A 143,836-nucleotide genomic window follows, 5' to 3' on the forward strand; every position below is an offset into this window, starting at 1 on the left:
TTCTCCAGATGCACATGGTGAACTTACCACTAGCTCCAAGTCTTTTGCTGCCAGGGAAAGCAAAAGTGGTCCCTGAAGAGCTCTCCCTGCTTGACGCCACTGCATACACAACGGCTCTGGTGGATGCATGTGGCCCAGAGCCTCTCCAGGATGCTCCAGCTTTGTGCTGTTTACTGGATGGGGAGGCCTGGGTTTCTCCCCTGAGGTTTTCCAATTCTCCTGGGAGGTGATTAGCTGTCCTTCTAGCATCACTGTGTTTACTGAGATAAGTTAATCCTTGAATTATCTGCTTAAGAGGAGATAACTCCAAAGTGTGTGCCTGTCCAGATCCCAAAAGCCTCTGAGAAGAAAAGCAGGCCTTTTCAAAGCAGCCACTGGGAGAGGGAAGTGCAAATGTGGCCGGCCCTTAGCCTGCAGCAAGGTCACGCCCTGCAGTGTTTGGTAGGCAGAGTCATAAATAGTTATAATCCCCTTCTTTGGTTGATTTAAAAGCCTTGGGGACAGACAGAACTCAGAGTGAAACACAGAACTGGACGTTCAAACACGTCTAAGGAAATCCTCCTCCTATGAGATAATACATATGGGTCAGCCCTATCTTCTAGATCTCAAATTCTCCTTTGGTATAAACACAAAAGTAGCAAATCCACATACATTGCATTGCAGTTATTTCCATGACCTGGCCTGTAGTAATAGAGATTTTTTTGAACTGGTTGTAGTCTAGTTGCTTCACTGAATGACTGTATGACAAATCTTTTCTCTGCTCTTTGTCTTTGTACAGTGATTTGTATCTTATTGTGGATATTTAGTTTTGAGGGTGGGGAATGGGGAATGGTTCCTAGAAGCTGTGGGGCTTTTTCTAAACTGCAGTTCCTCATCAGTAAAATACTTAATTTCAGGGTTCTGGCCCCCAGAACTGTGAGAAACGAGATTTTTCTTGTTTTAAGCCACCAAGTTTGTGGTTACTTGTTACAGTGGCCCCAGGAATACAGCCCTTTAGAGATGAAGATAAAGTGTTTATTCAAAGATCTCAGAAGGACCCATGAGCAAGGTGACAGCCTGAGATGACAGTGGAGAGTCAGGAGCCAGGCTTTCCCAGGTCTTAGAGACCCTAGAAGATGTTTGGGTTGTTCTAAATACAATGAGAAGCCGTTGAGAAGTTTAAAGCAGGAGCTATAGTGACCTAGTTTTTAGAAGGAGACCATTTCTGCATGGAGAGAGAATGGAAGCAGAGAAGCTGATGCAGAAGCATGAGTGAGGGCTAACAGTGACCTGGATGAGGGGGTGCTGGTGGGGATGAAGGGCTGCAGAGAAAGTCAAGACATATTTGGTGGATAAAGTTGACAGGACTCGCTGACCGATTGGGTATGGCGGTGGAAGAAAGGGAAAAACCAAGAGTAATGCCTTGGTGTCTGGTTTGAGCCAAAGGAATAGACATGAAGAAGCCTCCAGAGAAAATAAATTTGGAATGGGGAGGGGTGAGACTCAAGAGTTCAGTCTTGAACATGTGAAGTTCGAGATGGCTGTGGATTATCCAAACAGATCTGTCGGGCATGAATCCGAATATACAAAGCTGTAGCTCAGGAGAGACGTCTAAGCTATTGTTGTAATTAAGGAATCATTATTGAGATTATACAAAACTTGGGTCCCCAAGGGAGAGACAGAGAAGACACTCAGAACTAGACCTTGCAAAATACCAACATTTACAGAAGGGAAGGGGAAGATGATCCACTAAAGGAGACAGAGGAAGGCCAGGAGATGGAGGGAAAGTTAAGGAAGTGTGCAGTCCCAGAGGCCAAGGGAGGGAGGTGTTTGAGAAAAAAAACTGTGCTCAACCCCTACGGGTGCTGCTCAGAAGTAAAATAAACAAGGCCACAGGGCTGGCTTTTTGATTCACCAATGTAGAAATCGCTAGAAACCTTGTGCAAAGCACCATCAGGTACATGGTAAGGGTGGACGCCAGATTGGGGTGGGTGGAGGAGTGGGTGACATAAAATAAATTCCAGGTGGAATATAAGTAAAACCATAAGAACAAAATCATAAAAATATTGTAAGAACATATTGGAGAATCTTTTTTTATAATCTTGGGGGTAGAACTCTTTAAAAGGAACCCCAAATCAAAACTAAGTTTTGATTATTCAAAATGAAAATGTAAATAAACTTATTAATTTATTTAATAAAATCAGTAAATTTGATTACACATCAGTTATTAAAAATTTCTGTGTGATAAAAGAAAACTGTAAGCAAATTTTAGGGGAAAGTGACTTACGGATTTTGACACGCAAATATTATATATTTGCAATGAATACAATAGAAAAAGGATTGCTATTCAGAATTTATCATGAATTTCTATGAATCAATAAAAAAGAATAAATAATCCAACAGAAGAGTGGGCAAAAGATACAGAGGCATTTCACAGAAGAGGAAAACCAAGTGGCCAATAAACATACGAAAATATGTTCAGCCTCATTAGCAATACGAGACATGTTCATATCAAGTACTGGTAAAAGGTCCGGGACTGGGCTTTCTCAAACATGGCTGGTCATAGTGGAAGTGCAGATTGGTACAGCCATGGAGGGCAAATTGGAATACTCTTTATTAACAAAATCCACTTTGTGTGATAGGCCCTTCAGAAACACTTGCATGTAGTGACGCCTGGGTGGCTCAGTCGGTTTAAGCATCCGACTTTGGCTCAGGTTATGGTCTTGCATTTTGTGAGTTTGAGCCCTGTATGGGGCTCTGTGCTGACAGCTCAGAGCCTGGAACCTGCTTCAGATTCTGTGTCTCCTTCTGTCTCTGCCCCTCCCCTATTCCATACTCTATCTCTCTCTCAAAAATAATTAAACAAAAAAAATTTTTTAAAGAAATACTTACATGTGTCTAGAAGATGGTTCATTGCTGGACTTGTAATAGGGAAATGCAATCATGGCATCAGCCAGCCTGCTGTCCTTTCCAGAGCTCTGGGTCCTCTTTCCAGTTCACACAGAATTCAGTTCCTTGAGGCTGTAGGACTGAGGTTCAATCTTCTCATGGGCTGTCAGCTGAGGGCTGCTCTTAGTTCTGGAAGCTTCCCGCAGTCCACCGCCATATGGCCCCCTCACAACATAGTAGCTCACTTCCTCAAGGCTAGCAGGAGAATCTCTCTTCAGGAGAATATTCTATCACGGAGTTTATATTACGTGATGTATTCAAGAGAGTGACCATCCCATGAGGCAAAAGTGTATAATATCAAGGAAATTATTTAAAGAGTCATGGAAGTTATTCTGGTGTGGTGTGAAGTAAATAAGCCTATGATGATTTTTTGCTTATGAATTTAGCTTATTTCACAGATTAGAAAATACTCAATTGTGCAATATGAATACACTGTGTCCTTTATCCTCAGCTTGTAAATAGATAGGCTTATAGTCCAAAAACTTGACCTTGTGATCAAATTAAAGGGGTAACAAAAATGGACTAAACTAAGCTATTAAAAAAAAAAAATCCCTGAAACAAAGCTTCCTGCTAGCTCTCTGCCCTGCTGCTGCTTGTACAAACATTTCCGTAGCTTCCCATCTCCTGGAGAGCACCAGGAAATGCTGTCAGAAGCAAAAGCAAGTTGTGTGGAGGGTTTTGCAACCTGGGTTTGGTTTGCTTGTTTTCCATTATGGATAAGCTCATTGATGATATAGGCCTTGACTAGAACTAAATATGACCAGCAGAAGAAGTATATATATGTATGTCTCCTATTGTATATATATACTGCTGGTGTATATATGTATATATCCTGGGATTTCCTGCAGAGCTTGTCATCTTTGGAACATTCACAGTGGAAAATAAAAGTATCCCTAGTCTTCTTGTTCCCTGTGGCTACGATAACACAAAGCTGTGTTCTTTAGATACTTTTTGCTGCTCAAGCAGTCCATAAGAGATTTCCTCTTTGTCATTAAGCCACCATCATGAGCAAATTGTTTTGTCAGTTGGCCAGGACCTCTAGATACTCAAGGATCACGTTAGCAGGAAACTCCAGCTGCGTGTGTGGAGGTGGGGTGGCCATGCCTTAAAGAAAGTTTCATTTTTGTTTCAAGTTGTCATAATCTTTTATTGGGCTCAACAACATCAGAGGAAAACACGTCCAGGGGTGTTTCTACATCTGGAGCTTAGCTGTCCCGCTGAGGATAGTCAGGGTGACTTCAGGGAATAACCATGGAAAATGATGAGGAAATCATTCTAAGATGATCCAAAAATATTAGATCTTGTGTCAACCCCACATGTGCCCTGGGAATAATCAGACCCTACCAAGGTCCCAGTTCTCTTCACCTCATCCAGCTGTAGGTCATCTACTGTTCATTTCTTTAGACCTGGGCCAGCCTATGCCCTAGCCAGCATCTGCTCTGGCAGGAAGTATATATGAAGCCTTTAGCCAAGACTTGTTGATCCATTGTACCCAGTTAATTGGTGCTGCCTGTGGTTTAATTTGCTTAACTTGCTGGACTCCCCATGTGTTTTCGGCCAACGCTAACCACCTAGTTCTTGATTTTAGTTCAACCGTCTTCACTCTGGTTCAACCATACTGAAGTTCACCTATACTCTGGTACTCTAGATCTTTGTTCCATTACTTATACTCTAGTCTGTGATTTGATCTTTGGTTGTCACACTCTTCCTAACCTCAAACTTTCCCTTTTAGAGCCTGTACAATGATTCTCTCGCAGTCTCAGTGCCCACTGACACCCAAAGCCCACCTGCTCCCTGATGTCAGCTCTTGAAATCAAGACATCCTTACTCCTCCTTGACTCCACTCCATCTTCCCTCAGGTGGAGCCTCAAGTTCAGGGAAGAAGTAGAGTGAAGGATAAGGTTAGACTCCAGGATGAGTAATAGGATGGGGATGGGAGAAGGTGAGAGTCTATTGCCTACATTTCCTGGTAACTTACAAAACTGGACATTTAACGGTATGATCAGGGCTATGGAACAAGTATGAATGTCCAAATAAACTCATCAAAATGGCCGAGTCCAAATAGCCCCATAAAAATATGTGCTTTGGCTGCCCATGTCCTGCATGACAATAAGTGTTACAAGGCAACATCAATAACTTTCATGTTGTAGCACTTCTGAGTTTAAAGATTGTCTTTACATCTCATATTTAACTGATTTTAAAATTATAAGATACATTTTTTCATATATATATATTTAATTAACATTTCTCAAACTATATGCATCTTACAATCGGTGTTTTATAGTCAGTGTAGGCAAGGTGTCAGTTGTTACCCTCACTGTTGTTGCCTACTTCTTTTTAATAATCAATTTTGTTATTGAAGCACAATTAACAAACAATGTTATATTAGCTTCCAGTGTACAGCATATTGATTCAACAATTCTATACATTATACAATGTTCACTATGCAGTCATGATAAGCATAGAGAAGTTGTGACAACATTTTTACTACTATAAACATTTTACTACATTACCTATGCTGTAATTTTCACCTCTGTGACTTACTTATTTTATAGCTGAAGTTTTTACCTCTTAATTCCTTTTATCTATTTTACTAGTCTCCTTAACCCCCTCCCCTCTTGTAACAACCATCTTGTTCTCTGTATAAAAGTGTCTGTTGGTTTGTTTGTTTAATCATTTGTTTTGTGTTTTAAAATCCACATGTGATAAGTGAGTTCATATGGTATTTGTCTTTCTCTGTCTGACTTATTTCACTCGGCCTACTACCTTCTAGGTCTATCCATGTTGTGGCAAATGGAGAGATTTCACTCTTTTTTTTTTTTAATTTTTTTTTTTCAACGTTTATTTATTTTTGGGACAGAGAGAGACAGAGCATGAACGGGGGAGGGGCAGAGAGAGAGGGAGACACAGAATCGGAAACAGGCTCCAGGCTCTGAGCCATCAGCCCAGAGCCTGATGCGGGGCTCGAACTCACGGACCGCGAGATCGTGACCTGGCTGAAGTCGGACGCTTAACCGACTGCGCCACCCAGGAGCCCCTTCACTCATTTTTTTGAATGAGTAAAATTCCATTATATTTTATACCATGTCCTTTTTATCCATTCATCTATCGATGGACACTTGGGTTGCTTCCATGTCTTGGCTATCGTAATAAATACTGCAACAAACATCGGAGTGCATATATCTTTTTGAATTAGTGTTTTCTTATTCTTTGGGTAAATACTTAGTAGTGGGGTTACTGGATCATAGGGTATTTCTATTTTTAATTTTTTGAGGAAGCTCCATCCTGTTTTCCACAGTGGCACTTGAAATTTGAATTTGATTTTCAGATTGAAATTGAAATGAAAATGAAAACCACAATGAGATATCATGTAACACTTGTCAGAATAGCTAGAATGAAAAAGACAAGATATAATAAGTGTTGGCCAGCACGTGGGGGAAGAAAAGGAGCCCTCGTGCACTATTGGTGGGAATGTAAATTGGCGTCATTGCCTAAGTTTTATAAATGCCAGCATCAAAGTTTGCAGCATGAGTGACAGCAGCCTGGAAAAGTCCCAGGGACAATGTAGGGCCAGATTCTTTGGTGGGAGAGAAAGGGAGGGAAAGATGGTGAATCCCATGGGTTTGGCAATTCTTACCGAGGAGGTTCAAAAGAAGGCGAGATCTAAATAATTGCAGAACCAATTTAGGAGATCAGTACAATTGGCTTCTTGCTCTTGGATGGATTCTTTTAGGATGCACTGTGGCATTAAAACTCTTCATGGCATAGAGGACAGTTTATATAGAAAAACAATAGCTTTTAACGATGCTGAGTCAAAAAGCAGTTTGGAAGACTTAGAGGAAGACTGTGAAGATATTTCTAATTTATTTCTCTCATGTTTTCCTCTTCTATATGTCCATATTATTATAAAACCTGTGTCTAAAGAAGACTAAAACAGCCCTTCCAGTACACAGAAGATAAAAACACTCCACAATGTGAAAATGTTGTGTCATAGTTTGATAAGTGTTTTTTTTTTCTTTCTTAGAAATGGTGCATCTTCTATTCTAGGCAGTGACTCACAGATCGTGAAATGTGTGTGCCATTTGGTCATTGAGAAGTAGACGATACTTTGCACTGTTGTGGCCCACAGGTCCTCCCTTTGACGTGACATGGATTCTTAGTTGACAGGATTCATTAGAGATGTGTCAGTTTCCTTCTGCTCTGGCGGACTGATTTGGCTGTGGCCACAGAACATTCCTTACTTCTTTGTTTCAGGACACTCACAGTGGCTACCTACATCAAGATCTAGGCTGATAATGCCTTTAAAATTGCTGTGCCTTCTACGAAGCCAAGCTCAGGGATGGAATAGTGAAAGTACAACTAAGTGCATAATATCTGCCAAAATGTGCCATGGAGCCTGAATAACGCAGGGAGGGACTGTCAGGCAGTTCCTTGCTCAGCCAGCAGCCCTAAGAAATGTAGGGAAAGTGTGATGAGGAAATATTGCAATCCAAGAGCATGGAAATCAAACTTTGTGTGATCAATGCTACCCTTCAAGAGTCCACAGTGCTCATGCTAGGATTTGATCATAACCACAACATTTAATACTTATATTCCTTTGGGGAGAAAGACTGATACCTTATTGTTATATTCACTTTCCTTTCCAACAGCCACCAGTTTCCTTATTGGTGATTACACTCTCTTGTTGGACATTTTTTTGGCCCGAAGACCATCCTGGTTGCTGCCTCTCACTGCCTCTCCCTGTCTCTCCACACAGTGGAAGCCAAGGGGCCAAATACTTCCTCCATCTGCCCACTGCTACAGCCAGAGTGTCAGCTCAGGTCAGTGACGGACATAGGCTTGACCAATCAGATGCTTGCTGTTGGGGACTTTGAATTCTGTGCATGTGACATAGGAAGGAGAGGAGTTTCAGAAGTTGGACTCATCACAGTGGTGAGTGTGGCTCACTGGTGGCTTTTCTGGTGCCAGTGACGTCTTGATCATGCTGTACCTGTAACAAGGCTGTTGCCTTATTTTATACATTATGACCCTTCTCTCCAGGCCTTTCATGGTTCTTTCTGTCCCAAGACTGTACTTTCAGCTTCTCTCACATTCTGAGAGCCCCAAATAGTATCCCCTTAGTCCCTTATTGCTTGGAAGAGCCAGAGCCGGTTTCTATTACTTGCTGCTAAGAACCCTGATCCAATTCCGCTCATATGGGACAAGTGGTATTGCAAAGGAGAGAAGAGCCTAAAGAATTTTTCCAGGTGTCTTCTTTAGAGTTGTTAGAAAGGAGAGAAGAAGGAATGGAATCTTTCTCTAGAGATCTTTAAGAACACGATGACGTTGCATCTAACATAGGGTGGTTCTGACAAAAGGATAATAGATACGACGTTTCATGGTTTCTTTTCCTCAATATTAGGTGACTTGTGTGTTATACAGATGTTTAACAGAAGCGTTTAGGCTGAGAACACAGGAGTCCTTGTCTCTAATAGCTCCCATCCTATCTTTTTCTCCCCGAGGTGCCAAAGGAGGGAAAGCCAGATTGTTTAATATTTTAAAATTAAACTTCCTTTCTAGGATATGCACATGTCTTAGCCTTGTCACACTAAGAACTGCCACCCCCCCCCCCCGTGCCAATGAAATCATACAAATCAATGGGAGGGGCAGTCATTTCGGTGACAAGCAGATCTAACTCCTGGAAGAAGGTGGTGGGGTATGTACATGTACTTTTGGCATTCAGAAATGGTTCCTCTGTTTATGAAATTATCCTGGACACTTCATTACATATTTCATGGCAACAGACAAAACAGAAGTGGCAGCCAGTGGCTCATGATGGCAGAAAGATTAGTATACTTGGTGCCCTTGGTGAACTGTACCAACAGATCCATCAATGCAGGAAGAGTCAGAATTGCCCATATCTGAAGGTGGTTTGGAGGTGCTCAGCAGTCTGGCCCTAGCTTCTCTGCAGCATGGAGGACTATGGCCCCGGTTTCTTGAGTCCCCATCCATTTGGTTCTCTAAGTCAATGCTATGCTTTGCGTGGGAATTAGACTTCTCATCCCCAGCAGGAGGACCCAAAATGTGAATTATTCTTCCAGTTAGAAGCAACGTATTTGACTGGCTGGGCATATTTTTTTATGCAGCTGCCCAGGCTTAGCAGTTCTACTCCAGATGCTGACTTTGCCTCAGAAGCACAGCAAGTGCTGACAACATAGCCTTGGCCAAGAGAGTCCAACACGCTGGCCACTAAGTTCTTCCTCCTTTTCCTTGGTGTTACAAGAAACGAATGTAGAGGGATTTTTTTTTCAGTAACTCTTGCTCTAAAATTGGTTGGAGACATTAGCGCAACGGTGCAAGTTTCACTTGCCCAGTCAGGAATGTTTCTGTTAGTTACACGTAAGCTAAGGAGAGATTAAAGATGAATATTTCTGTAAAAAGGAAAAAAAAAAGATATAAAGGAACTTGAACTTAATGGTAAGCATCACGGATAAAAAGCAAGGCTAAAGTAGTCAGTCTCTGGGCAGCACTTCCGAGTTTCACATTTAGAGATTTCTTTCATTTCTCAATGAAATGAAACTTGATGCTTTAAGCCTTATTTGCTCACATTTCAATTTGGGAAGGGTTGGCAGGGAACTAAAGATGAGATCCTGTCCCGGTGTGAAGTAGGAGAGATAGCTGGGAGTTGAAGAGCCCACTTGGGAAAAGGATAAGCTACTTTGAAATGGGTGGGAAGTGTCCAAGACAAACATAAGCCCCTCTATCTGGTGAACTTGAATCTGATGTATGTCAGAGTTCCCTGGGGCCTCTTTCCAACAGAGACTGCTGGACCCCACTCTCGGGGGTCCTGAATCAGTAGGTCTGGGTTAGGGACCAAGAATTTGCATTCTTAACAAGTTCCTAGGTAAGGCTGATGCTGCTGGTCTAGGAACCACACTTGAAGAACCACTCATCCAGAATCCTGGGTTGGTTAAAGCACATGTGAGGCAGAATATAGAGTTTCATGATACCTATTGTCTCCTAACACCCATGGCTGTCATAGCACCTGGTTTGCAAACCTATTTAAATCTGTACATGGGCCCAACCTCTGTGATGGGTACTGGTTAACGTCTCAAGAGATAAATCTTAGAAGGAAGTCAGGGATCTTTATTGACTCTCTAAAACACTCTAGAACTTTCTCCCTGTCTCAGGCAATATCTCTGCACACAGGAGAGGTTAGAACTTCTTTCCTGGAGAATAAGAGTAGCAGGCACATCAGAAGAAAGGCCAGGTCCTGTTGTTTATGGCATTATGTAAAAATGAGGAAATGTGACTTTAAGAACAGAGATGGTTCCTGTAATTCAGAGCAATCTTGATATTGTCAAGGTGCTGGCAGCATCCATCCTTTGAATCTCAAATTCCTGCTCTTTGACATGTTCTTCCAGGCTGCCCTGGCAGATTGTTGGTGGTCACCGTGGAGACAAGGATGTCATTCTGGCTCTTGTTACTTTAGATGGGTTCTTCTTGTTATGAACAGTTCAAGGACTTCTTCTCAGTGAATGAGGCAAGATTGTCTTGATCTGCTGAGAAGGGAGGAATGTATATGTGTGTGCATTTTAAAATGTAAGTTTTCAACTATTCTGTTCTAAGGATCCCGTTACACTCTTAAAAATTATTGATTACCCCAAAGAGCTTTAGCTCATGTAGTTATATCTATCAATATTTATCATATTAGAGATTAAAATGGAGATTTAAAAAAAATTATTTATATATTTTGAGAAAGAGGCACAGCGCAAGTAGGGGGAGGTGCAGAGAGAGAGAGAATCCCAACCAGGCTCTGCACTTTTAGCACAGAGCCCAGTGCAGAGCTCGAACTCATGAACCTGAGCCATGATCTGAGGTCAAATCATGACCTGAGCTGAAATCAAGAGTCGGACACTTAACTGACTGAGCCATCTAGGTGCCCCTAAAATGGAGACATTTTAGAAATATTTATTTATTAATTCATTTAAAAATAAACACAACCTATATTTTCAAAAATAAAGATAATTAGAAGAAGAGTAGCATTGCTTTACATTTTTTCAACCCCCCTTCATGCCTGGCTTATAGAAGACACTGGATATTTGCTAGAATAGCTTGAATAGGGAAGAACATTTTACTAGCCTTTTCAGATAATTGTGGATATTCTTATTTGTTACTACATCAAAATTTAACCAGTGGCATTTTCTTAAAGATCAGCTGCAATGTAGAATCCAAAATCATATCCATGATCTATTAATACTCTGTTACATTAAAGTCTGTTGGTCTTTCTTATACTCTGGATAGAACTTGCCTTAGGCTTTTTGTTTGAAACATAATAAAATTAGTGATTTTACTGCTTTATCTAGGGTATTTTCAATGGAGGTTTTTCTTCATCCTCTGAGTTTGTGATGGTGAAGATTTTAATGGCTACTGGTAAAGCTGGTTTGTGCTAAGACATCAACAGTGGTACCCACCATTGTTTCTGTATGAATGTCAAGAGAGTAGAAAAGGTAAATAGCATTTTGGTATCATTCGGAAGGTAGTTTTGACTCCATGCACTCTCTGGAAAGGTCTCAGCGACCCCCAGAGGTTCATGGACCACAGCTTGAGAGCCACTATGCTAGAAGACTGAGGTAAGAACTATACCCTACATTTTTATCTTGCTGGCTCTCTGATCCTTTCATCTTTCAGTGTGATTAATAAAGAAAACCCCCAAATCACATTAAAACTCTTCTAATTTATTCATGACATCTAATTACAAGGCAAAACAAATGACCAAAAAAAAAAAAATTGGAAAGTCTCTGGAATGCAATAAAAATAGTAATTAGTAACCCAATGGGGAGTTACCCTCCTGGCAGTCAGATAATGAAATACAGTATGGTCTAGAATACGTGGGAAAATATAAGCTTGAACTTGCTGTAAACTTATGGGAACTATCATGAGAAACTTAAGAAAAGTGGAATGCAATCATGTCTGCTAGGTTTTTGTTCTTTCCGTTTGGTGGAAGTAATGGGTGTGACTGGAACCTCTGAAAATCCCATGGTGCAGTGGGGGAGAGGCCAAGCACAGAACGAGGGGTTTGAGGAAGACCTCTAGGGAAGGGGTGGGTAGGAGGAACGCTTAAATGTAAGAAGGCCCAACATTGAACCTAGGTACCCCTGACCCTGAGCTGTGTGCTCTGTTCCTCCCCAGCCACCTGCTGAACTGGATCTGGCCACTCCAGACTCTGCAGAGATCAAAGAGCAGCAGAGTCTAGCCTCTGAGTCAATTCCGAGGTAGCAGTCATTTTGCATCCATATCCTACACTATCCTAGATCCTTGCCTTCCCCTGACACAGAGGCTTGGCACTCCTTGTCCTGACTTCTTGTCCTGCAAACCTCTAACTTGCCCTTGACTCTATGGCTTTAGAAAAAGCATTCCCCAGGTTTGACTTGGCTCTTGGATTCTGGCTCTTTTCTCATCCGTCTCCCCACATAAGCCTGGTCCCTGGTCTCAGACCTGAATTGAAAGCCTTGGCCTTGACCCCCACCTGACTCTCTGGACTATTGGTATTTTGATACAGATATCCAGTCAAGAAATTTTCAGGGCCAATGGGATTCCTCGGGAAGCTCAAGAAACCAAGCGAATGATCTGTGGTGTCGGTATGGCCATGATAGTTAATGAATTGTCTCCTCTTAGAGAGTTTCCTTCAAAAAAAGTCTCCTCTTAGAGAGTGTGTTGGCACTGTCTGTGCTGTTGACATGTAGAACCAAGGAAACTCAGGCCATCCGGTTGCTCACCAGCCCCACCCCAACAAAACAAAAGTAGCCATCAGGATTCTTTCAGAGTTTGACCCTTCACACACAGATTGAAATGATTGGAAATGAATGAGTCACTAGCCAAGGGAAACTTTTATAGGAACCTCAAAACTATTCATGATGGAAGCACAACCCTCCAATGACTTGCAAAGGAACTCCAGAGATCACTGAATGCAGCTCCAAGGTGGCATAAATGTTGTTTGCCCACCACTTCATCTTCAGAGCCCATCCAAATGTCTAGCACATAGTAAAGGCTCACTAGAGATCTAACGAGTAAAGGAATGAATTAATGGAACCTCTGGACAAGAGCAAGGGGACCTTGGACACAAGGAAGAGGGATCTCCTGTCTCCCTAGATCTTCTTCCCATGAGTTTGGATTTCGAGGTTACTAAGCATGATCAATGATACTTCCAGGCAACGAAGATGGCCTTGGCCCTTTGGAGACCAGTAGGGAGTAAGAAAAAGAAGCAGGCATCCTAGAAAGGAAGAGATGACAGTATTTTGATGACACATGGTCTGATTCTGTTAGTTTCTTTGTTTATTTCTCTTTCGTTATCTACAAACTTTTAATTTATTATTCCAGTGCTGTTGCAAATGCATTGTAGGGAATAGATGCAAGAGCTTCTGTCCACATTTAGGTCAAAGCTTTAATAAGGGCAGACCGTTGGGGCGCCTGGGTGGCTTAGTCGGTTGAGCATCTGACTTTGGCTCAGGTCATGATGTCGCAGTTTGTGAGTTCGAGCCCCACATCGGACTCTGTGCTGTCAGCTCGGAGCCTGGAGCCTGCTTCCGATTCTGTGTCTCCCTCTCTCTCTCTGCCCCTCCCCTGCTCATGCTCATACTCATGCTCTCTCTCTCTCTCTCTCTCTCTCTCTCTCTCTGTCAAAAATAAACATAAAAAAAAAAAAAAAGGGCAGACCCTTGTAGGCAGGCTTATAGCAGCCCTAAAAGGAAGGGTCTCCAGGGAGGCAGGCGTCAGAATTACAAGCGCCCAGCTGATCTTCCTTGGAGGTTCTTACTTCATTGATTCTATTTTTTTTTTTTCTTTTTTTAAAGAAAGTCAGGGGCGCCTGGGTGGTGCAGTCGGTTAGGCGTCCGACTTCAGCCAGGTCACGATCTCGCGGTCCGTGAGTTCGAGCCCCGCGTCAGGCTCTGGGCTGATGGCTCGGAGCCTGGAGCCTGTTTCCGATTCTGTGTCTCCCTCTCTCTCTGCCCCTCCCCCGTTCATGCTCTGTCTCTCTCTGTCCCAAAAATAAATAAACGTTGAAAAAAAAATTTTAAAGAAAGTCAAAGTTTTGCCCGCCATATTATCTTTGACCAACCTGGCTCTATTACTCTCCACTGCTTGGCATGAACAGAGGATTTGTGGGAGGCAGTGGCTAGAGCACACGCATTTGCATTAACCTGTGAACTACCTCTAACATCTGACTGTGGATCACAGGGTTGTCCCCACTGGATCACCAGTGTCAGCATGGGGGTGGAGGACATGGGGCCACCCAAGTGACGGGAGCAAATGACTGCAACTGCTTTGGAAACATGTCACACGAGTGTGTACTGTTGACATCAGCATTGTTGGGCAACCACACTGATAACACAGAGTGTCCGTTGAGGGCAAGACAGTCTCATGGGCAGCTTTCTGACACGACTGCTTTTAAGTTTTAGAGACTTAACCATGTAGCTGGACGCTCCAATGAATAGATATTTTTCAGACAAGTGGCCTTCACAAATGGAAGGTGAGCTCTCCTTTTTTTTTTTTTTTTAACGTTTATTTACTTTGAGAAAGAGAGAGAGTGGGGGAGGGACAGAGAGAGAGAATCCCAAGCAAGCTCTGGGCTGTCCGCGTGGAGCCCGACATGGGGCTCGATCCCACCAACTGTGAGATCATGACCTGAGCCGCAATCAAAAGTTGGATGATGAAACAACTGAGCCACCCAGCACCCTAAAGGTGAGCTGTTTCTAGTTCCTGATTAAAACAGCAGTGAGGAGCTCTAGGGCCAATTCAGCTCTGTAGCTGGGTGTCTACGCTTAGATCTCTCCAAAGGCAGCCTGATGTTAAAACCCTCTGAGAAACTGGTGGTTGCGGCTGCCATGTTTCGTTTCGCGACTCAGCATATGATAATATATTTTTAAAGTTTGTACCAGATTTACTTAGAAACAAATGTGATACCGCATTCATCTGTTTGCCCTCACTCCCTAGACTCCACTGGTGCATTTTGTCACAGATCTTCTTCTCCAGGGCGGTCAAAATCTCCCAACACAGCAGAAGTATAGTTCCGAGGTTAAGAACATGGGCTCTGGAGGTCGATAGACACGCCCGAGTCCCGCTTTTACTGTTTGTGCAACCTCACGGGGATCCATCTGCACAATAAAAATGGTGGCACCCACTCATCAAGCATCCGGAAGTATTAGTGGTAATCTGCGTAATGCACTCATAACAATAAATGCCTGACCAATGATAATAAAAGCTTTGGGAAAATAAATATTAACATTTATGTCATCAATACACAGTTCCAATCCCCTAGGTTACTTCTACTTTAAAATGTTCTGTTCCCTTATCAGGCCAGGTGAGGGAACACGGGTTCAGGAGACGTGGTCACTTCTCGCTACCCTCCCCCCGGACGGACCTCATGCCTCCTTCAGGCAGCGGGTCAGCGTGGCCCACGTCCTGGGCTGCAAGAAACGGGTTTGTAAGAGCGTGTCCCTGGGGCTGACAGGAGACTGGGAACTCTTCTAAACACGTCCTCCTGGAAGAGTCCATGGTGCTGCTCGCTGGGCTGCGCCCTGCAGGGAACAAGCTGGGGGCGGGTGCCTGCTGGCCTTAAGGACCATCCACGTGGAGCACCCTGCTCCTCCAGAGTAGGCTGCATGGGTGCGGTGTGGGATGGGTGTGCATGTCACGGGTGTGGCACGTGTCCGTGGTGTGGCGTGGCGTGCGTGTGACGTGTGTGTGTGTGTGTGTGTGTGTGTGCGCACATGTGTACGCGTGTGACGTCGTTGGCTTCGTAAAGAAGGGGCATTTCCTGGGGGGGGGGGGTCTCCACGCGTGCCCGTGTGGGGCAGTCACCCCACGTCGGCATCCGGCCAGCCTTGCTGAAGTGCTTCAAGCCCTGGCACCTGTGCCTTCTGGATCGCGGGCCAGCCTCTTGGAGAGAAGGAAGACTGTGCCCCAAGATGGGGCGATGCCAGCCGCGTTCCTTTGCTTCCAAGCAAACCAGCCTTTCCTGAGCTCCACAATGACAGCCCCGCCTTTTTCCTGGCCCGAGCGTTTGCTCCTTTTCCTCCAGCATCCAGGGACCTCAGCGGAGCTGCCTCGCTCCCACCTCCTTGCAGCTGCCTGGGGCGGGCCGCATGCCCAGCTTTGCTCCCCGCCCCCAGCCGTCCCTGCCCCCGGAGACTGGGTGGGGTCTGCTGTGCGGGCCCGAGGTGGGGTCCGCAGGTGAACCCGACCCCAGCTCTTGCCTGCTGCCTCAGAGTCTCCAGATTGAACCTCCCCGGGTCATCCGGGGATCAGTAGAGCCTTCAGGAACGCTGTCTGCACACGGTGTCGTTTACCACGTGGGAGGGCCCTGCAGACCCACAGCTGGGACGGTTGGAGTCAAATTTTCTCCAGGTGGGGGACCCAGAATAAAAACACCGAGGGAACCCTCGATGCTAGGCCAGGGGTCTGAGGTTAAACTGGCTGCGGTGAGGTGCTTCTGGTCTTTCCGTGGGGGATTTTGTCCCCACGGTTACTTTCAAGGTAGGAAAATAAGAGATTTAGAATGAATGCTTCAGGACTAGATGCATGTTGGTTGTTTTTTGTTTTTTTAATGTTTATTTATTTGTTTATTTTGAAAGGGGGGGGGGTAGGGGCAGAGAGATAGAGGGAGAGAATCCCAAGCAGGTGTCCAGGGTCAATGAGGAGCCCGACGAAGGGCTCGATCTCACAAACCTTGGGCTCATGACCTCAGTTGAAACCAAGAGTCTGACACTTGACCGACTGAGCCACCCATGCGCCCCCCAAATTAATCTGTCTTACAGTGAGCAAAATCACTCCTCCCTGCTGTCAGCAGGAATGAGACAGGCTGAACCCATTTGATGCCGAAGTCAAGGCTTGAGGAAGACAGATCACTCACAGGGACAGGCAGAAGGCATATGGCTTAGAATGAAGGAAAGAGGAGGGCAATAATCCGTTAAAAACATGCTGAGGCACCTGGGTGGCTCAGTCGGTTAAGTGTCTGATTCTTGGTTTCGGCTCAGGTCATGATCTCAAGGTTTGTGAGTTCGAGCCCCACGTGGGGCCCTGTGCTGACAGCACGGAGCATGCTTGGGATTCTCTCTTTCTCTCCCTGTCTCTCTGACCCTCCCCGGCTTGCTCTCTCTCTCAAAATAAATAAATAAACTTTAAAAAAAGAAAAAGAAAAAGATAGATTAATTTAGTTTCAGCCTGAAACTGTTTTGGAAGTTACTTACAGTCTGAGGCTATCACTGCTGAATCTGCATCTAGAAAACCACAGACATAAAATCCTAACTACCTGGAAACTTAGAAAGTGAACATCCCATACCCTCACCACAGAGTGGGAGGGGTGCTTTGCCTTCTTTCCTTCCGTCCCCTCCACCTCCCTGCCTTTCTCTTCCATCCTCCACCCCCACCATCCCACCCCCACCCTGTCTCTTAACACCCTGGTGTCTGATTGTCTTAAAAACAAAGAGAGGATGGCTTGTCCTGATGGATGCCCTCAAGGGAAGACTTAATTACTCAAACAGGAACTTCCTTGGTGCCTGAGGTTTTGGGATAATCCCCATGGAGCCTGGTGGGGTGGGACCGGGGACGTAGTTACCAAAATGCTGGGAAGAATCTCCTTTCACATTTTCCCTTTTCATTTGCCTTCCTGGCAAAATGTGAGGCGGGGCTGCAGTGAGGTTCTCAGGTATTTCTATCCCATCAGCGTGTCCTTTATTGGTTATAGAGCGGAGTTTTGTGTTGCTTATGCTTCTGTGTGATGTCAGATTGCTTTAGGACCCTAGGTTTCCTCACCCCCCCCTCCCCATCTAGGCCTCACCCCAGGGTACATGCCTGTTCTCTGCCACGGCCATCCATCACCCAACGATTGTGACAAACGGGAGGCCTGCCCTGATCGTGAGTCTGGTGGCTCCTGTCGCCTCTGGGGGCTGCCGGAGACAATGTCTCTTACTCTCAAGCCCTGACCAATCTCATGGTCAATGTGTGGGTGGTTGGACTTTGACAGGACCCAATTCTAGCTACTATATTCTGAGCACTTGTTCGGCTAAAGTACCTTCTCATTTAACCTTCAAACAATCTCACACTGTAGGCACTGCTATTATCCCCCATTTTTCTGATGAGGGAACTAGGGCTCAGACAGGTTAAATGCCTTGGCTAAAGTCACACAGCTCATTGACGCAGCCAGGTCTGTCACCAGCACCAGAGTATTCTACTCCCGCTAGGGTTACAAGACGGGACAGTAAGCATTTGAGGAAGGAGGGCTGACAGAGACAACCCCAAACCTCTGCCTGCCTTCCCAGGGACAGTGTATCCGACCCTTGGGGCCGGGAATCTTCACTGGGGCTCTTATGTCCACAGCTGAGCTTCAGGGAGCCCCTGAAAACCCGCCTGAACCTGTGTGCAAGATGTGGTGGGTAACGTGTGGTATGTTTTTTTTCCTGAAGAAAGAATGCATAATTTCAGTGACCCTTGAAAGGTGGGCATCCCCCAAATGTTGAGAACCCCTGACATTGTGACAGGGTCACATCAGTTTACCCCACTGTCTGCCCCTCTTTTATGCTTTCTCTTGCCCCACCTCATCATCCCTGCTGATCATGAAGAATCCAATGCAGAGCTTATTTGATGGTGATGTGAGGTGAATGGCCACAAAGGCGGTCAAGCCTGACTCTCACCTGCCCAGCTGCCACATTCCTCCTGAAGTCTGCCCAAACTCCATGGATTCTGGACCAACTCTGGGTGGAGACATTGGACACAGAGCCCAGGGAGGCTCCTGGCCAGCCCACTTGGAGGTGTTACAATAGGGTGTGAGGGTCTGGTTTCACTGGTGTGAAGGGCAGTGGGCCAGCATACCAGCTGAGCCAGGGTACCTGCCTCTGTGTGCTGGGCCCTCACTGGAAGCTTCACTTGGAATCATAGGTGGCCTCACCCCCACTTCCGGCAGGTCTTGCACTTGAGGGACCCTCCCATGACGAGACTAGTACTGCTCTGCTGAGCAGAGAGAAGTTATGAGAGTCAGCAGACAGACCCCTGGTCCTTTTGACTCATTTTCTTAAAGTAGGAGCTTCAAGATGAATTTCACATGCAGCAAACTTCAGCGGGGCAAAGGGTACGGAAACGAAAGCGTCAAACACCAAACATTCCTAAACGATAAATAGTTTTCTTCTGAATAGAGGTCATGTCAGAAATAAAACCCTGTGAATTATGAACAATCACAAGCATGCTGGACTCCGATAATTGTGGTCCAAATTAAGAGGAGCCTTGACAACAATCTGGCCTTCACTTCCTACAAACTCTTTTTCTGAAACTTCCCCGAAAACCATGACACCTCCATTCAGTTTTGCCAGTTGTTTTTGGTTGAAGAAAACTGGCCTTAATTAATGGGGGAACAAATTTCTTTTCATTCTTCCTTCATTCCCACCCTGTTCTCCAACCTGAAAACAGCCTGCCTTTGATGAATTAAGACGATCTTTCACTCCACAAAAATGACCACGATAAACGTGTTTTGTTCTTGAGGCACCTGGGTGGCTCGGTCGGTTGAGCGTCTGCCTCTTGGTCTGACTCTTGATCTCGACTCAGGTCATGATCTCACGGTTCGTGAGTTCTGAGCCGACAGCACGGAGCCTGCTTGGGATTCTTTCTCTCCCTCTCTCTGCCTCTCCCCTGCTCATTCAGTCTCTCTCTGTGTCTCAAAAGTTAAAAACAAACAAACAAAAAAGGAGTATTTTGTTCTTTTCCTTAACTTGTATGGTTGATGTATCCTGAAACTGGATAAGAGCTGAGTTTTCCACCGAATCTGGTTAACAGCAGGTAAATATATCTGAAAGTCCTGTGGGCATTGATTTGCTTGAAGCCAACAATTGATTTTAGCCCTGAGCTGCCTTAAATCATTTTGGGAAGAAGGCATGTGCAGATATATTAATAAAGGATTTGGACCCTGGTTCATAACCAGAATGTGGGTCCCCAGCTGGACCAGGAAGGGAGCCAAGGGTCCTGGGTCACCCCTTTGTTGCCTGTTTACTGTTTGGATAGAAGAGAAAGGTCCTGGGGAAAGGCCCGATGTTAAAAGAATTTCTTCCCTCAACCACAAGTTGTATAATTTATAGAGAATAGAATACAGTGCAAATAAAGTATTTTTTATTCTGGCCTTTTGGGAGAACGGAGTCAGAGATAGGAATGAGGATTGCTTGTTTGGAGCCACCGGGGAGAGGCAGGTTCCCAGGATGGGTTAGCTCAGGTCATTCAGAAACTGACTGCTGGGCCCCTGTCCCTCCCCGACGTGACCTTGAAGAAGCAGCTTAACCTCCTTGCCCACCCATTTCCTTATCTGTAATATGCAGATAGTAACTGGCCTCCTGGGGTTGTCTTGAGGATGAAAGGAGTTAACATATAAACTGGCTCCTGGAAAGCACTAGATAAAAGCTACCTGTGATTGCTGCCCATGTAGCAAATATTGTAAAAATCACCTTCATTCTAGAGGATGCCAGAGCCTGACTGGTCGGACTTATAAGGGTGTGATCCTCACCACCTCTTCTTTCCCCCGCCAGAATTCTACTGTTCCAGACAAAAATCTGTTTCTCCTCATCTTAAAGGTATTTTGGAAAGGAAAGTCCACCAATCCCCCAGTTATCTGATCCGTAACAATCCTTCCAGTCAGAAAGTTTCCCTTATAAGTAAATTAACCTCTCTTCTTGAAATTAAAGCCATTTCTTCTCATTTAAACCCCTTTAAGATGGAGAAGTGTTCTCTCCTTAAAATAACTCTCCTATATTTAATTGCTTGATGAAATCCCGTTTCTGGCTTTTCTTCTCCTGAAAAGAATTGGAATCATTTAACTTTTCCCTAGGGTTCATTTCCATTACCTACTTGAATTGTTCTTGTTCTTGCCTTCCTGTTTTCTGTACCTCCCTCTTAAAAACCAAAGCCACGGCTGAAAAGAGTCAATTATGACAATTCTTGCTGATGCAGCGAGGGAGGGAGAGATTACTTCATAAGTCTTGTCCATTCTATTCCTTTTGTCTTGGTATCAGACTTGTTTTCACGGCCACGGTTAGACATACTAATGAATGACCCCCACACTTCAACTGAGGGGACCCTCCTTGAACTTCTTCAAGGTCTCACCCCTTTCTTCTACTTGTCGTTCACTATTTTCAATTCTTTCTGTGCCTGTTAAAGTGCTAGACTCACCTCCAAATGTGGACTTAAATCTATCGAGTGAGAAGGTGATAGAGAACAAACTGAGGGTTGACAGAGGGAAGGTGGGCAGGGAATGGGCTAGATGGGTGATGGGTATTAAGGAGGGCGCTTGTACTGAGCACTGGGTGCTGTATGTAAGTGATGAATCACTGAATTCTACTCCTGAAACCGATATTGCACTGTATGCTAACTAAAATTTAAATTAAAAATGGAAAGAAAAAAAAAGAAATTACTCAAAAAAAAAAATAGGTGAGCTCCTTGAGGCAGAATATTTGATGCTCTATCCCTGTACTCATCATGATTGATGCCTGGCTCACAGTAGATCTTCAGAATACATTGCTAGATGTCTTTTCTAAGCCATGCTAGCTATGTGAGGTCTTGTTAGGACTAAGGCTGGTCCTGAAGACTAATGTGGCATTCCTTGATAGACTTCCTCTCTCCCACATTCCCACATGGACATGGCTGGGAAGTGTATATAGATGTGACTTCCCTCAAGCAGTGTGTACCCATATGGAGATGTGGTGCATAGATTTTTTTTTTTAACCCAAGCGCTATTTTATCTCAGAGTTGGATGTTCTCAAGAAGCATTTGCAAAACCTCACAAAGGGAAAACCTGATATACTTAGGGCCTGGATTCCATTCTGATGAGCTCTTTGGAGAGATATGGAGGGAAAAAGCCGGACATTGTGAAATCAAACCAACAATTACAATGTCTTATAACTCCAACTTGGTTGGGAATTATTGGGTAAAGTCACACTTTCCACAGGGTCACTGTCTCAGAATAGTGTTCTTCAAAGAGAACTACATAGCCACTTGTTAAATATACATAAGCCAGATTTATTTCCATCTATTCCAATATGTGTCCCCTCCACCCTCGTCAGCTGGCCCTACTCCCTGCTCCTGGCTTAGTCTCTTTCCATGGCTTTGCTAATTCTGTTTTGTTTTTGTTTTTACCAGGGATGCCCTGCCCCTTCTCCAGTCCAGGGACATCTCATGTAGCATTTAAATCCACCCTGAGCCCTCCTTTCTCACCGTCAGTATTCTCTCTTTGTTCATATGTGCAAGTTTTGTCTTCCCAGTTACTCATCCCTGAAGATGAACCAGGGGATGCACTTCTTTTCAAATTTTAGCTCCCAGAAGAGTTTAGTACAGAAGACAGAGCACTAGATCAGTAGACTTCAAACCCAGTCAATTTCCAGAGTTACCTGAGAAGTTCTTAAAAATACCGAATCAAAATCTCTGGAGGTGAAGCCCAACAATCAGCTTTTCACTTTTTTTTTTTAATTACAAAAATGTTTTAAATGTTTCAGACAGTAAGTCTGATGATAGGTCAAGTCTGAGAACTACCATAGTGTGAGAGGAATCTGTCCAGGTCAAAGTTTTTGGTACTTAGGTGATACAGCTGCTGAGACTTTGATGTGGTCCCACAAAACCAAAAAGGCTTTCTTCCTAAGAGGTGCTCTTGAGTTGTTACCACTGGAGTCCCTGAGAACATTTGGCTGCTATGACACTGTATACATCGAGATACTGGCTTTTCCCTTCCTACAGATATTTATGTACTTACTCATTTTGCATCGCATCCACCTCCAAACTAAATACCACTGGCCTTACTAGCTAATCGATTTTGCATCAAGATGAACAAGGCTTTGCCGGTCAACTATCATTTTTCATCCCTCCTACCGTGAAAGATGGCTTCTCCTTGGCAGACATACAGGATAAATTCTGTTCAGCTTAGCGCTTATTAGTAATGGTTTTGTTCATGACATGCTTGTTCGTTCTCAGAAGGTACAGTCCCAACCACTGTCATTACCACATTCACCATGCTTTTCTAGACGTGCCTACTTACATGTGGCAGTGGGCCATTCATTTGTTCAAGAATAGTCCAGGCTGCAGGCTGTAACCTTTAGACACACGCAGCCAGCTTTGCTCAGATGTTTGACTGTAGCCTTTATAAGCTCTGGCTTGGACTCTCCCATAAGCTTAGGATATGCTTTAATATGTTGACATGAAAAACTTTCTGAATCTGGAGGCATAAAATTTCACTTCCCATGTGCTATCCATTTATTTTATCTTAAATTACCATAATATCAGTATTAATAAAACCATTTGTTGAGAACCTAATACGTGTAGGACAATGTACTAGGTAGGTGTTGGGACTTCAAAGATTAATAAGATAAGGTCCTTGCTCTTTAGAGGACCATACTCTGATGGGAGATATAGGATACCATTCATAAAAAAACAATTTAGAAAGCCACACAGAAGATATCAAGTATCAGATGAATGGCTCAAGATTCACTAACCACCCTTAGGTTTTGAAGGAAGGCTTGACCATTGAGTACTTGAAAGTTTCGTGGGGAATTTACTACCACATGGAGACTGGCGTATACCAAGCACTCAGTAATCCCTGCCAAATGAATGAATGAATGACTGAGTGGATGGCGCTAAGATAGGAGCTGTGCCTTGGACTATAGGTAGGGAATGTTCAAGAGAAGAAGAAGCATGCACACACACACACACACACACACACACACACAGCTTCTTTATCAATGGAGCATGAACTTATTTTCAGGGAGTAACAGGAGTGAGAAATTTAGGAAAATACAGCTCTTGTTAAGGTTCACCTTTTTTTATTGGTGGTAAGCACTTACTGAGCAGTAACTACATTAATAGCACTTACTAAATATTGTTCATTTAGTAAGTAAATTATCAGTAAGCAAATTCTTAGTGCTTGAAGAAGTAAATTATCTTCAGTATATAAACACTCACTGTGCAAATTCTTTGATTCACCATAGAACAGGGAGACAAAGAGATACCTATTCAATCAGCTGAGCAATGTATAGTCACTACCTGGTTTATTTTATAATCAATTAATTTCTATTCTACCTCTTTCCAAAACACATTTAATATTGAACAATGTATAAGACCTAAGATAGGAGTCTTCTTGCAGTTTGGGCTAAAAGGAAAGCACATGAGTGACTTAGAACGAGGAATCAAGTAAGTTTCTGGGAGAAGAAAGAAAAAAAAAAAACCTTTCTCCTTGCTCCTAATTTCTGAAGAAAACTTTTTCATAGGGCTATTTTTATTCCTAATCCCTGGTTAATTGCTGCTATTCCCATTTTTACTAGAGTGGCTCTCTTCCTACCAGCTAGTTAGCCAACTTTTTATGTGCCTGGCACTGTTCTAAACCCGATACACACATTAAAAAAAAGTTCTTCCTACAATCGCCCTGTGAGTAGGTCCTCACCTCTTGCCAGCAACTCTTTTTATGTGCAGTCCTTCCTAAAAGCAGCCGGATACTCTCTGTGAGTAGGTCTTCTCGAGCCTGGGAATCCACAGAGGGTGAGCAGACTACGGACGGCAGGAAACCTGCCCAATGGGAGATAAGAAGATCCCACTGTGGAGACAACTTTGATCTCCAGTGAGGAATAGGCACACAACTATGTCTCATCTGAGCAGCTCAGGGAGATTCAGGAGGAGGTCTCGAGGCTCAACGAGAAGAAGCACCTCTGGTTGTCAGGGACACTGGATTGCTCAACCTCCGTCTTAGTTGTTTGGAAGAAACCATGTGTGGAGGCCGATGCCCTGAAGTTGGAGTCAAAAAAGACGTTTCCAGCTGTGCTCATCAGAGCAGGCCACTCCACATCTCTTAGCTCCAGTTTCTCCTGTTAACTGAGGCAGGGAAGGAGGTCTGCCCTCTCTTCCGGGGAAACAAATGAGGAAGTGTGTGTAAAGCATTGAATACGAAACCTACAACATATGATCCAGCCCCAATTTAAAAATTGATGCGTTCTTGTTTCTACATGAGACCTAAGAGTCACTAAAAGTCCTTATTATCTTCTTTTATTCTCTTTCTTACTTTTGTGTCCCTTTCAATATGCCCCAAGTCCTGGTAGCTGGCTGCCTTTCTGCCCTGCCTGTCCTCTTCCGATCCTCACTTAGGGTGACACGACCCACCGTAGATAGGAAAGGAACAAAAAAGAGAGGAAAGGGAAGAATATTTATTGTTGTACAAACATCCTTATTTAAAAAAACAAAAAGGCAATTGTGGAACAAATAATCCACCCATCAGGTGTCACCCTAACCTGGCAACTCAGTCTTCCCCACACCGATTCTAATTTATTTATATGCATTAATGATTTTCAGATGTCTGTGATCACAGAGAGGGTACATTTTGTGACTCGTAAGTTCTACTTACTGAACACTGCTATGAACAGTTCCCAAGTTGCTACATCACTTTCATAATTATTTTTGCTACTGGTTGTAAACTATCCCATGGGGCAAAGCATCTCATGATGAAAATCCCAATTTTATTACGGTTGGACATTTATGTTTGTTTGAATAAATAATGCCATAATGAATATATTGTGTATGTAGCCTTTTTTTTTCTCCTAATGAATTAGAGGAAAAAGTGTTTATAATCTATTTTTTCTAAAAGCCAGGCAGAGTTTTCTAAATTCTCCACACACTGGTATTTATCAGCCTTCGCTGACCTATTCTGCTTTATCTTGCTTAATCCTCATGGGATCTTCTGGTCAGGGAGGCAAGGAATTAGCTGCTGTTTCTAATCATGATTTTTTTTCCTATCAACAAGCCTCTTAGAATGCTGTTTCTTGTTCTCTGAAAAGGACAGAAGAGTTATGTAGATAGCCTCATAGCACTTGCTTCATGGTCACCAACTTTGGAGACGTGACCCTATCCAAAGAATAAAAAGGAAGTCTACCCAACAGCATGAACGTGCTGTGCAGAGTCCCACTCAGGCTCCTGGCAGGTGCTGGTTCTTTGACCTAAAGCAGAAATGGCATGGATAGCTGTATCACTAAGGGTCCGACCAGGAAAATGAGAGCAATTATAAGCATTTACAGCAGGGTAGTGACCACAGATAATGGAAAAGCCAAGAAGCCAAATGGGGGTGGGGAGGCAATTGAGAGATCAGCCAAGGTGGAAGCCATACTACCCCCGGGGCTGAAGGACAGAGACAGAATCATCCGGTAGAAGTTGGGCCCAGGGAGCCTGGCCCCACAGAGCCAAAGTCATGGGGGAGGAGATGTGGCCCTGCTGGCAAAACGATCAGAGGCAGAGAGAGAGAGAAGGAGAAATACCCTGGCTTCTCCTCCCTCCAGCCTTCCAACCAGTGCCTGTCCTTGGTTGAACCCAGCTGGAAACCAGGTTATCTTGAGAGTCTGTGACATACAACTTGCAGGGGTGAGCATCCCCGCCTCCCCGTTGATACCGAGTGAAGTAGGGAAAGGATGAGGAATGAGCCCACGGGCAAACGAGCTAGGAACGAGTACAGAATCACATTGTCAAATACTCATTCAAAATGGCGCTGAGGCGAGAAAGGAAAACCCTCTGCAAGTGCTGGCCAAGAAAGCAAAAGGTACTAAATGGTTTGGTTTTAAGTCACCGTATCAGCCACACACAAGAGCATTGTTAGTTATAAATGGTACCTCTAGCTACTGGGAGCCAAAAAATTATTTATTGAAGACCATCAGTAGGTCACAGAACCTCCAGGAGACCCAGGTCAGGCAGAGAAGCTGCACAACCAGGAGGGAGCACAATACAAGTTTTGTTAGGGGGCTGTGGGCTTTTGCTACAGAGGCAGGGCCAGGCCTCTGAGCTCACCCAACAGACACCCAATAGACACGATGACTAGCCTTCCTCGGGGCTGCCTCTGAGAGCTGATGACTCCCTGCCAAATGGCACTGACCTCCTGTAGAATGGATTCAACCCCTTTCCTGCCTCTGATCCTGGTCTTTACGAAGTTGAAGGCAGCTGAACACCCAGCCTGTGACATACGCCTGCGCCCCAGCTGCAAAGGAGGCTGGAAGAGAAAGCCTGGTTTCTGCTCTGAGAAAGGGTGACAACCACGGAGTGAGTTGTGTTCACCTCACCCTACAAAAAATTCATATGTTGAAGCCCTAACCCCCAATATGACTGTTTTTGAAAGCAGGGCTTTTAGGAGCTAAGTAAGGTAAAATGAGGTTATAAGAGTAGGTCCTAATCTGATAGGATTTGTGGCCTTATAAGAGGAAAAGAGAGAGAAAGAGAGAGATGTTCCCATACGTGCAAAGGCCTTTGGAGAAGGTGGATGACAGTTTGCAAGCCGGGCACTGAGTTCTCATTGAACCTGAGGCTGCTGGCACTCTGATCTCAGAATTTTAGCTTCCAGAACCATGAGAAAATACATGTCTGTTGTTTCAGCTACCCAGGCCATGTTATTTTGTTATGGAAGCCTGAGCAGACTTAGACAAGGACTCAATGTGAGAAGTCCACGTTCACCAAAGGAAGACTGTTCACAAGCCGTGGAGTGGCCACGCATATGATAAATGTCCAGCACATCCACATAACCCTCTTTTGTTTACCGCAGAATATTATCAAGGTCTTGCCACCTTTGTGACCATGAGAAAGGATGCAAATAAGAGGAGGCGTAGCGGCACATCTACTGAGAAGGTGCAGCGCTACTGACCCCACAATGCAAGAAATCTGGCTCCTTTTGTGCCCCAGACCCACAGAGGGGACATCTACATCCTTTGGCCATGCGATAGCTCTGTTCTGATGGGCTCACACCAAGGAAACTAGGCTTTACCAGAACTTAGCATGAGAAGTGAGCTTAGAGAATACACAGATTCTTTTCCACCTGGTGCCAGATCTTTCCAGGTCTTCTGACTGCTCTAGTTGTTACAAAGATTGTCTTTTTCTAACTGCTGTTGATCTTTCTGCAAGGAGACTCTTCCTCCACAAATTCCAAATTAAAGGACCAGCTAACGGGGCGCTTGGGTGGCTCAGTCAGTTAAGCATCTGACTCTTGATGTCGGCTCAGGTCATGATCTTATGGTTTGTGAGCTCGAGCCCCGCATCAGGCTCTCGGCTGACAGCGTGGAGCCTGCCTGAGATTCTCTCTTTCCCTCTCTCTCTGCCCCTCCCCTGCTCTCTCTCTCTCTCTCTCTCTCTCTCAAAATAAATAAACTTAAAACATTTTTAAAAAAGGACCAGCTAACAAAGGATGTGTAAAAGTCAGCCCAACTCAGGGGCAGTGTTAGAAGGACAGACACAGCGTCATCCCCGGGAAGGCTATTTCTAGAACACCTCATGTTAAGGGAGTGTCAGACAATCCTTTTGTTCATTTCCTTTAAGACTGGGTTCCTGTGGAGTAAGACTGACTGAGTTATGTTTGTAGAAAACCCCTAACAGAGTGTCCACTTTACATGTCTTTTACAGTATTAGGTTCTGGGGATAAAAAGTTGAATAAGAGGTCATGATCTCGCAGTTCAGGGGTTCAAGCCCCGCGTTGGGCTCTGTGCTGACAGCTCAGAGCCTGGAGCCTGCTTCAGATTCTGTGTCTCCTTCTCTCTCTGCCCCTCCCCCACTCAGGTGCGCGCGCACACACTCTCTCTCTCTCTCTCTCTCTATTTATCTCTCTCTCCCCCATCCCCCAACAATAAATAAAACATTAAAAAAATTTTTTTAGAAGTTGAATAAGATATCATTCTTACTCTCAGAAAAATGCATAGTGTGCTAAGAAAGGCAAACAGAGAGATAATTGGGGTAGAGCTACAAGAAATGCAAGAGAAAAATAAACAAAACACGATGAAATCCTGCAGGAGGGAGCAGCTAACTCTTTTGGAGAGACCCAGAGAGGGTTTCAAAGACAAGGTGCACTTGGGGATGATATGGAGAGGGCCTGAGGGTGCTTCCAAGGCTGCTGTTTGAGAGAACAGTTGGATGCAGCCACTGTAGTTTCTTGGGGATGAAACTAGGTAAGCTGAGGCAGTGTGCTAGGTAATGCCTGAGCGAGAGTTTCTCTGATGAAGGAGTAATTGAAATGGAGACTCGGGGCCTGAATACGGGTTTGGTGGTATGAGTAGGTGCGTCTTCCATATTGAAAGAGACTCCTTGTTCGTTTTTTCTACCTCTAAGACAAGACAGCCTAACTCCAATCTCTGCCACATCCACTCCACCCCGCTGTGGTAGTACCAAAGCAGCCATAGACAGTCCATAGATGAGTGAGTGTGGCTGTATACCAATAAAACTTTATTTACAAAGCGTCTGGATTTGGCCCAAGGGTCATGCTTTGCCAAGCCCACTTCTATAAGATGAGATCTGAAAATGAAGTCATCACTGACTCCTGGTTTGTGATTTTTTAACGTTTATTTTTGAGAGAGAGAGAGAGAGAGAGAGAGAGAGAGCGAGCCTGAGTGGGGAAGGGGCAGAGAGAGAGAGGGAGACACAGAATCCGAAGCAGGCTCCAGGCTCTGAGCTGTCAGCACAGAGCCCGATGCGGGGCTCGAACTCTCAAGCTATGAGATCAAGACCTGGGCCGAAGTTGGAAACTTAACCGATTGAGCCATCCAGGGGCCACCCTGGTTGGTGATGTTGAGGTCCGTTTTGAGGTTGTATATGCAGGTACTGGGGAAGGGTGCTGGGGGACTCGGGAAGGAAAGCCACATGCAGATCAGAGAGGTCCTGGCCCCAGGGAGGAAAGGGCCATGTCAGGAGCACGGGTCCCGCACATTCTTCCTCGCCGAGCACCTCTTGGCCCGCTGTCTCACTGCCGCTCCAAACTGCCTACGTCCGGGCCAGCTGCTGCTAGGCAGGAGCTGTGGTTCGTCCCCGAGGTGACTGTGCACAGGATAATTTATATTTTGGTGTAAACCCACCTCGAGCTCCTTTGAGATGAAAGAGTCTATATAAAACTGAATTATGACCCTGCTTAATGGGAGCACTGCTGAGTTTTTCCAAAAGTGGAGTTAAACCCCTCTGGCATCTGGGAAGGGCTGGCTGTAAAGGACTGTTGGCCATTTCAGCGGCTCTAGTTTCTGCTGTTGATCTGCGAACGATAAATCATTCTCCTCCTCCGGGTCCAAAGTGGCATTTCTATTTGCCAAGATACTGAGGAGGAAGATCTCCAACTGGTCTCAGCTGAGGCTGGATCTTTGCTTTTTCAGTTGTTTGGGAAGTGAGAACACACACGCACACACACACACACACACTCACACATGTTAATCTTCCAGAATAACCTATTCCAGAATAGCTATTCCCTTACCCCATAACTTCATATGGCTTGTTCATGATACCGGTTTTGTTTTCACACAAAAGGTGTGATTTGGTCCTCCTCCTGTGTCATTCCGTACTTCTAACCCCCGGAAGACTCCTTTATTCGTGTGGAGCAAAGCTGTCTCCAGGTGTCACGGTCTCCTGTCGGTGGCCCAGGGCTCCTGAGGCCAGCTCCACGCTGGGCTTCCCTTCAGACAGTATCAGACAGGGCATACCAACGTGTCTTTTTTTAGAAAAGACCATAAGTGTCTTATCTTACTCCTTTGGAATTTTCCGCAGCTATTTAACCTCTAGTTTAGGAAAAGTTGGTTTGAGGGTTCTTCAAATGTCCCCGAGCTCTTGCATCAGCTCGGCGAGCTCACTTCACTCGAGGTGGATGGTGCTTCTGCTTGCCAACGTACCTCATTTCCATCTCTCCTCCCTTCTGACTAGAAACCTTGTGGTTAAAATAACACACAGCCTCTATTCACGGCTCAAACTCAGAGCTGCCATCGGAGGCAGATTGGGGATTTCAGGAAGTCTCAGAAGACGATTCCGAGTGGCTTTCTCCATATTCAGTTGTAGACCCTCGTGAAGACTTCAGGGATCTGGTCAGGTAAACGGTTTCTTTTCTTTTTCACTGTCTTATTGAAAGGGAAATATGATTAAGAAAATTGTGTCAGTAAGCGTTGGAAGAAGCCAGCTGATTTCTAGCTTTTGACTCTTGAACGGGGCTTGTGTCTGTGTCTCTGAAAGGGGAATCGAGTAAGAATCTCCCGGAGAGGAAAGTGCAGGGGCGATTCTGTTCCCGGAGAGAGGGCTGGGGGTTTGAGGGAGAGATGTGCCTCGGTGGGTCAACAAACCGCATTTGGGTGTGTGCAGGTCGTGAAAATAGGAAACAATAGTTGGGTTGGTCTTACTCTGTGCAGCTTTTGGAGATTGGTCACGTGACCAGGGCACAGGGGAGTGAGTCCCAGCCCTATCTTGTGATCACATCTTTTTATGGGATAAAACTAAACGGATTCTCCTTCCCTTGCTGATTTCTCCTCCACTAGTTGGGTGCCACCATCATCTATCTATCTGTCTGTCTGTCTATCTGTTTGTCTATCCATCTATCTATCTATCTATCTATCATCTCCCACTTCTAGAAATCTGTGAAATGTATCTCTACTATCTTATTTTTAAATATTTTAAACTCATGCCTTTCTCCAGTGATAGTACATTAAAGATTTATCTTATGTCTATTTGTCAAATGCATTAACATTTACTTTGAACACCTGTAACTATGGCATCTTGAAACAAAGTAACAATTCAGGGGCGCCGGTGGCTCTGTTGGTTAGGCGTCCAACTTCTACTCAGGTCATGATCTCACAGTTCATGATTTTGAGCCCCACATTGGGCTCTCTGCTGTCAGCACGAAGCCCTCTTCAGACCCTCTGTCCCCCCCGCCCCCCACCGCCCTTCCCTTGCTCGTGCTCACTCTCTCTCTCTCAAACACAAACATTAAAAAAAATCAATAAAACAATAAAATAATTCATTTGTAGAGTGAGCCATTTTTCTGAAAAATTTTCCACCACCCCTCCAAGTCCTTCTTCAACTATGCATTTTTTTTTTTTTTGGCAAACATTTATGCCTATGGAATATTTCAATATATCTCACCCTGGCTGGGTCAGGTTCTGTTTACTTGCTGATTTTCCCTCCCTCTCTCTCTTCCCTTCCCTTGCCCAGACATCTTGTTTCCCTTTATATTTTAATTTGAAGAAAATTCCATTCTTATTTGGTGTTAGAGCCAAATCAATCAATCAATCAATCAACCATTGGTCAATTAAACATTTGTTCAAGTGTGATCTATATGCTCTGTATTGAAATAGTTACCAGAGTTGGAGGAAGGTTATCTCAAAGTCTATAAATACCATCACTATGTTTATCATGTGTTCTGACTCCTCCATACATTCAATAAATAATTACTAAATATTATCAGTACAAAATGAAGTGGGAAATTTCAAACTTGGGATTATGGGAAATGCTGAAGCAGTGACCCGACCACCATTCCTGACATGAGTTCATTACATACCAAGTACTAAGCTCAGCACTTTGGTCATCTTGTTTTATTCTCTTAATAGCCCACCTTTGATGCGGCAGGAAACTGAAGCCCAGGGAGGGGTCAGGTGCCCAGCCTCACATGGCTGATAGGCAGCAGACTCAATGCTCAGAGCCTCAGTCTAGCAGGTGCCCATGCTCTGGCAGGCGTCAGAAAATGTGTCCCAAGAAAAGGGCTTCGTGGGCTGGGCCCTAAAAGCGGCCAAGTGGCCAGAAGGAGCAATTCTGAGGGGGAGGCAGGGTGGGGGGAAGCGTAGGTGTGTCTGGGGGACGGTGCAGGGGTGCGGTGATGGGAGGTGGCAGGGAAGTGCTGGGAGGAGAGAGGCAGAGGTGTGGGCACAGAAGGAGCATTGTGCCCGACTGTGGAGTGAAATGAAGAAAGGGGGTCAGATCACCAGGAATATCGTACGGAGCCGCCGGCATGCTTTTCTAGTCCCTGCCTTTCCTGGTAATTGCAGGGCACGAACCCTCCTGCCCCAGGTCTGTGACAGAGGCTTCTCACCTCAGCTGAGAGGTTTCCTGGACTCTGCTGTTCAAGGAGCACCCTGTGGCCACCCCCATTTGCTGTTCTTGCTGTGGTAAAACGCACATAACACAAAAATAGTCTTTTTGAACCATTTTTACAGCTTGCAATTAAGTGGTGTTTAGTAGGTTCACAACATGGTGCAACCATCTAATTCCAGACAAGTTTTCCATCATCACAAAGGGATATCTTACACCCTCTAAATCCTACACTCAGTCCCCACTCTTCCAGCCCCTGACAACCAACCACTGATCTGCTTTCTGTCTCTATGGATTGGCCCATTCTGGACATTTCAGAGAGATGGGATCATACAATATGTGGCCTTTGGTACCCGGTTGCTTCATCTTGGCACCAAGTTTTAAAAAGTTCATCCGCGACGTAGCATGAATCAATACTTCATTCCTTGGCATGACTGAGTGATATTCCGTGGTGTGCGTCCATCACGTTTTGCTCATCCAGCCATCACCCGATGGACGTTTGAGTCGCTCTCGCCTTTCAGCTGCCGCGAACAGTGCTGCGGTGACATTCATGGGCAAGTTTTTGTTGGAGCTCATGTTTTCAGTTATTTTGGATGAAAGCACAGGGGTGGGATTGCGGGGTCATTTAACTCCACGTTAAACTTTGTGAGGCGCTGCCACACTGCGTTCCACAGGGTCTGCGTCACTTCACGGTCCCGCCAGCATGTGCGAGTGCTTCGATGCCCTCACGCCCTCACCAACGTTGGTTACTTTCCGTTTTTATTTTATTACAGCCATTCTGGTGGGTGTGAAACACTGTGTCGTTGTGGTTTCGATTTGCATTTCCCTCATGACACTGAGCATTTTTTCACTCGTTTGTTGACCGTTTGCTCCGTTCACATTTTATTCCCTTTATTCAGCTCTATTCTTTTTTTTTTTAAATAAATGCTTTTATTTGTTTTTGAGAGAGAGAGAGAGAGAGAGAGAGAGAGAGAGAGAGCATGAATGGGGCAGGGGCAGAGAGAAAGGGAGAGAGAGAACCACAAGCAGGCTCTGTGCTGACAGCAGTGAGCCTGACGTGGGGCTCAAATCCACGAACCATGAGATCGTGACCTGAGCCGAAGTTGGACGCTCAATAGACTGAGCCACCCAGGTGCCCCTCGGCTCTATTCTTGATACATAAGTCCTGTGATTTACCACTTCTTGTCACATTACATGTTTATTTATCTATCTCTCCTGTGACTAGGTGATCTCCAGGGTCAGGGACTCTGTTTTGTTCATGGTTGTGTCTCAGTACCTGGGACAGGGTTTGGTACTGCAGGGACTTGGTATGTATTTTGCAGAATAACTAAAGATCAAATTATGCTTATTCCCCACAGCCCTGAGCCTGAGGCCTCACCTTCCTGCTGACGGGTCAGCAGAAGGGCAGCACTGTGAAGGGAGAGCCAGAGCTGGTCGGTACATCAGTCCTGACCATGCTCCCACCCTCCCTACCCTCAGTTCAGGTTGCTAGAGCCATACTACCCTTCTGCCATCCACCCACCCTTTGGATTTTGGGGAGAGAAGTGGGAACAGCAAAGTACTTATAGAGATAGTCAAGGTTTGAAGTCATGAGAGCCAGAGCTAAGGCGGCAGCAGCAAGAACAGAGTGGGAGGAATACCTAGCAGGGGGATATTTAAGGAAAAATCAGTAAAACGAGATGACTGGCTGAAGTGTCAATCAAAGTAACTTCAAATTTTGAACTTGGAAGGTTGGGAAATCGGTGGCACCATTAGCCATGAAAGGAAGTTGGGAGAAAGAGTGTCTGGGAACAGGGGAAGGGAAGCTTGCTTTACATTGAGTTTGAGAAGAAAACAAGAGATGGGAACGTGCATGCTGAGGTGGCAGTGGCAGACACAGCCCTGGACTCGAGGAGACCAGAAGGAAGATCCTCTTGATAAGGGAAGGTCAAGCATCCAGGACATCTATGAGATGTCCAACTCAGAGAATGGACAGAGCTCCAGAGAGAAGGGAGAGAGGCATAAAGAGGGAGGGAAATGCGTAAGTGTTGCACTGGTGAGTGTGGGTAGAAGAAGAGGGGGGAGCAAAAGAAAGAGGGGCAGGGGGAAGGGCACAGGGAGAAGCCTAGAGTTGGGCAATGCTGATGCAGAAGAGAGGAAAGTGAGGGGAGGTAGGACACAGATGAGGGAGCACAACAAAGGAAGTGGGGAGGGAGAGAGGAGAGGGAGAGGTGGGTTAGGAAGAGGAGGAGGCAGTGAAGGGTGGGTATTCCAGAATACTTTCCACCTGTTCAGAAGCAAGAGGGAGAGAGTGAGAGATGGGGAACAGAGAGAGATTTGGCAATTGACTTGTGGGTCCACCTTTTTCCCTGCCCCCTCTGCCCCCTCAGTCTCTCCAAACACTGTAAAACTAGCCTCACCTGACCGCCTGCAGCCCAGGACCTTCCAGATGAAAGGTTAGTAATGAGGAAAGTCCGGACTTTTCATTCAGAGAGTTTATAAGGACATTCCTGAGACAGGGAGCCTTTGAAGCCTCACACGGCTTCTTTGCCCCATGGAACAAAGTTCTGCCCTGCACATGGGTATTCTCTGCACTCTGTGGAACCATGGTAGAGAATGACCTCAGTGCACACGACGGAAGTATCTAAAGATCCCTGAGCACAGGGGCCTGTGAGAAAAGCAGCCTGGGGAAGAATGAAGGAGCTCGGCCCTTGGAGGATGGTGGGGAGCAGCTCCAAGGGTCTCGGTCTACAGCTCTGGTTCATGTATTTCAACCGGCTAAGTTGGGCCAAGGACTCCAAGCTCAGCTGCATCCAGATGCAGGGGTGGAGACAATCTACTCCCAAAGTGTTTAGTGGGGAGCGTGTTTATGGGAACTTGCCAAAAACATGTGTGAGCTAATTTTTTTTTTAATATGAAGGACATGGGGGTTTTCTCTTCCATCAAAATGTAGGCTGACCTATATTTATGAAGAAGGCACTTACTACTTAGGATGGAAAACTTTGACTTGGGAAAGAGTATTTAGTGGCAGAAATCTCCTCTCACAGACTCCATGGAGACTCCAGTGAGGGGATGGTCCCTGCTGTCCTTCCCTGCTGGCTCAGGACACCGAGGAGGGTGCTTGGTGTCACCGGGGATGATGGGGATGATGAGCCTCTCACTTTGTGTCCCTGTTCTGAAGTCTTAATAAAGGGTCTTCTGAAAAGAGATTATAGAAGAGAAGTGCAAAGAAACCAGGTGCTGTGGGGGCCAGTGTGTAGGGCTTCTTGCATACAGCTGTGGTCTCCCTACCTCCCTAGCACACCCAGCCAGGAGGATAATAACTGAGAAATTAAACGGGAGAATGGGCACCTTGTGAGTTATCCAAGCTTAAAGATGTATAGCCCAATGTGTTGATCCAAATTAACCCTCTGTGCTACTGCAGGCTTTGCAGTGATAAAATTCCAGAGAATGTACTCGCTGTTACATGATGCACCCTTCCCTGTTGTAAAACATCTGTTTAAAATAATAGATGATGTTTAAGGCATCATCTATAATAATGGTTTTAATGTTCTGGCATTGTGTTTGAGCAGAAACACTGGTAGGGGTCTTAGTGCCGTAGGATGTTTTATCCTAGATACTGCGGCTTCCTAGCTATTGCCTCTAGGATATGAGTGATTACATGGGTTAGCACAGTTGGATTAAAGCTGGGTCTGAGCCATTTCAGGATTTAAGATGTAAAACCACCATTGTGGACTTTTGCACACAAACTGTAAAAATCAGCCTTTGATCTTTTATGTTTATCAAAAGCAGTAATGCCAGTTAATGCCAAAGCTAATTTATAATGGCAGATGATGAAAATAAAACAGCTACCCCACCGGCTTAATTTAGGCTTTGAAAAGTATTTTTTTAATGTTTATTTATTTATTTTGAGAGACAGAGAGAGAGAAAGAGAGAGAGAGAGCATGATAGGGGAGGGAGAGAGAGAGAAGGAGAGGGAGAATCCCAACTGGGACTCCACACTCAGCCCTGGAGGCCGATGCAGAGCTCCATCTCATGACGGCCAGATCATGACCTGAGCCAAAATCCAGAGTCAGATGCTTAACCAACTGAGCCACCCAGGGCATGTAAGCTTTAAAAAGTATACGATGAATTATTTTCTAATAGCCTTACCTTGCTGATTCTTAACGTTCTTAAATTAATACTGAAGTCATGTTTACGTTTCAGCACACACAAACTGAAGGTGAGGAATTGGGCCAGAAAACTGGCAGAAGGAGCCCCTTCGGGGTTAGATGTCACCCACAAGACAGGGCTGCAGAGAAGCATTGTGAAGCTCAGCTTTTGTCTTCTTGTCATCCTTTTCGATGCCAGCCGTAAAAGGGTGTCTAAAAATTAGTTTCACCTCTCCCCTGGGTACTCTCCTAAGCGAAATCATTGCCAACCAGACTTAGCAAAGCAGGGCAATATGGCACCACAGTTAAGAGGGTAGAGTTAGAAATAGAACCCACTAGGTTGGTTCCCCAGTCTGCCTCTTTCCTAGAACCTCAACTTCCCTAAGCTTCAGTTTCCTGATCTGTAAAATCAAAATAATAAAAGCTCCTAGCCCTCAGGAATGTTATGACAATTAAGTAAGTTAATGTATGCGAAGCTCTTAGCACATTCAATCAGAGTTAACTATTATTATCTCAGGTAACCTGTGAATAACAGAAGTGAGTTGACATCTTTCAGCCAATTGCCAGCCTGCCTCTTTTTTTCCCCTCCTGTGAGTTTAGTTATAAAGCACAGCTCTGATGAAGTTACTCCCCTGCTCAAAACTGGGGGTGGGGGTGGGGGTGGGGGTTGGAATTAAGTCCAAACCCCTACAGCTGCCATGAGGGGCCCCTCCTGAAGGTGTTTCTCTCTTCCTTCCCGCCAGCAACCCTCTCCAGCCCTGTGAGCCCTACATTCCAGCACCCCTAAAATCATAGCCCTTTCCTGCAAAAGCCCTATGCCCCAAGCCCTCTCTCTGTGAGTTAGCTCCCAATTCCCTCATTCTTGGTGCCCTTTCCTCCCCATCTCTGCCTGCCGGCTAGTCCCCATCAGAACCAGTCAAGCTGGAGTTAATTCCTTCTGGTGGGTTTCCATGATACTTTGTGCCTTTACTGTAGCACTAACCATGCTCACTTTGAATCATGCCTCCTGTTTTATACAGCAAGCTCCCTGAAACCTGGAACAAGATCTTCGTCAATTTTATGCCTCATATAGTACTTTGCATGCTACTTTGACCATAACCAAAGAGCAGAAAAGGTTGGTTGAATTGAACTGAGAAGTTGTAGGTCTCTAATTGTAGGTCATTCGAGTAACAATAGGGATAGAGGAAAGGTTTGTTTGGGATCAAAAGATCTGGATATTTAAGTGTGTGTGTGTGTGTGTGTGTGACTTAAACACACACACATACACACACACACACACATATATATAATATACATAGATTTCCTCATCTGTGAAATACACATATGACATATGAAGTTCCTTTCAACTCTGAATCTCCATGTATCTGGGTTACTGGCCTTCCCCCCATTTTTTTAATGTTTGTTTATTAATTAATTAATTAATTAATTTATTTATTTATTTTGAGAGACAGTGTGAGCGGAGGAGGGGCAGAGAGTGGGAGGGAGAGAATCTCAAGCAGGCTCCTTACTGCCAGCGCATAGCCCAACGTGGGGCTTGAACCCATGAAACCGGGAGATCATGATCTGAGCTGAAATCAAGAGTCATATGCTTAACTGACTGACCCACTCAGGTGCCCCAAAATGTTTACTTATTTTTGAGACAAAGAGAGAGCATGAGCGGGGAAGGGGCAGAGAGAGGGAGACAGAGGATCCGAAGCAGGCTCTGCACTGACAGCAGAGAGCCCAACGAAGGGCTCGAACCCACAAATCACAAGATCATGACCCGAGCCAAAACCTGACGCTTACCCGACTGAGCCACCCAGGTGCCCCTGCCTCCCTATCCTTATACGACACCTGTAAATATTATGGCAAAAGTATAACCAGGGCTCTGCCCTCTAGAGCCATGTGAAGTTGACTAGGCAAGAGGTGAGTCACCAAGAGTGCTCTGAAAGGTAGTGGGCCACCTCATCCTCTGGCCCAGCTGGCCTTTCCCAGGCAGGGGCCACAGCGGAGTTGGCTCATTATTTCGGTCCTGCTTTTGAAGTCAGAATGTGGCAGGTTTTCTGTTCTTCATTGCACTACCTCACATGCATGTTAGTACCTTGCTCACAGAGACACCCCATAAATATCTCTTGAATGAGTGGATAATCTTTCATCAAATTAATAATAATAATAATAATAATAATAATTTTAAACACATCTATGACAGGAGTCTGTGCTTAAAAACAAACCCACAATTTCTACTGAGTAATGGATCCTCCTCTGTTCATTATGCATATGCTAGCTCACTTAATTGTTACAACACTCTGTGGGTTAGGAGCTACAAATTCAGACTTTTTGTTGTTGTGTCTAGCAGTGATCACATAACATTATTTGTTGAGCTTATCACTATCCAAAATTATTTTATATACGTTCATGTTTATTATACTTCTCCCTATAAATGGAGATAGGGATTCCCCCCCACCCCCTGCCCCTGTCATCTTATGCATGGCTGTTTCCCTAGCATAGTGCCTGGCCCATAGAAGGTACTCAATAAATACTCGCTAAAGAGAATTGTGATTTATATCAAGACTTTGGTACTAAATAAGGTCTATGAGAAAGAGATAATCATTTAACCAGTGAAGCAACCTCATTCTGAAAAAGAGAATGCGGCCTGAGGTATAAGTAGTTGGTTGAGTTTAGGGAGGGGGGCGGTGCGTAGACTAATGAAAGTTTTTTTTTTTTTTAACCCTTGATTTGTTTAGATAAAAATGTAATGAGGCAGAAAATGGGAAGATGGGAATCCCCTGAAGGTTTTGGAAATGATTATCAGAGACCTTTCTTTCCTAATGTTGTCTGTTTTGAAGGTAGGGAGTAAGATGAGTTGGGGATAATTGTAGGTTTCGTTTTCCCCACTTTTTAATATTTTTAAGGGCAAGCATGAAAACTAAGCAGATCAGGATTCTTGGGTGGTTCAGTCTGTTAGGCCTCTGACTCTTGATTTCAGCTCAGGTCATGATTTCATAGTTTGTGGGATCAGGTCCTGTGTTAGGGTCCATGCCAACAGCACAGAGCCTGCTTGGGATTCTCTCTCTTCCTCTGCTCCTCCCCCATGTAGTCATCTTCTCTCAATAATTAATTAATTAATTAATTAATTAAAAAAAATAAGCAGATTGGAAATTTAGAGGAAGTCTACGGAAGAGATGACAGAAAAAGTCCAGGTGGAGGATAAACTAAAAATCTCAAAAGCCAACACAGCTTTCCTGGCAGACAGATGGCAAACAAGAAGTTCAGAGGCTATCAGTGAAATCAAGTGAAGGAAACAGTGGGGAAAAATAAAAAAAATGCACTGTTAAGAAAAGAAACACAGACGTAGTTCAGTTTGCCAGCATGAGAGCTGACTATTTTAAGGAAATGAGAATTTGGAGGGTGGGGCGAAGGTAGTAAGTGGAGCAAATAAGGGAGCAGTAGGGGGATTTTTAGGTTAGAGATTTCATGGCAAAAAGTTATGGGACAATAAGAACTTTGGCATGGTGGTTAAAGATATAAGTCATCCCAGAGACTAAAGAGACTTTACAAAAAGATGCTAATGTGTTAGGAATCAGAGGACACCTGTCATTCTGAAGATCTTACAAACAAACCAGAATTCATTCATTCTTTCATTTATTGAACATAAGCCAGCTACTGGGGCTACGAAGATGGATGAATTGGGCCAAACACAATCTCTCTCTTAGAGTATGCAAATCAATACATTAGATGATCTCACTGGTGAATATGTATGTTCAAGTAGGTGTTCTGGGCGAAGGAGTTCACATGGAAGCATGAATAACAAAAGAGCCAGATCTGCATTGGCTGAGGAGGGTTGGAGGTATAAGCAGGCTTTCCAAGGAGTGGCATTAGAACTGGGATCTTGAAAGGGAGAGGAAGGAAGTTGGGTGGAAGAATCCTTCTAGATAGAGGGAACAGCATATGCAAAGCCCTATGGAGGAAGGTTCATGGCACCTTCAGGAAATAGAAGGAAAACCAGCGTAGCTAGAAAACAAAGAGTCAGGAGGTTGGGATGAAGTAAGGCAGGAGAAGTAGACAAAGCCACATAAGGCAGCCCAGGAAGTCATGGTCATCGTCTAGGGATTTATCTCAAGAGCAGTAGGACATCATATGGAACTACAATTTCTTCCTTGTGGGAAGGATGAGATGCACGGAGTGGCTGGGCTTTTCAGATAACCAAAATTCACTCATTTGTGTGCCAAAAATGCCTATATTTTTACCACCTTCTACGGACAAAGGTCTGGATGAGGTTTGCTCATTTTCTATCCTTCCTGAGGCTTACATCCCTGAATTCTTAACATTTTTCTCAATGGAGCAATGCATCAAATATTGTACTTCTGAGGTATAAAGGCTGCTTGTCCTATGCTCAGTAATCCTAGACTAGTTGTCTCTTTGAGTCCTGGTCTGTTTTCAACCTTTTTCATTTACAGTTGCTGCCATTGTGTCTGCCTCTCTATATAGTTGAACGCTCCAGTCTGTTGTGGAAAGAAAAATCAGAGAACCAAATCAAGAGGCTTCAGATGAGCTTGAGTACATGGGCTTTGTGGCTCCCTTGGTACCTTTTAGGTTTCCTCCTACGCGCTTTGATGCTCTAAGTGGCAAGGTGACTGGAGTGGGTTTCAGCTGGTACCTTAGAGCTGTGTTGTACAATACGGTAGCCTCTAGCCACATGTGGCTGTTTAAACTTCATCAGTTAACATTGAGTAAAGTTAACAATTCAGTCCTTAGTCTCATTAACCACATTTCAAGTGCTCAATGACCACATGTGGCCAGTGGCCACCCTACGAGACAGCACAAATCTGAACACTTCTATTATCACAGGAAGTTGAATTGGACAGTACTGTCTTAAGATGTTGGTGGAGACCATGAACTGAATAATCTATAGTCTTGTCATTCATATTTTTAAACATCTATCTGACAGTGACTCTAGGCATGTACCAAATGCAGAACCGGATGTGGCCTTTCTTGTTCCTCCAAGCTTACAAAAATACATCCCGTAAATTGTTCCTTTCAGAATTGTTATAATTACTGTAATGCTATTGAAGAAATGCTTAAAGATCTGCTATTTCCAGCAGAGAAATGGACTCCAAGCTCATTAAAATTCTACAGTTTCTCCCTGGAAAATCTGAGCTCTTGCTTGATTCACCTTCCCACAGTGTCTCCAAATAGATACACGTTACATATATGCCATGCAGCCTTAATTATCTGTTGGAGAAATTCGATGGCACCGCCCGAGCCTCCATCAGTTACACCTCAACTTCAGGAAACCAGGTATGTTCAGGAACCTGAGACCTTGGCACAAGCAGATGCTCATTAAAAAAAAAAAATCAGCTTGTTGAACTGATGAGCTAGTTATCCTATGTTCTGAGCTCAGAATAGCAAATGAAGAAGAAATAGATCGAAGATAGTCTGGCTGAATGTTATATAAAAGTCATGTCAAGGTGTGATGAATAATGCATTAGAGATGCCTTGATTTTCATTATGTGCTAGCTTGAGAATGTGGTCTGTGTCTAGATGCACAGATCATAACGCAGTCATAATGGCATGGATACAGGATCACTAATCCCTGGGATGATGCTGTAAGACAGGTAGCATTCTCGTTTTATAGATGAGGAAATTGAGGCTCAGGGAGATGAGGTTAGGGGCACAGCGGGAGTCCAGCTCAAAGCTGTGGTGACTGTAGGCCCCCAGGGCTAGCTCTCAGATGCTTGTTCCTCTGTCTCCTGGGACAGGACAAGGCAGGCAGGCAGCAAGGCAGAGTGACTGGGAGAGCAGGACTTTATGGTCCAGGCTGCTCAAATTTTTCTGGAATCTTCTCCTCATTGTAGCTCCTCAGGTGACGGATGGTATGACTTGTGTGCACTGAACCTTGACTCTTACTGACGGTGAAAAAAAAAAGTGAAACACGGCATGTTTTTTTTGTTGTTGTCAGCTGACTCAACATGGCATGACTTTCAGAGAGAAGTTCCGCTTTATTTAAAAGCGACAAATAAGCAAACAGAAACAAACAAACCTGCAAAAAAAAAATTCTCCAGGATGAATGGGAACAGCCTACCTCCTGCTAATTTGGTCATTTGTTATTACTGCTGCTTCTGAGAGAAAGTACTGTCCATGGCAAGGCTAGGGTTTTTGGATTCTGCAAGGCCTCTTCCCTAGAGAAACTTAACGGCTAATCTGAGTGACTCATACATGTTTTTTCTCAGCACCTGTCTTGTGTTCGGCACTCATGATCCAAGGGTCAGTGAGATGCAGTCCTTACCCGAGAGGAGTCCGTGGTCTGGCCTGGGAGAACCACACATCGGCAAATAATTAAAACACAGCAGGATAAATGTTATGATACCAGGACATAGGAAGCGTGAATGGCTTGAGTACTAAATGCATACGTTCAACCCCAAATCTCAAGTTAGGTCAGGGTAAATGAGGATGCCAGCTTAGAAAGGGGACCGCTAGGAGCAGGCTGTGGTTAGCACTGAGGGAATACAGGCACGATGTCTGGGACATAGGCACCCATTGCTGAGGTCACAGGGCCACTGGGAAAGCTGGCCCAGGACTTAATTTAGAATAATAGTTTTATAAACCACCGTTCACTCAGAGAGAGAATCAGTTTTAATAGTTGGCTGGTAAATATCAGCAATACTGAACTAGAAGTGAAGAAATGGGCCTGGTGACAAAGATAACTTCAAGAGATGAGAGTCATGGACTCATCCATCGGGGCAAAATTGGGAACTGCAAGTTCATGGGGGGCACGGACCATGGAAGGACCTAGAATCCCAGGGCACAAAGAGCGGACATACAGTTTGTCCCAAGGCCACAGGGAATACTAGGGAGAAGGATGAAATGATCAGAGGGACACAGAATCACACCATAGTTTACAATGCACCAGCCTGAACCCATCCTGGACTGAAGTCTAAATCACTGGGTCCAACATCCTACTCAGACAATTTGAATGGAACTTATCTCTGGTGAGAGCTAGATGTTCTCCTTGGCACTTCCGAATGAGGGACTTTGTAGGCTCGTTTTAGAGAGAGTGTGGGAGGAGGAAAAGATGGGAAACTACCCCACACCTCAGTGAGTTCAGGGACAGAGAAATTCAGGCAGAAGATTGGATAATGAAAATGACGGAGACAGGCAGGCTAAATCTGTGAGATGTGTGGGCAAGAAGAAAATAAGGTAGGAGTGGGTGGCTGGCCTTTACAAAGGCAAGAATGGAGCTTTAGTTTAGAGCAGTGAGAAAACCAGTTTCTTTCCATAAGACCACCACCTGTCTCCCCCAAGACTGTGTGGGGCGGAGTGCAGGAGGCAGTAGAACTCCTTTGCTTTCAACAAGAAGGCAGGCATTCTGTACAGTCCCCTGAGCAGCGACAGCAACTCCATAGCACCTGGTGGTCTGACTCACCCTTTCTTTGCGCCTCCCATCATTCACAGCCCTCCCATCCTGCACCAGTGCACATGTCATGAATGTTCACCTGGGCTTCAATACCAGTGATGACAAAGCAGGAAGGCAAGTTCCTGCTGACTTCCTAGAGTGACCCTAAAAGAAGCATCACTTACCTTTCTTCTATATGGCAGTGCCTTCTTATGCTCACTGAGTCCCTGGGGGCCTACCAAGGTTCTAGGCGAGATCAGACCGAGTCCTAGGAAGTCCCCTCTAAAACAAGATGCCCAAGCTCTCACATGAAGCCTAATTATTGCAAACAATAGCCAATAACCCAATAGTCTTTAAACAAATTTTTAATGTTTATTTATTTTTGAGAGAGAGACAGAGCGCAAGCAGGGGAGGGGCAGAGAGAAGGGGAGACACGGAATCTGAAGCAGACTCCAGGCTCTGAGCTGTCAGCACAGAGCCCAATGTGGGGCTCGAACTCACAAACTGGGAGATCATAACCTGACCCAAAGTCGGATGCTCAACTGACTAAGCCACCTAGGGGCCCTGCCGATAACCCAATATTCTACACAACCAACCAGTTTAGAGTTTACTTTGGAGATGCTTATTAAGGAAACTTGACCTCCTCGGACGTCTGGGTGGCTCAGTCGCTTAAGTGTACGACTCAATTTTGACTCAGGTCGTGATCTCACAGTTCATGAGATCAAGCCCCACATAGGGCTCTGCACTGACAGCATGAGACTGCTTGGGATTCTCTCTCTCTCCCTCTCTCTCTGCCCCGCCCCCACTCATGCACACATATTCTTTCTCAAAAATAAATGAATAAACATTGAAAACAAAAAGAAACTTGACCTCCAAGTAGTTGCTGAATCTCAAAGCCACATTCTGTCTCTGGGGCTCCTTTGGCTTTGGTGCTGCCACTAGACTTAAGGCCTGAGTGTCAGAGGACTGTCCTGAAAATACAAGAGGGCTACATACAAGAGGCTGGAGTTCAGGAGGTATTTGCAGGAACTCAAGGATGCAAGGCATTCAGCCATCCCACACGCAGACGCTCAGCACCCCACCCACCCTCTTTCTCCGTTTGTCCCACAGTCCTGAGGAGGCCAGCTGCAGGCCTTCCGTTTGTCTCACACCTGTCCACAGGCAGCTTATATGCACCAATGATTTTACTGAGTTGCCAATTCTAAATAATCCAAACTGACACGGGTGCCCAGATGTGAAAAACAATGGGCTTGTAAGCAGCCCTAATATATGGACACCAAAAAGTTATTCTAGAGTAAGCATGCCATTGGGACCCACATGGACAGAGTAGGAGACCATCTGTGGATTTAGGTAACATTTAAACCACGGCCAGCGAGCGTGACACCTTAGTTGTGGCTGAAGGCAGATTCCTTTTATTACTTGGTCTCAGGATGTAGATCAGAGCACGGGCCTTTCACATCTCAAAATCGGAAAGTACAGTAGACTTAACATCCGGGACCTTGGCATATGTGCACATACGAATTTGAATTCCTTCCGTAGTATATCCTTTCCATTATTTTCTAATGTATCAATGCCATCTATTTTCTGGCAAAAACCCACGGCTCACTTGGAGCTTTTTGCACTTTTCACTTTCAAAATCAGCATACTTCGTTGGCTTTCTTTACAGAACTTTTCCTCAGCAGAACACTTTCAATGGCGCCTCACGAGAGTTACTGAGCAGAAAAATGGCGAAACCTGAGTTGAAATGCAGATGCCGAGCAGTGAGCCAAGCTGGTCGCCAGCTAAGTGGCTGGCCCTCACCCCAGACAACTGCTCTTGGGCCATTCTAGTCCATGCCTCAGCAGAAGAACAAATTATTACATGTCACAGGCTTTTGGGGTTGTTCACAGAGAGTCCAGACCAGGAACAGTTGATCTGCAAATGTCCATCATCCAACGTGCTGGCTCTGGCACTATTATTGATCCTGCCTTCAGGAAGGAAAAGGCTTCTTTTTGAAGCCTCAGGAGCCACTCACTATGGGGGCTGTGTGACCTACGGCACTGGGCTTTGTGCTCAGAGGGGAGACTTTTGCTCAGGGTGTTGGCCATGGGTTCAGGTGTCCATGAGGAGAGCCCTCGGGTGTTTCTTCCCTCCAGTGGGGCTGCTGGCTCCTGTTTGCAGGGCCTGGGGGTTGAGTGGGGGAGGGAAGGGTGTTTGTGATGGTTTTGATGACTATGGAGGCTCCCAGCTGCTCTGTTCTGCCTGCCACCATAAGCCAGGAGCTGTGGTTAGGCGCTGCTGTGCAAATATGTGTCTTTGGCCCTTCCTGCCGCCATGGCCCTACTTGGATCTCCACGTACAACCGCCCATTCCCCGACCCCCTGCCCGGCCCCTGTCTCCACGCTCCACTCTTCTTTCTCCTTCCAGAGGATCCCTCTGTGTTGTAGAAAACGTACTCTGTGATTTTAGACCTAAAGTAGGTTGAGAAGAACTTACTAGAGTTTCGAATATGGTTATTGCCATCATGAGGACATTCAAATAGCTTTACATGCATTTCCACCTTCTTAACTCCTACACTCATCTGAGAAAATTTGACGTCAGTTCCCATGTGTCAGCCCCCCTCCCTCCTTTTGACAGGAACTTCCTTTAAAGATAAATTTAAACAGAAATTCCATTATGCCATTAGAATCTCATCCAGAATCGCATCTATTTTTGAACCGTTTTTTCTTAGCGCTGTTTAGTGATCTTTTAATTATGCCAAACAACTGTCAGAACTCAGATTGCAGAGCTGCTCTCAAATGTACCAGTCATCTTTAAGTCACCATATTGTTACTCCTCCGGAGCTTGAATGCTTTTGTTTAGCCATGAAAACGAAGACAAGCCTCTGCACCTGTGGTCCCAAAAGAAGATTCATGAGTGTGGCCCCGCCCAGCTGGGAGGGCCCAGGCCAGTGCTCCATGTTCTCTAGGGGCTGGGTCTGCGCCAGGCTGCCATTTCTAATCTTGCCTGGGGCCTGGCTCTAATTCCCTCTCGCGCCCCCTATCTTATTTATCAATAGCATGTGAATTAGAGCAGAAGCTAACAGACAATGAGCTAATCATGGCCCACCCTTCTGCCTAGTGAGGACAGCTGTGTCCCAGAGGCCCGGATGAGCGACATTCCCTACAGTGACTTGATTTTCAGTTTCTGGAGTCCTGCTTCTCATGATCTGGTAGGACCTTTGGTCGAATATGGAAAGGGATTTAGGAGTTGACAAACATAAGATCTCGAATGTTCACACTTTTCTTCTTTTAACTCCCTCTTCTATCCACATCCCTCTGTGATTTCCTTTCACTTGTGCAAAGATTTCTTCTAAAACATTCCTCAAGCAATCAGCAAGTAAGCAGGTGGTGTCCCGGATGAGTTTTGCACTTTGATTTATTCTTGGGGTATTTTTAGTGTCATTGGCTTTGGAATCCAGGGAATATACAGAACACCATTCATCACGCTCCTGGACCAGCAGCTTTTTGGCTGATAACCCCTAAATTAAAGGTGATAATACTTAATTAAATAAGTACCCATTAGGTTGAGAAGGAAAACGTCAGAATATTCTCTAGTCATTAGTAAAAGTTAACCATGTTACAAATCACCGATGTTGACTACTGGGACCCAGACATTCTTTTATCCATTTTCATAAATATAATTGGGAACAAAACAAGCCAGTCATTTTGAATTTATATTGAACAATTGTGTTTCCATACATCATGAATAACTTTTACAGAGCAGAGTTGATGTGTGTGTGTGTGTGTGTGTGTGTGTACTTTAAAAGCCCCCAAATACAGAAAAGTCTTTCTATTTGCTAGGCAGCCGGCATCTGCTGTTCTAGTCCCACAGATTAACTCATCCACAGTGACTTTTCACTCTTTCGGATAAATCAGACAGCGTCACTGGCTACAAAAATGGTGGTGGCCAGCCTGTGTGCTACGAAACAATTATCCAGCAAACTCTAGATATTTTTATGTGTTTCAGAAGGGACTTCCAAAAAGGTCTTCCAACATTTTGTCCCTAGACAGCCATTAGCAGCAGCTAAGAAAATATGGAAGGAGCATCCACATTTCACACCCCTCATCCCTGATGTTCCGCTGAGATTCGACAGATGGAAGCACAGCAGTAGCTTTGCGAGTAGCTGCCAAATAGGGCAGCCAGACGAAGCGGGGCGAGAAGAGGTGCTGTTCAAGGTGCTGAGAGACGGATGCTCCTCCTGCCTCCTCTCAGGTAGCCGTCCACGGACACTGTGGCAGCTCCTTCCGCTCACCAGTTAGAGGCCGCCGGAGGCACAGGCCCAGCCTCACCACCAATGGAAGGAAGCCGCCTAGCCCTTCATTTCACAGATGGGGAAACCATGATGCAGAGAACGGAAAGTGACTTATCAAGGACACGGGACGTTTTAGGAAAGCTCCAGCCTCTTGACTCTCATCCCAGTGGTCAGTCTACCACATGCCAGGGTGCTGTTTCCATCACAGAAGCTAAAAAAGGGTTTAAGAACCAGATCCCTTTTGTCATCAATGGTTTCTAAAATTTGCCCTGAAGACCGGGAAAGACCCTTCTTGATTCGGGTTAATGAGTGTTATTTTTTAAACATCACCTCCCTCCTTGGGATAGAGATCAAGGCCTGGGAACCAAATGAACTTCATCTAATTCCTGCTTTTGAATCACTGGGTTTTTGAACTTTATTTTATTTATTTATTTTTTAAAAAGAAAGAAACTGAAATTGAATCAGGGCCTTTATCTTGCTATCTTCCAAACTATTTTTTTAACATGAAATTTATTGTCAAATTGGTTTCCATACAACACCCAGTGCTCATCGCAACAGGTGCCCTCCTCAAAGCCCACCACTCACTTTCCCCTCTCTCCCACCCCCCCATCAACCCTCAGTTTATTCTCAGTTTTTAAGAGTCTCTTATGGTTTGCCATAACTTTTTTCCCCCTTCCCCTCCAAACTATTTGATTTAAAACCTGAACACTGAGCTGGCAGATCTCTCCATTTGCTCTAAGTAAACAAACGAACCATGAGGCCTGCAGTGAGGATCCCTCCAGCTTTGGCTGAGACCAACAGACTGAGAACAGCGTTGTGTTCTGGCACTCCTAAGGGTGACGATTTTATCCTGAACTTCCCGTGGGGAGAAATACTGCCATTTTCTATTTTAATACTAATGATCTCTCTTTGGGTATTTGAAGCTGTTTCACACTGCCTGTTTACAATGTTCACACTCAGACGCCTTTGCTCTTTTCCACCAGATCCACTCTCCATCTTCATTAGTTTTAAGCAAAACTTTACTAATGGTCAGTGAGGTGCCAGGTACCATGAAAGAAGAAAAAACTCCCCTGACTATTCCTCTCCCACATTCAGAAACAGTTGAATCAGGCAGTTTTGTTACAGATCAAATGATGTTGGAGAATGTGGTTTCAGTCTACTAGCCAAGTGGGTTTAATACCGTGCCCCTAAATTAGACCTGCTTTCAACTTCGGACAGTGTTGCTGCTGAACAACCATGGCCCCCGCCTTGAGGACTGACTGTGTGTATGACGACTGGGAGGTTTGGGGGAGGAAGAAAGAAGGTGCTGAGTGTGTTCAGTTCCTCCCAGACTTGACGGTGAGATGCCACCTTGTCTCGTGCCTGGGGTACGGTGTGTGCGGGAGTGGAGAGCCTGGAGTATGACTCTGTGTCACCAGTGGGGAATATGGCTTCCTCCATCCTACAGGCGACCCTAAATCAGAAGGGCTAGGCTTCCTGCCCAAGTCTCCAGACCCCAAGTTTGAGATTGGGTCCTCTATACCTACCCTCCTCTTCTGACAGATAACAGCAAGAGTTCTTTAGCAAGACATAAAAATCTACCAAAACTAAGAAGTTTGCTCTGTTTTTTTAAAAAGGAGAGAAATATAGCAATATACCTTTTAGAAAGTTATTTCTGACTTCTTGGGTCGATTGAATTGCTTTTTTGTTAAGAAGTATATGAACATTTCTATTTATTTTTTATTTTAATTTTTAAAAAATGTTTTGCTTGTTTTTGAGAGAGTGCAAGCGGGGGAGGGGCAGAGAAAGAGGGAGACACAGGATCTGAAGCAGGCTCCGGGCTCTGAGCCATCAGCACAGAGCCCGACATGGGGCTTGAACTCGTGAACGGCGAGATCATGACCTGAGCTGAAGTCAGACATTTAACCAACTGAGCCACCCAGGCGCCCTGAACATTTTTACTTCTTTAATGTTTATTTATTTTTTTTTAATTTTTTTTCAACGTTTTTAATTTATTTTTGGGACAGAGAGAGACAGAGCATGAACGGGGGAGGGGCAGAGAGAGAGGGAGACACAGAATCAGAAACAGGCTCCAGGCTCTGAGCCATCAGCCCAGAGCCCGACGCGGGGCTCGAACTCACGGACCGCGAGATCATGACCTGGTTGAAGTCGGACGCTTAACCGACTGCGCCACCCAGGCGCCCCAATGTTTATTTATTTTTGAGAGAGATAGTGGGGGTGCTAGGGACAGAGAGAGGGGGTGACAGTGAATCCCAAGCAGGCTCCACACTTCAGCACAGAGCCCGATGTGGGACTCAATCTCACAAACTATAAGATCATGATCTGAGCTGAAACCAAGAATCAGATGCTTAACTGGCTGAGCCACCCAGGTGCCCTTATATGAACCTTTTTTAGATCATATGCCTCAAATTGGAAACAATTCAGGTCTACTGAATTCCCCCATCTCTTCCTCCAACATATGAGCTATGGGAAGGATCATGGTTAAAAAGCAAGGATGTATTTTGTCAACTAGAAAACAAAAATGAAAACAAAACAATGAACAGCTTTTTCAATAGTGGGACTGGATTTATACCCGGGCTAGACAGTAATTGAGGACCCTAATTTGTGATGTGACTCTCAGATGACAAAAGTCACTGTTGAAAATCCAAAGCTAAGATAACTAAACTTCCCAACTTGGGCTACTGATGTCATCCGGCAGGCAAACCAAGAGAAGAGACCTCTTGATTGACTTGTCTAACGCAGCTCATTTTGAACTCAGTAGTAGACTCTATTTTCTGCCCTGTCAGTAAAACACACCCTTTGGGTTAATGCCCTGCACAGCTGACACACAATTTGTACTGATTTGTCTGCCAAAGGACAACTCAGTCCTTTGTGGAGGGGACAAGTTCAATGTCCAAAAAGCGGCAGACAATAAGTAGACGTTTCTCATTGTTTTTCTGGGCAGCTCATCTTTTGTGCACTTTATACGTGTTCATTCTTCCTTGAGGAAAAATCCTTTAAAAAAATTTAAATGTACTGGTTTATTTTTCTGGTGGCAGTTTGATGCTAAAAAAAATTCTGAATTTTACATTTTCCAAAAGGGTTGGTAGAGATACAGAGTTTTATATATTTTGTCCATAAAATCCCATCCAATGCTCCATGTAGTTTCAATTTTTAACCTTTCGAAGGAGTTCATCTAAACAAATAAGCTGTATAGAGGGAGAGCTAGATTGGTGATAGAATTTGAGTAAACAAAGCTCTCTCCACTGCTATAGATTTCTACTGCACAGGTGAGCAGGGGAGGCAGTTAGGAGCCCACAGATCAGGCAACATCACCCTAACTCCATGGACACTCTTAGATACAATAGGTTAACTGAGTTATCAGTGATGCTAGAGATTAGGGCTCTTGGCCTAGTTACGGTGATTGGAGGGCATCTTCGAGGTCAACCCATCATTTCCCACTCACACACACAGTTTCCAACATCCGCCCTTGGTTCTCATCTCTTTGGCTCATAATGTGTATTATCCCTCACTTGGAAGCCCTTTCTTCTTCCCATCCGGTGAGGGCATTTCATTCCCTTCAAGTAGCCTTTTGTGATTACAAGGCTCTCACTGACCTCCATCTTTGCAGGGTTTCTGCAAAACCTGTGTCCCATATGTCTTCTCTCTAACTTGATGGTAAATTTGTTGAAATCAAAGACTTTTATTCCTTACAGAATTTTTGAAGAACCAGAAGGAATCTCCTATGGTAAAGAAAAATGGACCTATGTAGTAATATGACTACACTTCACTGAAGTGTAAAGACCCATACGAAGTCACTTGAAAATAGTGGCAGATCGGGCAGATGGTCCACCCGGAACTGGGCCACAATGTGCTCATTTTATAGTGGATCATTTTATTTAAGCCTTGCCTGACTTCACAGTGTGAAGGACTGACTTTAACACCAAGTGTCTAGGTCATACCAAAAGACACCTCTTGAAATAGTGAAAATGCAAAAGCTGAACTTGTGTTCATAAACAAACTAGAAGATTAATGAACAAAAAAAGTTTCTCTAACTGGAAGAAAAGTCACCAGTGAGCATCAGAGTACTTATTTCTGTATTTCTAATACAGTATTAGTACCTAATACTGTATTTCCAGTATCAGGATTGGAATGTACTGCTAGGTCAAGTATGAGGACTTTTTGTTTTTGTGGGGGAAGATACAAGGGCAAATCAATCTGAAGACCCTGTGAGGGCAGAAAGCACAATGAATGGTTTCCAGATTGTAAATAATTTTATGTGAAGCTAATTGGATTTACTCTCTTACCTCATGAATAATAAACATTTTCAGACTCTTTACAAGTGTTTTGGCCAATTGCATGTTTCCCTTCTTATGGTCTACGTGCCTGATTTCTGTTTTGATTCAGTACTGACTTATGTTCAGGCTGAAAGACAGAAGTTTCATTTGGTTCCCATGTAAAATTATGGATTGAGTCATTTAAACACAGATTGGATGGCTTGGCAAATAGACATTTGAGCTTTAGTTATTAAATTAAAAAAATTTTAATGTTTATTTTTGAGAAAGAGAGAGAGAGAGAGAGAGAGAGAGAGAGAGAGAGAGATTGCGAGTGGGGGAGGGGCAGAGAAAGAGGGAGACACAGAATCTGAAACAGGCTCCAGGCTCTGAGCTGTCAGCACAGAGCATGACAGGGGCTCAAACTCATGAACTGAGATCATGACCTGAGCGGAAGTCGGATGCTTAACCAACTGAGCCACCCAGGGACCCCTAGATTTAACTATTAAATTAAAGCTCTCTTGGCTGTCTGTAGCCCTGTATTTTGTTTCTGTTGAGTAGAGCGAGATGCCCATAAATAATATATTTGAAATCTTGACAGCTGTTTGTGGTCATGTAAAATGTTGTCTGAGAATCTTTTATCAAATCATTCAGTAGATCCACATACACAGACATCTGCAGAAAATCTAATATGAGGGACTATTTATAGAAATGATCCTTTCGAAAATGCTTGCTCAGCATTGGGTGGAGGTGGTGGGAAGGCAACAGAGAGAATGCTTGGTTTCCAGCTGGTCTACCTCTAAACCATTATCGGACCCTAGACAAGTAATTTGCTTGTAATCACTTCTGAAGGTTTCACCAATTTTAGAAAACTCTACTTTTGTAAAATAGGAGATTATTTTTTCCCCTCCTTCTTATGCTTACTATAAGAGAGAAAACATTTCTACAAATGGGGACAGGAAAACTATACATTTCTGGAGACCCCTGGAAATGTGCACCTGGAATTGGTCTGGAATCAACTGCATCATCTTCTAAAACACATATTGAATTAAGTTTCAGACCATTTGATCAAAAGCCTTTTTTTTTTTTTTTTTGCATTTTGTGACATTCCTTAAGAGCAAATTGTCATAGTCGTCCCATAGCAAAATTTTTACAAAAGAATCCGTATCCTAAGGGATTAGAGTAAGTGAGAGCTTTTCTTAGCAGTACCTGAGAACTGACTCTATTTTTCATCCTTCAGGAAGCTGCATTTGACAGCTAATGGATCTGTTTTGTTCTAAAACTACCATCTGCTCATGGAACTTTTAAAGGTTTCTATCACCACCATTATGTGTGAGATGTATAAATATATATATTCAGAATTATTCGTTTCTAAGAAAAAGGCAAAAACACAATTACACTTTGACTTCAAAGGTGTAACATTTAAACAAATGTGGCCACGTGGAAATTGTAGCAAATAAATTTGATACATCCGCCAAATCCTCGCCATGCACACATATGATATCCCCGAAAACTAAAAGAACATTTTGTTGCAACACAATTGCAGGCAATGCTTGAGGTGATATTACTAGATAGAGCTTGCGAACAAGGGTCTGCTGATTCCAGGAGCTGCTACACAGCGGCTGCGTGCCATCTTTTCAGGGATGTGCTTCTGTGATACTGGTCTCTTTTCTAGTTAGAGGAACACTGGTACTACCATGGTACCTGCTGGCATTTGAATCCCAGGTTCTGGTTCAACTCCATGCCTTAACCTACCCAACTTGTTTGTCTACCTTTTCTTCAACCCCGTGATCCAACTACATCCCTGATAATGGCAATGCTAGTTCGAACTGGGTTTTTGTCATCTTAAACCAAAAAAAGATGCCTGACTGATGTATAAAATGTCAAAATAGGGGTGTCTGGTTCAGTCGGTTGAGCATCCGACTTTGGCTCGGGTCATGATCTCGCTGTTCGTGAGTTCGATCCCTGCCTTCACCTGGGGAGCTATGGGTGGTCAGCAGTAAGGAGGTTTGGGCTGCAGCGAGGATACATTCTATTGTTCTTCAGGGAAGTTGGATTACGAACAATGCGTGATACAACTTTAAAGCAGGACTGCACCGGTGAAAAGAGAATTTGTTTTCCTCTTTCCGTAAGCCTACAGAGTCCTGTCTGGTGGGAGAGGAGCTTAGGGAAACAGCTGGGCAACAGGCGCCACAGAGAAGAAGATATGGGCTGAGCCAGAGGAGAGAGTTAAAGGAAAGCCTCAGTGTGTCCAGACCTGGGCATTGCTGCTGGAATTGTAATCAAAGGGGGCCCGCAGGGCGATGATGATGGGAGCATTCCAGAAGAAGCCTTGGCCTGTAGAAAGGCAGAGAGGAGAGTGGGCCTAGCACAGTGGACTGAGGGTGGTCAGAGGTGGGGCCATCCTACCCAGGAGAGAGGGTTGATAAACCAGGAAGCATTGGATTAGGAATTTAATATAGGAAGCGGGTGATGTAGGATTTGAATTCGACAGAGGCTTTACCACAGGTTCACAAACGGGAGTAGGGTGATGATCGGCATTCAATTTATGTCAGATTGTTCTCCAGGCTTTATGTGGGAAATCTGAGGGAGTAGAAGAAGGTCAATGGCAAAGCCCCAGACAGCACATTGTTGACGAAAGGGACAGGTCCAAAGGACACAAAGTGGTGACTGTCTGTTAGGGAAGAAGAGGTGAGGAGGGAGGGGCTGAAGAGGATTCCAAGCTTCCAGCCCCAGGAACTGACTGGAGGGCACCATTTGAAGTGGGTGCCCTTTGAAGATGGGACCAGGGGAGGGGGAGAAGGGGAAACAACACTGGATCTTCAAGAAGACAGAAGTGATGCTTAGAAACTTGGTGGTTCTTCCAAGATGAGAATTCCTAAAAGAAAACAAGATTTTTTTTTTTTTTCCACTCAGTGACAATTAGATGGAACCACTGGACAGTAAGAGGATCAGTTTGATCTGGACTCATTCCAAAGACATCTCAACTCCTCAACACAGGTAACTCATTAAGGGAACCCTCTTATAGATTTTATTTACTGCCAAGAGATTTGTATGGATATTATTTTTACTCTTGTTCATTCTTCAGGACAGGGATGTTTGAAAAATGAAACAAATGATGAATAATAATTGGGAATAATTGTGCAAGTAAGACCTGAGCTAAATTCTTTCTATAATATATTCTCATAATCTCAAGAAACCGTTCCAAGTTTTAGGCAGGGGAGACAAATGTGAAGTCCTAGTGTTTGGTTTTCATAAGTGCAGAGTTAATTATGAGCATAGGTGTGATACTCCAGAAACCCTCCTGCCCACTGCCCTCAAGTGTTTAAATGGGAGCAGCCATGTTGTGTATCATTTGACCTAGCCCTCCAGCGCCCAAACCCCTATCCCCATCACAGCCAATGGGAAGCAGGTCAATGAGCTGACACGAGGTCAGCCAAATCCATGGCCAGAAATCCAGAAGGTTTGGAAAAACAAAACAAACACTCCACCCAGAGATGATGGTGATTAAGTAAACCAATCAGATTGTTTCTCTTGGTAATTTCCCTCTTTAGAAACGCAAAGAGCCCCACCTAGAACAGTAATATCTCCCTCACTCTAAAGTTCACGTGTACCTTTCTGTTTTCTGCTGCCAGTGAGCCAGAAGCTCCTATACTTACTTGACCTACTAACGAAGTCAGATCCCTAGACCAGCATCACCAGCACTTTCACTGGTGTTGAATGGAGTAGCCTCACCAGAGCCTGACAACTAGAGCCTGGAGCCAGATTTGAGGAGCTCTTACCGCCCTCTCCACCACACCCAGTACAGTTGCCGGCTTCAGGGGCATGTCAAAGAGATGACCAGGACATCTCACCACCCATTACCAAGGTGTATTTAAGAGCACTGGCCACACCCTTTCTCTCCTGGGTGTTCTCCCATCGGTCCCCCATGAGGGGTGTGCCGTCGTCCTGAGGGTCACCAAGGAGAAAGGCTCTGATATATCTAGTTCAAAAGAGGAATGCACGATTGTCCTGTGGCCTTTTTATGTAGGAGTATAAAGGGGCCTGCTGCCATCGGCCAATCACCTGAGAAGCAACTTCTCTGACTGATCGGTCCGCATACAGCTCTTTCCAATTATCACAGGTATAATTTATGGGTCTTGCTGTCGGGTCAGAGCAACCAGCTTTTCCCTCAAAAAGCAGAAAACCCTGAATGGTCACCATTTGTCTAGCTTTTCAGCCATTAGAGAATCTATTTCAACTATCTTCACAGGCTTGATGGGTGATTTGCCTGGTTTGCACTAAATGGCAGGTCTCTGAAGCCGCGGTATTAAAAAAAGAAACCCTTCATCCAGCCCACTGGGATTGCAAAGTGTCTTTCTTGATTCAGATGTTTGCCTTTCTACAATTGCAATCAGTCTCTGTGCGCTATGTGGTTGTGACAGTTACACGATGGAATCCCTGCCGAGCTGCTCCGAGATTTGTCAGGAAACAGGCTGCACACAGACACTATTTGGTTGACCAGGGCGAGCTTCTGAAATTTCAAAGGACAAGCCATACCTGTCTCAGTGACCAAATTATTAAGAGTATGGAATGCAAATGAAAACCCCAATGAGATACTGCTCTGCACCCGTTACGGTGGCTATTTTAAAAAAAGAAAATAAAAAAAAATAACAAGTGTTGGCAATGGTAGCGGGAAATTGGAACCCCCGTTTATTGCCGGTGGGGTTGTGAAATGGTTCAGCCAATGTGGAAAATAGTTTGGGAGTTCCTCAGAAAGTTAAACATAGAGTTACCGTGCAATCTGTAGCTCCGCCCATAGGTACATACTGAAAAAAAATTGAAACCAGGGACTCAGACAGCTATTTCTATTTTTTTTAATGTTTATTTATTTTTGAGAGAGAGACAGATCATGAGTGGGGGAGGGGCAGAGAGAGGCGGAAACACAGAATCCAAAGCAGGCTCTAGGTTCCGAGCTGTCAGCACAGAGCGAGACATGGGGCTCGAACCCACGAGCTGTAAGATCATGACCGGAGCCGAAGTCCGCCGCTCAACCAACTGAGCCACCCAGACAGCTATTTCTGCACCAGTGTTCCCAGCAGCCTTATTCACAACTGTTAAAAGGTGGGACAACCCACGTCCACTGAGAGACGAGTGGTAGTCTCAACACCCAGTGGACTATTGTTCAGCCTTAAAAAGGAATGAAATTCTGGCACACGCTCCAACGTGGAATCTTGAAAACTTTATGGGAAGTGACATGAGCCAGTCACAGAATGGGGAGTGTTATAGGAGTCCACTTCTGTGAAGCACCTAGAATAGGTACATTTAAAGACAGAACATAGAATAGAGGGTATCAGACGCTGAATGGGATGATGAGTGGGGACTTACTGTTTAATAGGTATAGGGTTCGGGATGACGAAGACGCTTTGGAAATGGACAGCGGTGGTGGCTGTGTACCCTTGTGAATGTACTTAATGCTATTGAATTATAACGCTTAACAATGAATAACATGGTGAAAAGAAAGGTACATGTCTTCTGTTCAATTCCCTGCTGAGGGCAGCCCGATTCCATACACCATCTTCTGCTCAGGGTTTGTGAAAGAAGCCACACCCCGGGTGTCACCTTGTCACAGAGAAGACTAGAAGCTCTGACTCTGGGAGGCAGGTTTCACTGGACAATTCCATCTGGCTTGCAGCCGCCTTGTTAATATTCTCCACAATTCCAAATGTCTTCTTAGATTTTTTCAAGTTGAATCAAATACATGTCCGTGTATTTGCCTGCCTTTCTGGGCAAGCAAGTTCTGCTGGAGAATGTGCCTTCCCCTCTCCCTGAGAAACCCTTTTAACATGAATAAAACATGGGCCTGAGCAATTCAGCCTTCCCAGCTGGTTCTCACCAGCTTAGAGTATGTCTTTTGTTCCCTTCTACCCTTGACAAGCATGATGGCTTTGCTCTCATGCTGACTTCTATTACTGTGAAGTTGAGGATAACAGGCCTTCCCTCGGTCCCTTCTAATACAGACTCTGGTCATTCACAATGCCATGCTGCCCAGGACCACACGTGTGTCCTTATATTGTCCTACCTGCACACAGATAGCCCTTCACAATTGCACTGCAAAATTCGAGAAGGGATAGCCAGACAGCCCTGGGATGCATCCCCTCAGGGATGAACGTGAACAGGGAAACGTGAACCCCTGTTTCCACATCTGGCTGCATGAGATCCACAGTCTCGGAGGATGATGCTTTGAGACTCAGCTCAAGCTGTGGTTTCCGCAATCAACAAACACCTGTACAGTGTAGCTCTTTTTGACTGAATCAAGGCATTGGCATTCTATCTCTAGAAAGAAGGAACTCTTGTCAGATTTCTGGGTAGGCACCCAGTGCTCCAAAAGTCCTGTGTGAACCATATTTATAAATTGGAAGTGAAACCACGTATGCCCCAGGAAGCATCAGGCTAACTCCATTTGTCATCTCGGTCGAGAAGATTCAGAACAAATGGCAGTGCTTGGGACAAAGTGTTATAATGAGGATACAGTGGTGGCAGCCTGTGGAGAACAGAGCACACACATGGGCATGACAGCTTCGTTGCTTTTTACCCCAGTTCTTCCAAGGGACTTGCTTCCCCCCGAGCACGCGTCAGAAAAGCAAAACACAACTGCCCCGATTTTTGACTACCTTCCCCCACCTCCTACCCACTTCCGATTTTTCCACTGGGCTGCTCCGTAATCTGATGGCATGATTCTGACAGGCTGGCATCTGTCAGTGCTTGGTGTTTGGCATTTCTGACGTGACACTGGCTTCATTTTATGCGAGGGTTTTCTTCCAATCTAGAATGAATATAAGTTCCTGGAGGGGGTTAGGCGTACCGCTTCGCTTCAAAAATCCAACAAAGTCGTAGCAAGCCTTGGGTACTCTGTCTCCTTGGCTGGCCATCAGCTCAATTATTACATAGAAACTACCCAGTGTCATCGGTACTGACAGGAATGTGAAATCAATTAGGCCATTCCAGGGAGTTGAGACAAAGCTGTGTGAAATGACACCGGACTAACAGGTCTAATGAGAAGAGCATGTTGTTCCTCAAGAATCCTACTAAAAACATATCGAAGGCAACACGTAACAGAGTCTGTCACATGTGGGCTTTTTTCATAGCATTGCATTAGGTCTTCCATTTCCAAAGCACATTTATTTCCTTCAGAGATTAGGACAACCCTAACCCATTCCATTCTGGATTCCAAGACCTTTCTCCCCAGGGAAGAATATGGTGGTGCCTCAAAGTCTACACAGAGTTCCCGTTTGTGCAGCCAGAATTTGAATAAAGTCATCAGGGCCTTTAAGAGCTAGTTTGAGGTGAGAAATGGAAAGGAGTGGGGTGGGGGGCGGGGGGAGGGTCTGTCTTCCAAGCAAGTTTTTGCTTTGCTTCACATATGAGAAGCATCATGTGTTGGGATGTGATGGATACAGTAAAGGGAATGGTCGGCATGCCGTGGGTAACACATGCTCTATGACCTTCCTCCTCCACAACCCTGCTCAGAGGATTCCAACACCCCTTTTGGATTCCTCATCCACGTGGGGATCGCTGGCAGCTGGAGGTGAGCACACAGCTGCAGATATTGTCTTTCCCTGGCAACCGTTGCCGTGGGTTGTTTGGGCAGATGCAGAGCCATACACACACCAGAGCTACCCCTGCCATGACCCACTCATACATGAAGAGAAAGATTGTCCACCTGGGAATGCAGGAAAAGCCAGGCGCCGATAGCCAGGCTGACTCCTCTGGATATTTAGGCCGGAGAGTTTGGCCCCAGATACATCAGAGTATTTCATCTTGAAATCACTGGAAGTTTCAGTGGGCTTATAATATGGTTGCCTTACTTCCACCTTGGCCGGTTGCCTGCTTGGCGCCCTCCCGTCCAATTTGGAAGAAAGGGGTGAAAGGCGGTGAAGTAATGTCCCAGCCACAGGTACGACATGTGTTAATATCCAAAGGAAGAGTCATGTAAATGTATCCTGCTCGTGTAGGCTTCAGAGGATATACTTGGTTTAGTATCAGATGGCTATTTTGTCCACAGTATTTTTGTCAAGATTTCTAACACATTTATTCATCCTCTCGTCACTGGGCCAAAACTGGTCTTCTAAATCCTAAAAGCTAGTTCTTTTACTGCCCTATACACACTTACACACACACACAGAGCCATATGCTCAGATTAAGCTCGGAGACTTCATATTTTACATTAAGTGAGAGTCCTTTTATTAAAGTGTTCTCTTGGAGTCCTGTGATATCCGGGCTCCCTGGAAAAATGAAGGTACTCTAAATATCCTGCTTTACACACTATCTTAACTAAATTCTTTATGTTATTTCAATAGCTTGAAGGACTTCTTTTTTTTATGGAAGTTTATTTATTTATTTTGAGAGAGAGAGAGAGAGAGAGAGGACGCAAACAGCAGATGGGCAGACAGAGAGGGAGACAGAGAATGCTAGGAAGGCTCCGTGCTGTCAGCACAGAGCCTAACCTCAGGGTTCAATCTTACGAACTGTGAGATCATGACCCGAGCCAAAATCAAGAGTCAGGTGCTTAACGGGCTGAGCCAGCCAGGCACCCCACTTTGAGGACGTCTAACCTTAAAATACACATGCTCTCTGCAATACCACTTTCTCGTCTGGAGAGAAGGGAGGAAGGAAAGAAACACCAATCTGGCTTTCCATCCAAAAGGCTAAGTGGAACAGTCTTTCTTAAAATTTGTTAATCATCTAGTATCTCTGTAACATTTTTCCTATAAAAAGCAAATGAATTTAGAAATAGTTTCCTCCCTTGGCTCTCAACAAATGAAGGAGCTGTGCTCATAAGTTATATTTAGTGGCCAGAAACTGATGATACTAATAGCTGTCATTTGCAGAGTGCTACGATGTGCCAGGTGCTCTGTGTTTCTCTCATTCATTCTCCTGTGAACCCGATGAAGAGGGCAGCATGAGACCAGCTAACATTTATGGAACGTTGACTCTGTACTGAGGACGCTGACCAAATACCTCATTTAATCCTCATAGCAAGACCGTGCTCTGATATCGCATAAAGAAACTGAGGCTCAGAGAACCGATTTCCCTAAAGGTGCACAATTCATAAACAGCAAGATGTGCATCCAACCCAAGTCTGTCTGACTCTGGAGCCCAAGTATTTCCTCCTTCAGGTTTTGTTACCTCCTGACAAGCAGGGGAATTGGGAGGCACTTTTACTGGGAATGCATTCAGCTCCCCCAGGGGGGCAGCCGGTCCCTTTGCAGTTAATGAGACCTACAGAGCCAGCCAAGAGGTGGTACCGGGAGACTGTGAGTAGTAGCAGGTTAATATCAGGCCAGGTCACAAGCTGTGGCTCGCAAACTTTGGTGCTCATTAGAATCAGGGAACTTGTTTTAAGGCAGGTTTCTGGGCCCCGCCTCCATGTTCCTGGCCAATGACAGCTAACCACCTGTTCTTTTCCAAACGGCCCATAACTTCACCAATTCATACTTCAACAGATTCGGACGATGACATTTCTAAGCTTAGTGGTTTATGTTGTGAATGGCAGTCGTCATCAGGTATCTGGCCATTAAGAAACTCACAATCTGGGGTGATGAAGAGGACTTCGTGCACATAGGAAGGCTGCAGAAGGCACGCACTTATTCGGAGATGTTAGTAGAAATAGTGTCTGCCATAGCAAGGAGTACAAAACATAGCACGTAACCTGGAAAACGGGAGTGTTAAATAAATAGACGTAACTCAGCAGCAGGAGTTAGCTGTGAACTTAAAGAGGTTTCATGGCACCCGCCTTTCTGCGAAAGAAGAGAGCATTCTGTCTTCCCAAAGCAAAGATATGTTGGTGTCTGTGGGGATCCTTCTTACTGTCTTTATATTAGCCTCAAATCTGCCTCTAAGGAAATCTACCTGTCTTCTAACTTTTTAAAATATTCTTTTTAAATGTTGTTATTTACTTTTAGAGAGAGAGGGCCAGAGAGAATCCCAAGCAGGCTCTGCACCATCAGCACAGAGCCCGATGTGGGGCTCGAACTCACAAACCATGAGATCATGACCTGAGCCAAAATCAAGCGTCGGCCACTCAACCAACTGAGCCACCCAGGTGCCCCTGTCTTTTAACATTTAAATACGTTCCTTTAAATGTAGTTACGAAGACCCTACGATTTTCCATCAAATGACTGAAAATCAGACTTACCATCCCGCAACCACTTCAACATTATTTTGTCCTCACGCTCTTCGGTCTGCCAACATTCCCATTCCCCCCCGTGTTAGTGCCCTGTTCACACTACAGTTCGTTAGGACAGCTGGATAGATGATAGATAGATAGATAGATAGATAGATAGATAGATAAAATGGAACAATTTACTGAGGCGTAGCCGTGAAGAATTCATAACTAGGAATGTTCTTCTACATTTTAAATGAATCCTTCAACGTACAAAATCCATCATAACCTCATCAGTAGGCGTGCCTACTGGTAAACAGGTGGCCCCCGATAAAATAAGCAGGTGGCCCTTGACCACGGATAAGGCAGGGCTCTCTGGAAAGGATAGTCGTTGTGTTTATGAATATCATCTGTTCCAAGAATGTATAATATTATAGCTCCAGTGTATGCTGTATAGAGAAGGGGGGAGAATAGGACTGGATTTAATACTACATCTGGGACTGGTTAGTTATGGTAACCTTCAGGTATTTGGTGGTTTCAGCTAAAGGTCTGATGCACATTCCAGGCATCAAGAACTATAGGGAAGACTATAAAAATGTGTAGACAAAGAATGAATACATTCACTAGTTTGAGAAAACTAGAAAGTACATGCAGTTCCTGCCGTCTTGAGAGAGGCACTCAGTTCGGCCTCTCGCCAAGAAAATGTGCTCCTGGTCCCCATGCAGGAGAGGCCCCAGTGATGGCACTTGCAGGAATGGAGAGCCTTGCGGGGCCTTATCAGCAAAGACTGGGGAAAAATGAACCCGGTTATCAGGGGAGGGTGGGTTACAAAAGAAACACAGCAGTAACTATTCTGGAACTTGCTAACCAATGTTCTAGCCAAATGAGACGCTGGGCTACTTTTTAACTACTGTTGATGCAAGGCTGGCTTCCGCCAATTTATTTTCTTTTCCCTGAATTATGTTTCATGTCTGTTTGTTGCCTTCCTACAAACTACTGATTATTCCCTTTGCCCTCTCTTATTTGCATGTTGTATATTGCCTGCTTTTAGAAAATTTAATTTCTGTTGGATTACACCAAAGACACAAATAGCATGCAATCTGCCTGATCTCTATGTCACCCAGGTACTTGAAAGGCTCATCAACAGAGTTTGAGGAGAGTAAGCTGTTTTTAAGACAGAACACGGAAAAAGCAAAAGCAAAACTCCAAACAGATTTAACACAGACAGAAATAATTCAAGAAAACCTAGCCCTTTTCTCAAAGTGCTGGCCAGCCATTTTTCCTGTGGTAACCCTTAGCCCTCACCTAAGTGTTTTGACCCCATTCGTATGGCGAGGATTTACAACTTTGTATTTGCACAGTGTGAGTTTAAATGATCGCTCTTCATTTCCGAGGTACTCACCAATTCAATTCAACAGAGAGCTGTTTCATCTAGCTGCCAAAGGTATGGTGCTCGGTTGTGGTAAACAGCGGGACTGATTTGTACCTGGGTCTTAATTTATAAAGGTGACTGAGTGACAACCTGAAGATGTAAGTACCATTGGAAGAAAAGTTCCCGGGCACCTAGGTGGCTCAGTCGGTTGAGCGTCTGACTTCGGCTCAGGTCATGATCTGTGGTTCGTGAGTTCAAGCCCCGCATTGGGCTCTCTGCTGTCAGCTCCAGAGCCTACTTTGGGTCCTCTGTCTCCCTCTCTCTCTGACCAACCTCCCCCTACCCCCACCACTCACATGCATGCTCTCTCAAAACAAATGAAAGAAAAGTTTCAAGTCACTCACTGCTCCCCTAGAAACAGGCATGGCACGCCATGCTGGACCACAGGGGGAAGCACCCGTGTCCATCAGGAGGCAGAAAGAAGCAAGAGAAAAGCACAGACCACAGCCTTTACTGAGGTCTCTGTGCAAAAGGCAAGGCAGGGCTGGGGAATCAGCGGAGGGTCCGCTGGTTTGAATAACTCTAGTAGGTTTTGAGGCAGGTGGAGAGGAAAGGGGCTACCTGGGATGATTAGGTCAGGGAAGACACTGACTTGGTGTGTGACAGGTAGATAAGGAGGTGGTTTAGAGGATGGGCTCTACGTCACCAGGGGGTTGTAAACAACCATGGCCATCAGGTTGGCCCTGTACTGTGATTGGTAGATGCCAAATAGACAAGCAGAAGGGTGAAGAAAACACGGTTAGGATGGGGATGATCCTAGTGGAAGGGGACAATCCCTTCCACTAGGAACTCAGAATCTAGTAGCTGAACTAAACACATGGGTTGATGAAGCAAATGCAAGGCATGCCACGATCAATGCTGTACCAAGAGCTTAAACAAGATGCTAGAGAAGTTTCACAGAGGCGAACAAGCAAGCTTGTTCAAGCAAGACATAGAAAGCTTTCTTACATGGGAGATTTCCGATATCTTCAACACTCAACTAGGAGCACTTCTTCAAAATCAGAGCACCCTGGTAACAAATGCTGCCCTTATGTACGTGAAAGACAACAAGTCAAGACCTAGCAAGTACCTGGCACATAAGAAATATTAAATGAGGGCGCCTGGGTGGCTCAGTCAGGTTTAGCATCCAACTCTTGATTTCGGCTCAGGTCATGATCTTGCTGTTTGTGACTTTGAGGCATGTGTTGGGCTCTGTGCTGATGGTGCTTGGGATTCTCTCTCTCCCTCTCTCTCTGCCCTTCCTGCACGCTCTTGCGTGTGCTCTCTTGCTCTCAAATTAAACAAATAAACTAAAAAAAAAAAAAAAAGAAAAGAAAAGAAACATTAAATGAAAGGTAGTTCACACCTCTCCCTCCCAAGTCGGTGTCCTTTTTGTGTTGCTAGCCATTGCCACCTTAATAAGAGGCCAATATGTCATTCTCTCCCCCAATGGAAGCATTGCATTTTTTTTCAATGAATGTTGGTAACCAGCTTGTATCCTTTTTGTTCACATAGTTCCCATTTTTTAATAAGAAGTCATATGGTTTTTTTTAATGTTTATTTATTTTTGAGAGAGAGAGCATGAGTGGGCGAGGAGCAGAGAGAGAGAGAGGGAGACACAGAATCCGAAGGAGGCTCCAGGCTCTGAGCTGTCAGCCCAGAGCCCGACGCGGGGCTTGAGCACGGACCATGAGATCCTGACCTGAGCCGAAGTGGGACGCTTAACCGACTGAGCCACCCAGGTGCCCCAAGAAGTTGTACAGGTTAAAGAAAATGCTAGAGTTGTTTTTAGTTGATCCCTGATTAGCTGGTATGTGATGGCAAGAGAGGCGGCTCAGGGCTGCCCATGTCTGGACCACTCTGATGTCGGCCACATCACTGTCTTTTTGAAGTCACGTGTGCATCTCCCTTCTACCAGTGGGATCCCAGCCAGCCACTGTCACTCCCTGGAGGACAGGAAAACAAGGTTTCCTTAATGAATCTGGGAAAGAATCGCAGACTGCAGGCAGGGGGATGCTTGGAATGTTCTGTCAACCACTAGTAAACAGAACCCTTTGCTAGGGTGGCGACAGGGCTTGGGAGAGAGGCAGAGCTAGGCTGTTTCCCATTAATGTGTAGCCTCATGGAGGAAAAAAGCCAACAAAGAGATAGCAAATGATTAAAAATGATTTTTCTTATGCAATAACCATGCAGATTCATTCTCCTTAGAGTGAAGGTATGTGATTAAAAATATTTGTTATTCTTCTCTTAATCCCCAGGATTGTCAATTTTCTGTCTGGGTTGATGCCAAATCTTCTAAGTCAACAGTTAACAAACATCTATTGCATTTTATTCACAGGGGGCATCGCTGTACCATTCTTCACCATCATACAATGATGTTGATGACTACTGTATTTTGTTTTTTTTTTAATTTTTTTAAAATGTTTTTATTTATTTTTGAAGGAGAGAGAGACAGAGCATGAGCCAGGGAGGAGCAGAGAGAGAGGGAGACATAGAATTTGAAGCAGTCTCTAGGCTCTGAGCTGCCAGTACAGAGCCCGACGCGGGGCTCGAACTCACGAACTGTGAGATCATGACCTGAGCCGTGCCTATCATTCTGTTAGGTTTTGACACACTCTTTCTATTTCTTGTGCTCTATTCTTGCTTCTCAAATTTTATTTGTGTAAGAATCATCTGGACCTTTACTGGACATTCACTTTAAGAGTACAGATTCCTGGGTCCCAACTGCGGTAATTAGAAATTCTGATTGTGTCCGACGTGGATGAGGACCAGATATTCGGCTTCCAGTCAAACCCAACATTAATCTGAAATTAGGTGGTCCGTGGAATGCAGTTTGAGAAACAGATTTCCAGTTTAGGGCTAAAAATAATTATGCAGAATAGCCTCTGAATTAATATAGACCATGTCAGTATCTAAAAAAATATATAAGGTTTATTAGCACTTGTTGACATAAAACCTTTTGTAGTTTTTGTATAATACTCATTGTCTGACTTTTAGTACAAGCCAACGAGAAGGATTCAAGATTTTATCAAGGACATTAATCTTTAAAAAATGAGAACTGGTAGTGTTTTTCAAACTCAGAAAAACATCAAAGAATATCTAAGTCAACGAAAGGAAACCGTATATTAGGTCATCACAAAAGAGCCCTAAAGCAAGGAGGGAAGAGGGTTATTCTAGGTCCTTGAAAAGGCAAGGAGTTAAAGAAACAAGGGTTTTTTTTTTTTTTTTTTCGTTTTTTTTCTTAAGAGGCCATTAAGCATTCTTTCTCTGGTCATCGCACATCTGCCCTGATGACTCAATAATCCAAGTTCCTTCCTGAGTCTGTGAAATCCCTTCTCCAGGACTCAGAGAAAGGCGGAGACATTTGGGCACCTGGGGCTGGAATCTGGCTCACGTTCCCTAGCCGGTGCTGGGTTTCTAACAGCATCACGCTCAAAGTTGTTTTCAATCATATTTTATATCACATATCCCATAAGCAGCAGATAGATATTTTTGTCCTGTGTTTAAACCTCCCCGAATCAAGTAGGTAGGAACAAGTGACTGAAGTTGCACAGAAGTGGGGTGGGTGGCAATGAGGAGAAGGAACGTGACTCTTCTTACAGTCAAAATAAAACTTACACAGGTGGTTTCTGAGCGACAAAATCCTGACTTACGAAGAAATTTCCTCTCCTCTAAAATCATAACCGCCAACATATGCATACATGCGTATGTACAGCTGGCTTCTCACATATCCTGTCCACCACCTCGTGTCTATGCCCCGGTCACCAGTGTGGCAAATTGCCCAACGGATGGACCTCACCAACTTTCATCCTCATCCGGGGAAGCACCACCCTCCCCTTTGTAACTCAGACAACTACCTACTCGTACTCATGTATCTTTTCAACCTTACCTCCTTCTTACCTCCCACCTTTCTCCTCGCTCTCCAGCCCCTCCACCACCTTCTATCCTCATGTTTTCATTTGCTTGTTCATTTGAAATGGCCTTAGTCATGGTTGGGAAGCAATAGAACAGGGCTGGTGACACATCAGTGCTGGAGAAAGAGGGAGGCAAAACATCTTGAAATGAGGTTGTCATGATAAAGAGCCAGTGCTCAGAAACCACAAAAATCTTTGAAATTGCACCGTCATCTTCTTCAGAATCTACAGTATCTCAATCTCATTACCTTCCTCTAATGAAATCTGCCTTTACCAACCTTTCTGCTGAGACACAATTTCTTATTAAACTTTATTTAGGTATGTTTAGCCTAGTTGCTGGTATTGCTTCCGTGTTTTCTCTACTGCAACTATATAGCATTTCAGTGACATTATAAAACTTCTGCAGGGGTGACCCAGAAACCCAACAATATAACATTGTTCTAATCAGTTTTCGGGCTGATAAATGATCTCGCAGGAATATTGAGCTCCATATGTGTCTGCATAGTGCTGGGCACGTATAGGCATTCCACAAGAAGAAGAAGAAGTTATTTCATTGATTTGACAAATTGAGGACAAATGGGAATTGTATGTCACTGAAGCACTCTGTCCCTGAAAGATGTGTTTATGGCAAGAAGCAATGTCACCACTGTGTATGATTATGATTTTCCAGAAAAGCCTCTGCGATTCATTGTCTTTTTTTCTCATCTTAACTCCTCCAGCCTGGAGATGATACCCTTTGCCTCTGCCTAGACACAACCCACCTGTCCTCCAGGGTGCCCTCCCAGAATGCCTCCCCTGCCGGCTCCAGCCCACAGAACTTTCCATGGTAGGGGCTGCCACTTTCTACATTTTCACTATGTGCCAGGACTATGCTGAGTGCTCAAAAGGCCTTACTTACCTCCTTCAATTCTCATTTCCTAGGAGGTGAACACTGTCATTATCCCCATTTTGTTAGAGAGGAAATTGAAGTGGGCAGAAGTAAAGTGATACATCTAGAAAGTGGCAGAAGTACCCCAAATCAGGATCCACACCTTCTTCCTTGAGCACCTGATCACGCTGCCCTGTCTGCACCATCTCCCCTGTATGCTTGATGTGTGGTAGATAACGCACACACACACACACACAGCATCGGATTTGATTGTTTCTCTTTTCCAGTGTGTTTAGCTCTTTTGCTCTCTTGGCCTATATACTCTTCCATAGTCAGCGTTAAGGGCAAGGGTCTTTGGCCTGATTCTGCAACTTCTGTGTGCCTCCCTGAGCCCCAGTCCCGGTAGTGAGGATCAAAAGAAAACAATCCTCGGACCGGGGTCGCCCATGGTGACAGTGCAAACAGCTTCATGTGTTAATGCTGTTCTGACACTAAATCCACGGTGTGGCTAAGAGGTTTCCTAAAAATTCTGCAGGGATTCCAGTCTGCTCTGCCATCCATGCTTGCCCCTTGGACTTGACTTAGCCAACACCCTCTCTCTCTCTCCAACTCATCAGCAAACTTGAACGCTTCATGTCTTTTCTCTACTCTCCAAAGTACAAGGACTTTTGCCCCTGAGTGGACCTGGCAGTGGTCTAATCACTGCTGCCAGGGAAACGTGGAGTGGGCTACGAATAATTGTTCATTCTGCTCTGAACTCTCCCTCTGACCTCCTCCTTACTCTTGCCTTTAGGCAAATCCTACTCCTAGCCTCAGTTTCCTCATCTATCACAAGAGAGGATAAACTAACTGGCCTCTAAGTCTCCAGCCTATAGCTAAGGCTCTTAGAGGTCTTTTTTTAAACGAGGAAATCCCAAGCACTAAGCTGTTGTCCCCGGCATTATTTACTGCTCCTCATACCTTCCATGATTGTGTTTTTCTGAAAGTGCGTGTGTATGGGTGTTTGTGTGTGTCTGTGTTGTACGTGTGTCTTTGTGTGAGTGTGTATATGTGTGCATATGTGTGTGGGTTTGTCTGTGACCGAATGAGGGTGTTTGTATGCATCTGTGTGTGACTGCATATGGGTGTGTTTATGTGCATCTTTGCGTAATTATATACGAGTGTGTGCATCTGTATACGAATATTTTTGTTTTGTATGTATGTGTGTGTGTGTGTGTGTGTGTGTGTGGACATTCGCACAGGGTTGAAGCCGCTCAAACCTAAGTGACAGGGAAAGAGAGAGAAGGTCCAGTCACCTGTACCTCTGGGGAGACCCACCCACGCAGGGCCCACCCCAGGCGGGTGAGCTAGGCACCCTACTCGGGTGCCGCCCTCCCGCGGAAAGAGCCAGAGCCTGGAGTTCGCCTAGCGGGCGGGGCGGGGATATAGGCGGGGCGAAGCCGGGCGGTGGGCGGGGATGTGGGCGGGGCGAGACCGGGCGGCGGGCGGGGATGTGGGCGGGGCGAGGCCGGGCGGTGGGCGGAGATGTAGGCGGGGCGAGGCCGGGCGGTGGGTGGGGCGGGCGGCGGCGGCTCCGGGCATGCTCCGCCGCGGCGGCTGCAAGCGGGGCGGGTCGCGCTGGTCCCCGGCCGGCCGGAGCGGCGGCGGCGGCGGCGGCGGCGCGGGGCAGCATGAGGGAGCCGCTCGGTAAGTCCCGGTGTGTCTCACCCCTCCTGACTCCCGCCGCCCATTTGGCCCGTTCCCACGGCGCTACGCGGGCCTCGCCCCCAGCCTCCCGCGCGCGCCCCCAACTTCTCCAGCCCGGACGTTGCTCCGGTGCGAGCCTCCCCCGGCGTTGGGGGGCGTCCGCACCCCCGCCCCGGGCGTCCCACACAGTGCCCGGCCCGGCCGCCGCGGGCCGCACGCCCGCAGCCTCGGGGTGAGGGAGCGTTCGCTTTTGCTGGGAGGGGGCGTCCGCGCCCCTCAGGTGCCCAGCCCGGGTGCGGGACTCGCGGGTCTCGCGCCGAGGGCCGCGGCTGGCGTTAGCGCTCGCTCGGCCCCTTTCGCGGGGAGGGCCCGGAACGGCGGGGGTCGCTGCCTCGGCTCTAGGCGTCCTCCCCGCCGGCCCGGCTCCGGCCAGTCCGCTCTTTCGCCTGCGCGCCCCGACTTCGCGGACAGCACCCCAGGAACTGACAGCCGCTGCTCAGAGTCTCCGAGGTCCCCGGTTCCCACGGTGGCACCCTACCCGCCCCCCCCCCCCCCGGCAGTCCGGACCTGCCCGCGGGACGTTGGGAGCTCGTTGCCGCGCCCGGCGCTCCCTGCTCGGGTCTCCGCCCGGCCTTCCGCGCCCACCGCTTTGCCGGGTCAGGACCCGGGATTAGGGCGCTAATCGCCGCTGCTTCCCAGCAACTGCCCGGGGCTGCCGGGCCTCCCCGGCTGCTGGTGGTTAAGTTGGGGGTGGAGGGGGGGAGAGAAAAGGGTGGGAGAAAGGAAAGAGCCCCGCCTGAGAGTGCTGTAAATCTCGTTAATCAGCTCGTTTATGGGATCTGGAGCCTGCCTGCCTGCGCCGGGTCTTCGCACTTGGATCTCCTGAGTACCCCCACCCCACCCCCGTCGCCATCAGTTCACCCTAGAATGCCCGGGTTTGCCTAGATGCCCTGACCGCAGTGAGGTTCAGCACCGCTCTTGGTCCTTGTCCCTGGAGGTAGCAGCCCAGCCCCCTTGGGTTCCTCTGGGGTTTTGAGAAAGGAGCTGTGATTTCACTACTGGAAAAAAGAAAAATGAGAACTCCTCGCCAGCCCGACCTGGTCATGCCCCATTCCTTGCTCATCCGTGCTCTCTAGGAGCAGAGGACTTTGGGGAATTAGCTTAGGCAGATCACCCTCCCTTTCCCCCTCCCAACACACACACCCTGCCACCCTCAGGGCCATCCCCGGCATCTCCTCCCTCTACCCCCATGCTCACCTCCCCCTCCCTTAGTCTAGTTGCCTGGCCTGTCTTAGGGAGACGGATGGAGTAATGTGGACCACACAATTTCAAGGGTGTGTGTGTGTGTGTGTGTGTGTGTGTGTGTGTGTTGCATCTTCAGGTCTTCCTTCTCTGGCTTTTTGTCTTTTCAGATTTGCAAAGAACAGACATCCTAGGGATTTGAGATGAGGGTTGGAAGATGGGGTGGGAGGGGTCAGGCTGCCAGAAATACTTAGACAAAAATGGCAGACTCAGTATTCAAAACTGAGTGGTCACAGGCTATGCAGGTAAAACTTCAGGAAAACAGTGCCTTGAGTCAGGCAGTTTTAGAAGTTAAGATGACTGGATTATGGCCCTTTGGCAAGGCAAGCGTGTATAGTGTTTTGGAACTCATATGCGGATTCTATTTCAGGAGAATTGTGATGGTTTTCATGTGAAATTGGGAATTTGGTAAATTCATGTGGTTTTTCATAATGTTGTGTGGGTTTGAACTTTCTATTTACCTTGCTATTAGGTGTCTAATTCTTAGCCACCAACTAAACAGGCATCCTGCAGGTCCCTAACTATTACTCTGGGGAGGCAACTTGTAGCAAACAGTTTTCACTCCCACAAGAGTGGGTGAGCAAATATTTGTTGAACAGAGGCCTTAATCTGCTGGGCCTTCCTCCTGGCAAACTTCACCCTGTGCTCCAGAGAATGGAAGGTCAGGCCCTTGGCAGGCCCAAGAGATTTAAGGGGATTGGATGGGCGGAGAAAGCCTGTGCCAGGAAAAAAAAGAAGAAAAAAAACAAACCAAAATTTTTTTGTCTTTCTACCTCCTTGGGATGCAACTTAAAGTGCCCGAGTGTTCACATGCTCTGGAGGACTTGACAAGCTAATCAGAGTTAGCTAATAACGCATCTGAGTTGTCACAGACTCCAGAGGCATATGGCTTATTGTTCAATAGCTATAAAATGTAACTGGAGATTGGAGGTACACAAGGAGAGTAAATAAGGACCAGTTTTTCATTTAAAAAAAAAAACACCCAAATCTGAAAAGATCCTTGGACTATAATTTTTTTTAAATGCAGCTTAAAAATAAACTAGAAATGCTATCAGTAAAGACAGCCCAGAAGTCTGTGGTTCCGCCAAGTTCCCATTGTCCTTGTTGGAGAGTCCTGTAGTTTGGGAGGACAGTAAACACCAGTCATGCTGTAGGAGTCCAGAATTTCTCCCTTAATGAGCTTGGCGGGATTTCACGCTAATTAATCTAGAGAGAGTTTAGAACACAGAGTGTTGCGTTGAAACAATTGTTCTGTTGTGGTTTTGATTTTGATAAGCGAAGACTATGCCTCTGAAATCCTTTAGGTCTATCGTTGATCCCATTACCGCTGTTTTCTTTTTATTTATTTATTTACTTACTTTTTTGGTAACAGATGTTGTTTTTCACCTTTTGGATGGGAAGGGTTCTCTCACTCATTAAAACCTTGCTGCTGTGTTTTGTTCCAAGAGCTTACCAACTTAAGGAGTGCTGAGGGACACTTACTTGGTAAGGCCAGCAGCCTGGGGTGGGGGGGGGGGGGGGGCAGATGGGTCTCCAGTACTTTGATATATCCTTTAACCACTAACAGTCATGTAAAAAATACAGGAACTGCCCTGATACTGAAACGTCAGTTATCTTGATTTAAATTTGTGGTATCTTGTTTAGAATTTGGACTGTTACCTTTACTTTCTTTAAATATATTCTCCAAAAACTTTCTGTAGATAATATAGTTGGGCACAGGCAGGCTAAACTAGTAAAGATTAATTATTAGACCATGAAATATCCTTGTAAGTTGCTGCTTGTTGGTGATCTGTCTGTAGCTTACCTATAAGCTTGTTTCTTCTGTACGTAAATGAAAGAATGAAGAGACACCAAGATACATTTCGAAGAAGAAAAAAAAAAAAAGGAGAGTGAGAAAGCAACTGCATGTATACAAAGAATAGGAGAGATAGAAACCGAACTGTTGGTGGTTATCTCTTGGCACAGTGGGGTTACTGGGAACTCTTTTTTCTTCAACACTGAATTTTGCAGCGTTTACTTCTAGAATAACTTTACATGACTTTTGCAATTAGAAAATAATTTACGAGTTTTATGAAATGATTTAAACTTTAACATTATTATAAAACCTTGGCTCTTTTGTTCTCAAGATATTTTCAAAGAAAACTAGTGTGTTCTAAGTTTAATAGACCATTCCAGGAATCTTTACATGTGGAGTTTGACATGCATGTTGGTAGTGGGATTAAATTCTAGTCTAAGTTTTATGGTTATTTTCGCAAATAGCCAGAAATTCCAGAAGATTTAAAAAATCTTATCCAATTTCACTCCTTTTCTTAATGACCACTAATCTTTCAGAAATGTTAATGAGGTACTTAGGGTCTCATAAAAAGGGGGCGGGGTCACCAAAGCAATAATTGTGTGACCGAACGTAGAGGTGAAAGAGAAGACGGGAGCGTGTGTGTGTGTGTGTGTGTGTGTGTGTGTGTGTGTGTGTGTTCACTCAGGTCTTGGGGGAAAAGACAAAAAAGAAGTTAGAAGAGATAATATTTATGAAAAAAATAAAGTGCATAACATTTGGTACTTTGTTTCCCTTGTCTCTCTCTGTTTTGGAATCAGTGCCTTAACACCGACCCAACCCAGCAAGATTAGCATTCCAGAAGTCCTTTTGATCTGAGACCCAAGTTTTCCACCTCCTTTTTTTTTTTTTTTTTTTTGTCACCCTAAAGAAACTTAACTCAGGAATGGTTGCCATACTGAAATTATTACTTCACAGATTAAATATGCTTTTTATGTGGAGAAGATTTTAACAACTTGAGTGCCCCGACAAGAGCTGGTCATCACAGTATTGTGGTATGGTAACAACAGCGTGTGAGCACTTCACCGCGCCAGAGCTTACACTGAAACTGTTGAGTTCTTTCTTTCACTAAGATGGAAAAGAGAAATGGCAATCCTATTGTTCATAATAAAGTACATAGAAAGCAGTAAATATCCATGTGTCAGTTAGCAACGTGCTTCATCCTGCTGTTAGGTCTTAGCTATTTACCTCTTGTTTAAAGAAAGTACTTTGTTATATATTAATCATAACATTAGACTGAAAAGTTGTCAGTGGAAGAAGTATTTACAGTGAACTGCCAACAACTTGAGGGACTAATTACATCTGAAATATGGAATGTCAGTGAACCCAACTGAGAAGTTTTAGGTTTTCTAGAAGAGTAACAATGTCTAATCAAGACCTTTAGAATGCTGTTTTGTAATCTTGTATTAGATTTTTATCAGCAGAACATGTAACTTTAGGCTTCCTGGAAACAGGTTAAGAAACTCTGTAGCAGGTAAGACCCATGTGCGGTATACTAGACCCTTAGAACCTTATGTAACTTATTGCTCATTTATTTTTTTCTTCAGTGTTTCTTTTCATTGAGCCTTCCAAATACGTAATATATTTTCACAGATACATTTTCCTAATCCTACCTAAGAAACTGTTCTTAATTGTTTTTCTTTCTATCTGTCCATCTATCCATCTATCAATCAAGTAAACCCTACCCCTAACGTGGGGCTCGAACTCAACAAGCCCAGGATCAAGAGTCACATGCTCTACTGACTGAGCCAGCCAGGCACCCCTAAGTTTTTTTTTTTTTTTTCTGATGGTGAGATCATATCAAGTTAAAAGTACATGAAAGTGTCAGCATGTGGCCATTTTTTCCTTGAAAACGGCGTTACTTCATATGGCTCTACCAAATGCATTTCATGACAGGTCACTGTAAAATACAGTAAAATATAAATAAGAACATTAAAAAAAGAAAGCAAACCAGAAGAAAACACCACTGTTGACATTTTGATATGTTTCCTTTTGGTGATTTTTCTCCTGTGTGTGTGTGTGTGTGTGTGTGTGTGTGTGTGTGTGTGTGTAACTGCTATTGCACTGAATGTAGGGTTTGTATCCTGTTTTTCTGTTTAACGTGGTACCATGAGCATTTCCCTGTGCCATTGTATATCTGAAAACATAATTTTATACATGTGTGTACATATTCCAGTCTACTGTGTGGATGCATCAGGGTTTTGTTTTGTTTTTTTAACCATATCTCAAGTGGACATTTATTTGGTCTAATTTTTTTGTCATCATAATTGAAACTTGGGTAAGTCTCTTTATAGAAGACTTTGTGGGTATCTCTGATTATTTCATTAGGATGGATCCCAGGAAATGAGATTATTAGAGTTTCAGGTTTTTGAAGATTTTATAACATATCACTTTTAAGAAAGGAAATACCCATTTACACACAGATACTTCCCCCCTCCCCATTCATACGCCCCCACAAATAGGAGAACCCTTACAGCTTACCATGCCCGTACCAACAAATACTGCCTTCTGGAAACTTCGATAATTTGACCAGTGAATAATGGCATTTGGGTTTAATTTACGTATCTTTGATTACTGGTGAGAGAAATTTTTTTTTTACATTTATTTATTTTTGATAGAGACAGAGCACAAGTGGGGGAGGGGCCGAGAGAGAGAGAAGGAGACACAGAATCCAAAGCAGGCTCCAGGCTCCGAGCTGTCAGCACAGAGCCTGACGCAGGGCTCGAACTCACAAGCCGTGAGATCATGACCTGAGCCGAAGTCGGACACTTAACCGACTGAGCCACCCAGGTGTCCCAATTTGTTTTACATTTTTAATTGGGTATTTGTCTTTTTCCTTTATTTTCAGTGCATGTTCTAGGCAAATTTTTAAAGGAAGAAAAGTTTTGGTTGATCTCATGAGCTTATTAATAGTTTTATTTCATTGTCGTGGGGAGCCTTACAACTGTAAATACGAGAACAAAAACTATTTTTATTTTTAAGGCTGTAGAGGGAGGAGGAATTGGTACCTGTTATGAAATAACATCCATTTGCCAACGTCTATCCTGGTGATGAGCTCCTAATCGACATACTACAACCTAGACCATTGCATCTGCAAGGGAGGGTGTTGGCTGGCCTTGTGTCTTTATGTTCTTTGGTGCAGCCCAGTGCCTAGCACATTCAGTGTAAAACAAGTGTCCTGACCAACCTACGTTGGAATAAGTGTGCAACACCTGCCCTCCGGGACCCCTGGGTGGAGAGTTGCTGGATGGTGTACTCCGTGGCCTCAGCCCCCACCCTCTCCTCTTCCTCTTCTTCGTGTGTGACCATTTTGCTCAGCTCTCTTGGTTGGCCTCTATGGGTGCTAATGGGGCCAAGGTCAGAGGTTCTGTCTTCATGTGACCTATTTAGCTTTGTTCCGTGTCATGGCCACAAGCTGTACCCTTTTTACTGTGGCCAGCTGACTTAGAAACACATGCTGCTCATCACAAGGGTGAATAGGCTAGAGAGACAGACAGATTTCTAGAACGAGAAGGACCCCAAAGAACCTTCAGAGAAGACTGAAGCCCAAAGATGTTCCCTTCTTTTGTGCAGTGTCTCAGGCTCAATTCAACACAACAGATACATATTGAACAACGTGGAAAAACAGAAATTCATCCCTACAATGAAGGGGTGGACAGCTCTCTGCTTAAATGCTAATGGCTAATATTGAATAGAACTTCGAAATTTACCACAAAATAAGATTACTTTAAGTGGTCTCATTCCGGTTTTTTGGACAGGACAATTAATCTGATGAAAATCCACTCAAAAATGATTTGGAGAAAAAAATTTATGGGACTGGGTTGGTTAAATTAAAATCAAATTACCTGTCATCTTCTCCAACTGATAAGTTATTTCTGATTTCCGCATTTCTCTTAAATGACCATTATCTTAGTCGCCAAGTAAGACATTGCACTTGTTTTCTTGAAAATTACTTGTATTACTCCTTTTCCCCCATCTCCTCTGCTACCAGCCTTGCACGTTACAAGAGAAGAGACATAACTGCTCGTCTGCACGTCTGTCTGTGTTCTAACCACTTTAGTTGTCCACTTTCCCACCATACTGATTGTCAGGCACACTTTCCCCTGCTCGCCCAGACATTTTTGTGGTTTCCCCTTGCCCAGATGAAGCCCAAATTCTATCAGTGTTGTAGATAAGAGTGACTATTTCTAGATCGATAGTTTTTCTTTTAGAATTTAGGTGGCTTTTTTTTCCTGGAGGTTACTCACTCCTCTCCCATTTACCATAGCTGTAGCTTGTCTGCTTCTCCAGTTCACACAACAGGTTTCACGATAGCTCTGTAGGAGCCTGAATCCAAAAATGACCAAAGAGGGCTACTGAAGGTCACAGAGCAATGACGTGATCTGTGTGTGAATGAGTCCTATTACTGGGCATTGAAAATTAATACAAACACTGCCATCGAAACTTTACAGTCAAGTGAGGCATCAGGCCTTGCGGCTGTGTGTGCGTATGTACATATGTGTGTGTGCCCTGGTGTGTATCGGGAAAGAATCCTGTAGAAGAGCCATCTTAACCCAAGAGAAGAAAGGAGATGCTTTTTTCCTTTTAAGTATAGTTTTGCACTTAAAAACTTGTTTTTAATGTTTATTTATTTTTGACAGAGCGTGAGTGGGGGAGGGGCAGACAGAGGGAGACAGAGAATCTGAAACAGGCTCCAGGCTCCGAGCTGTCAGCCCAGAGCCCAACGCGGGGCTTGAACTCACAGACCGTGAGGTCATGGCCTGAGCCGAAGTCGGGCGCTCAATCGACTGAGCCGCCCAGGCGCCCCTAGTTTTGCACTTTAATGTCACCATGCCTTTCATTTTTCCTTGTTTATACAGTTTTTGGTAAATTAGGAAACTTCTATTGTCATCAAGGAAGGAAATTTAGATGGGTAAGCCTAAAATAGTAGTGAGGGCTTTGAAGCTAGACAGACCTGTGTTTGAACCTCCGATCTGCACTTACAGGCTCAGGCCCTCAGCCTCAGTGTTCTTGTCTGCAAAATGGAGACATCCGTAGCTACCTTAGGAAGTTTGCTGGGAGCATAAAATGAAATAAAGTGTGCTTTCTCTCTGAACATGTTTGTTCTTAGGTTAAATGTTTCATCTATGTGAATGGTATTTAGATATTCACAGAATGAAAAAAATATTTAAAGTGAGCTCATTTGTCTCTTGTGTCCTGGCCCAGCTGGTGCCAAAAGTCCCCTCCTTCCCTGAGATCTATCCAGGCACCTGCACTGTCCTGATCCCTCTTCCTAGATGAACAAGGTAATGAACCAAAGTAGGGAAGGAAAACATTTCTTAAATGAACTGGCTGGACAATCATACTTACAGGGTGATCTCACAGTGCAGATCTACCTTGAGGTGGAGGATTTTTTGGCTTAAAAGCAGTCTTCCTTCCAGAAGCTTCCTTGACCCCTTGAGACTGGGTTAGGGTCCCTTCTGCCTATTTTCCTGCTGTCTGTACAGCAGGATAGTAAGATTCTCAAGGGCAAAGTATGTGTCTTATTCATTATACTTTGAGTGTCTGGTGGTTTCTAAGCACTCAGGAATTGTGCTTCAATGTTTTGGGCTCTCCAAAGTACCACTTACTCTTCTAAGTGACTTGGATGGAGATCGAAATATCCATTCCCAAAAGATGAAATATGTGGGTGATATAAAGCAGGTTTGACCTTGGAAATCAAAAGTCAGATCCCAAGGGATACAAGAGGAATTAGGAAATGGTCTAAACTTCATGGCGAAAATTAACCAATATGAAGTCTTTCCATAAGGCAAGTAGTAACCCTTCAGAGACAAACTAGAACCACGGTAGCATGATAAATCCACAATCTTGGATTTACGTGGTGATTTATACTTTTATATATCTTTATTTGGTCCTCAAACAGTCTGGTGGCACGGGCAGATGGGAGCATTGCCATTTCGCAGATCAGGAAACTGAGGTTTGGTGTAGTTAGTGACTTATTCCAGGGGTCATAGCTGGGGCTGGGTGCCAGCGGCATTAGCACTAGGATTAAAAGGATCACCCCTGATACTTTGTTACTTGAGCCATACCCATACCTTTCGAAGTTGTTAAATCCAATGCTATAATAATTTACATTTATGGCAAGTTTTGCTGTGTATTTGTAGTTACAGCCACCCTGTGAGTCGGTGGGTGGGTGATCAAGTTAAATACTGTTGATTTAGAATGCTGGGATCTCAGGATCAGAAAGAGACTTTAAAAGGGACAGCTTTTTGTCCAGTTCATTGGATGCCTGTCTCCTCAGCAAGCCAGCTCCTCTGACGGTGGCCGCTGTGACTGACGTGTGACGGGGCGCTTGCTACCTCTTGAGGCAGCCCATTCCGTCTTAAGTAGATGAGGATGCTAAAGACAGTAAGCAGAAGGTGATAGGGATTGGAAAACCCATGTAACTGTTCCCAGATCTGTCTCAGGTGGTGTTTAGCATGGGTGGAAATGAGGTGGAGGCCCAGGGGAAGAGTTGGGATGAGAAGGTGAAGAGTGTCAGCCCAAGGAGAGAAGTCCTCGGGGATCGGGTGGTGGCTGGGACCGCCCATTTGGGTTGTGGGGCTTGCGGGTCATGCCCGTTGCTCTTTGTTCTCCCGCACGGCTCTAGGCCCGGTGTCCTGAAGCTGGCGTGCTTTGTAATCCCGCTCCGCAGAGGCACCTGGCCTCCGTGAGGCGACACAAGTCCAGAGTTTCCAATAACCAGTATGCTTTTGACCTCACACCTGTAAGTTCGAGTTATGGCTCTTACCTTTTGAATCTTTTTGGAAAGAGGTTTATGGGTCGGCCTGGGTCGTCATGCCACTTGAGGGTTTGTTAAACACAATGTCCACGCGGACATGACCATACCAGACCAACCAGACCATCTCCTTCCCCAGTAGGAAGAGGGGCCGCGTGCGTGTTTGGTGAGGGCCCTCTCTCCTTGCGCACTGGCAGGGGGCTGTGCCGTGGGCGCTGCCTGCCCCCCTGTGTCCTGCATGGTACACTTGGCTTTTAAAGAGCCTGACACGGTAAGAGAAACTGAGTGTAACCAGACCTACATTCCAGGGCTTACTGTGGTGCCGACTGTATGTGCGACATGAAGCCAGTCAGTGGGGGGGACCCTCCCCGATCTATGGGGGCCCTCCCTGATCTAAATGCTACAATGAGATACTTGCACCCCAGATCTATTTTTATACCAATTCCCTCTCTCATACATGCACATTCAGTTTATCTAGTGAACTCCTAATCATTCTTCAAAACCCGGCTCAAATGTCCCTTTCTCCTTTTGTGCATTCATTCCACAGTTATTTATTGAGAGCAGGCTATGTGCTAGATGCCGGGGGTATAGCACCGCACAGAACAGGGAGCTGCCTTCGTGGCCTTGCCTCTGTGTTCCCACAGCCCTCCCTGTGTTTGTAATGGGATCACTTTCCCCTGTGGACCGTAGTCCAGTGACTTGCAGTGGAATCCGAGAACACATGCTCGCCTCTCTGGTCCTTCCATTCCTGTGAATGGCCCAAGTGGTAACAACCCCTGCGAGCCGTGCAGCAGGAGCGTCAGGAATGGCTTCTGCTACAGTAACCGCCAGGGCCTGTCAGCCTTCCATAAGACGTGGGGGCCTCGTGGGAAGTGATCGACTTCCCGAGTTCGATGCTCTCTGCGCTGATGGCCGGGACTTTTCTGCCACCGTAACGGAGCATGTGGTGAAGAGCGAGGACGCGCCTGGTCAGCAGAATTGTGGGATGGGCCCCCGTAAGAATTCCCCCGACAGGAAGCACATGTGTCTCCCTTTCACCTGCACACAGGCCGGCAGGCATTTCCTGGCCATTGTTCGCGGGGGCTGCCACGGCGCCGTTTCCGTCCACCAGAGAAGTGGGGCCGGCTCTGGCCTAGCTCTTGCAGGCCTGGCCCGCGGCCCAACCTCCGGGGCCGCAGGGCTGCTCCCCACTAGCCGGAAGCCACGGGGAAGAAGATTCCCCTGGGTAAAAACAAACACGGCCCCGCCTGTTTTACACCTGTGCTCACAGGTAGGTTCCTTCTGTTCTCCCGTGGTCCTGCTGCCCTGGGCCGGTTGACTTGGGGAAGTTGCCCAAGTGGAATTCATCTACCACGATGGGATTGGGCAGTGGCTCCAGAGGGAAGAGCTGCCCCAGGATTTGTTGGCGAGAAATCTGAGTCTTAAAAATTTCACGTCACAGGGGTGCCTGGGTGGCTCAGTCGGTGAAGTGCCCGACTTGGGCTCAGGTCATGATCTCGCCGTCTGTGAGTTCGAGCCCCGCGTCGGGCTCAGAGCCTGGAGCCTGCTTTGGATTCTGTGTCTCCCTCTTTCTCTCTACCCCTTCCCCACTCATTCTCTCTCTCTCTCTCTCTCTCTCTCTCTCTCTCTCTCTCAAAAATAAACATAAAAAAAATTAAAAACAATTTCACATTGGAAGGGAGAAGTTGGGGATTGTGGAGCGTGCTGGGTGTGCGTGCTTGGCCAGCCGGGCCCGAGGTCTCTCACGATGCGCCCAGAGACCTGGGCTCTGCTCGCAGCAGCCCGGTGTGGCCGCCCCCAGAGCCCCCAGAGCGCCAGGGTGGATCACAGCTCCGTGCTGATGAGAGATCCGGCTCTGCCCTTTGAGAGCAAAAGGTATGGCTGCAAGATGACAAGTATAATAAGGTAAAGCCGGACACTGGCAGTTTCTCATTTTAGAAACTCAACGTGGTAATTGCAGCTTCCGCATCTGTATTTATTTTGCCCTCACTGCTCGTGCCCGTTGTTTCTGGATGCCCGGGGCAAGGGAATGGTGGACACTGTTAGTCATTTCGTTGCTTCAACGCTAGTCCAGACTCTTCTGCAAGAGGCAGCCGGCACGGGGTGGGGTCCCCAGGTTTCCCGCCTCATCCTGCAGAGCCCGTGCCATGTGTACCATCCCCAGTGAGTTAGACGGGACAGAGTTTTAGGGGGAGCGGTCCCCATTCCTTCACGTTCCCAACCGGGGACGAGTTTGGTGGGAGCGAGGGGAGGAGGACGTGTCAGCCGCAGCTCCGGGGAGAGTCGGGCACCCCTCACGAACCCTCTCTGTTGTCCCTTCAGGGTGGGTCCTGCCAACGCGACGGTCCCGGCAGCCGAGCTCCCATGAAGCCAGCGCATTATGTACAGCGTAGAGGACCTCCTGATTTCTCATGGATACAAGCTGTCAAGAGGCATCCCGGCGCCACACGACGGTGACCGCGAGGGCCGCCGGCACGCCAGGCCCCGCGCGCGAGCTGGCCAGGGCCTGCTGAATGGGTGCGAGGATGGCCCCGCGGGTCCCCCCCCCAGTAAGCCGTCCCCGGGGAAGGGCCACGTGAGCGCCTCGGAAGACAGCCACCACCTACGGAGAGCCCTCGGGGAGCCCCAGAGCGCTTCTGCTTCTAGAGCTCGTGAGGCGGGGTAAGCTCCCACAAGAGCCCGCCGTTTTCTTTTGTCTCGGGGACTTGGCGGCAGGTGTGCAAGACCGATCCTTCAGAGAGAGGTGGGGAAGGGTGAGAGGGGCACTTCGTTCCATGGGTTGGGGGGCGGTGCAGGGTTTGCTGCACTGAGCACAGGGCCTGGCCACGGGAGGCCTTCGATGAACAGTGGTCAGCAGGTGAATTCTGTCATGGGAAACCCACGGCATTTTAATGCCCACCCTCTGTTTTCCCTTAGAATCTCCTCACGTTGCCTTCACTAGGAATCGTTTAAAAACCCTGGAGAAGCTAGTTTCTGTCAGGCACACATTACTCGTGCATCAGGCTTCCTTAGTAATTAGTATGTTTCAATATTGCGTGCATTACAGAGTTGGAAGAGGTGTATGTCCCCCTCCGTGTGTGAAGAAGAAAACCTTTCTTCTTGTACATTTGTGTAATTTCGTTGGCTTCCAACCCGTCTTTCCCTTGCACACACTGGCCCTAACGTGGGTATCCCATCTGAATACAGCTGCAATCTGTGGGTGTTTTCCTACAACAAAGAAGAGGGCGGGTTGGCTGGGGGGCCAGCGGGGGGTGGGGGGTAAAAAAGAGGGAATTTGGAGGGCTTGCCACAGAGCCGCATGAGAGGGGAGCCCTGTAGCCCTCATGCACCTAGAGGAGTTTCCACCTCATGCACCTAGGGTTTCCACCTAGAGGAGACCCTTGTCATCACTTCATAAAAGTGCGTTTGTCTCCAGGGCTGCGTTAGGACCAGGCTCAGACTGGAGGAGGAGGGTTCTGCCTCTGCAGAGCAGGTTATGTAATTGTGCATAACCGGCAAGAGAGGGACCAAAGCAACCAGTGGAAGCAGAGGCCTATCTTCAAGGGAAACAAACAAACCAAAAGCCAAGCAAACTTAAAAGGGGAGTGAGTTCAGTCTAAAGGGAAAGAAGCAGGCTTCCACGGTGAAAACTCACCTTTTCCCAGAAAGGATTACTCCATGTGGGTTGACGGCTTTCAGGTGAAGAAGGGAGAGGGTTCATTCTTAAAATTTAGAGCGTTCAGCCCTGTCGTTATCGAGTAAAAGCCAAGGTGATTGCCTTCCACGTGCGCGGTGCAGTGAAAGCAGGCTTCTGTTGCCACGTCAGAACCATTTCTCTGGCCAGGGGCAAGGGTTAGTGGCCAGGTTCAGGACGACGCCCACAGTGGAAAGGGACGTAAAACTGCTTTTATTTAACCTTGCCCTTCAGACTCACACTTGTGTCCAGTACTGTCTTGGGCCTAAGTCTTTTTTTGGCCACGTTCCCTGAAAAACACGCCCGCCCTGGATTTTGGAAGAGGCTGCTTTCGGATGAGTTGGCTGAGAATTAGAGAATTAGTGTAATTACCACTACACAAACTTGTGCTGGACTTTGTCCTGCCCTCTGTTGCTTCTAGCTCTGTGCTGAGTATGTCTGTACCTTCCACCTTGGATTTCGGGGCCCTGAGGCTGTACCTTGTCTCCCCTTCTTGTGTGTTTCCTACGGAGTTTGTTATGGTTGCTGGATACACAGTGTGTTTAATATGTGCTCGTGGATTCAGTTCTTTCTTCCACTGTTGAGGGGCAGAAGTCCTCAACTTGTAATGAGGTAAAGACTGGGGCAGTGGAATCCCTACAGATGGCCCTTGGAGGCTGTGTGGGGGCTCCCTCAATCTCAGAGGGCTGGATCAGAGATCAGAGTTGGGTCCCACAGTGGGAGGCAGTAAAATCCTCTCTAGAATGCTGTGTGGGCCATGTGGCCCCCACGCTCGTCTACAACTTGCTCAGGACTTTCTAGCCGCTTTGTGCTAAAGGGTTTTGGGGACCCCAGGCACTCACAGCCCAGCCCCTAGGTAGGTAGGCATAATCGGATCTGTAGGCAGTCTTTCTTTCTGTCATGAAAAGTGCTCAGTTCAGTGGCTTCGTGTAGCAATGGGATGTCTTCATACAGACGACCGTGTTCTCGGCAGATCTGGCCATGTCCCCCCAGTTCTGAGGGGGGCTGATTACCTTCTGAGATGTATCTTAGCGTCAGACTGAAGGTTGCCTTGTAGGGTAAAAACAGAATATGCATACGTGTTCGCAGAAATCCATGCCAGTGCCCAAAGCCTCCGAGACCAGCTGCAAGCCTTCCTGGGTTGAAGTGAAAAGATGTTTTCTTTCTTTAGTAGCTTATAGAGACCTGAAAACAGGAGGCAAACAGAAAAGCAAACAGAAAGGTAGGCAGGAGAATGCGTTTTCAGGAGAAAAAAAAAAAAAAGTGCCTTGAGAGGAAATAAAGAGGTGCTAATCGTTAAAGCCTGAAAACTGAAGAAAAAGCAAACCCAACAATACTTTGGCTTCTGTGAACTCTGAATCTGGATGAGCAAATGGTGCTTTGCCAAATCCTAGCCTCCAGGCTGCCGACCAGGGCAGCTGTGGTCCTGCTGCGTGCCCGTCCCACACGGCGACTCTTCTGGGCTGGGCTCCAGGTCTGGAGGGGCAGGGGGGCCCGGGAAGGGCAGGTGGGGCCCCCAACTCCACGCCATCAGGGTGGCTGGGAAGCATCACGAAGGTACCCTTTTGCACTCTCTTAGGAGGGTTGAGGTTTGCCTTAGAGAGTATCCCCCCCACCCCAGGCCAGTCCTCAGGGCCTCGTGGACTTCCCAGAGAAGGCGGTGGTCAAAGTGGTTTCCAAGGCCACGGGGGCCAAAAGAAGCCTGGTTTGTTTTATTCTGTTAGGAGAGCACGTTAGCAGAGTCGTATTTTATAGCCAAAGGACGTGAAGCCCAGAGGTCCTCGGTGACTCTGTAAGGGCCACTCGGAAGGAAGCCTGGCTTGGGCCCCAGGCTCCGGGCTGCCAGGCAGGCCAGTGTCTGCTGCTCCATAGCGGTGTCGGGCCCGGATCAGCTCTCCCCAGGTGGGGCCTGTCCCTGCTTGAGAGGGGCCTGCATTTCTCCAAGCTCCTTTCACAGCTGCCTTGTGGCGGACTGTCCTCTCTCACTTCCTTGTCCTCCGCCCTCTCTACGGGCACGAGGGGATGTGCAGGGATGTGCGGTGGCTCCTAGGGCACAGCCGTGTCCCTTTCCTGTCTGGGGAGCTGCCTAAGGAATGCATCCTGTCGTATCTAATCTAATCTAATCTAATCTAATCTAATCTAATCTAATCTAATCTAATCTAATCTAATCACCTAGATCAGATACGTGTGCACAACGTGGCTTCTCTCTGTGATATTGTCTGTCATCTGGGGTGTGGTTTAAACATCAAGACTGCCTTGGGAGCATGATCGCGCTTCTTCCTTTCCCTCGCGAATTAACATCATCTTACAACAGAGTTTCTTATGTAAGGGCTGGTTATAGCCAGTAAAATGAAGAAAAAAGAAAAAAAGAAAAACCACAAATATGGAGCCTTGACTAGATTTCCAAACATGCAGGATGCATGTTTCCCAACTTGGCCGAAGAAGCTGTGCTTTGAGCTTGCACTGTTACCGCAACAAGTGACACGCAGATCCCGACATGGGCAGAGCATGACAGTTGTGTCATGTGGGGAGTTGAAGGAGCCGCTGGCTTGCTGAGAAGCTCTTGTACTCAGGTGGTGCAGACGGGCCCAAGAGTCACTTCCTGCTGGTACACACGTATCCGAATTAGTGAGGAGAGAGCTCCCTTCCAAAGCTACGTGCAGGGTGTTGCACTGGGTCCTTGACCCCCTTCGCCTGCAGCGTCACCCCCCATCTCCGTATGGCCCTGCAGGCCTCCTTCTCCACGCCTGACCTGCCTGCCCTGTGCCTTCTCGTGCTCTCAGGGTGCCAAGCGTGCGGGGCCACCGTGTGTTCCCCAGCACTAAGCCCCGCCTAGAAGCACCCGGGGCCCTCCTCCCACTCCCCTTGGAAGCCCCACCCATCAGTTTGGTGGCTTCTTCAGCTCTCCCAGTCGGAATGACTGGCTCCCCTGTGCTCCTCCAGGGTTGCCACCAGCTTCCTGAAAGCTGACCCCATTTCTGATTCACCTCTGGTTTTGCTAAAGCCTATTAAGGAATTTTGCACTTATTAAAACACTCAGAAAAACTTCTTTTGATAAATTGGATGAAGCCTAGTGCTTTCCACGCCAAGGCAGTTGTGGAAGTGCTGAGCATTTCGGAACATTGGGATAAAGCGGGATGGGAAACGGAGGAGGTTTTTCCAGCGGGAGGACCTGTGTGAGGCTGGGGGTGGGGAGGAAGGTTCCACTGTGACAGGGAGGGGCGCTGGCTTTCCGCGCCGGGCAGCTGAGGTAGCAGTTTTGACGGCTTTGTCCACATGCCAACTCCTGGGGGATGAACAGGGAGGGAGGGAGAAGGAAATGCGAGTCACAGACTCGGCCAAACTCCCAGTAGGCTGAACGGCCTCGGTGGTAAAATTCCCCCCCTTTGTAGATTCTGTGGGTGCAGGAATCTACAATCTAGCCCACTTGAGTGAGACGGGCAAGTCTTCGTGAGGCCGAACCGGGGCGGCTCGGGGCCCACTGCAGGGAAGAGATGGAGCCTGGCTGGGCCTCGCCGAGGTGGGAATGAGAAAACTAGGAGCCAAGGCTGGTAGTCAGGTGACTTCTCTCAGGGTTGTGAGTTGTTCCCCTGGGGGGCGCTGTCACGCTGGGTCCCACCTTGTCTCCTGTCTCTGCATTTCCCCGCGCTTCTGCTCCCTCCTTTGCAGACCGGACTCTTCCCTTCACTGACGGTCCCTGCTTTCCAGTAACTGGCTCACAGTGACTTTTGTTCCGCTCTTGCCTCTATGTGACGGTTTAGCTCCAGACGGCCCTGGTGACTGCCACCCATGTCTCTTACGTTTTTGAGACAAGGAATCAGTATTTGGTCTTGGTTGGCACATCTCAGCCCTGTCCCATCAATGGGGACAGGGAGCAGGGGCTGATTAGGGGAAGGCAGGGTGGACGGGGAGGAGGGGATGACCAGATGTGGATGTCTGACCTTTACCTGCCCTCGATGAAGGGGCTACGGATGAGGGAGGTGAGTGCTGACCGTGTACCCCAAACCTGTTCTCTCTTCACGGGCCATTCATTTAGTAACTCTAGAGATTTGGCATTTCCCCCTTAAGTCGGGTACTCCAGAGACCTTCCCCTGATGCTAAACCACTCCTGAGTGGTCTCAGTTGGCAGATTGTGACGATGGAGATGCCGCAGGCTTTGCACGGACGTCACTCCCGTGGTACAGGAAGAACCTCACAGGCAGCGTCAGGTGTCCCTGCAGAACTGATAGGTTCATAGCTGGAAAACCAGGAATGTCCTAAAACTGCACAGACAGTCAGCATTCCACTTATCAAATGACTTGATGCCAGATTTTTCTTGCATCCTAATTTTTGCCACCTAACCAACGACAGCTACTTCTCGAGCGCATCCTATGTGGCATCTCTGTCCTCCCTCTGGCGATATGGAAAGGATGCTTCTGAAAGCTTACGTTTACATCCGTGTTCAGAGACCATAAAGAGAAGTATTCTCTAGTTCGTCAGTTTGCACGCACTTTAGCTATTTGTGCACCTACTGTGTTGTTCCAAGCCTCGCTTGCCAACACACGCACACGCGTGCGCACACCCGGGCACAGACACGCGCACGCACGCCCGCACCTGCCAAGATTAAGGAGAGAATAGAGGAAGTGGGCACGGGAGAAAAGCTAGCCGTTATCTATACGTGGAGGAAACTGCGTGCTTAAAATGTAAGTAGCCATAATTGAAAAATACTTAGCTACCTTTAAAATATGTAAAAGACTGTTATCAGGCATTCACGGTTTCCTTACTGTGTTTCCTCTGAGAGACCATAATCAGAGGAAGCTGTAAAATAACTTAACGTAGCAGAAGTTTGGATCTGAAAGTCATACCATAATAGGTTCTTCTCTGCTCGGCCCCAGGAATTCTGATAAAGATGTTTGTCAGTTAACCCTGAGAATAACTTGTAATTCTCTCTTGTCATCAGCAGCAGTCATAACCGTGTAGAGACATAGCAATCTAGAAGAGCCTCTGATGTGGCGGTTGGGGGCCTCATCTCGGGAGGTTTATATTTGATTAGCAAACGTCCGTTCTAGATGGTGCTCCTGGGTATGGCAAACAGTCACTTTTCAGAGGCTTTCTAAGCTGCTGTCCAATCATATCCTGCTTATAATGGGTTCCCAAGAAGGAATGCTTCAAGTCTAACGTCTGTTACTATATCTCTCTTTGTCTTTATGAAATTACATTTCCACAAACGTTATTTGTCTTTTAGCTGCTTGCTTCGCATCCTCATTATTAGGTGTTGTTGTTTTGACCTCTTCCCAGAGAAAAGTGCCAGCTGTTTGAGCTGGTGAGCTCATGAACACACGTGAAGAGGCAGACCCCTGGTTTTTCCCATGGTCTTTTCAAGAACAAACCCTTCTTCTGGGGTGCTTTGTTCTTGTTGTTAGGCAGTGCGACCTTTCGGAAGTGCCTGGAGCCGGCCCCCTCTCCTGCAGACACTCTCAGGGTGCTTTCCCGTCCGCAGTTCTTCCCAATAAAAAGCAGGAGAGGAGACTTGTGGAAGAACAGAGACGAGGATGAGGAGGTGCCTCTAGAAGAAATGGGAAGACTCCAGAAGCACAGTCTAGAACTTCACTTGTCTTGGTAGCTGGGCCTCCATCGAGAGAATTGTGAGTTGCGTTTCTTCGTCAGGTGGAGAACCGGGTTCGTAAGGAAGCCAGGACGTTTCCAAGTGAGAGGCACTGGATGGTAAGGATGTGAAACCTGGGTCCAAGAAAGCACTGCAGTTGGGTCTTCGGTTCTGGTTCACTTTGTTTCAGAGATGATGATGCCTCTGAGTGCTTGACGAAGAACAAAGAGCCTTAGACCAGAGTCTAGCTGAGGTACTGACAAGTACTTGATGTACATGACCGTGGGATCAGTGTCCTTATCTGTCTACACAGAGAGCCGACTGCTTCCTCCTAGCTCCTTCTGGCTCCGGTTTACCTCCCTTGGTGGCTGCCTCCCTCACTCTTCACTGTCGTAAGCTTCGCTTCTGAGGCACAGAGTCCTCCATAGACCCCCACGTGAGCGTGGGGGTGCCGACAGACTCGTGAAAGGGAAGTGAGGAACTCGGAGTGGTTTGTTTCGTTTCGTTGTCGATGGCAGCAGTGTGTGGATTGCGCCAGTGAAGACATTTTACCTTGGTGAAAGAATATCCCTGTTAAAGAGAAAATAGGAAAATACTGAGATAGTCTGCTTCACCTATTGGAGTTATGTGCAAAAAAAGGGATCAGAGCTTGCTCTTCCTGCTTTGTTGTAATAAACTAAATATTGGTTTTGTTCGACATCATCATTGTGGAAACGGGTGTAGCTTCTTCCTTAGAGACCAACCATCACCGGAGGGGCAGAGTCTTGTTATGACAGTCAGCTATATCATTATTTCCTGTTATTGTGAAGGCCCATTGATTACAACTTCAAAAAAGACAATACGGGCCGAAAATAATCATCACATAAGACAAACACTCAGTTCTTTCTCTCTTTCCTTTGTGCCCCTTACCTCCTTCCTTGATGTGAGGAAAAGAATTTCAAAATTATCTACTCTGCTGAGAATTTATTTTAATTGGGTTAATAATAGTAGTGATTGTTTAAAAAAAAAAACCAAGGGCTTATTGTGTGTCAGGCACTCTGCTAAACAGTTTAAATGCATTATCTCATTAAGCCCTCCCAACAAACCCAAAAAGGAAGGAACTACTCCCGTCCCTTGAGTATAAATGAAGAATGAGAGGCAAAAGCCAAGCGAAGTATCTTGCTGAAGGCTCTGATTGGAAAGCCCGCGCCCGGGCTGGGGGCTCACGCTCCCTGGCGGCTTGCCTCACTCTCCCCATTGGCGTACTGAGAAGTCCAAAGCCACCGACGCTCCCGTCAGCCCTGTCGACTCCGAGTAGCCCTCCCTGGGGGGCAGGCACAGGTACACTGGGCTCTCTCCGGCCTGACTGCAGGCCCCATCTCTTTCCCTTTTGCTCTGCCTAAGCCCTGTCTTCTGGAAGCTCAGACATTCATCAGAAGGTGATTAGGAACCAGCAGTAAATGCAGCCTACCATTCTTGTTGAGATTGAATTTTTGCTAAATAGTGATATGCATCCATAGTGTTTCCAGAACAGCTTCGTCTTTCCTGACTGATCTTTACGGTAACCTTCGTAGGTTAGGCTTAATCTTCTCCTGACTCCTATTTCCCCTTTCCAAAATTACCTTTTTATTACCCTGTGTCAGAGGGTTACTTACCCAGTATAGTGTATCGAATATACCAAGGCACACTGAAAAATAAAATTGCAGGCTTCCGGGCCCAGAGAGCATTAAGAGCAAATTCTGTAGCAGCAGATGGCTGACCCTCTCACGGAAACATGGCAAACATCTCACACGGGGCTGGTGAATATGAGTCACTCTGAAGAGATGCCCCAATGCCTTTGCCAATCTCCAAAGAGAAGAGCTTCTCCCTTGAGGAGTATGAGGCTCCTTAAATGACCCGTTCCACCTTTATGCTCAGACTGTGCATCTGGACTAGGGCATGGCTTTTGAAGGAACAGAATTGGCACAGCTGTCCCCTGGTCCAGGACATGCCCACTGGTGTGGGAAGGCGGTCGGCCGTACTGGCATCTGCTAGGCCAGCGGGCGGGCTTGCTAACTGGAAGAAATCACTGGACCAGGAGACCACTTGGGTGGAACCTCCCACCCTCCATGCAGGCCTCCGAAGGAAGCCCAGTTGGCTAGACTTTGGGGCCTGCTCACGGGGAACCAGGTTCGTGATTTTATTCATGGAGGAGGGAGGGCATCTCTCCCACGCCCTCCCGTATCGACACAGAGCTAGGCTGTAGTGTGCCTGGATGGTAACAAGTTGGTACAGCTGAGGACCGTGGAGTCAGAAGATTATCCTGGGACGTGTGAAACCATGGTTGAAAGTCATGTCAGAGGGGCGACCTGGTGGTTCGGTTGCTTAAGCGTCCAACTCTTGATTTTGGCTCAGGTCATGATCTCACGGTCTGTGAGTTCGAGCTCCGCGTCGGGCACTGTGCTGGCAGCCTGGAGCCTGCTTGGGATTCTCTTTCTTGCTCTCTCTCTGCCCCTCCCCAACTTGTGTGCATGCTCTCTCTCGCTCTCTCTCTCTCTCAAAATGAATAAATAAACTTACAAAAAGTCATGTCAAATATTGCCAATCTACATAGGCTTTTACTTTTTTTAAAAGAAGGACAGTATTTTCTGTTGTGGTTGAAAAGGAGTCCTGAGAGCACTAATAGAAATGTCTCCGGAGGTTTTTCATCATTAGCTTTTATTACTTCAGTGAATGGGTTTGCCTGTTTTCCTTTAGACATGTTGTTTTTCACATGTTCACATTTCAGATATGTCCCAAGCAGTTTCTTATCAGTTGTTTCGTTGCTATCATGTCTCTTTTCTGTGATAAGGCATGGAGCTGTTAGCAAGTGTAACTTCTGTCTCACCTCGGTCCTGTTTTCCCAGGGGCTCTGTATAAAGACCCTGCTTGTCTCGTTGAACTTGTCCACACAATTTATTTGAGCTCTCACATTCCTCTTTGTTTTTCTTATCTTTTTCCCACCCTGTATTAATGTGTTCAGCATGTTTTTGTAAAACGTCCCATTGTTAACTTTTTTAAGATGTAAATTATTAGGTCTCATTTTTTTAAAAAGACAAATTTGATCTCATCTTATTTCCTCAAAGGTATTAGAAAACATATTCTTGGCCTTGAAGCCATGTGAGGGAGGACACAATTGGGCCAGGAATGGACATCATGCATGGTAGCCAGTAGATATCCAGGCTGATAACTTGTCCGAGGGAGAAATTTACAAAACTGCCACCATGTGGGGTCCACTCACGCCTGTCAGACTCAGGCTTATACGGGGTACAGAATAGATATTTATTAAATAAGGTCTTTAGCACTATATCCTATGGCTTAATTTTAAAATAGATTATTTAAGGGGCACCTGGGTGGCTCCATCTGTTAAGCATCCAACTTCAGCTCAGGTCATGATCTTGCGGTCTGTGAGTTTGAGCCCCACATTGGGCTCTGTGCTGACAGCTCCGAGCCTGGAGCCTGCTTCGGATTCTGCTGTGTCTCCCTCTGTCTCTCTGCCCCACCCCACCCCCCCCAAAAAATAAGCAATTAAAAAAACAGATTATATAAGATTTCCCAGATGACCTGTGTTTACCTTAAATTGGGATTTTGGTGTATTGTACAAAGGAAGAAAGGTTAATCCAGAATGCTTAGCCATTTGGGTTAGTCAGGGCAGATTTGACAAAGGTTATAGAGTGTAACCTTTTTAGGTGGGCAGGGAAGAAAACAGACTGCATTACTTGTGTAGGTAGTTAGGGTCTGATTATATTCTTGCCCTATTTATGTCAGTTTTTATTTGTCTTCTGATGGTGCTCATGGCACTTACATAGACAAATAGCACCTCGGGAGTCCAGCTACCTCTTGGCACTTAAGCACGCCACATGTTTACTGAGAACCCAGAATTTCCATTGGGAAAATGGGCAAAAGCGACACTGTGGATTTTTCCCCTAAAGTCGGTGTCCCGGCAACATGTTTATGGGACTGTAAGGATCATGTGTGAGTGGTGCTGATTAAAGCCATTAAAGCCATGTGGTATCCACTCCCCGTCAGCTGAGGAATCAAGGCAGGAGAGGGGATTCTGAAGCAAGGCATCAGCCACACACGTCAATTATTCGTTTTACTCTCTCTTAATCGGGGCTGTGACAACTGTCACCCCAGAAGCGGTTCATCCCCTAGCGTTTCTCGGCACATCTGTGATGGACGGGCGGTCATGGAGGAGTTCGTAAGGGAAGGGCCCGTGGCCTCTGGGGTTCAGGAGGGGGGTTCCTTGGCTCACCAGGGTGGGGACAGGAGACGTGCACGCAGGGCTGAGGGTGGTGGCTTCCACGGGAACCATCCTTATGGAACCCGACCCGAGAGGTGTTCTGTTACGCATTCAAAGCCTGAGTGCTCAAAACGTGATTTTGATAACCACGAAAGCCGCGAAGACGTTGACCTTCAGCCACGCCCAGGGTTAACACAGCTGTCACTATGTGGAAGAAGTAAACGCAGAAGCACTTAGGCTGCTCAGTGGCAAATGCTTTACCTCAAATTGATCTGAAATCTTTTCTACTTTTTCAACCCTTTCATTCAGTGGCTGCTTAAAAAGTTATCTGGGAGTGGGAGTGGGGGCAGGACTTGAAGAGCAACCCTCACTTACTAAGGCAAGGAAGTAATTCCAAGACACTACTGCTACTACTATTAATAACGATGGCATGCCTTGGAGATATTTTGGGTTGGGTTATGAATTTTTTGGTTTTCTGATGCATATTAAAGCAACGTGTACACCATACTATAGTCTATTAAGTGTGCAACAGTGTTACATTTGAAAAAGCAGAGTCTATACCTTAATTTAAAATATTACTAGGGGCACCTGGGTGGATCAGTCGGTTGAGCGTCCAAGTTTTGATTTGGGCTCAGGTCAAGTTCCCAGGGTCGTGGGACTGAGCCCCGTGTCAGGCTCTGTGCTGAGCATGGAATCCACTTAAGATTCTCTCTCTTTCCCCCTCTACCCCACTCATGCTCTCTCTCCACAATAAAAAAAAAGCAAAAAAACATATTGCTGAATTGGGGTGCCTGGCTGGCTCTGTCAGTAGAACATACAACTTAAAAAAAATTTTTTTTAATGTTTATTTCTGAGAGAGAGAGAGAGAGAGCGCGCGCGCAAGGGAGGAGGGGCAGAGATATATGGAGACACAGAATCCGAAGCAGGCTCCAGGCTCTGAGCTGTCAGCACAGATCCCAACATGGGACTCGAACTCATGAACAACGAGATCATGACCTGAGCCAAAGTCAGACGTCCAACCGACTGAGCCACCCAGGCACCCCAGAACATGTAGCTTTTTATCTCAGGGTTGTGAGCTCGAGCCTCATGTTGGGTGTAGAGATTACTTAAAAATAATAAAATAAAACATTAAAATATTGCTGAAAATGCTGACCATCATCTGAGCTTTCAGTGAATCGTCCTTTTGCTGGTGGAGGGTCTTGCCTCGAGGTTGATGGCTGCTGACTGATCAGGGCTCTGGCTGCTGAAGGCAGGGGTGGCTGTAGTTTCTAGAAATAAGACAACAGTGAAGTTTGCCACATTATTGACTCTTTCTTTCGCAATTGGTCTGTAAGATGCGATACTGTTTGATAGCACTCGACCCATAGTGGAACTTCTTTCACTATTGGACTGAATCTGCCCAGACCCTGCCTCTGCCTTATCAGCTGAGTTTATGGCATATTCTCCATGTTTTGCTGTCATTTCAACAGTCTTCACCAGGAGTAGACCCCATCTCAGGAAACCACTTTCTCTACTCATCCATAGGAAGCAACTTCTCATCCATTGAGCTTTGATCACAAGGTGGCAGCAATTCAGCCCCATCTTCAGTCTCCGCTTATAATTCCAGTTCTCCTGTTGTTTCCAGCCCATCTGCAGGGACTTCCTCTACTCAAGGCTTGAATGCTCAATTTGTAAAAAAAAAAAAAAAAAAAAAAAAAAAAAAAAGTAGTATCTGTGAAGCACGATAAAGCGAGGTATGCCCGTGATTGTAATGATGGATGTTTACTATGCATTTATCATCCGTATTTACCATCCTGGCTCCCGCAGAGCGGCAGCCTCCTCCTGTGTGTTGGGAGTGGTCCCCCTTCAGCCAGTCCCCACCGTTGTCCCCTCCAAGGCCTTCCCCTGCTGTCGCCCGGACTCCTCCCTGTTCACACCGTCCTCTCTCTACCACCTGTCGGCTGCAAAGTGGGCTGTGTTGTAGAAGTCGTTTGGAACCACAAATGACACCTAAGCACATGGAAAAAAAAAAAAAAGGTAACCTCAGAAGTAATCAAGGAAATGCAAATTAAAACCAATCAGGAGTTACTTGCACTTCTATAATAAGGAAACAAATTGACTGGAAAAACCAGAGATGGAAAAAATCAGCAAGACTGGGTGCCCTGCCCTGCAGGTGGGAGAGTAAATTGGAACCGAGGGCAGATCTGACGATATAGATAACATAATGCCCCCAACCCACTAATTCCTTTTCTAAGGATTTATTCTACGTAACCTGAGACACGCTCAGTGTTTGTGAATGACAGTGTTTCTCAAAGCGTTTAGAATATAATCTACGTAGATGCCCAGCAGTGGTTAAGTGAGTCATGTGCATATGACACAATACTCTTCAACTGTTAAAATTATGCACTTGAGGAATTTTTCATTACATTAGGAGAAGTAAAACGGAGTGGCTAACTGAATGGGCTTCATGGAGGGTCACACTTCCTGGGTTTGAATCTTTCCCTGTTACTTACAAGCTGTACCACTTGAGAGAGCTGTCAAAAGCTCTCTGTGCCTCGGTTTCCTTATCTGTAAAAGGGAGAGAGAACAGTGGTTATAAAATTTAAAGGAAATGATTCGTCACACAGGGCCAGACACAGCGTAAGCGCCCAAGTGCATGTTAATGTTACATTACTTCTGTACCTCAGTTTCCTCCTCTGTCAATGGGAATGACATCAGTTCCTATCTCCCGAGGGGTGCGGGTGCGCAAATGTACTGAAAGCACTAAGCATGGACTGAGCGCAGAGTAGCCGCCACGCAAGTGACAGCTGCCGTTTGCGCTGTGAGTGCAGGGAAACGTTCACAGAAAACCAGATCCCTCGTAGAGAACCAAGACTACTTGAGAACCCACACCTTCAGCCACACAAAGACTGGAAGATATATATCAAGATAACTATCTCTGGGGGGAAAGATTCCATGGCGGTTTTGTTTTTTGTTCTTTCCTCTATTTTTCTGGATTTTCAACAACAGCTACATATTACTTTTATAATTTACAAAACGAATAGCAGTTTTGGAGCTGGAACATTGTCCATGTAGCCCATGGTTAATCAGAGTAGGGGAGTGTGCCAAAGCTTCCTTCCAGTTGATGGTTTTTCTGTGTTAGGGTCCTGGTCTCTGGTCACTTGTACACAGAGCTGACTGTCGTAGACAGCGTAACAGTTGTTCGGATTTTGTTTTCTCCAGCTGCGTTAGAGCAGTGATTCCAAACTCTGGCTGATGCTACTAGAATCGCTTGAGGAGATTTTGAAATATACTGGTGGCTGCTGGCTGGTCTGATTAGATCAAGATATTTGGGGGGGGGGGGTGGGCCTTAGGCATTAGCATTTCGCAAAGGCTCTCGAGGACATTTCTGCTGTGCAGCCTGGTGATGGGGGGCGACCTAGAAGTAGGCTGACGTTTGCCACACCCTGTCCCACCTGGCAGGGGGTTCTGCCACATGGACAGAGCCCCCCTTCTTCTGGTCAGAGTCGGCCCGAGCCGTATTCCCACATCACCTAAATTAAGACTCGCCTGGAGGGCTCATTACAAAAATGTGGGCACCTGGACCCTAATCCAGACTACTGAATCTGAACTTTGACAGGAGTGATGTGGTCGTGTGTGTATTTACTGAGCCCACTGGGTGATTCTTGCCATCAGGGAAGTGTGGGAACCCGGCTGAAGTCCTGGTTCCATCTCAGCTGCACACTGGGAATATCAGGGGCGCCTAGAAACACGCCGATGCTGGGTGTCCCTCCTGCCTCCACAATTCTGACGCAGTGGAGCTGGGACACTGTCTGGGCCTCGGGACTTGTGAAGTCATGGTTCCCAACAACTAGCAGTGATGGTTCTCACAGTGGGGTGCTGGGACCCCATCGCTTGGGCACATGTTAGAAATGCACGTTGGGATGGGGCGCCTGGGTGGTGCAGTCGGTTAAGCGTCCGACTTCAGCCAGGTCACGATCTTGCGGTCTGTGAGTTCGAGCCCTGCGTCAGGCTCTGGGCTGATGGCTCAGAGCCTGGAGCCTGCTTCCGATTCTGTGTCTCCCTCTCTCTGCCCCTCCCCCGTTCATGCTCTCTCTCTCTCTGTCCCAAAAATAAAATAAAAAGTTGAAAAAAAAAAAAAAAAAAGAAATGCACGTTGGGGAGGGGCACCTGAGTGGCTCAGTCAATTCAGCGTCCGGCTCTTGATTTTGGCTCGGGTCATGATCTCACGGTTTGTGGGATCGAGCCCCACGTTGAGCTCAGCACTGACAGCATGGAGCCTGCTTGGGATTCTCTCTCCCCTCCACTCTCTCTGTGCCCCCAACCTCAAAAAAAAAAAAAAAAAATCAAAACTTTAAAAAAAAAGAAATGCAAATTGTAGAGATCCCCCCCCCCCCCCCAACGAAGCTGCTGAAGCAGAAACTGGGGATAGGACACAGCAGTCTGTGCCTTAGCAGCCCTCTCATGATTCCTGCTCATGCTGGCGAACCACCACTCTAGGGTGGGGCTGTGAGAAGCAGGTTCCCAGACTGACTCCTGAGAGAACTCAGTGGTCTGGCCTCCGTGGGGCGTGGACTCCCAGTGGCCCATGACCACACTTGAGAAATACTACTTGCGAGTTTACCCTTGCTCCCTTGGGCGTTTCAAACTTGTAAGGGCCTTGACATCTGTCAAGTACCACCAGTGGCCTGATGCTCTTGTGGGAAGCCTGCTGCTGAGACTCCTAGGCCCTCGGTGGCAAAACACGTGGCTGCCTTCCAACCATAATTAGTTGGGACGTGTTTTCTTTAAAGTCAGTAAGTACTCTGGTTAGGAATACACTTTTCAGAAGTACTGACCTGAGTTTGACTCAGAAGCAGACACATCCACATTTCTTCCGTGTGGTTCTTCCCCTGGTATAACTTCCACGCCTCTCTGTTTTGTAGGTTTTATCACCAGCCCGTGCTGAGGTGGTCCTCTCAGCCCCAGACCGCTCACGACCACGCCTACTGGAGAAGAAAAGGACAGGAGGTCGGTGGCTTGCTGGGGCCAAGGGCCCGAGAAGACCCAGAGGTCAGAGGGATGGCCCAAGCCCACAGTCTGCCCGTTCACATGAGGGAGGGCCCATGGGAAGTTGGAGGAAGGACAGAGAACGTGATGAAGAAGGCAGTTTGGGAAGAAGAGCTGAGAATGGCAGGACCTGCCAAGTGGCAGAATATAAGCCTGGAGAGCTGGAACCAGCCAAGGAAATTAGGGAGGCAAATGTCTGATGGTGACGGGGAGAGACTGTTTCAAGATCTGTACCCATTCGTGCAAGGAGAACATGTGCTGAATTCCCAAAGCAAAGGGAAATCCCAGTCACTGCCCAGGGTTCTTTCCCCCGAGGGCCTGAGTTGCATGGAAATTCCCATTCCATTAAATGACGGACATTTTCCAGGTGTTCCTAAAATGCCATTTTATCCCCCAAATTGGGCGCCAAATTTGGAATCCAAAAGGAACCCCGAGAAGGGGGGCTCCTCGGTCCCTTTCCCCCGGCCTAAGTTTGGGAGACCCCTCAAGCCTCCACCTTACGACTCCCACCAACACTCCAGGGCGGGCGTGGAGGCCAGTGACTCTCTGGACAGTCAGCAGGCGGACTTGTGCGTCTCCTACTTGACCAAATCCAGCGAGCCCCGGCTGGAGCTGTGCGCGCCCGACTCTAGTTTGGAGCCTCCCGTGTACGTGCCTCCGCCATCGTACAGGTCGCCGCCCCAGCACATCGCAAACCCCTACGCGGAGGACACAGTGCCTGGGCCCGTGTGTGGTCCCCGTCAGCAGCAGCATCCCTTGGAGCCGGCCGGTCTCCCTGGCACCGGGAATGAGTATGGTGCAAGCCCACACTCTCCTCGCGGGGTCCCTCAGCAGCCCCGGCCGACCACCGCGTACGACGGCTCCGTTCTGTATATTCCCTTTGACGACCCACGGATACGGCATTTTAAACTGGCCCGCCCCCGGGGTTTCTGTCAGGAAACAACAGCCAACGAGAAGTCCTACAACTCTAGTCCCAGCACTGCCCCGGCCCCCGCTCATGGAAACGGTCAACACGATGGTGCCGTTTTGAGCCCACAGAGTGTGAGAACCTCGCCGGGGGGTGTGAGCGGCCCGGCCACTGCCGATCCCAGTCCCTGGTGGCTGTGGGACCAGCTCCCCAGGGATGCGGAAAATGGCGCTCCTGACCAAAGAGCCCACGGCGCCGTGGGGGGACAGTGGCCTGCCCTGGACGGCGGCCGGGGCGGGCACACAGAAGGCCTCGTCTCCCCCCCAAGTCCGCAGGGCGAGAGTACCTGTGAAACTCGAACCAAGCTCAAGAAGTTCGAAACTGGGATTCGGACCAAGAAAAGTTCAAAGAAGAAAATGAACGAGACAATATTTTGTTTGGTTTCCATCCCAGTTAAATCAGAATCACATCTGCCAGATATAGATACGAACAACAATGACTTAAAACAGGGCACTGATAAAAGGAATGGGCTTGATAAGAGCGCAGCTTTGCAGGAACAAAGTCTGCTGAGCATGTCTTCCACCGACCTGGAGCTGCAGGCACTCACAGGAAGCATGGTGGGGAGAACAGAGTTCCAGAAACAAGATCTGGGGGAACCAGAAGAAGGCAAACAAACAAATGACCTCAGATTCATTCACCCTGCACAACACAGAGAGCTCAAGTATTCTGGCTCGTGGCCAGGGCACCAGTACAGAGATCAGCAAACCCAAACCACTTTTGCAGAGGAGTCCAGAAGCGCGCTGCCCCTCCCCGGCCAGAAGCCGGGAGGCTCACCAAAAGCAGTGCTGACTCCAAAATACTCAGACCCTCTCGTCTCTCAGGCTCACGCGCCCACGGAGTTAGCTCCCGGCGACCGAAACGAGAGGCCAAGTGCTCATCACCCGAAAGGCCAAATGTCCCTCAGCCCCTCCAGCAACAGTGCTTTCTCAAGGACTTCCTCCTGCGTAAGCCAGGCACCTGTTTCAAAAGCCGGGCCCAGTCAGGCCTGCGCCGAGGGCCGTGGCCGCAGGGCCAGCCCCGTGCCCAGGGGCGACGTGGTGAAGGGGGAGACCACCGGCCCGTGCAACAGCAAACAGCTGTTTGGTCAGTTTCTCCTGAAGCCAGTTAGCCGCCGTCCCTGGGATTTGATCAGCCAGCTAGAGAGTTTTAACAAGGAGCTTCAGGAAGAGGAAGAGAGCAGTCCTAGCGGCAGCGACAGCGACAGCAGCAGCGAGGGCAGTGACACAGAGTGGCAGCCCGAAGGCCGTGCCGAGGCCACGGGCAAGCACTGGGGCTGCGGGGGAGACGGCCAGGCGTGGAGGGTTGAGGAGCCCGGGGCCAGGCCGGGAAGAGCCAAGAGTAAGTCCGAAAGCTGGAGCGAGGGGCAGAAGCCTGGCTGGCCTGGCACCCGTGCCCAGTGCCCGGGCCCCGTGGAGGTGGAAGGAGGCCGGGGGGCGGCGGTGGCGGCACACGGAGGCCCGATCGCCGACGACGGAAACCAGGAGGTGGAGCGCGCCCTGAACACCGAGCCAGCCGTCAGCCCAGGTCCTGTGAAGAGAGCGGCTTCCTCCAGGTCAGGTGACACAAAACCAGTGCCCTCGTCGGATCCAGCCTCGCTGAGGCAGCCCCCGGGAAGCCAGGCACTGCCCCGTGTTCCCATTTCTGCCGAGCTGAGCCCAGCGACCCCTCGGAAGGCCGGTGGCGAGGAGGGGAGGAGCCCGCCGGTCCCGCTCGCTCTCGCCAACAAACCCCGAGGGCTCTCGGCGCCGGACTTGAGGTCTGTGGGACTGACGCGGGCACAGGAGCAGAGCGCCGGGAAGTCAGATGCGTCTTCAGGTGAAGCCAGTGCAATAGAAATCCCCCCAAATGAGTCCCTTCAAGCAAGGGCTGCGAGGATCCTGGGCATCGAGGTGGCCGTGGAGTCCCTGCTGCCAGGCACCAGGAGAACGGGACAGGACCAGCACCCCGAGCCTGACGGAGGTGGCCGCGGGCCGGAGGCCCCCAGGGAGGAGCCTGGGTCCGGTTCACAGCTGGATGACCCCGCAGCGTCCCCTGACGCCTTTTACGGCAGGAGAAAGTGCGGCTGGACCCAAAGCCCTCTCTTTGTAGGGGAAAGGGACAGCGCCCGTCGTGCTGCCCTGGCCGCTGAGCCCTCTGGTGCGGACGGGACTGTCCCCAGCCCCGAGCCTCAGTACAGTCCCCAAGAGTCCAGGTCCTTCAATCCCAAGGACATGGGGACAAAACCACCCTTCAAGTCCACCCTGTTCCATTTTATAGAAAGGACCCCAAATATGCCAGGCTCAGAAAAGAGGCTCAGAGGCACTTCCAAAGTGATTGAAAGTTTACAAGAAAAACTGGCTTCACCCCCTAGGAGAGCAGACCCCGGCCGCTTGATGAGGATGAAGGAGGTGAGCTCCGTGTCCCGGATGAGGCTCCTGACCTCCCGGAGCGCTGACTCCACGGAGGAGGCCGAGGAACCAAAGGCCGAGAGGGACCCCGGGATGCAGCCCGGAGGCCCGGTGTCTCTGAACGCCGGGGACCTGGCTCGGAAGGCCGGGCTCCCGCTCGTGGTCTCCAAGGGCGCCCTCCCGCCGGAAGAAGACGGTTGTCCAACGGCACACGGGGAGAAGAAGATCGTCCATCAGGATTTCTGGTGCCCAGGTGAGGAGTCAGTGTGCAGGCAGGCGCTGCAGAGTATTAGTGTGGTGCTCTGAGCGTGTCACGCCAGGCTGGTGGATGATGCCAGTCCTGCGCTGATGAAGCTGATACTGTGCATTGTTGCCCCGAAAGATTCTCCATTGTCCAAAGAATTATCCGGAGGCTTTCCTTAAAAATCAAGATCGGTAGTGTACCGTAAATGGTTGTATATTTATGGAAATTCCTTATGCAAGCAGCTATATATAGGTATCTATACAGACACATTTTGGGCCCCGTACCGTGCAGAGGTAAATCAGTAAAGTACTGGAACTGTGCTGCTGTACCGCGATGAATCTTGTAGGAGGCGACAGTGTGTGCTCTGCAACCTCCCCGAAAACAAGCGCTCCCCCCAGACCCCCACATGCTCTTTGTACCAACCTAATCATATGATTAAGTAAACTACGCAGCCCAGGATGCTGTCTTACATTGTACCTTCCAAAATCCTTTGACCCTCATTTTATGTTTTTGCTACCAGCCATTTATGAAACTTTAAAAAGCTTTAGTAAACAAAAGGAGCAGTTTGCACTGTGTCAACACCCTAAACAGGGGGGCTCCATCGGTTAAGTGTCCGACTTTGGCTCACATGATGATCTCACGGTTCGTGGGTTCAAGGCCCACGTCGGACTCTCTGCCGTCAGCACAGAGCCACTTCGGATCCTCTGTCTCCCTCTGTCTCTACCCTTCCCCCTTTCATGTCCTCTCTCTCCAAATAATTAAATATTAAAAAAAAAAAAAGTTCACCCACCAGCCGTGTCCCATAAGGTCCCCTATGGTCTTATGCACTAAAGCCCAGGACAGAGAACTTAGGCAGCAGGGCCTGGCACGCCTCTGGGCCCTCTCCCTTCTGTCCCCTTCACACCTCCAGAGCTGCTCTGGTTCAAACCACAAGGCGGGTTCCCAGTGGTGGCAACGGGGATTTTCCCCAAACACAGTCTCAGCCTCAGCTCTGACACAAACAGGGATCTCTGTTTCTGGCGTTTTCTTCAGGGCTGGGGAATTATCGATTATGTATCCTAGAACTGATTCGAAGAAGAGTTGTACATGTCAGAAGGCCCACATGCAAACCGCAGACAGAAGAGACCATGAATCATTCACACCTTTTTACAGCGAGGCGAATCCGTTCCCTTGTGTGCAGGACAGCAGGGACCCTGGGTCCCAGTCCCACTTCCGGAGCCCAGCCCTCTAGTCTTCCTGAACACCCCCTTTCTCTGCTTCCTGTGGTGAAATCCAAGGATTTAAAAGTCAGTGGACAAGCTCGCTTGTTTTCAGCTAGAAAAATCCAGAATTTTTGTTTCATGAAACGCCTACTTGGCACTTTAAAAATTTTCCCACAAATGCAGTATGGTTCTTAGGAGTGTTAGATGGTGTTGCTTGGTTCCTTATACAAAATACATTATCAAAACAAGCCATTTGTCGGCTCTGTCAGATCATCTGACTTAACAAAGTTGGTCTTTTCTGAGAAAGAGAACACTAGGATGTGGAACCGTTGCCATGAGGGCGGAAAAAGCGCTACACGGCCCATGTTTTAAGCTGTTGGGATTTATTAGGTTTCTCCTCCTCTCTTGGTCCCCCTGCCCCCACCTCCCCAAATATGCCCACTTGCTTTTCAGTACGAGTTAAAATGAGTTTCTTTATCAGTCCTGTCTCATCCTGAGAATTGTAAGAATTTTAAAATAAGACAAATTCAGGGCGCCTGGGTGGCTCAGTGGGTTAAGCGTCCGACTCTTGATTTCGGCTCAGGTCATGATCTCATAGTTCGTGAGATCGAGCCCCACATCAGGCTCTGCACTGACATCATGGAGCCTGCTTGGGATTCTCTATCTCCCCTCCCCCCACTGTCTCTCTCTCTCTCTCTCTCTGCCCCTTCTCTGCTCGTATGTTCTCTCTCTCTTTCTCAAAATAAATAAATAAATAAATAAACATTTTAAAAAAATAAAATAAGCAAATCCTGCTATAATAAAACACCAGGGTGTAAAGATTTCTATGTCTCAGTCCATGGGCACATATTCTGGGCAGTATTTTGTAACACAGAAGTTTTAGTTCAGTCAAGTGCCCCTCAATTTTTAGCGTGATCCCTTGGCATGTGAATGAGGTTGGAGAGGTATCTGAAAACATGTAGATCGTGCCAATTTTAGTGTTAGCTAGCCATCTAAAACACCTCTTCCATGACCTTATTTTTTTTAACCATAGTGACTAACAAGTAGAATTTTTTTTTCTCCTCCCCACCTGATGCATTTGTTAATAAATAATGAAATGACCCAAAATCTAAAGGCAGAGAGATACTCATGATGCCACACAGCTACCGGTGGCATTCTTAAGCAATTGCATAGCAGGACATCCCGAAGGACGGTTTCATACCCACATAGGGGCTCGGGTGAACCTCCGTCAGTCCTTCATGGGATGGTCACCAGGCCTACACAAAATCAATCGCCTGGAGAGGAATAGTCAAACTCTGAGATATGTTCACTTTTCCACTCGTTATGTTCACTTTTCCACTCGTCGTTTTACAAGTTAGAGTAAAGCCTTACTGCATTTTCACAGATGGACTTCTTGGACTTTGTTTTCCTTTTGATACATTTTATCATTTTATGCGCAAGAATCGTCTCCGCCCCCGCCCCTCCCCTGCCCCCCTCAGCCCAGTGTGCAGGAACCACTTCAGTGCTCCTGAATTCACAGCCCACTTAGATTCAGATTTTGTTCTGGAATTTTAAGATAAAACTATACCCTGAGTATCTATAACCTCCTCCCGCCCCTGCCAACGTACACACATGCACACACCCTTCTAGAACTTAATGATCTGTGTTGTGATGGAGCGCCTACTGTATCATAAAGTATCTTCATGCCATTGAAATATGGTCCTTTCATCTGACATCTTTTTAGTGTCTTGGCCTTTTGGGGCTCTGGCCAAGAAGTCCGCACCTCAAAACTAACTCAGGTGACAGCAGTCCATCCCTTCTGGGTGGATTGTGTTCCAATTTGGAAGTGTAATCCCAGGCACTGGCAGTGCTCAGAACGTGCTGGCTTTATCAGCTTTGGTGGCACACTCCATCCGTATGGGTGCGGGAGGGAACAAGGAGAGACCAACCAGGGAGGGTGTGATGGAGCCGTCTGTCGGAAGGCTGGATGTCAGCACGATGTCAAGGGCAGTAGCCCTCGAGGGTGTTAATACACAAAATATCCACAAGAGTTGGGCCTTACTGAATTGTCTTCACCTGAAATATTGCCCACCAGAACCAGGATTCTAACTACTCGGTAACCTGTCTGTCTTCTAGACCTGCTAGCTCCTTATTACATGTGGGTCCTTGAGCGTTTGAAATGTGGCTCATCCGAACTGAGATGTGCTGTACGTGTAAAATACATGCCAGAATTCAGAGACTTAGCAGATAGAAAAGTTTAAATTTCTCAACAATTCTTATGTTGATTACCTGTTGAAATGATCGTGTTTTTGATAGATTTGGTGAAATGGGATATATTATTAAAATCAATTTCACCTGTTTCCTTCCATTTGCCTTAACACAGCTTGTAGAAAATTTTAAGTAATGTTATGTGGCTCACATTATATTTTTATTGGACCTACATGCTCCACGATCTGAAGAAGGAGCCCATTGTTCTCCAGAGTTCTAGCCCCAGTTCCCTGGCTCCGGGCCCTTAGCTTCATCAGTGGGGTTCGGGGGTACACGCACGGTCTGTGGAGGTGTCTCCCTGTGCCTGGCCCGAGGTGAGCTGCTCAGTGCCCACTGTCTGTGTACCTCAAGGCTCAGTGGATGCTCAGCCTCCTGGCCTGTCACCAGCTGAAAGCATGCCCTTCCTACCGTGTCATCCGTCAGTGACCGCTCTCCTCATTCTCGGTGGAGAAGATATTTTTGCTCAGAGGAGGCCCCCCCACTCAGAAGCAGCCCCACTCAGAGGCTGACTGAGCACAGAAGTGTAGCGCTCAGCTGTTCACATCCTGTGTCGTCACACTGGGCGTCGTTCAGCGTAACGTGTCAGAAGGCAGCCGACCCACCTGGACTCCACTTGCTTTCAGCCCAGTGGTGCGGTAAATCACGTTCGAGGAGGAGCAGACTGCTCTTCCTAAACGCAGACGCTTTGTCCTATCCGGCTTGTGATGTCGGGCTCAAAGCGCCGTAGGCACGCTCTTAGCGTCACGGTTGTCTTACGTGCGGTAAACATACGGTGGCTATGCCGAGAAGGTGTGAGGAGACGTGGTAGCACATTTTGTGGCTAGAAAAATTGGGATGTACGTGGCCTTCGTGATGTACAGGGGTCCAGATGGGTTTGGGAAGAGATCGTTCTGCACTGTTTTTATAACCGTCAAATTGTACCAATCCTCCTAGATTTCCTAAGCGTTTTCTCTTAAAAAGTCAGGACGCCTTTGAGCTTCTGTGGCAGGAAATTCTGGCCGTAGGAGGCACACATGTGGCCTTGGGGCTTATGTGGGTCCCGGAGGACTGTGAATCCTGGGGTGGTCAGATCAAAATCACCCAGCTGTAGGACTAATGGCAGCTTTGGACCATCGTTCTGTATGGCGGCCCATTTTGGAAACGCAGCTCACTCGGGCCCAGGCTGGGATTTTCCAGTTGTGGGCTGTAGAACGGGTCAGTGTGGTGGCCCAGGCTCCTACACCCCTGTGCGTGGGAAAGGCCTAGAAGAGTGTGTGAACAGGCCTGTGTCCAGGCCTGGGCCTGTCTGCTGGCTGATGGCGGCCGGAGACAAGAGGCCTCTCATTGCTGGCCAAGCAGTCAAGGTTTCAGGGTCCTCAAGCCTTCCAGGGACAGCATTTGATCACAAAGATGCATTTTTTAAAGCAAGATTTCAGTGGAGTTGTAATTTATAAGAAACAAAAACAAAACAAACAAGCAAACAAAATCCTTGGTATCAGCCAAGCATGCCTTTGCTGGTTTATGTGTTGTATTTAAAGTTAATGTTGTTCCACTGTGGACAACAGAAAAAGATTATCAGAAATTAAGCAACCAACATTTTTCTATCAATGATTAGGTAATGATCATATGTGTCCTTTTAAAATAGCCTTTTTAAGAATTTTTTGATTTTTTAGTTTTAGAGAGAGAGCTCGTGCTGGCTGGGGAGAGTGGCGGGGGGGACAGAGAGAGAGAGAGAGAGAGATGAAAGAAAGAAAAGAAAAGAAAAGAGAAAAGAAGAAAAAAAAAAAAAAGAAAAGAGAAAAGGAAAGAAAAGAGAAAAGAGAAAAGAAAAGATCCCAGGCAGGGATCGTGACCTCAGTTGAAATCAAGAGTCTGACGCTCAACACTGAGCCACCCAAGGCGCCCCGAAACAGCCTTTTGGTGATAAGTTTTTTTTGCCTCTCAGCGAAAATAATATTGTTTAAATGTTGAAGCATTAACTCTACACTTGTGGATTTTGCTCCCTAAACATACTTATTTATGGTCTGAGGATTAAACCAAAACACGCAAATTGAATATACTAATTTTTTTCTTTTTTTTCTTTTTTTCTTTTATACAGACTCATACGACCCTAGCAGAGTGGAGAGGGTGTGAGGAGACGCCAGTTGAGCACGGGACCGCCAGAGTTTACTAACTGAGTGTTCTCTCGTTTAGCCCGACTTGCCCGTGTGTAAGCTGGAGACTACTGGCCCTTCGTGTACCGCGTAACATCCTTTACCACTGCCACCGAGAACTTCGTCGTCCCCACGGAATCGCTGTGTGGAAATAAAGCATTAGTCCGTTGAAACCATCTGTTTTTATAATATAAAGAGTGAATGCCTGTATTTGGAAGGGAGTCACATAAACTCTCCTTCATGACGGGTTTCGCCAAGCTGGTGGATAGTTTGGTGTTAATCTGATTCTATGTGAAAATTCAAACGTGAATGCTTTTAAAAGGACTGTGAATGTCGTAAATTCCCCTCTGCGTCTCCACGGCCTGTGGTCCGCGCTTGCGTTAAGGAGTTTGGGACGTGGGCCAACTGCCCAGCGTCCCGGCGCTTTGAGTTTAGGGGAGACGTGATGAATACATCTGACCCATTTCTAAGCAATTTGGCCTTCTGCTGCTGCAAGTAACTCTGTTTATAAGTAGCTTGCCATCAGAGGATAAGAGCGATACCTTTTAAGTTTCTAAAAGATTAAAACTTGTACCATAATGTACTCAGAGTATTATTTATCTGGCAGTGAAATCCTTCGATCACTCGCAAACATGCCACTGTCTGCTTTGCACTCCGTACTATTTTTATGTTCTGTATGGATGTTTAGAAATCCTTTATATGAGAAATGACTGCTGGTTTAAAATAGACCATTTTAACAAAGTAACTCTATTTCTTTTTACAAAAATGCTATTTTTCTATGATGTAAACAATTGTGAGGTGGCAGATTTTTAAGGAAGTATTATTTTATTTAAGAGTCTGTATCCCTTTGTGTGAGAGGAGCCCCCAAAAGGGCTTGGATTTTGCTTTAAAGCACACGTCCCTTGCCCACTCACGCCTCAGCCACTTTTATTTTATCTTAGAGATGTCACTATAGACAGTTTACAGGGTTAATAAACTTTTCACGAAGATGCTTTTGCAAATGTAGCTGTAAGGTTATATTTGAAAATAACCCTCTTAAAACCAGCCAACATCCTTACAACTATTTTTGCTGCCATATCCTCTAGGATTACCAAAAAAACATGGTTTCATCTTGATAGGTCCCAGGATCAACCGTGGGACCAAACTTTCCTCCCCCTTCCCCCTGCCCCTCTATGAAATATGTATTTTTATCTGGGATGGTCGTTAATTATTAGTCTCAGCATATTTTTTGAAAGTGCTAGAGACATTATATATATGCCATCACTGAAGTATTACGAGGCCTGTGCATTCTGCTGTGTTTACCGTTGCAGTAACGTGCACAGAGTTAATGGGTCTTCATGCTTCTGCCCCTCCTTTCTAAGTAAGGTGTTCTCGTTAGTGAACACTTCCTGAATGGGTTCTTGTCGCCTTCCTTCCTCCTTCCCTTTCCTGTCCTTCCTTCCCCCTCTCTCTTTCTCTCTCTCTCTCTTTTTTTTTTTTTTTTTTTTTTTTTTTTTGTTGAGAAACCACCTTATCTATTTTTAGACATTTCAAATTCCTAAAATGTGAACTGTTGGGTGGTCTGCAATTTGGCCCAAAAACACCTCCGACCGGGCTTTCGTGGCCCGTTTTTATCTGTACCATCTGATCTGATTTCCTAAGAACTTCATGCATTTGGACTGTAATAAACAATACAGAACCGAAGTCGTCCTGAGCAGTCGTCTCAAATACGCTTCTCTGCAGTCTTGGTCCTTACCCATTACCCCGAGTCTTCTACTTCCTTCCAGATTTTGGCTCCTGTGAAAAGTTGTCGTGGGTTCTTGCTTTCCCCGCAAAGGACATGGGCCAAGTCTCCGCGTTAGGAGTGGCAGAAACTTCTTCCCGGGAAAAGTTTTAATGGGGACGAGGTCAGTTACTCTGTTAACAGTTGGTGAATCGCTCAAGTCATCTGAGAACTAATTGAGGGGGGCCACAGGGAGGTCTTTGTGGGGGGTTCTTCCCTCTGCATTGCAGATGGAAGAAGGTATACGTGTATGTATATACGTCCACATATAGGCACATACATATATCCATATGTATTCACTCTGCTCTGACTTCCTCCTGAATTTGCTGATCCCATCTAAAAACTTCTTGTAATCAAAATAATTTGAGATTTAGCTGACTCCTCAAGAGAAAGAAAAGGATCCTGAAGAGAAAAAATTATAGTAACCTATGTAGATCACAAAGCAAAATTTCTTTCAGTTTCTATTTGAAATTGTATCATCTTTCTGAAACCATTCTGAATTTAGCCACAATTATCAATATTTATACTTTGAACCTTAATTTCTGGATTCCAGCCTGTATATAAATCTTTGGTGTGTGGCGAGGAGGATAACTTTGACCATTTGACTTTTAAACTTGCATATTCTGAAGTAAAACATTATCTAATCCAAAATAGCTTTCCTGGATGTTTTGAACTTCATGCTGATTATTCTCTTATTATTACTGTTTCTCATACATATATAACTCTCCATTATTATTTGTGGCTGGAAAAAACAAGTGTTCCTATTTTGTGTTTGTCATTGTTTTCTCGCACGGATGCTAACTGGTCGTGTCTCGTACTTTGGGGCTTATAAAATTAAAAGCTATAATTTTGACCATTTGGACTAAACGTTACATGCGGCATTGCATATGAAATGTATTTGTCTTTTTTGATGTGCGGAGCAAGGGAAAGAATGTTGGTAATACAGCTCGAGTTCCCTTTTTTTTGAAGACAATTTCTAAATTATCGAAAACCAAGTATCTTCATTATCCCATTCAACCTTACGTTTCTGCAGACCGCAGAAAACCGCCCGCTAATGGGGCACAGCTCCTGAGTGTGTCTTCAGAATTCTTTTCCATGCCGCTTGGAACATGGAATTCTTTAGAAGTCCCTTAAAACGCATCTACCCTCCGAGATGCTGGTTTCCTCACTGAAGTCGTAGGTTAAGGTTTGGATCCACGTGCAAATTCGAAGTAGAACTTTTTCTGTTCTGTCGCGCTGGTGGTGAAGTGTTGTTAACGTGGAGCTCAAATGTGTAATAACGTGGATGGCTCCGGAACCAGACCCTGACCGCCTCCTGCAGCCACAGAATGACTTCCTGTGATGGCAGCTCGGCCTCGGGCTCCCGAGGAGGAAGGGCGAAGCCGATCCGCTGTGGACACCACTGCTTCCCAGCTCTGAGCAGAAACGACGGATGGAAAATCTGATTCAGCCACCATTTCATCCATGACCCCCTCTCCTGCCCCCCTCCCCGCCCCAGAGATTGTGTTTGTGTGTTTTGGCTATTTTGCTTTGTTTTGTTTTGTTTAAAATGATTAAGCAGTACACAATGAAGTGTCAGGTTAGCAGCTCTTGGAGAGTGACCAACACAGCAGAACTCCCACCGTCTAAATATCTGAGCTTTAGAGAAACACTCCCAGCTTCCCAAGTTCTTGTGAGCAGTGACTTTTGTGTCTGGACCATTTTCTGCCAGATCCATCTGTGCTTAGGGGACGGAATGAAGGGTGGGAGTGCGTCTCAGGCAGGGCTCGTAGGCCTGGGGGAGTTCTGCGTTTTCTTTTGCTTTTGTTTTTAACAGCAGATTCTGTACATCTGTTTGCAGGAGGAGAGTTGCTACTCAGGACAGGATTTAAGAGACAGATTCCAAGTGACCTTTAAGAGTCTGCGTGGTGGGAGGCCCTTTTCCAGGAGTGGGGGTTGGCCCACTTTGGGACCCACCAAGTGAAAAAGGAGGGGGATGATAAAGAATAACATTAAAGAAAGAACACCCCACCCCCTAGCCTGCACGCTTTGTTTCAAAAAAAAAAGAGGGTTAAGACTACAATTCGGATTGAGACCTCTTAGAAAGGTCGATACGGTCTAGCAATCTGCCCATTGAAACAGTCCTTGGGTTCATCAGCAGTGCGGAGAGGCGGGCGGAGTGCCTGCAGATTCCTGGCTTTGACTTCCGAGAGCCCCTATCGCAGTTGTGTTTGTTATAGAAGACAGGGAGGTCCTGGTTCTGTGGCCTCTGCTCAGTGACTGAAACTTGAACCCGAAGGCAAGTCCAGATTGTCCAACCATTCGTGGCATTGCCTTGACTGGGAGTGAGGAGGAAACACTCCTCATAAGATCACCTGTCCCCTTTTCCATACCGAAGTCAGGTCTGCTGGGGCCTGTGGCTAAGCCGAAGGAGCAAGACATCTCTCTCCTACTACCCTTCACTCCACCCTGTAGCAGGGCCAACATGCGTGACACTCACTGTCACGGAGCAAGAGAGAGACAAGAGCAAGTTCAAGTTGAGAAGCATATGGCAGAAATTAGAAATGAAAACCATATGTCGGAGGCAGGGAGAAAAGCAGTAACCTACGGATTATAAAAATCAATGAATTACTCCCCACTTGGGTCAGCTGAAATTTGAGCCCTCACACTCAGGCCTGTCAGGAATGCTAAGCAGAAGCATCTCAAAAAAAAAAAAAAAAAAAAAAAAGAAAGAAAGAAAGAAAACTCCCGAAACTTGGTGAAAACAAGGCTCTGTAACCCCACCGAAACTTTGTATCTTCTCATTTCTTTGGGCACCATTAATAACGTAAGGCAGGTAGAGAGGGTTCCAGGAGAAGACACAACTGGTAATGGCCAATCGCCGGTTGCTGGTCATCGCCCCCAGTTCAGGCAGCACCAGAGGCCTTAAGGTGATGAGGGGTGGAGGTGGGTGAAGAGTAACGCCAGCAGAGCACAGATGAATGTCTCCCAGGAGCTCCTGTATCCGCACAATGTAAAGACTTGCTCTTTCAGGATGGCTGGCCTGCACAGTAGCACACGTATTCCAAATAAACATTTTGCATGAAAGGACCTCTGTCCATTGTCTTTGGCTGTGGGTGCACGTGCTGCCCTGAAAGCCTTTAAGGCTGGTCTTCAGACGGCAGCAGGCTGAACAGGGTGCAGCTCGGGTGGTATCGTAATACAGGGACGGGTGGCCCAAGGGGCTCCGGCACCTTTTGGCATTCACCGAGTATCGCCCGGGTGGGTGTTCAAGGTCCTCTTGGATCTCCCGCAAGGACTCGCTGACGTGGTGGAAAAGAGGCCTGTGGTCAATCTGGGGACTAGGTTTGAACTTGGGCTTCATTATGAGCCACATGGCCTTGCACATGTCCCTTCCTGGCTTCTGTTGCCCCACCTGCCCCTCTTATTCCTTGACTGTAAGGACCAAACATACAGAGAAGCCCACGTCGTGGGTGTTCAATGAATGGAAAACGGATATAGACCTGGGCCTTACGAGGGATGGGGAAAATGCTTGTCTGGGAACTCGCAGGTTTTAGAATCCAGGCCTTAGTCCCCTTCTAGGGATTCACTCCTTGTTTTTAGAATCCCAGCTCTGGAAGCACATGCCAAGTCCCAAACTGATGCTCTCAATTTGTTTCCAGTAGCCCAGGAAACTTATAAGCTGGTGTTTCTGAGTTTAAAAAGAAATGATTTGGTCCTTCTTTCCAACTTAAGCTCCTTCTTTTTTCCCCTTCGTGTCTCTAGATTTGTCCTCACTGCTTCTGTGTCTCTGCCTGTGTGGGGCTCCATGCTCGAGGGTTCCAGGGCCCTCTCCCTAGTCTGACACTTCGGATCATGTTCAAATGCGGGTATGAAAGAGCTATTCCCGGTTGGGTGATGATTGAATCCACGTAAGAAAATAAAACTGAAAAAGAAGTCCCTCGTCCAAAGTAGTGCTGTACGATGAAATACGTAACCTAGGAATCGGGGGACCCAACCCGGGCCTGGCTCTGCAGTAACTAGCTGCGACTCTGGCCACCTCCCCTACTCTCTCCGGAACCCTTCACAAGTAGAGAAAGTGGGATTGGACTAAATTAACTGGTTTCTTCCAACGCTAAGATTATAGAGTTATTTTTTGGCAAAATTGGAAGTCCATGGGGTCTTTGCCTTGCCAGAAGGGTCCGAGAGTAAAATAACTTGAAAACTCCGGCCATACATGACTGAGGACCGGGTCATCGCCGGGGTAGGGAGCCCTGCCATTATTTCTTTCACCAGGGTGGTCCATTTCTCCGTTCCAACAACTTATCATACTTCTCTCCGCCTCGCCATAGTCTGGAACCAGCCAAGAGACTGACAATATTGAATTCTCCCAAACATATTTTTCTTATGTTAGAGCAGGGCACTGGGCGTTTATGAGCCTGGCTGGCAGCCCAAGACATTAATCTGCAGTGTCTGTAGAGAGTGCTTTGCTCACAATTTGCCTGCTTGGGGTTCTTTTAAATGCACTGAGGTTTGGAGATGTTTGTGTCTCCCCAGCAAAGTTGGCCTTTCTGCTACTACCCCACGCGTAAATCTTTCCCCAGGTTGTGTTTCGCGGGCTGGAAGTGCTGTGAGTCACCCCAGTGCTCAGCATTTTGGGGACGATGGCTCCAGGCAAAACCGGGGGGCATCGGCGCTCCCAGGTGCAGTGGGCCTCTGGTTTGGCTTCGGCTGGAAGGGAGCGTCTAGCTCTTCTTTGAACAAGAGGAGGTCTGTGCCAGATCACGTGGAGCATCCATTTGCTTCCTCTCTTGGTTACCTCCTTCCGTCCTGTGCGCCCGCTGTGTTAACCGTGGCTGTTTCTCCCCAGCCTGACCCTACTGGTGTTTCCCCAGTTACGAGGGCAGGGTCAGCTTGTGGAGACATGAAGTCACATGTGCGTTCACCTGGAGCCTTTTCTGAGTCCTTAAAATGTTCAACATGGGGATGAGGGGGCGACAAGGAAAGTAACATTGTTGGGTCCCCACTGTGGACCAGGTACGTTGCATGCATTGATTAATCTAATGCATGTCACTTTACAAAAGACAAAAGGGTACAGGGAGGAGACGATAAAAAATTGCAGCCTGCAGCTAGCAGGAGAGGAGAGACTCGAACCTATTTCTATACCCCAAAGTCCATGCTGTTCGTCTTAGCTTGCTGTATCCTGGGAGGATGAGACAAGGTTCCTCCAGGTAAGACATCCAAAAGTCACAGCTTAACGAGACTAACTGCATTTGTTAGGATCAGATTCAGCTGCTTACATCAGGGAATTAGAAACAACAGTGGCTTAAATGAGATGGAAGCGTATTTCTCTCGTGTTTCAAGGGAGTCCAGAGGCAGGTGGTCCGGGACTAGCGTGTCACCACCATGGCAACGGGGGAGCCAGGCCCCCTCTCCCTTCTGCTCCAGCCTCTTCACATGGTGGCTTCCATCCTCAGGGTAACTTTCTGGTCCGCGGTGGCTACTAGGGTGCCAGCCATCTTGAACGCCTTCCAGGTAGCTGACAGGAGAAAGAATTCTCCTTCCAAATGAGTCACCTTCTTTTTAAGAGACGTCCAGGCCATTTGACACCCTTCTGCTTACATTCCATTGGCTGGAACTCAGTCACATGGTCAAGCTAGCTGCAGGGGAGGCTGGGAAATGTGGTTCTTTTTAACCCGGGCACTCTCAAGGGTCTGCATAGAATCAAAGTTCTATTAGTAATCAAGAGAGGAATAATAGTCAATAACTATAGGCAACCACCAAGCAGCCTCTGCGGCATTAAATTACTGACAGGCATTAGCCCCAGGGTGGACGGGTGCCCACCAGCCACAAAACAGAGCAGTCCGTGTGCCTTCCACGTCTCTGTAGGACGTTCGCGACAGAACTCCACAAGCAACACTGAAGATTCTGGCTCATGAAAGATTAAATAAGTTGCTTCAAACGGAGAGTTTTTAATGGTGCCTTTACCCCAGGGCGAGCTGTAGGCACCGCCCCCCTGCAGTCCAGCCTTCGGGTCTGACAATGTCCCTTGCTTTCTAGGACATGCACTGTCCGGCGAAGGAAAATGATGTTGCCACGTCAGTGCTGACGAGGAAGTGTGAGGCAAGGTGACCGGCGCACAAGGGAGCAGAGATGCCGCATTTGCGGGCTCTGAGGACCACAGACTGTGTCCAGCCGCCTCCAGGCTCCGGTGGCCACTCATCACACCTTCTGCCCAGAGGCCCCGGGCTGAACTCTGGACTGTCTTCACAGAGGTCCCAACAGTCCTCAGGAGAAAGTCCCCAGGGTGGGTGGGGGAGGGGCAGCTGGTGGGTGAGCCCGCGGTGGGAGGGGGCTGGCGTGGGGACAGCCACCGCGGAGATGGATGAAGCAGCGTCTCCTCCTGCCTCCTCGCTGGAAAGGTCTCGAGAGGGGGGCTTATGCCAGTGCCTTCCTGCCCAAGATGGATGCTTTCAGCCTTAGAAGTCCTGCAGTTGACCACAAGGGAACCGGACCAGAACTCTGAGCAGGTCAGATAGCACGTTTGACAGTAGAATATTCTGCCTCTCCAATTAATGATCTCAGCTGGTAAACGATGCAAGGGAAAGTCCCTGAACCCCCTTCCTGGTCATGGAGATTTGTATTTATAGATGCATCTCTACTGAAGCAGATGTGCCCCAGAAACTCTTTTTTTTTTTTTTGGCAGACATCATGACTAAAGGCAAAAATGAAACAGGAGCCACAAGAAAACATTTAAAGATGTCCAGGGTGTGGGGAAAAGTTGTGACAGGTAGCACTGTTCATGCACTCTAACAGCATGCTCTGGAATATTCCGAAGGGCGTAGAATACTCTCCCCGGAAGGTCTCCCCAAGAGGAGCGGAAGAGTTGAGCTCCAGTGGGGTGGGCGCGCTATGCTAAACAAGGGAGGAGAGGCTCGGGGAGTCAGGAAAGATGACCACCATATTTTCACAAACCTGGGAGACATGCCATTATTTGTTTGGAAGCAAATGCTGTCGGTTAAATGATTAGTTGCCTTTGACTCTAAGTCCATCCCGATTTCAGAGATGTTAAGATGTGAGACAGGGACGTGCCCATGCAGTTGATGAAATACAGGAACTGACCTTCACTCCCTCTCCCAGTCTGCACGAACATGTCTCTCCCTTGCTGGGGTGCTGCGGGGCTGGTTCTGGAATGACCAGCCTGGATGCCAGGAGCGCCAGGCCATCCCCACAAGCAGCGGCCCCAGGGCTGTGGCTTGCAAACTTGGGTGTGTATCCTGTTTCCTGGAACTTGTTAAAAGAGAAAAAAAAGGCGGATCCAGTGTATCTGGCGTGAAAACTAGGACACTTCTTTTTTAACTAGTAGGCATGTGACTTCCACGTCCGTCGTCCCGTAGACATTTGAGGAAACTCTTCTGGAGACAAGGCCGGAGGGGCACCTGGGAGGCTCAATCAGTTGAGCCTCTGAGTCTTGATTTCTGCTCAGGTCATGATCCCATGGTCATGGGATTGAGCCCTACACTGGGCTCCATGCCGATGGGCACAGAGCCTGCTTGGGATTCTCTCTTTCTCTCTCCCTCTGCCCCTCCCCTGCTCATTCTCTCTCTCTCTCTCTCTCTCTCTCTCTCACTGCCTCTCTCTCTCTCTCTCTGTCTCTCTGTCTCTCAAATAAAAACAAAATTAAAAAATAAATAAAACAAGCCTGGAAGTGTTTTCACCAAGATGTCAACAATTGTTATCTCTGGGGTCGGGATCATGGGTATGGATGTAAGTGTGCATACATCCTTTCACTGTGTTTTCTATAGGAAATCGCTGTTGCATGGACAAAGAGGAAAGAGTTTAAAAAGAGACAGGAGAAAAACCAGCCAGTGAATCGAACTGGATCCTGAGTGGGGTCAGAGTTGCCCATGTTAACACAGGGTAGTTGGGATTTGAATGGGTCACGGGGGCGGGGGGGGGGGGCTCGGTGGGAGGCAGACTCAGGGCTGTGGAATCTTAGCCACACACAGGAGGTCCTGGCTCTGTCCTTGGAGTTCAGGGGAGGTGGGCGGAGGGCGTGAGCAGGCATGGGTGGGAGGAGAGCAGGACGCACCCTCCCCCTCCCGCTCTGTCTTCCCCACACAGCCTGGGCTGGCCCTCCCCTGTCTTTTTTCTTTTTTAAAGTTTTTATTCATTTTGAGAGAGACAGAGACAGAGGGCCTGAGTATGGGAAGAGCAGAGACAGAGAGAGAGAGAGAGAGAGAGAAAGAGAATCCCAAGCAGGCTCCTCACTGTCAGCATGGAGCCTGACAAAGGGCTCGATCTCTCACGAACCATGAGATCAAGACCCGAGCCAAAACCCAGAGTTGGAAGCTTAACTGACTGAGCCACCCTGACGCCCCTGGCCCTCCCCTGTCTTGATGGTGGGTCCTGTGGATGCCGAAGGAAGGACCCCTCCCCCCACTGCAGAAAGCCCACAAATCCCGCACGGCCTCTTTACCCTATTCACTCTTCCCAGGGCCGTCCGTTCCCCTCACATCAGACCTCAGGTAAACCAGCAGGTGACGGCAGGGGTGCACCCCATTCCTCCTGGTGCGTGCCTCCTCCATACTTTCAGTGTGGGACGACACCTTTTATTACAACTAGGCATAAGATCAGGCGCTGGTTGATGGATTGTTGCCTGATATTGACTCCGAAATCTAGCCACTCGATCAGCCGGTGCCAATGACTGATTTCAGATCGATTTCCATTTCCGTAGGAGAAAGGGATTTCTGTTTAAAAGGCCCCTGACCCTGAGCTGGAGGCCTGGTAGCCAGCCTCACAAAATGGACCCTGTAACCCTTGCTCTGTGGTTTGCACGTGCTTACGGAATCTTCTCCCACGTCGAGGAAGGCGGAACTTTGTACCCAACGGCAGGTTGCAAAAACGACGGTGCGTGAATTCTGAAGCTCGATCGTTAAAAAAAAAAAAAAAAACACCACTGGGGTGTCCAGCTTGCTGTCTTGGGTACCCCACTTTGTCCTGCCTCCACGTCAGGATGTGCTCCTGCAGCCCTGGGGAGGGCGCCACGCGGTGGGGAGCTGAGGCCCTCGCTGCCAGCCAGCGCCAGCCCCCCACCGGGCCCTGCGAGCCAGCCGCGGAGGAGGCAGGCCTTCTCGCCCCCGTGGAGGCTTCCAGAGTCTGCCGCTGACATCTCCAGGGCGGCCTCAAGGGGCACCTCGCGCCACCAAGCCCGGCTGCTCCCACATGCCGGCGGAAATGATGTGGAATAATGAACGTGTCCCGTTGTTTTCAGCTGCGGTGTTTGGAGGGGATCTGTTGCGCAGAACTAGGAAACTGATTCTGGATGTTTGACCTTGAACCCGAGCAAGGAAGTCAGAAAGCAGAGGGAAACTTGTGGTCGCCATCAGGGAAAAGAAGAAGAAACAGAAGACCGGGGGGCTGGGGGGATTCATTCCGACAGCTTCATAATTTTGCCACGGGGTCTGTTGTGGAAGAACAAATGATACAAGCTGTCAGGAGAGTCACTTCCGCCTTTGGGAAGCCCCGCGTGCATGAGCTTGGACTGAAGGCTGTGCTCGGATCACACGGGTGTGCCGCGGGGTCCCTACCACGATGTTAAAATGATTATCTTTATCGTGAAGGTCTGTGACACAGAAGATGCCCTGTCAGAGTTAAAATCGTGCCCATATTATATTTGGTTGAGATCCGTCCCACGTACGTAAGGTGGAAAAAGAAGGAAGGAGGAAAAATAAGCTGAAGTCTGCAGAATTCATTTCGTTTACGACAGAGCATCTTTATTCAGTTTAGGGACCTCCAGTGGACGGTCTCTGTGGAGGGTTTCAGTTTTTTTTCTTAATCCAGAGAAGTTTCAAGTCCCAGAGCCATCGCATAGATCCCACACAATAGAGAGAAAACGTCTTGTGCAAACAACATGTGGTTTCCCAGTGCGGATTTCTCCATCATGTCTTGTTGGAGGCAAGTGTTAGAGACCCTGTGCCAGGCCACCCGTCTCAAGGCGTGAGCGCTGGCCTGAGAACCAGGAGTCCCAGGGAGGAACGTCTCCACGGGCAACTCCACGCTGGCCAGCTTGAAGACCCGCCTGGGTGGAGAATTCTCAGCCCGAGGAAGCTGGACCGTCACAGGGCCTTTACCAAGCTGGCCTGCAGAGTTTTGTCGATTCTTGAGTGGTTTTTGTGAAGAGTAGTGATGGCTCATAAATAAGGCCTCCTGTGTGGGAATAGGTCACCCCTCCGAGAGTCAGCCCAGCATCTGCTTCTACATGGTTCTGTGTATCCCACCCACTGATTAAGTCAAAGGCACACGAGGGTCCAAAGGGGTGTAATTGTTTGGATTACAGCTGAACAAACGTTCAGTCTCTAATCTCCACTCCCCCCTCCTCAGGGCACACATGGAGGGCGGAGAATCAATTCCTGCCCATTGAGCTGGGGCTTGGCCACACAGCCTGCTTTAGCCAACGACGCATCAGCAGACGGGATGTGAGCAAAGGCTGGAAATGTGTTCGCATGGCTGGGCTTTCCCTATTGTGCTTCTCGCATTGCCGTAAGAATATGCCCTAGGCAGCCCCTCATTCCAGGAAAATAAGAGACACAGAGAGGCAGACCACCCCAGTCAACCTGAAGACCCATAGCTTGACAAGGGTCGGCTAACCCACAGATGCACGAGGAAAACAACCCTGAAATCTTTCTGGTTGCTTGTTACACAGCATTACAATGGCAATGGCTGCTGACTGAGACATACGCTAATTCCATTTTTTATGTATATGCTGTTACATTCAAGGGGAGAATGGTGCCTGAGGTCAGGGCCTTCAGGAATATCAAGAATTTCCTGGAGAGGGAGTGTGCTCAAGAGATTGTCTCTCTGCCCTTTGACCCTGCACCTGACCCGGAAATATCAGTGCTCCGTTAACCTAGGACTGGTGCCTTGGGAAATCTCACCATGCAGGCTCACCCCCATTTATTCCTGGTGGTCAAGTTGAACTCAGGCTTTTCCTCTCACACTTCTTCAAAGGGTAATAATGATCTAATGATTTTTAATCATCAGAGGGCTCCTCTGCCTTTTGTACATTCAAAACATTTTTCTAAAATCCTAACGTGAGGAGTTGCTTTGCTCCTTAGTGTACAGATTATTTTCTTCGGACCTAGGTTTCTAAAGAGACGGTGACATGGTAAAAAAATAAAGGGGTGGGGGGCGGCGCCTGGGTGGCTCAGTCAGTTAAGCGTCTGACTTAGGCTCAGGTCATGATCGCGCAGTTCCTGAGTTCGAGCCCCGCGTCGGGCTCTGTGCTGACAGCTCAGAGCCTGGAGCCTGCTTCGGATTCTGTGTCTCCCTCTCTCTCTCTGCCCCTCGCCTGCTCATGCTCTGTCTCTCAAAGATGAATAAACGTTAAAGAGAGAGAGAGAGAGAGAGAGAGAGAGAGAGAGAGAGACGGCGACATGGGAGAGAATGGGAAATAGATCCGAGGTTTGTGGAATCCGAGCTGAAAATAGTTCCATATCAACACTCGCCATTTGGGAGGTGACTGTAGCCAACAGTGTACAAAAGTCCCCCTCAGAGTCAAACAAAACTCCCTTCTTGTAGAGCTGAGCTTGCAGGGGTCCTGGCAGCCCCACGTGGCACACGGATGCTGGGGATTTTCACACGGCGGGGGGGGGGGCTCGCTGTCTGTGTGGGAGAGCCCGCCGGGAAGAGGCCCATTCTTCAGTGTGGGAAAATGTGGGCTCTGTGCCGCGCTTCAAGAAAAGACCAGGGGCCGCCACCCTGCGCGTCCTGAACCAAGGAAGTGTCCTGCCGCTCTTTGGCCACTAGAGGGCAGCGTATGCCCATGCCACTAGAGGACAGAGTGCCTCAGCGCCCGGGGCCCTGCTGGATGGGACCACAGCCACAACTTTTCCTGCGGAGCCCACGTGGTAGCTTCTGTAGAGATCTAGGCTGAGGGACTTGGCTGCAACGGGCTGGCACAGAAGAAAGGCTTTTAAGGGATTCTGCTCCTGGACCCCTACCTGATTTGTGGAGATGTGCAGATGACCCACAAGCCCTTGGCTGGAAGCACACACGGATGGGCCTTCGGTGAATTGCGGTTCGGTTACTTACCTGTGTGACTGGAGCATGTCACCGTAGGAATGCATCTTGTGAGGATTAAATAAGGTCATGCCTGCTATGGGCTTGTCACAGCACCGTTCAACCAGTGTCAACAGGCAGCCAAACTAGTGGCTTGAAAGGGCCCCCCCCCCCACCTTGGGCATGAGCCCCCTGAAGAGACCCAGCAGGCAGGCTGCTGCTTCTGCACAAACCCTGCCCCTTGGTGGGGGTGAGGGGGGAAGTGCCACCCTATTTGTTGAAGCAGAGACCTCAGTCCCAGGCCATGTGACCTCTTGAGGCTGGCAACCTTCAGCTGCTGCACAGGAAGAACCCCTCAGGGCAAGACCCCTGGGGACAGAGCAGCAATGGGTGGGCAGGAGAGAGGCATTGGCTGACCTCCACCCCGCAAGCCTGCTCCTCCCGCCCCTCCCAGGCAGCTCCTGGATCAGGAGGCTCACAGAGGCCGATCCCCTGTGGCGCCTGATTGCTCCTGGGTGTCGCTGAGCTCTTTCCTATCCCTCCCTCCAGACATCCAAGTTGGCAGGTCAGGACAGCCCCTGGAATCATTTTGATAACCCAGAACAGGGCCTAGTTATTCAGCGTCCATATCACCTGTTTTCAAATGAGCTCAGCCTTGGAAGCTTTAGAAAATTCTAAGGGCAGTGAGTGCTGAGTGCCCCCCGGGTGTTACAATCTGTAGATTGTAGTGGAGATGAATGAGTGAGAGATCATCTTGCCAGTGGCCTGGAGTCTAGACTTCTCAGTGTTAGACATGGCAGTTCACCAAGCGGCTGGGTGGCCGTAGGCAAATACTTAACCTCTTCCTACCCCAGGCTCCCGATCCACCTAAGCGACAAAATGGTAACTTCTGCTTCTCCCTCCTCAGGGGGCAATTGTCAGAATACGTGAAGTCGGATGCCCTACATGTGCACGGTGTGCACCCTTTATACAGCACTTCTGTGGGGAGATAATTCTCCATGGGTCTCCCACGTGCCCACAGAAGAGCTGACTGCTTTTGTTCTGGACTTTTCTCAGGACCAGCTTGCCAAGGGTGTCTGTAGAGCGAACAGCCTGGGAAGACAGAGGCAGTGCTGTCTCCACAGCAAAGGCAGGTCTGTTCACTGCCCAGTAGAATGAGGAGAATGTGTCTCTGTGGGGCAGAGCTCACACCAGCTCACCACCCATTCTAAATGCCGTGGGCTTCCTGAGTGCAGGGTTCCTGTCCCACATGGGGGTCTTATGTTGCCCCGTGAACTGGGTTTTAGGTTGGTGCAAGAAATGCTGCTACCCGGCTTGCCGCTATAGCTGTGAGCAGTAGAGTCCTTCATCTCTGACCCAAGAGTCTCGTGTCTTCCACCACCACCCGCGAAATTGGCCGACTTACTGGCTAAGTTTACAAGGAAGGCGGCCGTGCCCAACCCCTCGTTGAGCTGAACAAAAGTTTAAGCCAATGTCTCCTTTCTGGCCTCCTCAACCTCCTGAGAGCCAGACACGGCAGTATTTTGATTCCCATCTTGCAGGTGAGGCAACAGACGCTCAGGAAGTTTAGGGACATTTCCAAGGTCAGCTAATACCATGGCAGAGGAGACCCATCTGGACAGCAAGTGGAAACGATATTTCCTCCAAACCTCTCTTCTCTTCCCAAACCTGGATGGGGTAACTAGGAGTTACATGTGTGCTTGCTATTAAACTGATTTCTGGTTCCCTACAGAGAGCGAGTGGTACCAATGGGATTTTGCTTTATTATCCTCTTGCTCAAGGGACCAAAGTACATGGGGTTTCCCTCGGCCATTCCTCCTGCGTCTGTCTCCCTGGAGCCTCAACAGTCACATACCTGGACACCTGGGCCAGGGGGCAGCTGGTGGCCTCCAGGTGATCCCCTCAGGAAAGCTTCAAGCCACACCCATCAGCCAGGCTCTCTCAGCCGAGGAGATGCTGAAATGCCCGCAGGCAGGGAGCCCTGAAAGTCCCCACCTCGCCTCACCCCAGCCTGTGGGTGCAGGGAGGGGGCAGGCGGAGGCTGAGCTCCTAGGAGAGGAAAGGGCTGTGACTGCTGGGACTTGCAGCTTCCTCAGCAACAAAGGAGTTGGCACTGTGCGCCTGGAAGGAAGGTGATAAGAGGCGGCCAGCACTGGAGCAGAGGAGGGGCCGTCCCGGCCTCACTGCGGAGGGCAGTGCTGAGCTCTCTGAGGGGACTTCAGCCGAAGCCACGGGGCCCCCAGAACAGGGGCTGGAGTCCAGCTATGAAGAAATGCACGAGTCCGACTCTCTCTTCCATCCCTTTGGGTTGTGTTTTATGTTATATTTTATGAATATATTTTAAGTTTATTTATTTTTGAGAAAGTGCGCGTGAGCAGGGCAGGGGCAGAGAGAGAGGGGGACAGAGGATCCAAAGCAGGCTCTGCACGGACCGCAGTGAGGGGCTAGAACTCACGAACTGTGAGATCACGTCCTGAGGTGAAGTCGGACATTTAACCGACTCAGCCACCCAGGCGCCCCTGTTTTGTGTATTCTGATAAAAGGCAACTCTAATAAACCTCTAACATTAGGTTCCAAACATCATGCGTGTGTACCTGCCTGTGTATATGCTTTTGTGTGTGTGTGTGTGTGTGTGTGTATTTGCATGTGTGTGTTTGTGTGCATATATATGTATACGTGTATGTTTTCTGTGTGTCTATCTTTGTGTGTATTTGTGCATGTATATATTTGTATGGGTCTGTGTCTTTGTGTATCTGTGTGTGTGTGGAGAGTAGGATGAGAGTACACACTACACAAGGGGAAAGAAAGGGCTCGGCTGCCATTTGATATTTGGTGACAACCTCAGGCTCCTGATACTCCTGATATCAGGCTCCCGACCTGAGCTGAAACCAAGATTCGGGCCCTAACCGACTGAGACACCCGGTCACCCCCTGGGTGATTTTTTTTTTGATAGCTCCCCAGATGACTCCGACGCACTGCAAAGACTCGCGCCACTCCGTCCGCACGGAGCACCTGGGACGCGGCCTGTCTGGAACGAGACACATTGTAAGTGGAAAGAAACTGCACCCCAGTTTGAAGACTCCATGCAGCACAAATGTAAAATAGCCCAATATTTGTGTATTAGACGTTGAAATAGCATTTTGATATATTGGGTTACATTAAATACATTGTGAAAAATAATTTTACCCGTTTCTTTTATTCAAAGGTGCTACTAGAGAATTTAAAGCCCCCAGTGTGGCTTCATTGGCAGTTCGCGCTGTATTTCTATCGGGTGCTGCGGCTCTAGCAGCCGCTTCGTGTTCCAGAAACGGGGCAGGGATGAAGTGGCCTGCCTGCCATCACGGACCTGTTGAGCCCAGGGCTGGATCTAAGGCAGCGACTCTACTCCCCACGCCTGCCTCAGAGCCAGGCGGCCCCACGCTGACTCTGGGTGCAGGCCCGCCCGGGAGAGTGTCAGAAGGAAGCTTCGTCTGGAAGCAGAAGGCATTCCGGTGGTTTTCACTGCCGGCCCCCTGCGGCACCCGGCAAAATGCCTGGCACCACGTAAGCAATCGACTGAGGCAGCCTGGGAAGTTGGTCCTCTGTGAGTATTGCTTCTGGATGCAAAGTCCTCGCCCTCCAAAGCCTTTGCAATGCTGTCCCCTGCTGGCTGGTCATCGCAAATGCTCTGTGAGGTCCCTCGGAAGCAACCTGCATGTGAGTGTGAGTGCACGCGTGTGTACCGTGAGTCACAGCAGCGTGTGTGACATGTGCGTGCGCTGTGTGTTACATGCATGTGTTGCATGAGCGTGTTATGTGCACTGTATGAGTTGCATGAGCGTGTGTTACAGGTGCACGTGCAGAGTGTTGTGTGCGCACGTGTTGTGTACGTATCGCATAGCGTGTGACGTGCACCGTGTGTCGCACAAGTGTGTGTTGCATGCACACGCGCGGTGTCGTGTGTGCACGTGTTGTGTATGTGTATCTCATGAGTGCGTTACATGCGTTCCGTGTTGCATGAGCGTGTGTTGAAAGAACATGTATTGTCCACGCACGCTGCACGAGCGTGTGTTACCTGTGCAGGTGCTGCGGCTGTTGCCGCGAGCGTGTGTTGCGTAGGTGGGCGTGATGATGCGCGTGCGCACTTGCGCTTGCTCCAACACTCCCAAAGCGACAGTGTTCATTATCTTACCTCTTCCCCCTATCCCCCGTAGCAGCAGTTGCTGGGGCCAGACATCCTCGGTGGTTGTGGGAAGAGACCTCTGTTTACATGTCAGGGTCCCCAGACTTCAGGAAGGTCCTGCTGCCGTGCTGGGTCTTTCTACAACACAAAATGGTTTCCATAATTGTACACAGATGTCCCCCCGCTGGCCACAAGAAGTCTCAAGTAGGACATTCTAGTTCAAACCTGTTTTGTGGTTCAGATGTCCCCTGCTTTGCACTCCACAGCTTGCTTTCAGGCTGGTAGCTTCTTGGGGGAGGGGGCGGTGGGGGATTGAGAGCAGTGGGGGCAGACTTGGATTCTCCAGAGTGGAGAGACCCTTGCCTGATGCCAGACAAGAAAAAAGAACAAGGCACAAATGTCTAATGGCCGAGCTTCTAGGAGACCAAAAGCACGTGGCATAAAATTCACACATCGGCAACGTGTAAATGAGTGACTCGCTCTCCCGCACGCAGGCTCATCCGAGCACGGCACATGAAGAACGCAGGTGGGGCCCTGGGGACCCAGGTGGCTTCCTCTCGGTCACTTTTGCAAGAGAAAAACTGAATCACGTTATCGCTACAGACCGCACAGGCAGGGGCATCCTGTAAATCCACTCTGAAAAACATTCTGTCTTTTCCTCCAAGGGGCAGTTCAATTGTGGTTTCTGGCCAAGAATCAAATGACTAGTCCGCTGGCGCTCTCACTTTCAACATGGTTTCCTCATCCGTAAAACGGCCCAACTTTTCTCAGTGGGGCGACAGAGGCTCTCTGGAGGTTCTGTATGCCCGCAGCTCTCGGTCCTGGCTGCGCTGAGAATGACCGCGGTCCGTGTCTCCATGCAGACCCATTCCGTCGGAACTTCTGGGTGTCGGGGTTGGGGGACGCCTGGATGGCTCAGTCGGTTAAGCATCCGACTCTCGATTTCGGCTCAGGTCAGGATCTCATGGTTTTGTGGATTCGAGCCCTGCCTCGGGCTCTGTGCTGGTGGCGTGGAGCCTGCTTGGGATTCTCTCTCTCCTTCTCTCTCTGTCCCTCCCCCAGTCTTGCTGTCTCTGTCTCTCTCAAAATAAATTTAAAACTAAAAAGAAAAAAAAAAGAACGTCTGGGTGTCTGGATTGGGCATCGATGCTTGCTCTGGCCGGGCCAGGCTTGCGTCCGTCCCATGATGGACACATCTGTCCTACTGTGCTCTCGGTGCTCCCAATGGCAGGTGACATGGCGAAAGCTGGCTTTGGGAGCAGGCTCGCTCACATTTAACCTAACCTGGCCGAAGGGAGTCTTGACTGGGGGCGGGATCAGGACCCACTTTCTGCAAAGGAAATAAAGTCAGGGCCCGGCTTTCAGCCCCGGGCTTCTCTGGGCTTTTAGGTTCTGCTCTCTCCCTCCACCTCACCTCTGTCCTCTGCTCCTGCACAAACCCCTTCCTCTGGTTACTCTTCCCGGGGCTGCCCAGGAGGTGAGGGGAGGGCTCATTTCCATCCCTGTCTCCAGCCCACCCAGGTGTAGGTCTCTAGACTGTGCTCACATGCCTGGACCAAAAACCCAGGGTTTTGGTCCCTTTAAAGGGAAGGCCTTTTATTCATTTTTATTATTTTTCCCGGGCCTTTGCATTATGCACAGTTAGCTCTAACCATCAGAGATGGAAAGAGGATAAATTGGGAAGATAATTAATTCCCTCAGCATAGAAATTCTGCAGGGAAGTAGGAAAAATGTCAGGGTGCCCATTGTTGGCGTAACCCCAGCCCCAGGTCTTCAGTGTCACTAGGGAGGGCCCTAAACCCACCAAGTTGGCCTTCCCTCATCTTCTCTCAAATAACTCGTGCCTTCAGAAGGCTTACTGTCTCTTCCCCGAGGCCTATGTTTGGGGGAAAGGCAGATGCCTGTCTTTAAACAACCTTTGGTCCCAAATCAAGGAGTATGTGGAAAGTTTAAGGGGTCAAGTATAATCTAGAGAGATTATAAAATTCCTTGGAGCGCCTGGGTGGTTCAGTCAGTTGAATGCCCAACTCTTTTTTTTTTTTTTTAATTTTTTTTTTTCAACGTTTATTTATTTTGGGGACAGAGAGAGACAGAGGATGAACGGGGGAGGGGCAGAGAGAGAGGGAGACACAGAATCGGAAACAGGCTCCAGGCTCTGAGCCATCAGCCCAGAGCCTGACGCGGGGCTCGAACTCCCGGACCGCGAGATCGTGACCTGGCTGAAGTCGGACGCTTAACCGACTGCGCCACCCAGGCGCCCCTGAACGCCCAACTCTTGATTTTGGCTCAGGTCATGATCTCACAGTTCATGAGTTCGAGCCCCGGGTCGGGCTCTGCACTCATAGTGCAGAGTCGGCTTGGGATTCTCTCTCTCCCTCTCTCTCTGCCCCTCCCTCTCTCTCTCTCTCTCTCTCTCTCTCTGTCTCTATCTCTCTCTCAAAATAAATAAATAAGCTTAAAAAAACCACATTAATCCTTTTTTGAAGGGATTCCAGAATTCGAACTGGAATTCTTCATTTGGCAGATGCTGGTCAGAGTTCTCCCAGCCCTGATCTTCCTTTCTTCCTTCCTTTCTTCCTTTCTTCCTTCCTCCCTTTCTTCCTTCCATAGGACCACAAAACTCAAGTCATTTATACACATCGCTGCCTTCCTTGCGGCTGGGTGTGGCCACATAGCTCGTTGTCACCCATGGAATGTGAACAGAAGAGGTATGCGCCACTCCCGCCTCACTTGCCACAGACGGAATTTGCTGCCCTGGACTCTCTTTCCCCTTCAGTGACATCTCATGGCCTGGCTTCGGTCTGGCGGCCAAGGACAGTACCCTAGGAGATGGTGGAGTCGTGAGACGGACGTCTGGGTCCTTGCCAATAAAGGTCAAAGCTCTCGTTTTTAGCAGAGCTGATCCTCCAGTATGGGGAGCATTAATGAGTAGGAAATAGGCATCTGCCTTTCTCAAGGCACCGATTTTGGGGCTGTTTGTTACCCAAATGCACTCCCTCCGCTGTGGAAGTTTCACGGACCACATCCCCTGCATCTAGGTTCAGTCCTCACGTGGCTATTCACGCCTATCTTCCCAAGAATGGCAACTTGCACGCCTCTGTTTGCAAAATGCCTTGAATTCCATCCTCTTTTCTTATAATCCCAGGTGCAGCAGAGGGTCCTCACAATGGAGTACCCTCCGACTTAGAGGCTGGGGTCTAACGTTAGAGCATGAAGTGCAGATCGTGGACAAAGTACTCCTTGAAGAGTCTTGTAGTGTTCCTCCACGTCAAGAGCATTCCTCAGGAAGCCCGCGACGGGCCAGCTTTTCATCTATCCTGGATAAAATGTTTGAGTTGTATTCACAAGTTAAGTGGTAGAAGAAATGTCTTTGCATATGTCTTTATATTCTCTTTTTCGTTTCCTTTTTGAGTAATCTCTACCCCCGACGTGGGGCGTGAGCCCGTGAGCCCAAGATCAAGAGTCACATGCTCTTGCAACCGAGCCAGCCAGGCGCCCCCTGGAAATTTGAAAGTGTTTATTGTGGCAAGATACTCACAATACAGTAAGGTCTTGGGTTCTGAGCACGTTCTCACGCTCACTTTCTCTAGGGCGCTGGTTCCCAATCAGAGGTGGGTTCGTCCCTCAGGGGCGCATCTGGCGATGTCTGGAGACCTTTTTGATTGTTATGGTTGGGAAGGGGGTGCTACTGGCATCTGGCGGGGAGAGGCAGAAATGCCATTAAACGTCTTACAATGCGCAGGACAGCCCCTATAGAAAAGAATTCTCTGGCCCCCAGTGTCTATAGTTCTGAGGTTGAGAAACCCTGCCGTAAGGCATAGGCTTGTTGAAAGGCACGGGAGGTTAAGTTGTACATGCACTTTCCAGAGCTCCCCCCAGGCCCTTCCCTGACTTGCACATGCTTACTCTAGTTTTAATTTGAGTAAGTTACATCCACCATTGCTGTTGTTCCTCTGGGCCAGAGAGGACACAGATGGCAGGATCATGGATCCTTGGCAATTTCCTTGAGGTACTAGTGTTCTAGAGACCAAAGATGTCCTATTTGTTCGATCCCTGGCTGGTTCAGGAAGTTTCACCTACAATAATTAATAGTACTGTGTTCTAATTTTTTTTTTTTTTTGCTTTCTAAGTGACAGAGGCTCCAACTCTCCTGTTGAAAAAAAAAAACACAACTCTGCTGACCTGCTGTTTTTTGTCAGGGACACCCCACAACAGCCAGTCCTAGGTTGTCTCCCCTTGGTTTGATCCTGGAGCATTTCAAGAAACACTCTCGTCGTGCTAGGCTCACACCACATTAATAGTTGCTCTCCCGTGGCGTCTTCTGCTCTCTGTGGTCCTTTCTTCAGCCACGCCTTGTAAACCGGCCTGTCAACTGTCCTCACTGGAGCCAGAGCTCTTCTCTGAACCCCTCCAGTGGTCCCGCGCCATGTTGGTGATGAGGTGCTAGATGTGAATGGACAGCACCTGTGTGATCTGCGGGAGTCTCTCCTGCTCCAGGAGGCACACAGGGTGACAGCCGCTGTGGGGGCAAGCAGGGACACTTCAGAAGGCTTTAGTGCCTCAAGAGCTAAAACAGGCACCCCAATTCACAATTCTTGTGGGTGCCTTTGCTGGTGGATGGCCCCAGGTATGCCCTCCGTACCTGGGCACGTGAATGTGAGCTACGGACGAGCCACCTGGCAGGTGACACAGTCAGAACGATGACAAAAAAAACCCCAGCAACCGTTCATGAGGTTCTGTTGTGTGTCGGGCATAGCGCCTCCTGCTTTACATACATTATCTCATTTAACCCCACAGCCTCGGGACCGTGACTCTAGGTATCAGTTCTGGGCACCGGTGAAACAACAGGGAATAGAGCAGACAAAATCCCGGCTCTTAGAAGGGCTGCATTCTACCCTTGGGTACCCAAGCCACCTCGGGTGGCTCAGTGGTGAAGCGTCCAGCTTTTGATTTCAGCTCAGGTCATGATCTCACAGTTTGTGAGTCTGAGACCCCCATCGGGCTCTGCACTGACAGTGTAGATCCGCTTGGGATTCTCTCTCTCTCTCCCTCTCTCTCCCTGCCCCACCCCCACTTATGCTCTTTCTCTCTCAAGATAGACAAACTTAAAAAAAAAAGAGAGAAGGGCTGAATTCTAGTGAAGAAAATAAACGAAAATAAGCAAAATGCGTAGTTCTTTAATTGAATCCTCATCTGTGATAAATAGAAAATTAGAAGTAGAACTTTCTTAATAGGCTAAAGGGGAACTCTAAAAATACCACCAGCAAGCATCCCAATCAATGATCATCTGATCATTGAAGGCTTTCCCTCTGACATGAAGAAGGAAACAAAGAAGCCTGCTCTTACCACATTTTTTTATGTTTATTTTTTATTTTGAGAGAGAGAGAGAGAGAGAGAGATTGAGAGCCAGACACTGTGAGAGAGGCAGAGAGAGAATCCCAAGCTGGCTCCACACTCAGCATGGAGCCTGGTGTGGGACTTGATCTCACAACCAGGATATCATGACCTGAGCTGAAATCAAGAGTTGGATGCTTAACCAACTGTGCCACCAGGCTCCCCTGCTCTCACCACTTACTATTCATTCTGTGACAGGAGGTCTTAGCTGGTGCAATAAAGCAAGAAAAATAAATTGAGAAATAAATAACTTTTATAAGAAACGATACTGTTACATTGTCAGGCACAATGATTTTGAACTTAGCAGTTAAACTTTTAGGGTAAATAAGTGAATTTCTGAAGGTTACTGGATTTCAGTGTTTTAAAAACTCAACTGCAGGCTGTAACAACACACAGTTAGAAAATTTGATTTAAAATGCCATTTACAGTAGAATAAAAAGTCAAATATCTAGGAACTAAAGTATTCAGTATCTCTACACTGACTGCAAAATACTGTAGAGAAATTCAAGAAAACCTAAATAAATGGAGGGATATAGCATATTTACGTATTGAGCTAAAGATTGAATATCATAAAGGCTACAATTTTGTCCCCAATTCTCTCCAAGCTGAATAAGTGGATTCAATGCAATTCCATTAAAAACACCAGCCATTTTCTGTAGAAATTAGCGGATTCTAAATTTTATATGGAAGGGCAAAGGGAGAAGAATAGCAAAGACAGTTTTGAAGAACAGAGTTGGAAAATATGCACTGTCAGAAATCAAGTTTATTACAATGCTACATAATTAAGAAAATGTGGTGTTGGCCCAAGAAGAAAGAATAGACCAGAGAAAACGAATGCGAAGTCCAGAAACACATCATCCCCTACGTGGTCGCTTGACTAAGACACTTCAGTGGCAAAGGATGGATGTTCTATTCAATCAATTGTGCCTGGAGGTATTGGATATTCATATAAGAAAGAAATCAACTGCATCCCTCCCTTATGCTATCAATAAAACCAATCCCAGTTGGATTTTAGATCTGACTGTGATAGGGAAAGCATAAAGTTCTACAAGCTAATACAAAAGAATGTCTTCATGACTTTGGCTAGGCAAAGTATTCTTAAGCACACACACAAAAACGTACTTAAAATTTTTAAAAATTTGACTATATTAAAATTAAGAATTTCTGTCGATTAAAAGCTACCACTAAGAAAAAGAAAAGACAAGGCACAATGTGGGAGAATGTATTTGCAACTCATGTCCCAACAAAAAACCTCAGATTTAGAATAAGAATTCTTTTTTTTTATTAAAAAAATTTTTTTTAACGTTTATTTATTTTTGAGACAGAGAGAGACAGAGCATGAACAGGGGAGGGGCAGAGAGAGAGGGAGACACAGAATTGGAAGCAGGCTCCAGGCTCTGAGCCATCAGCCCAGAGCCCGACGCGGGGCTCGAACTCACGGACCGCGAGATCATGACCTGAGCTGAAGTCGGACGCCTAACCAACTGAGCCATCCAGGAGCCCCAGAATAAGAATTCTTATAAGTCAATAAGAAAAGACAGATAGCCCAAGAGAAATATTACAAAAATACTGAATGTATACTAGAGGAAAATATCCAAATGGCCATCAACATATGAAAAGGTGTTCAATCGCATTAGTCATTAAAGAAATGCAAATTAAAGGGCATTTAGGTGGCTCATTCAGTAAAGCAGCTAAGTGTTAAGCATTGGACCCTTGATTTTGGCTCATGTCAGGATCTCAAGGTTCTAGTTCCTGAGTTCGAGCTCCACAGCTCCGTGTTGACAGCGTGGAGCCTGTTTGGGATTCTCTCTCCCTTTCTCTCTCTCTCTCTCCCTCTCTCCCTCTCTGCCCCGTCCCATTCATGCACTCTCTCTGTCTCTCAGAATAAGGAAATAAACATTAATAAAAATAAAAATGCAAATTAAAACCACCGTGTAGTATCTGTACACTCACATCAGAACGGTACAAATTTTTTAAAAGATTGACAATATACAATGTTGGTGAGATATGGAGCAAAGCACACTACCCGCTCTGCCCGTCGTCACGTAAACTGCTGCAACCACCTTGGAAAACTGACCGGGAGCGTCTATTAAAACAATGTACATGAATCCTATCACCCAGCAATTCCATTCGTCAGTCGCTACCCAATATGTTGATCGAAAGATGTGCAAGAATCGCTCCGAACTAGAAACACTGCAAACGGATAACTAAACTATGGTATATCCGTGCCATGAAATAAACACAGCATTGAAACTGAACAGGCAGCTCAGTCCTGTGACATGAATGCATCTGACACGCAAGAGTAAATGAGAGAAACCAGACACGAAGGGGACGGATTTTCCAGCTCCATTTATATAAAGTTAAGAAATAGGCAAACCTAATCTATAATGACAGAAGTCCAGGTAATGTACACTTGGGGAGACAGCTTGTGACTGTGGAGGGCTTCTGGGGTGCTGGAAATGTCCCATGTGTAGGTCTGGTGGTCATTAAAGTTCAATGACATACGTAAAACACATCAAGCTGCACACTTACGCATAGGGCGGATTACATACTTTACTGTAATCATTTAGTTCAATTTAAATAATTAACCCATTAAATAAAGTCACAGTGTTAAAAAAAAACCCTCTGATTTATTCTTTTTGCAAATGGCGTGTGGGGGTGCAACGGGTACAGAACAAGGGGCTGGCGGCGTGGGTCTAGAAGCTGAAGAGCCTGGTTTTTTGTAACCACTCACACAGTCTCCTCTCCTGTCTCTTGAGGGAAGGGAGTTAAGCCTGATGATGACTTAAAAGTTGCTCTGCTAACCAAACATTCTACAACTGACCGTATGCAGTTATTTTTTTGGGGGGGGGTAATCGAGACTCCCATACACGGATGACGAGAGCGTAGATTGGAGGCAATTTGGCAGCTATCGATCACAGGTTTTAGGACGCACAACGTTTCATCCAGCAACTGCAGTTCTAGGAGTGTGTACTTGCCCATACAGACCCACGAACCTGGGTGGAGGGTGTTGATTGCTGCCTCCTGAGAGAAAAAGCAACAATCTAAAGGTCAATAGGAAACGATTACGTAAAACACAGAGCACACGCAGAAGGGAATTTTATGCATGGTGCGGCCGTTTAAAAGGATTGAGATGAACAGACATGGAAATGTATTTACAAAAGACATTTTTAAATACAAAATAAGTTCAAGAACCAACAGGAGAGGTGGTCTGACTTGGTCACAAGCAAGAGTTCTACAACCAGACAGCCGGGGCTCAGAGCCTGGCTCTGTCATTTCCCAGCAAGCCACTGACTCTCGGCATGCCTTTTTCCCCCCCTCTCTGTGAAATGGGGGTGTAGACAGTACTTACAAGGCTCTTCTGAGACTTAAGTTCTGCACGTTAAGGACTCAGGGTACCGGTGTCGAGCAAATACCTTCAAAATGTTATTTGTTACTATACATGTAGTGTGATCCCATTTATGAAAATCAAGACAATAGCCAATGGATAGGCATCTCGATAAATATGTGTAGACACACTTAAAGAAGAGCTATATCATAGTTTCCTCTCTATATGTATTAGTGATGTAATATTTTTACTGGTGCATTTCAAAAAGGCCGCATTCTCTCAACCAGTCAAGCTGTATAAAGCAGAGAAATAGCTCCCAGCCCCGTCAACCCGGTTTTAGGATACAGTCTGCCGAATGCTCAGAGCCTCTCTCCCATTTCTGAAGATGCAGACTTCTTCACACCCGCCCCACCCCTTCAACCCCACCTGCCACAGCCCCACCCCCATCCGGTCCATTCCCTCTTTCTTTTTTCTTCTTTCCACCTCTAATCAGGAAAACATTCATCGGATATTGCAAGAGAGCATCATAAAGAAGCAGAACTGATTTTAAATAAAGAAGTATCGTTCCTTAACCAGTTCTATCAAACCAACATGCTGTTCTGGAAGGGATCACTTTCTCCAATAATGCTGGAATTTTCTGGAAGTCTTAGAGGCTAAGGAGTGTAAACTCGTACCAAAGGCTCAGACAGGACTATCAAAGTAACTCCCTTAGACACAAATGATGCTCCCTTGAATGTTCATCTTTCACGCATACCTGCGGGAATGTCTATTACTTGAGTTTGATTTGCTTCAGGTTCAAGGCCGAATTGTGAGAAAGTTTTTAAGAAACTTAACAATCTAGTTTCCATAAGGTTTTTAATAGTCAGGGTACCACAAATATGGCAGGAGATGCTAACAGTCGGTGCGGCTGGGATGGAAGAGAGAACAGTTAGAGACATCTGGGAGGAAATGGTACTTCTGTGGTGTCTTGAAAGCTCGATAACATCAGATCAACAAAAAGCTGTTAAGCCGCGTGAGGAAAGATGGGAAGAAGAAATGCACAGAGCCTCCAGGGAAGCCTTTCTCCATGGGCTGGGTTTCTATTTTCATCTCCAGTGGAATAGTCCATTGGATTGATGGCAGGAAGCGGGGAGGAGTTTGGAGCCTAAGCTATCAAAGAAGAAAGTTACCAAAAATACATTGAGCTAATGTTGTTCCCAGTACAGTGTGGTTTTATACTGAAGCAACAAGTAGCCATGGAAGACTATTATTATTATTATTATTATTATTTTCATTGCAATAAGTGTACTCTTTAATCCCCATCACCTATTTCACCCATCTCCCCCTGCCCACCTCCTTATCCATGGGCACTTGGACTGCTTCCCTATCTCAGGTATTGAAAATAATGCTGCTATAAACATGGCGGTGCACACATCCCTTTGATTTAGTGTTTTTGTTTTTTCGAGGTAAATACCCGGTAGTGAGATATACTGGATCATACAAGAGCTCTATTTTAAATTGTTTGATGAAACACAATACTGTTTTCCAGAGTGGCTGCACCAGCTTGCATTCTCACCGACAGTACACAAGGGTTCCTTTGTCTCCACATCCTTGCCAACATTTGTTGTTTCTCTGTGGAAGATTTTTGAACAAGTGAATGACTAAATCAAAATAACATTTGAAAATTGCTAGTCAAGGGGCGCCTGGGTGGCTCCGTTGGTTAAACGGCCAACTCTTGATTTTGGCTCAGGTCGTGATCTCATGGTTCATGAGTTTAAGCCCTGCATCAGGCTCCACTAAACAGTATGGAGTCTGCTCAGTATTCTTTCTCTGCCCCTCCTCCACTCATGCACACGTGCACTCTCTCTCTCTCTCTCTCTCTCAAAATAAATAAATAAAACTTAAAAAAAAAAGAAAAGAAAAATACTAGTCAAGCAACAAGGAAAAGTCCTTCTATGAGTCAATGGCCAATGCATCCACTTTCTTTTCTCATTCAAACTTCTGCCTCTGGGTAGATTAGCCTGCTGTGCACAGAGCCTTTCCTCCTGCAAGCTTGGGGCCCCCAGTGCTCCGTGTTGGGCCACGAACACACGAAGTTTCTGGGGAGAGGTTGGCAAACACCACTTCCAATTGTTTTGCTATAGGTGTCGTGGGTTTAATGCCAAGACCTCTCACCTGTGCCATCTAGACTCTTGCTACTCCAAAAACGGTTTAGTGACCAGCAGCACTAATGTCACCTGGGAACGTGTTAGAAAGTTTCTCTGGCTCCCCCCCAGCCCTAGTGAAACTGTACTGTCACAGAATTTCTAAATGATTCATTTGCATTCTAGATCTCTGGGTCTCCCCTCCACCTGCCAGGCTTACCTGGCTTTATCCCCCACCAGCTTTGACTGGGCTCCCCATCCCACCTGTGGGCTCCACTGCCACCTCCCATGCTTGGCTTGGGTCTCTGGATACCCATCTCTGTGCCATCAACCTCTTCGCCATCGACATTTCTCTGATTATCTGCCTACGGAGACCCACATGGTTATGGAGACAACCAAAAAGAAGCCAAGAGTCATCAGAGAAGAAAACGGATCTGTTAGTTGATGCTCGTGACTTCTTTCTTCCTTTCTTCCTCTCTTTCTTCCTTCAATTTCTTTCTTTCCTTTCCTTTTCTTTCTTTCTCTCTCTCTTCCTTCTTTCTCCTTCCCTCCCTTTCCCTCCCTTCCCTCCCTCCCCTTCCCTTCTCTTTCTCTTTTTTTCTAGTCCGTCCTTTCTTTTGTTCTCTAATGTGCTCTGTGGACCCACAGCACCAGCATCCCCTGGGAACTTGTTAGAAATGCAAATTCTGGGACCCCCAGTACTAGCTACTGAATCAGAAGCGCTGGGGGTGGGGCCCAGCAGCCTGTTAAGCAAGCAAATTCTGCTTCCTCCTATTCAAGAGAAGCTCTGTCTGAGCTGCCTCTCACTGACTAACGCAGCCGCGGCAGGTGAAGTCACCAGCTTTCTTCAAGTGTTACAACTGCTCTATTGATTCCCATCTGTCCTGTTGTATTTATTGATTTGGAGGACAAAATAGAAGATACCTGAATGCCGACTAAACTGGCAGATCATAATATCGTGAGTAGGCTGATGGTTCTGCGGTAATTTAAATACAGCAGAAGGTATTTCCAACATCTGATTATTGATCTGTGAGGTGGAGGAGTGATTTCAGCCCATTGTGTGAACCCACCTCCCTCTGCCTCAATAGGAGGTGATTCTGTCCCCCAGGTAGATAATTACAGACCCTCCCCCCGAGGCAGCCATCACCCCATCGGGTGGGAAAATGATCATCCAGCTGAAAATTTTTGAGACAAAGAAGAAATCAGATTCAGAAGCAGGTTTGTTTTTGTTTTTTGTTTTTTGTTTTTTGGTGGGCGAAAGATTTCAGTTTCAAAAATCCATTTCCTTCCAGTAATGAAAGGCAACAGTTTTGAAGTTAGAGATGAGCCATGAATGAGCGTTGAAAAAAGTGGCTCAGCACTTGAACCTTACGTTCGCTCGCACTTAAGCTCAGCATATAAAACAAAGCAGAGGTGCAAAATTCCACATAAATGTGTTTCAGAACTTAACGTTCACCTTGACATCGCAGCCCAAGTTCACGGTCAGAAGTCACAGGGAGAGACTGTCGGGCCCCTGAAAGGAAACTGAGCCCTTGGGATAATTAAGGCCTGTTCTTAAAGATAGAAATCTGTGTCCGAGTCCTGGGTCTTGGGGCCCAGCTGTTTCCTGTGAAGCTAGGGTGCCCACAGCTCCTCCTGCTTCCTTCTCTGTGGCAATTCAATCACCAGGGCCTTCCTTTCCCTGGGCCCTTCCGCCCTCTTCCTTCCCGTGGCCAATTCCTACTCATCCTTCAAGGCTCTGTTCATAATCACCTCACACAGAAACTCCGTGGCTGCCAGACTGGTTTCTCTCCCTTAGCTCAGCTGCCCCATGGTCCCCTGTCCTTCTCTCCTATTAGAGGGTGCTGCAGTTTCTACATGTACTTCTCAGGTCAGGATCTCATGGTTCATGAGTTCAAGCCCCACATCGGGCTCTCTGCTGTCAGCACAGAGCCCACTTCGGATCCCCTGTCCGCAACCACCCGCCGCCCCCCCCCCCCCCCGCCACCTCTCCCCTGCTCATGTGTGTGCACACACGTGGGATCCCTCTCAAAAATAAAACATTGAAAAAATTTACTTCAAAATCAGCACAGGGTGTGGAATTATTTGTTCCCATTAGTCGAAAGGTTGGCACCTAAGCAGGTATGATCATCTGACACACGTCGGAAACACGTAATCTGATTAAAAAATAAACAGAGGACCTGAATAGATAGATTTCTAAAAGAGACTTATGGATGGCCAATAAGTACACGGAAAGATGATCACAACATCACCCATCATCAGGGCAATACAAATCAAAGCCACAGTGAGATATCACCTCACATCTTTTCAGATGGCTACTTTCAAAAAGACAAGAGATAAATGTGGGCCAGGCTGTGGAGAAAAGGGGACCCTTGTGCAATGTCAGTGCGTATGTGAATTGGTGCAGCCACGGCGGAAAACAGTACAGAGGTTCCTCTAACTATTGAAAAAAGAACTGCCACATTATCCACTAATCCCACTTCCAGATCTATCCAGAAGAAAGGAAAGCAGTGCCTGGAAGAGATGGTTGCTCTCTCACATCCACTAAAGCATCTTTAACAATAGCTATGATATAGAAATAACCCAAGTGTCTGTCAATGAATGAATCAAGATGTGTGTGTGTATATATACACACACACACACACACACACACACACACACACACCATGGAATATTATTCAGCCATCAAATGGGGAAACCCTACCATTTGTGACAGTTCAGATAAAATTGAAGGGCATTAGACTTAATGAATAAGCCAGAGAAGGAAAATACTGTATGATCTCACATGTAGAATCTAAGAAAGTCGAAATCATGGAAACCGAGACTAGAATGGTGGTTGCCAGGGGCTGGGAGTGGAGGCTAGAGAAAGTGGGGATTTGTCGGCAAAGGGGGTAGACTTTTCGTGCTGAGATGAGTACGTTTGGGGGTCTAATGTGCAGCATGGTGAGGGCAGTCAAGAACATCGTATTGGATATTTAGAACTTGCTGGGAGAGTAGATCTTATATGTCCTCACCACACGCACACATAACCAACGGTGTGAGGTGATGGGTGTGTTAATTAACTCGGTTAGGATGATCATTTCATAATGTATATGTATAAAAAGTCATCACATGGTACACCTCAAATATACACAATTTTATTTGTCAGTATACCTCAGTAAAGTGGGGAAAAATCAAGCCATCGTCCAAAGGTGGCCACTGCAAGGTCTTGTTACCTATTCCTGATCAACTGTTCACTCCATTCTTCAGCACACAAAAGGCTATCCTTTAGCATATGAACCCTAGAAATCAGGTTTTTAATGTTGAAAACAAAGGATTATTGACTAGTGTGTTAAATGTTAGCAATAAGCCCTCATTAGTGGAATGCAAGGAGGTCAAGATATGAGAGCTATGTGGATAGGAAAAATTATTTTGGAACTACTCCTCACCCTTGTAAAAGGGAAGCCCATACCCTTAGTGATGGTCCTGGGGTTCGGCCCCAATGATCTTGTTTCTGATGGAGTTTTTTGAGGACGTTTTTGTTGTCTGATGCCCACAGATTCTGCCCACAGAATGTGCTCTTCTCTAGAACAAGCTTTTCACCAAAGGGGGGATTGGACACCTAAACAGGCAGCAAACTGCCTTCATCAAGCTCCCAAATTAGTTATCTAGGCCATTAGGGGCCTGCATGCTGCAAATAAACACTTGTTTAGTAAGTGTCGCCGTGTGCGGTGAAATTTGGTCGAAGGCTTGCTTCTACTGTGAGCTGGTGGAGAGGTGGCGAGGATTACCAACTCCCCAGCACCCTGAATTTCTTCCAGGCTGCAGAGGCCTCCCAGAAAGAACCCGGGGCTGTGCAAGCCCTGACTGTGATCACTCGCCTTCCGTCTGGTTGTTCCTGGTCAAGTGTCAGGCAGGGCAGGGAGACCATGCGTTAAACAACTCATCGCAGTGAAATCCCTTCGAGAACGGATGGCCAAAGCGTTGCGGCCTGCCAGGATAGCCACATGAAGATAGCCCAGGAACACGCGGGAAGAAAATATAAACAGGCGTATGAGGCCTAAGTATGAGAATACATTTGCCAAGAAAATGCTGGGTTTTATGGGATCTCACAGAAAAGAAGGTTGGCAAGTAGAAAAACAGCACGAGTTTTCATACGTTGCCTTCTTTTTTTAATTGAACTAATCTTTCTTTTGAGTTTTGGTCCTTCTTTGCTGTAATTTAAAATTCGCTGCTTCCATAATGGTTGGAGATGATGTGCAAACATGGGGAGAGGAACAGATACTTTCGGTATTTTTAAAGTATCAGATTCATTATCAAGTTACCCCATACTTCGGTTTCTGTCATTTTCTCGTGATTCTATGTCAGCAGGGTACAGAATACAGCATGTGTAAGGGATTAAAAAAAAAAAAAAAAAAACCCAACAGGAAAAAAGCTTCTCTGAGCGCAGATGTGTGATAAGTATCTGTTAGACTGAACGAAGAGAAGGCCAGAATTCCTTCCCTCTGGTGCTGATTGTCCTCATCTATCATCAGGCCTGAGCTGAACCTCACGTCATGGCCAAAGGCTCTTCCGACGAACTACTGCTCATTCTAGGATGGATGGTGTCTTCTGTCCTGTGGCTCACGTTCTTTTGACCAGCCAGGAGCTGCAGGCTAATCAGTGTCGCTACAGATCCTGCTCTGCAGTTCCCCTGTACAACTGGGTGGCACCCGGCCACATGTGGTTGTGGCAGTGTGGCTGGTCCCAACGGAGATGTGCTCCAAGTACAGATACATACCGGGTTTCAAAGACTTTGTCTAAAAAAAAAAAAAAAAAAAAAAGAATAGAGCGTCTCTCGGTTACGAGGTTCATTCGATCACATGTTAAAATACTACTGTGGAAACATAGGGTCAAAGAAAATACATTTGAGTTTACCCATTTCTTTTTACTTTTTTAATGTAGATACCAGGAAGTTCAAAACGACGTAGGAGGTTTGCTTTTGGGTCTCGCATCGTATTCCTGTTGAAGAGCATTGGTCCAAAGAGAAGTTCTGTTGGAAAAGTGGCAGATGAGGGGAAACTGGGCGTTATCTGGGCTGGAGGGGTCTTTGCTGGCACTTGGCTTTGGCCATTCAGGGTTCCTGCGAAGATGTGCCCCTGGACCTGTCCAAATCAGGCCAGGTCGTTCCGAAACTCCACGTGGTCTCGTGGATGGATAGACACAATGATTTATCGTTCACTCATTCAAAAAATACCTACCGACTACGTACCACACGCATTGTTAGTCCCCAGGCCAGAGACGCTGTCTTCAGAGAGAGAGAGAGAGAAAGAGAGAGAGAGAATTTCGATGCAATGAGCAAGAATCTAGAGCTCAGAGTTAGCAGAGTTCTCCTAAATAAATGGATTTGGAATAAGGAAGATAGTAGGATTCGATGTTCAGACAGGCCCAGGGAGCTTTCACAGAGGAGCTAGGGACTGAGAGGCATTTTGAGTAGTGCGTAGATGATCTCTAGGGGGAGAAGTGAGGAAAGAGCCTTCTACGCGTTCTTTTGGGAATCCTGTCAGAGATGGAGAGGGCTCTCCTCTCTCTCCCCGTTCCCCTGGGTTACTGATTTGATGTGAACGTTAGGTTAATCACCCTCTTACTGCCTCGCTAGCCATATTAATGAAATATTCCACCTAGCACGAATGCCGGCCAGGCCTTCCTCTCTCCCCTAGGGAGCCATTCCCTTGCGCACGTGGAGTTGAACTTTTCTTCTCCCCTTTCGTTCTGCTGAGTAAGCAGACCCCGACTAACAACACCTGCATCCGACTCACTCTGCAACTCGAGCCAAAGGGTAGAGAGGCTGGTCTTTGCCGAGGGATGGGCTGGGCGCCGTGGGAGCGGCCAGGCGTCTCTCTTCCTCATTTCCTGTCAAGGGAGGCCACCGGGAGGTTTCACAGAGACTAGTGTCACAGTTCCATAGATAATGCTGCTAATTGCCACTGGTTGACACGTACCTTCTAACTCATGTGCAGTCATGGCCAGTCCAGCAGGGACCCCTGTTTCCTCGGTGCTTCCCTTTCGGTTGAGCAAAAATTACACTCCTCATTAGAGCCTCAGGTAAGGTGGCTCTGTTGGTTAAGCGTCTGACTCTTGGTTTCAGCTCAGCTCATCATCTCTCGGTTCATGGGTTCAAGCCCCGCGTCAGGCTCTCCACTGACAGTGCGGAGCCTGCTTGGGATTCTCTCTCTTCCCCCCTGCCCCCCTCTGCTCCTCCCCTGCTCTCTCTTTCAAACTAAATAAACTTGTTAAAAAATAAGGCAGATTTTGGAACAAACGAGAAAGCAACACCAAATTGTTTCCTTCCCAAATGCAGCACTTTGAACATTTATATCCTAAAAGCATTTACTCACCACATATAAAGACAGTAGCTGTTGCTTAAATAAACCACTAGTTTAAGAATAGAATCATCAACCTTGACCCCAATATCCTTGTAGTCACTGTTAGTGGATCCAGGCTCAGTGTATATATATAAACATTTGCCAGATAAGTCTACACCACGACATCATTATTTCTGGTGCTTCAAAAGGTTGTTGCAGGAGCTTCTTAACATAAAAGTTAACATCACCGGTCATATGACCCTGATTGTATTTGTTTTTCTACAGACAAACATTTAGGTCACTTTTTCCATCCCTTTCTCAAGCTGG

General features: G+C 46.9%; 1 protein-coding gene across 5 annotated transcripts; it reads left to right on the plus strand.

Moving 5' to 3' along the window:
* The first annotated feature begins 30,650 nt into the window (after positions 1-30,650).
* JCAD (junctional cadherin 5 associated) lies at positions 30,651-113,230 on the plus strand. 5 transcript variants are annotated; one of them, XM_003988202.6, is made up of 5 exons: positions 30,651-30,769; positions 55,699-55,782; positions 83,018-83,356; positions 99,097-102,827; positions 108,345-113,230. In XM_003988202.6, exons 3-5 carry the CDS (start codon positions 83,076-83,078, stop codon positions 108,377-108,379), a joined length of 4,047 nt encoding a protein of 1,348 aa, XP_003988251.4. In that variant the 5' UTR covers positions 30,651-30,769; positions 55,699-55,782; positions 83,018-83,075; the 3' UTR covers positions 108,380-113,230. The 5 variants fall into 5 exon arrangements, with proteins under 5 accessions (XP_003988251.4, XP_023112260.2, XP_023112261.2 ...); XM_023256492.2 differs by lacking the exons at positions 30,651-30,769; positions 55,699-55,782 and adding an exon at positions 70,666-70,805; XM_023256493.2 differs by lacking the exons at positions 30,651-30,769; positions 55,699-55,782 and adding an exon at positions 70,666-70,805 and having other exon boundaries at positions 108,440-113,230.
* The last annotated feature ends 30,606 nt before the right edge of the window (positions 113,231-143,836 follow it).

The sequence above is a fragment of the Felis catus genome, chromosome B4, assembly GCF_018350175.1.
Source record: "Felis catus isolate Fca126 chromosome B4, F.catus_Fca126_mat1.0, whole genome shotgun sequence".
NCBI lineage: Eukaryota > Metazoa > Chordata > Mammalia > Carnivora > Felidae > Felis > Felis catus.

Excerpts from the sequence above, each read along its gene's own strand:
- JCAD (XM_003988202.6), top strand. The coding sequence starts at position 83,076 with ATGTACAGCGTAGAGGACCTCCTGATTTCTCATGGATACAAGCTGTCA. Across the intron at positions 83,357-99,096 it reads TCTAGAGCTCGTGAGGCGGG|GTTTTATCACCAGCCCGTGC; the intron begins GTAAGCTCCCAC and ends TCTGTTTTGTAG. Across the intron at positions 102,828-108,344 it reads TCAGGATTTCTGGTGCCCAG|ACTCATACGACCCTAGCAGA; the intron begins GTGAGGAGTCAG and ends TCTTTTATACAG.